The 129632-nt window shown below is 43.6% G+C and overlaps 5 protein-coding genes across 10 annotated transcripts in view; 3 read left to right on the plus strand and 2 right to left on the minus strand.

Moving 5' to 3' along the window:
• The first annotated feature begins 45053 nt into the window (after window positions 1-45053).
• LOC309447083 (urotensin-2 receptor-like) lies at window positions 45054-62312 on the plus strand. Its single transcript, XM_082067373.1, has 2 exons — window positions 45054-46236; window positions 62176-62312. Exon 1 carries the CDS (start codon window positions 45085-45087, stop codon window positions 46183-46185), a length of 1101 nt encoding a protein of 366 aa, XP_081923499.1. The 5' UTR covers window positions 45054-45084; the 3' UTR covers window positions 46186-46236; window positions 62176-62312.
• Window positions 59804-98480, minus strand: OGFOD3 (2-oxoglutarate and iron dependent oxygenase domain containing 3). Of its 2 annotated transcripts, XM_082067374.1 has the most exons (9): window positions 98358-98480; window positions 97490-97707; window positions 92011-92086; window positions 91066-91108; window positions 84460-84524; window positions 83840-83896; window positions 80687-80840; window positions 73014-73137; window positions 59804-62350 (listed from the first exon to the last, which is right to left on the minus strand). In XM_082067374.1, exons 1-9 carry the CDS (start codon window positions 98444-98446, stop codon window positions 62214-62216), a joined length of 963 nt encoding a protein of 320 aa, XP_081923500.1. In that variant the 5' UTR covers window positions 98447-98480; the 3' UTR covers window positions 59804-62213. The 2 variants fall into 2 exon arrangements, with proteins under 2 accessions (XP_081923500.1, XP_081923501.1); XM_082067375.1 differs by lacking the exon at window positions 73014-73137.
• Window positions 98468-109080, plus strand: HEXD (hexosaminidase D; the record flags this gene model as incomplete). Its single annotated transcript, XM_082067356.1, is given in 13 exon segments — window positions 98468-98570; window positions 98573-98826; window positions 98901-99010; window positions 99083-99170; window positions 100547-100711; window positions 101853-102036; window positions 103420-103491; window positions 104276-104471; window positions 105123-105205; window positions 105975-106053; window positions 106131-106232; window positions 106567-106656; window positions 107421-109080. Coding segments are annotated over 13 exon segments (1695 nt in total). The 3' UTR covers window positions 107590-109080.
• Window positions 109081-109230: 150 nt separating this feature from the next.
• Window positions 109231-121336, minus strand: CYBC1 (cytochrome b-245 chaperone 1). 3 transcript variants are annotated; one of them, XR_014185557.1, is made up of 8 exons: window positions 121181-121336; window positions 118767-118897; window positions 117544-117585; window positions 116217-116290; window positions 115015-115111; window positions 113594-113774; window positions 110859-113049; window positions 109231-110766 (listed from the first exon to the last, which is right to left on the minus strand). XR_014185557.1 is itself a non-coding variant. In XM_082067383.1 (7 exons), the coding sequence occupies exons 2-7, from the start codon at window positions 118849-118851 to the stop codon at window positions 112920-112922; spliced, it is 609 nt and encodes a 202-aa protein (XP_081923509.1). In that variant the 5' UTR covers window positions 118852-118897; window positions 121181-121336; the 3' UTR covers window positions 109231-112919. The 3 variants fall into 3 exon arrangements, 2 of the variants coding, with proteins under 2 accessions (XP_081923509.1, XP_081923510.1); XM_082067383.1 differs by having other exon boundaries at window positions 109231-113049; XM_082067384.1 differs by having other exon boundaries at window positions 109231-113049; window positions 113630-113774; window positions 121181-121335.
• Window positions 121337-125886: 4550 nt separating this feature from the next.
• The window catches only part of NARF (nuclear prelamin A recognition factor), a 17875-nt gene continuing 14129 nt past the window's right edge, over window positions 125887-129632 (plus strand). Inside the window, exons 1-4 of one of the 3 annotated variants that reach the window (XM_082066727.1) lie at window positions 125887-126035; window positions 126653-126741; window positions 127312-127392; window positions 128362-128505. In XM_082066727.1, the coding sequence (XP_081922853.1) occupies window positions 126715-126741; window positions 127312-127392; window positions 128362-128505 (252 nt within the window). In that variant the 5' untranslated portion in view covers window positions 125887-126035; window positions 126653-126714. Of the gene's footprint in view, window positions 126036-126535; window positions 126742-127311; window positions 127393-128361; window positions 128506-129632 lie in introns of those variants that run through there. The other 2 variants (XM_082066728.1, XM_082066726.1) reach the window with 2 other exon arrangements.

Genomic DNA, 129632 nt, shown 5'->3' on the forward strand with positions numbered 1-129632 from the left:
GATATATTCTTCATTATTTCTCATAATGCAAAGACGGAAATCAAGCCCTACATTTCATTTATTAAACAGTCATTAAATGCGATTTCTACCGCATTTCTGTTGCTTCTGCACTCATTGAAACCACTGACCCAAAGAATGCGTTTGTCTCTCCATCACAAATAATCAACAGGACAAGAACGACCTAGAGGCTTTGCCAGCCCACATGTTTCTGTGTTTTCCAAAGATGCCCAATGTCTTCAGATAGAACATAGAAAGGCCTCACACATGCTAGATATATAGACTTTAAAATGGAGAAAAATGCATGGACTGACCACTGGGACAAGGGGACAAATTGCAAATTAGAAATAGAAGCCAGGACGAGAAGCAGCAAAACAAGACAGACACTTTAATTCTGTCTAAACTTAGCTACAAATGTGAGAAGAAGCAGTTGTCTTTTCAGAATTTCAGGGGAAAAAAGGAATTACTTATCTGAACAGTTTTGGCAGGTGACAACTACTGTTAAGAGCTACATGCTGAAAAGCAGAGTCAGAACAAGGAGCCTTACACAGTCTGAATGTCTCTGCCCTTATCAAGTCAACATTTCCATCACATTCAGAGAGTTTTGTCCAGTTAGACACCACGATTTAGCTCAATAGAAGAGCTTTCATCTGTCTCAATGAAAATAAGACTACCTGCATTTTTAAGCAAAAGTACCTTTTGTTATGAAGTTGAATTTGAATCCGGTTGACTTTTTTTTCCCCCAGACAAATGACTCTACTTAGTTGAAAAACTGTGGTTTCTCATTGTGGTTTTTGGAAGAAGTCAATACTTCCTGCCAGAAAAAGGGTGAGGAGGGAGAAAAAGTAAAATAAAGGAAAATTTTCCAACCAGCAATAGAGCAGAAGAACAACAGGATGTAAATGAACAGCTAGAAAATGAATAATTAGGTGTTTCTCTGCATCTTGTGGCTTAATCAATTTAGCTTTCATTGTGTCATCTTCAGGAATATCTGACAAGTGGTGGTGAGAAGTTACTCAAGAAGCCCCTTGCAGGACGAGCTTCCTTTGCCCACACCGGCCGTGGAGCTCACGAGCAGCCGCCTCTTCTGCAGCAGGAGCGGGGGATGCACGGAGTGAAGGTGCAACTGGGACAATACCAAAAGCAGGGGACGCAGTGGATGCACAACGCTCTCAGGGCACCTCGGGTGTTTCTTTGAAGCTTATACTGCTGAAATGAACATATTTCTCTAATTTATTCAACCATTTGTGCAGAAAGATTGGGTTGTTTTTTTAAAAAAACACCATTCCACTCCAATTTCCCTCCTTCTTATTGCTGCTCTCGATATACTTCCCAACAGGTGGCATTACAGATCGAAGCTTGCAGTCTTTCATCCATATGTCTACCTGGCCAGGGAAAAGCAGTCTCAGAAGAATTTATTACTCCTACCCCTTATCAGTGGAAAGCAGGTGCTAGAGAAGCATTCATAGTCACCGAGGGACCTGCAATCTGGAAAACTACTCCTTCTCTCGTAGTGTAATTGATAACCTTTAGGTCTTGGATTTGGTTACTGAAACTGCTTGAATACATTTAGGGTGCTCCAGCAGAAATCTTACATACATGTGTCCATATGCACATCTGTGGACATCTATATATTTCCTCTGGAAACTTCCAGGCTGATCATTAGATCGGTACATTTAATTGAGAATTTGGTTTGTGGTACTAGCCCATAATGATAACAAGAAGTGTATTTATGACTGTCTAAAATCTATATGGAAGATTAACAGCCCTTCAAGAGTAGCTGGAGCTGAGGAACTATTTTTACCAGGAGTCTGAAAAAAGCCTCATCCTTAAAGCCTCCAGAGACTTCCCACCCCAAAACCTGCTCAGAACAGGCAGGATAAAGCACCAGAGGGAGGTCAGAGCTGGATCTTACAGGGACCTTTTCCCAGATCTGATGAGATGCACAAGCAGTTTGGAGGACAAGGTGCTGGTGTAGATCTTCCAGAGACTCCAAGTCACAGACATGTTCTCCTTAGCAGCTCTTTGCTAAAAAGCTCGCCGTTTGCAATTGATCTTTGCCATCTCATCCCACAGGGAATGCTGACAGCAAAATTTCTCTACTTATGCAGGAGAGGCTGCTGATGTTAAAAATACATGGCACATTCTCAAGTCTTCACAAGCCCTCGCTGTCAGATGGATCTTGGTTCCCTATCAATAAAACAGAAGTACTTTATTTTCAAATCAGTCTTTCTCCTCTCTTTGCCTCCTCCTTTATGCCAGTCTGGAGAGGTAACCACAGGCTGCTGCTGCCACCAGTCCTCAGCGAGGCAAAGAGCTACTTAGGTAAAGTAAATAAATTACTACCAACATCTGTCCATAATATATGCTACATGTCCTCTCTGTTGACATCTTCAAATACACACTCAGTCCTGTTCCACTGAAGTTGGACTCACAATTTCTTTGAATACACACCCAAAATTAGAATAGTCTTTCATCATCATCTCAGGCCTAATTCCTTTTTCATGTGATTTACATTTACTGCATTTTGTCTCATTTTAGCATTTTATCATGAAGCACAGACAGAGCATGAGTAGCCAAAGCCAGACAAAAAACATGTGCATTCCAGCCAGAGAAAATGGATTATATTTCAACATAAGGAATTGCATAACTGCAATATGATTTTATTTAAATATCCCTCACGTTATTGCGAAAGCACTTGGATTGGCTAACAGAGGTTCTCCAGCAGTGAACAGGAGCACAGAGGTCTGCACATCATGGGACATAAGAGGAAGAACCATATGGCAATTAAAGCAGCTGCTCCTGTAGAGCTGCAGAAAACGAGGAGAAAAGGAAACCCACCACCTTTCTGGTGATTCCAGTAGCCACACAGTAACCCTGTTCTCTAACGAGCAGACAATTCAGCCTCAGTAATGAACAATACAACACTTCAAACACTTTCTTCTTGTTCTCCCAGCCAGGAGTCTCCAGGGATTGTACATTGAAGTCATATCTGAAGATGAAGACAAACTTAAAAATACGCAATGACAAATTGGAGGAAATCAAGAAAAGAGAAGGAAAAGAGACTGAAGACCCAGGCTGACAGGAGAACAAACACAAATACCTGGCAGAGCTGAGGAGCAGGTTTGAAAAGGAAAGTGAAGTGTTTAGATGGCAGAGAGGCTTAATGGATTAGATGCTCCTTCTGGGAACATGAGCTTTAGCCTGATTAGATAAGGCGCCTTACCCACAGCTTCATTACAGCCAGAACTGAGCCTTTAGGGGAATACAAGAAATCAAAATATTTAACAGGAAACAAAGAAAGAAGCAAACCACACAAAATCCCCGTTCATTTTCCAGTCCCAGCCGACTTTCTTTCCAGAGCATCCCCAGAGGAAACTCCCCATTCAAGTCAACAAGACTCTGTCAATACAAAACAAATACAAACACCCTTTGGGCCCTTGGCTTTGTAGAGCCAGATGATCTCTGAAATAAAGCTGAGCCACCTGTATTGTGGCAAAACCTCAATGCACAGGCTGGGGGCTGATATATCTGCAAACTCCTATCATCGGGGAATAAGGAAACTTGATTCTGGGAGTAAAGAGTAAACCCTAACCCTAATTTTGCAGTGATAAATCTCAGCTGGAAGAAAGTGATTAAGTGCTATTTTTTTTAATGAAATATGCAGAAGAAAGCCATGCAAGTGAACATTGCCACAGGAATGAAAAGAAAAAACTAGGTGTCCTCCATACCCTAATGTTAATTTAAGAATGAAAGGTTTAGGAAAATATTACAACATCTGTGAAAAAAGGACTTTGAAAAAAGCTCCACTGAGAATGAAGCACCAATGCACAAGAAGGAATACACCTACAACACCAGAAACTCCAATATTAACCAACTTCGTAACAATTCGCAAGCTCTTCTAATATTAATGAGCTAACTTAACTGTGAGTTCCCAAATTCAAAGCAGTTGCAGGCCACACGAAATACAACCAGAGTAACAGATCCTCACCAGGTCACCCCCAGACTTCCTTTGTACTAGGCTTAGATGGCTCTCATCACTCTTATTGAATATCTGGTGGCACAGAACTGTATCTGTGCCACCAGAAATATATATATTTGTTAAACAAAATTATCACAGACAGAGTGACTTAATCAACATTATACTATAAACCTCATAAGAAATATCACCCAAATTCCACATATTTATCCTTTTCCCTAAAGAATACAGAGAAAATAGGAACTTTGAAGCACATCTTGAATGCTAACAAACTTGGGCCACTAAGGCAGTTTCTCCCTCTTTACAGCCAGGTGAGATGGGCCACAGGGAGGTGGTGGTGTTTGCTGATCAATAACCAAACACAGCAAAAGCAATAATTCTGGTTTTATTCCAGATCCTGTTACCAACGAGAAACGCGTGTTCTTCCTAATAGTCTCGACATCTCGCTGTTCTGGTTATTTAACACACAAAATTTTTCACAAGAGCTGGGCTTCATTTTCCCATTCATTATCGCAGGGCTCCTCAGAAAAACCAGGCTCCTGGCAGCGCTTTGTTTGGCTGTTACAAGAAGAGAAAGCACCGCATCATTTATTCTGCAAGAACAAAACACTATCATCTAGACTTTTTTTTGGCCACAATAGCTGCCCAGAAAGCTGTCACACACAACCTTTTGTCTCGTAGTTGATCTGCACCAGGAAACAGGGAAGAGAGGGCAGCATGATGAAGTTGCTGCTAATAAATAGATGAGCATCCTCCTCTCTGCAGCTGACGTTTGCCCTCCCCATCAGCAACATGTGCAGCCCAGGACAGCGTGCTGGTCCCCAGCCCGGCCTGATTAACACCAACCCAGAGCTGCAGGTGACTCACGCTCTGATTAATTAGGCATATGCGGGTTGAACTCCTGGTGCACACTGCATTAGCTGGCATCGCCTGTGACACTCCCGGTTGGGACTCTGTCACCTAATAGAGCCTCTTCTGTTCTTAACAGCCCAGCTATTAGGAATCAGAGGATGCAGTAATTGTTTAGGGTCCAATCAGCAAGAAAATGTCATTAATTATGTAGATGCGGGGTGTGCTTTTTACAGAGCCCAGGAGGAAAATATTTCCTGGGATTATTCAAGGAACATTTAAATGTTCCTCAGACACCCCTCTGAACGGCTTTTCTAACCAAGACATGTAACTCACAGAGATTAAGGTCATTAACGCCTTCCCAAAAAAGGTTTCCTGTTAATAAACAGCACAGGAATTCGGTGTCGTGAATTAAAGGTTTTGCCTGAGTGGCTGCAGCCGGCCCCTCTGGGCACCTGGTTGCTTCTGCACAGGAGTAAGGGAGAGGAAAGGAAGAGTTTTCCAGGGCAGGTGCCTCAACAGGGAGGTGACCAGTGGGTAAGGCCATGGGGCTTGCCTGTGTACAAGAGAGCAGAGCCACGGCCAGGAGAGTCCATGTTCTGCAGAGCCTGGCACTTGGGGTACAGAGCCTCCATGCCTCAGTTTCCTTCATTTCTAAAACAAAAGGTAAATATAATTTCCCGCATTTAGAAAATTTGCTGATACGCATAAGAGGTCTTAAGCTTAAGGGAATGTACTTCTCCTAAAGTTTTTGTCTTGTATTTTTTGCAGAGAAGAGTACTTGGACCCATTTCTTACAAAATTGTCTCTCTGTACCCAGGCAAGACGCCCTCTGATAAGTCAAGCTATTCTGTTCTGCCACATCTCTTATTTTTCTATGCATGAAAATAGCACTTTCTGTGTTGCCCCTGTCTGCTTCTCTTCTCTGACCAGAAGGACAGGGCTTCAGTAATTCTTTTGAATTTATTCATTTAATTTACTTTTCTACTGTGTTTAAGCACTGGGGGGGTCACCTGGAGCTGTAACCTCTCATTTCTTGTTCCTGTCTCCCACTGACAGGCACCACTCCCAAACTTGCATTTTCTTATTCTTCCCCACCACATCACTCAGGCTCACGCAGCAGCTCCCTGTTCACCTGCTCTTATTAAAGCACTTTCTAAGAAGATATGCCATTTTAGACTCTTTAAGCTTATTACTTTAGTGGCTTATAAGCAATAAAAAGTCACACTAGTCCTTTAAAGGAGTTTGAACCATTAAAATTTAAGCCTGTAACAAGTGAAGAAAGGAAGACAATCTGAATTATCAGAGTTGCTTTTTCTTTTTGGTTCGTTATACAAAGAACAGCTGGAGGCCCCAGCATCTGAAGTCCTGCACAGACTGACTTCAGGGCTGGAATTCAGCACAACTAACAAACTAGGCTATTACTCAAAGATGTCCGAGTCCTTGGGAGGACTGTATTTTAAAATAAAAACAAAGAAAAAATAAAAAATGAAGTACAGCAAGGCAAATTCTCTGTGTAGAAAAGCTCCTTTGACTTGAAAGCCAATTTACAAGAAATGAAAATCTGGCTCATTGTTTTCCCCAATTCATGTTTTCATCCTTTACCATCCCCAAACAGACTAATTATTCTCTCTAACAGGTTGTCAAAAACCTCCCTATTTCCTCTTGCAATTACTGCTGCGTTTTAATAACCGTCTCCTAAGCAAATTGGAGGCCTCAAGCTATTCATGCCCTGACAGCCTGTTGTGCCTTGCCACAACACTAATGGTCTGTTTTCAAGCAAATGTTGCTGGTTTTTGGCCATGCCAACAGCCACATCATTCCCCATTGGCTTAGTTGTTCTGTATCTGGGAAGTCCTGACTAAGGAAGGGGACTGGTGAGAAGGATTCATGTTTTCAGCAGGTTATCAAGTTACTCGGACATACAGGTGCCAGCATTATTGCAGCACGCTGGAATGTTTAGCTCTCCTGCTAAGTTCAGCCCTGGCTGGGTTTTGTGTTACTTCTGAGTTCAAGAGCAGAGCCTTGCCCAGAGTAAAGGGTCTGACTTAACCAAAAACTCCCCAGCTGATCAGAGACAAAGAGGGGAGTAGAGGACAGCTCAAAGTTGTGATGGTGAAAGCCCTTCATTTCCTTCATTAAAGAAATACTACTGCTTCAGAGTGACATACTATCATAATAAAATACAAATACTGTTCTGTCTTTGACCAAGGCAAATGACACCTAGAAAGGAAGGTACATCCTGACATTGTTTGAGGCAGCAAACAGTTCACAGGTGGCACAATCTGATTGTGAGACTAACCCCAATAAGCACTTTTCCAGGTCAAGCATTTGATAAGGAGTATGTTATGACCCTCTGTTCAATACTGGGGAACAGGATTACACCACTCACAAGGGACCCCTCTGCAGGATTGGGGATGGAGATCTCTATGTCCTGCCCAGGGAATGCTGTGTAAAAGCAGATGAGGGGGGAGCAAACAGCTCCCCCTGCCCTGGAAATAACTAAAAGTGATGACAATTCCTGTGGCAGCTGAGCCGGAGGGACACGAGCCATGTCATGAGGATGCGGTGGGAGCCCATGGAGGAGGGTCCCATCCTGGGCGAATGCTACCAGTGGTGCTGGCACGCAGGGCTGCATCCCACCATACACACTACTCTATTAACTGCCTGATCCCGCAGGAGCACGGCACAGAAATGAAGTTTCACCGACAACAGAGCACATTCCTCAGTCAAAATGAAAAGTACCTAAGCTCTACATTAGAGCTAAAGATGCCTTTGTCTCACAAAATAGAAATCCTTTGACATGGAAGCAGCAGCAGACAACAGCATGAACTCAGGGGTGGATGGCAGGGGTGGGAATTGCTAGCAGGCATAGTTGTATTTATATATACGTCTGGGTATTTTCACAGCAAAAACTATAATTTTCCCCACGTTGTTTAACTTGTCTTAAAAACAAGGCAGGAAAGCAGCTGATAGGCCTGCCATGTCCCTTCCCCACCAGGACAGCCCTTCCCATGCAGGTTCTGGGTCACTCTCTGTGATTGCATCATCTCTTTATTTTGGGTGCACTGCAGCCCCCATCCAGAGCATGAGGTGTTAGTGTAAGGCTGATGGATGTACAATCAGCAGAGCCAAGGAATAAGCATGGGAAAGCCCCCTACTCCTGAGCACCCCCAGGGCAGGAGACACAAACCAGCACCTGGATATGAAATAACAACTGAGATATGGGCAGATGTACCTGCAAAAATAAAGATACCAAAGATAAATGTGGCTGCCGCAGACGACTGATGCTGCGAGAGGAAAGGCACAAGTCGGGAATGCAGACGTGGTTTTGGTACCTGGTGCAGCGGTGACTTCTGCTCAGGCTTTGGCCAAGTCACTTCACCGCTTTGCTCCCCAAATGTAAAATGAAAAAGAAAGTCTCTGCCTTCTCATACAGAGAAACCATCAGGAAAAATGGAACCATTATTATGAGGCTGAATACTACAGAGTTTGGAAGCATGTAATTATTTTTAAAAGGCATATTTTTGAGGCTGAAATGGGATTTCAGAAATAGAAAAGAGACAGTGTGTGTCACTATTTTAATCTGCTTCCCAGCTTGGGGTGATGCCAACGTACCTCCCAAAAGCACCACCCTGGTGCGCGGCGCTTCGCCTTTGCTTATGGCAGGCTCTGCAAGCGCTCTGGTCAGTCAAACACATCTTCTGCTGGCCTTCCATGCATACAAATTGCAATTTTTGTTTCCAAAAAGGCTCATGAAAGATAGAAATGTATGGAAACACAGCACACTGCCACATAAACCTTTGTGTTGGAACTGTTAACCCCAAGGCTTTTAGAAATGAGCAGAGAAAAATGAAGAAGTTTTGGTCCAAGGGAACGCCCTGCGGCTCAGGTGCTCACTCACAGACCGCAAATAATCATCGTCCCAGTCCAAGCAGAGCAGAATGCAAAAGCAGCTTCTCCACAGGTCTCTGGCAGAGCTGCCAGGGAAAAAGTTGGCGGAGCAGCTCCTTGCTGTGCCAGGTCTTAGTCACTGCTCTTAGCCCCTTTCAGCCCCACCAACACAAAAGTCACCCAAACGTTATTTCATGAAGAAAGAGTAAAGTGCCAAGTCCAAAGCTGTGATGCATTTCATTTCATCAGGTGGAATGTATTTACCTTGGGGTTTTTTTTGTGGGTCTTGTTGTGAATCAGGACAGAATTGAATCCAAATAGAGACGATGCATCAAGCCCTGCTTTAAAGTTAACTGACTAATGTGATCACCTCAAAATGTTATGCATCAATCTAAAGAGAGGCCTTTCTATAGAATGAGTCATTTTAATTAAGTATAGGCATTTCACTATGCAGTCTTATCCAACGTTAGTCACCTGGTCAACATATCCTTGTCCAAGAATCAAGCACAGCTGATCTCAGCCACTGCAAAAGTGACCCTTGACTTGCTGTCTTGGTTCTGAGGCTGATCCTGCCCCTATACATGTCCAACGAGGGATGCAAGATCCCACAGAAACCCTCCCTCATCCCTCTTGGGGCAGGGAGTAAAGCAGCAGACTTAACTGGTCCCCAGACTAGATATACTGGTATCAGGATATTTGAAGTATTTTGGGAAGAGAATGAGAAAAATTAAGGATTAGTGACAGATACTTGACAGAAATGATCAACAGATAATGTCTTCTCACCCTGAAGCACATTTTACAGCCTTCTTATCAGGCTTCTCTAATGCAAGAAAAATTTCACTAAGGAGCCAGCAGTTTGTTTCAAAGTACAACTAAGTCAAAATTGCCCCAATTGCCTTATGTCAGATGAATCGTACATTTACTCTTTCCAAGTAGCTCTATTTGTTGGAGGTTTTTTTGAGTGTAAGCAGCCACCTTCCAGGTCAGGGGACACTAGCAGCACGGCATCAAAAGCTGGTGTTGACATAGGTAGAGGCAGCAATTAAGGACTTCAATTTGCTATTCATAAAAATAAGCATTGACAAGAAAGAGAAAATGTGATGTTTTTTAATGTTATCTTCCTTTCGTGTTCCACTTAGTCTCCATGTGCTGCTTCCCCCAGCAGCTGCATGGACATGCTGGTGTGATGCTAATGCTACTCCTTGCCCAGAACAGATGAGGTCTCTTTGCAGCCTGTATTGACTAAAGCTGCACAAGAGAAGTTGGAGATAAGTGGTTCTGAATTGAGTGGGCAGGGAACTGTGCAGACAGTGGAGCAAAAATATGCCCAGATTCCCAGAGGGCTCTGAACGGTCACAAATCAAAGGAGAGCTGAATTACATCTTCAGCCGCAGCAGCAGAGTGACTTTGGGAAGAAAACAAAACAAAACACACAACAACCACCACCAAAACAAAACACCAAACACAAAAACAAACAAAAAAACCCACAACACAAACAAAAAAAAAAACACCAAAAAGCCCCACACTACATTTATAGCAAAGTTGTTTGGGCAGAAAGACTTCTCAGATGCTCCTCTCGCACTTGAAACTTTGCCCAAATGAACCAGAGACCCCGAGAAATCACAGAAGCCCCACAGCATGGGAATGAAAACAATGGCCTCCAAGTCAATTCAGAAAGTTCTTCCACTGCGTTCACCAACACCCACCAGAAATAAAAGTGATTTAATGCAAGTAGGAGAGAACCACCGCAACTTTGGGGCTGCTAAACCGCAGCTATGGGGCTACAGAAGGAAAAGAGCAACGGAAGGAGGTGGTTTCTGGCGAAGCACCAGCCTCCCCCTCCACACCAGCCGTCTCCACTCTCACCGAGACACGGGCAGACTGTGGAATTCCTCCTGGCCGCCCCGCTCCAGCCCAAGCTGCCCAGTTTAAGTAGGTTTTAAGGCCAGAAAGGTGGTGTTTTCATGGCAACGTAACTACTAGGCAATAGCAATCTTGCTGTTAAACCCTAGTGAGGTGGAGGCAGCTGGAGAAGGTTTTCTCTCCTGCTTTGTCAGTAAAACACCAGTATCTTATTTCCAATAATATAGGGGCTTTAAGAGAGATCTGCCATTCTGCAGAGACCCTGCTTTTTCCAGACTTGAAGGCAAACCTGCAGAGAAACTGCTCTTCGAGAGGTAGCACAAAGACATAAGAATAAGGTGGTTTTCAGAAGAAGAGTTGAAAGTTACTTATTTGGCAACCCCAGCAATCACATTCCTTCCTACCTGTGACAGTTTCCTTCTCCCAACCCCACGCTCATTCCTTCCAGCCACATCCTTTCCTCTTGCCATCACTGAAGTCAATGTTATTAACATGAAGGCTAATGCAGGGCACAATTTTAAGCCCAAACTCCTGAAAACAGAATCCTTGTCTTAGTTCCAGTGTTGATGATGAAGGTGAGTTTAGCTCGCATAGCAAATAGTCCACAGTAGGGCAGGGGAGTTTCAAAGCTCCCAATCAAGCCTATGAATAATACATTCAGTGAGAGCATTAATTCACAAGTTTAGGTACGAGGAAATTGCACTCTGCTCATAGAACGCACTCGCCCATAAAGAAAAGTGGCGATACTTACAGGTAATAAAACTCACTCACTATTTGAAAACAGCTGCACAAACCACTATTTGAACTATTTCTCTTCAAGTATTTTTCCTTCTATGGAAATAATTTTGCCTCTGATGGTGATGGCTCTCTTCTGGACTATTGCATTTCAAGGTTTTGTGAGCTGAAAGAGGCACTGGCCCCTCTCCCTCAGCCTCTGCACCAGCTAGAGCCTGCGTAGGGTAGAAAAGTGCCGTTTTTCACCCCACAGAACAGAGATAACCTCAGTGGGCACAAGTCCCAAGGAAGAGGGCTCAGAGAGATGTCAGGAGTGCCAGCAGTTTGGGGGAGAACCCAGTGACCTGGGCTGATGGGGAGATACGCCGAGGCAACACAGAGCAACCTCAGATGCCCGGATGAGAGGATCCCCGAAACTCAACGTATTAAACTCAACTCAGCCAAGGAGCCCATTCACCCATAGGAACATGGAAACATATTTCGCAAGTTTAGACCACATCCAGCTTCCAGCACGCTTGCAGACACACTGCACTGTTTAGGAAGATGAACCTGGACATTCAGCAAACCATTTCAATTATCTCAATGCCTTCGCAAGCTCCCCGCACAGATTCATCTCCCATTCTTCCCCAGTTACATCAATTTTTGTCATCACCCCATTTCTCCTGGGTTAACAATGACACTCAGTGGCCAGGAGGATCCCCTGCAGTCTATACTCATGCTACAGCATCCAACAGTCAATATTCATTATGTATTATATATAGCAAATGTCTTCCATGAGTTTAAGGATGCTGAGACAGGGCTCAAATTGTACAAAAAGAGGAAAGGCTTAAGAAAAAGGTGAAAGAAAACCATGACCTTTTTTCCAATTTATGCATTGACCTGGGAAAATATTTTCCATCCATCCACATCCAGGCTATTAAAAAAGCAGACCGGAGGAGGCAAAAGCAGCTCTAGATCAAATTATTAAACAGGCACATTCAGAGAACATGTCATCAAAGCAAATCACACTGCTAACATACAAATCCAAACCACAGAGTTTGGTATTTCTAAGGTAAATCTTTGTTCTGTTACCCTCGCCACCTCCAAGGAGAGATGCAAAACAACTGCATAAGGCACCGCTTCATAGTCTGTCTGCAGAGCTTTGTCCTGTGGCTTTCTTGACACGACAGAATTTTTATCTGCACTTCAGTTCTGATAAGTCAGAGCCTGCTGGATAACTGAAGGAGAATCAAAAGAAAACACTATTGTGCACGGACAAATAAGCGATGAATAATTTGAGTCCATTCTCAAACAGCATTTAATCAGAAGGTTTGAAACGTTCCTATAAATCTCTCCAGCAATACAAATCGCTCTGGCATCATGCCATTCAGTTTTAACCTAGACACAATACTACTCTTACAATGAATTAAACATTTAACTTACAGCATTCCTATGCTGAAAGAAAAACAAGTAATTAGGTATTGCCTTTGTAACATTAAGTATTTCCTATAATCTGTTTCTCATAATAATTCTCCTCTTCCCTATAGTGCTGTGCTTATTATTTTTTCAGGAAACAGTTTGATGCCTTTTTTTAAATATGTCAATTCTGGACTGTATCTTAGGCAGATGCACAAAAAGCAATAAATATTCTTTCCAATTATTTTACAATGTAAAGCACATGTAATTTAAGTGCACGCATACGCTGACAGAATCTTAAACCATGTATTTTATGCCTTCTAACAGCAACAGTTCTGCTTATATAAGATTACCTGCTTCTCTTTGGACTAGAATATTAATGCACCACAAAGGAAAAGGGTTTCCATTCTATTTATTTGCAAAGGGAATTAATTTAAATTTTACACAAGAGTTGGGGTTTTTTTCTCTTGTATTGTGGCATAACTGTATTCTTCAGCATTCCAGTAGGAGCACCAGTAAGACATACCTCATTATTAAACATTACTACAGCTGCTAAGTCAAGCACTGAAACTACAGGAAATGCAAGAATTCAAGTTTGGCTCCCAGCATGTACATGTTATGATATTAACTTTATAATAACATCTGCATTTGAGTGCTCTGAATTTTTTTATGCTCAGAATTGCACCCACTGAGGATAACACTGAGGAACATTGGCAAATAAGACACTAGAATATCACACCGAGTATTCAAAATAAGAAATGTAACGACTGAAAACCATTTGGGAAAGCCACTGTTTAAGCAACTTTCCCAGCATCACATCCGAAGTCAGTATAATTTGGAGGGAAACTGAACCAGCACAGGAACTCGTAGCAAGGGAGCACCATCGAGTCACCCTGCAGGGACACCCCAAGTGCCAACTAGCTCATGAGAAGAGGTACAAAACACTTAAATACACTTCAGGACAGAATTTTAGAGGCATTAATGGCTGAGGTTGAAGAAGATTCATCTAGAAGACTCAGAATAAGCCGACAAAGTTCAGCACTGACAAGCAGATTGCATGTCCTGGCAGCCATTGGGCCTCTCTTGGAGCTAAAGGCAATTTATAATTAGCTCCATCTCTTTAAAATTAATAGCAGCCTAGAAAACAGCATCCTTAATCCTTGCCCTTCCTCTCTGTTTACCATTCTAATGATGGAAAAGTAAATTAAAACACCCCAGTGTAAAGAAGCATGCGAGAAATAGGGGATTCTACCTCCCGTAAAATATTGATCAGATTCACTGACAAAAAAAAACCATTTCTGATTGTTGAACAGACATTTAAATTACAACTCAGAAGGACTCCAGCTGCCAAAATAAGCAACTCGATTTTGCAAAGCTCCAATGCATTCACAGAAGTCCCTGCCAGATTAATCAACTAGTAAAGCCAGTGAAGCACCCAAAGTGTGACTTTTGCCATAGTACTCAGCTTCACTAGTAAGACTCACGCAGGAAGGAACTTGGCTTCTTACAGAGATTCGCCAATGAAAATGCACTGCACGTAAGCCTGCTGCCTCGGTTACACAGGACATATTAGCCAAGCAGGTCACTTTATTTACATAGCAAGTGCTGAGCATCTAATTGCATAGCAATTTCTTTTTATTTCTTCTCTTTTCCCCGTCCTCAAGCCTGCAGCTGCTGCATAACAGTTGATCACACTCTGACTTTGTTCAAACAACCTGCAATGAATACACAGTTAACCAAGAAGTCTATTTAGCAAACAATAGCTGCTATTAATATTAATGGCAACTATGTGTGCATGTTGCTGGGAAAATTAGTGCATATGGTATTTACTCAATAAGACCTGGGAGGCTGTTGGAAAGCAAATTAAGGTTAGTCAGAGATTAAACTTGTTACTCAAGCCTTACTTAACTCAGATAACCCAACAAATGACTGGCTCAAACTTGGAAGGGTCTTGTGCAGGTATCCCATGAGGTTTCTTTTAAAAGAAGTCAAATATCCACAATAGCAAGGAGTTCCCATGGAGCTGAAGCACTACCTGTGTTGTATCCTGCACCTAAGGGCTGGCTGCCAGGGCAGATACCTCCCCCATGGCTTGCAATGATAGTGCCTGGATGGTTGATAGACCCATAGTGCCAGATCTCGGGGTCCTACACCTTGGCCAGGTCATTATGACTAAAAAAGAGTTGCTTTCTGAACAAGAGAAGCAGGAAGGCTCCAAATCTCCTGACCTCTTCCCCCACCAGCCCTGATGGACAACGGAGCTTTTATCCAAAGCCCAGGCACCTCATGGAGTCGTCCAACCAGGATGTGGGTGGAAGTCCTCTCCTTTTCCACCCCATCTTTCAGAGGTCAAACTTGTTTCCTGAAAATATATTATTGGAACCCCCTCATTTTTTAATTCTGTTTGAAAATGGCACCTTGGGGTGTCTTGCATAGCATCCAAGTGAAAATAAAGGACAAGCAGAAAATAAGAGACCATCAAAGTAAGAAAAACATGGGCTGAAGAGGTAAGAAAGGCATACTGTGTAACAGCATAATAAAAATAATTCATTCCTAGCATTTTACCTGAAGAAACCAAAACACTTCAGGATGTTGATCAGCATTATGATCTGTTTACAGCAAAGAGATGGAGGGACAACAAAGAATTTATCCCACCAGCAAACCAGTAACAGCATTGGGAATTACACCAGCCTCCCTGCAGCCGCTTTAGTGCTCCTGCATCATCCAAGGACATCAAATAACTGACAGGTGACTGGGAAAACTAAAACACTGGGAAGGAAGGGGAAAGAAAGAGAGATTCGTATTGTTCAGTTATCCTGCATGACATTCAGTTCTGCTGGCTTTAAATAACTGCAGTACGTACATCTTCATCAGACCTATTCAGAATGAGATGAATCAAGTCCAAGAAGTGCCTTTTCTCCTGCTCTCATTTTCAATGCGAGTTATCTGAACAGTCGCACTGACGCAGGCACTGACGCTGCAAGTGTTTAAACTTTACCGGGTGAGGGTTTTGTCCCAGACCTCTGTGTATTTCCTTGCGCAATAATAATACCAAGACAATGAATACACCTTTCAAAGTCATCCCTATTGAGACAGAGAACTGGGCAAGTATTTATCCAAGTTCTAACTCCAAAACATTCATATTAGATCCAACAAGTAGCCTTTTCATATGAATAATTTCAACAGCAATAAGAGGGACCGCTATAAATAATAATCATCTTATTTCTCTAGTTCCTATCAAAGTTACTTTTGGAAATAAAACATTGAAAATAAACACTTTTCAGCCAAACCCTACAAAAGTTTGCATTTGGCTAAGAACAAGTTCCTCCCGGTTGTCTGAGAAGAAGCTACAAGTGCTTGGGGATATTGATTATTTTTAAAGAAAGCATCAGCAGCCCTAATTCAGGTAAGTAAATGCCACATGCTGCCTCCCCACAATAATGTACTGGGAAGAAAAGTGGGACAACGATGGGCTGGAGGCGGCTCTCACAGCGGGTCACACCACATTTGGGTGGGACACCCAGTTTTATGAGGTCCAGAGCATGTCCACAGGTACAAAGAAGCTTCACCATAAGCAACCAACTGTTCTTCTTTCTTTTTCAGTGCAAATATGCAGCAACACAGGCATTTTTAAAAATTATACATATATATATACACACACACAAGACTGAGTGTTAAAAGCTCTTTGTTCTGCAGTGTAAACACAATGCTGCACAGAGTGCTGTGAGCTTAAGCCAACCCAAAATACCAGTCCCCCAAAGCAGCCTAAGGCACATTGGTGACATCCTGCCAGCCAGTGTCACGGAGGAGCCAGAAGCACTGAGGCTCTGACAAACAAGTGACTCATCTCTTGGGCATCACTGAGCTTCAGTTGCTCCAACATCATCACCGGAGAGCATGCCAGAATATGCAAACTGGCTTGATACGAAGATTATTTCAAGACATTTCTGAGCCATCCAAGACTGCTTTCACGCCTGTACTAGAAGCACGGAGGAAGCTCCGTAGCGTATCACTTTACTTTTTCCTTGGGATCAGATTGATTAAACTGTTCTAAGGCCATTCGAGACAAAAAGCTGTTCACAGAAACACTTCCAGCTGTAGCATCTGCCTGGACAATTACTTCACCCAGACAGCGATGCCGACCGGACACTGAAGATGCGGTCCAGGCTGACCCGAATTGGGCAGCATGGCCAGCTGCCACAAACCATTCCCAGCTCTGCTTCCTCCAGACGTGCTGGCAGCATCCCCACTAATTTGTCAGGGCCCGACCTATGCTGGCCATTCCTGGACACCCTCACCCTATCCTACAAACTACATGCCAGATTTTTTACAATTTGTGGAAAAATCCTTAGTGGGATTGCAGCAATTTAAGGCTATAAGTACAATTCAAGTAAAGTCTCAGTGGGGAAGCAAACATCAACACAGTTTTATGGCCAATTCAAAGGCAACTTTTGCTATGGAGCAACCATTAAGTACAGGAAGAGTTAAACATGGCTCAGCTTTCTCACTGCCCCCAAACCTGTAAAGTCAATATATAACAGACATTTCTAGGCTGAGGCATGGTCCTGTTATCAGCCTGGAGGGAATTTATATCCATGAGCAAAACCATAAGAAGACATGCTTACGTAACAGAACAGTTTATATGGCACTGAAGGGCTCCAGGCACTGCTTTAATGCCTCATTAAATTTCCAGACCATGGGGCACTTTGTATTTACACTCCTCCCTGTCACTGCCTTCAAGGTTTCCTGGGATTTTAGCATAGCACTGGTTGCATCTTCCTAAAGAAAAATCATTTTAAAAAAAGTCAAAATGTAATTTCATGCTATGTTGGCATGTGACTTCATAGCTCTGTCAAAATTAAAACGAAGTATCATGTGCCTGTTCACCGCCTTTGTCACATATATGAACTTTATTTTGTTAAGCAATACTAAGATCTGAAAGCAGCAGCAATCCAGCACTTGCGATGTCCCCTCTCTGCCCTTTGATGCTTCGTCATTCCATTTATTCAGACAAGCAGAAAGCTCAAGGTAGAGCTGGTGTCACCTGGGCTGGCAAAACCCACAGCACCTCTCAGGTGAACGGCTGCCGGTATGTCAGCGCTCGGTCCCACCCCACAAAGCCTTTTTGTTGTTAATGATGGACTGAACTTGCAGAAAACATGCTTTCAAATCAATTCACAAGCTTGTGAAATGTATCCAAGTAAAACTGACTTGTACGATTTGGGCAGTTGTAGCTGCACGACTGGCCAAGAACCTCAGTTTTAACATCAGTGGGGTCAACCTTTAGGGTATTTAGTCTTCGCAGCTGTTCAGCATTTGACCTCTCTCCACTCAATTTTATCTCTACATCCCACAACTGTCATGCTGTAGAGATACATGACCAAAAGAACACAGATCTGCAGCCCTTGTCTTGACCACCAGCCAACAAGGGGCACCCACGTTGCCTCATCCATCTCCCCGCACGCGGCTGTGCTGACAAACCTACAGCAGTCAGCTGGGGAAGGATCACCGAGGGCTAAATGTCATGATTTAAAATTGTGTGGTATTCATCCAAAACAAATCAGTCTCGCTCAAGCCAGGACACCTCACCCTTGAATTCCCTCCAGGCAAGATCAGCAGCAGATGACAGTGTCATGCTTTAATAAATGTCACATAACGGGGCCAAAACTGCTTCTGCCTCCAGCGATTATAAAGGACAAGGAGCTGTTGTGCTCATCACTTTGGCCTCCTGTGATTCTCAAGCCAGGGAGCTCACCGGGAGTCACTCCAGGTTGAAGCTGCTGGGAATCATCCCTTTGCTACTCTGAAAAACACATTTTTCCAAGCTGCTTCCCTTTGGAAAAAGGTTGTTTTATTGATGCTGATTAAGCTTTTATTTTTTTGCATCCCTCCAGAGAGTTTCAAAAAGCAACATTTAAAACTCATTTTCAAAAGGCTGATGGGAGAGAGGAGAGTCAGGATTGTTTTAATCATATCCTGGCTAGAGAGCCCAAAAATGAGCTACTAGAGCACCTGTGGGTTTAGGACGTGCCTCTGCAGGTGGAGATCAGAGGGTTTTATTGGAGTTGTGCATCTGAAGAAGGAAAAGTGCAGTCTGGGTAAGCAGGAGCAGACCAGGAACAAGCCATGGTGGACCTCATTTAACCCACCATGTGAAGGGACGCTCTGATTCACCCACTGGAGAAGAATGCAAGGAGGGGAGGGGAAAAAAGACCCACAAAAAGTTATGTAGAGTTTTACATTAAAGACAAGCAGAGTTTCAGAGTTAATGTGCAGTCTTTTAACACCAGTGTTATTTATTTATTATGTCAAAAAAGTGGTATGTGTGTTTTTAAATGAAAACCACAGGGAAATTGTGAAGTGGCGCTTTTTTTTAGGGTCAGAAACCAGTCATAATGACATTCTTTACATTTATAAATGCACAGGACTCATCCAGGCATCTTTGCTCAAGAGGTGCATTTCTTTCCAGTAATTTAACAGCTGAATGGATTTATAATGAAAACTCAAGCCACCATCATTGATATTCACACTGAGAAACTGGAGAGATTTTACAAGGTCTACTTGCATTTGACATTTCTCCCGGCTCCAAACGGCGCGTACGCGTTCCGCGGGACTGTTTGTTCCTGGAAAACGCAGCCCCGGCTCGGCTTCATAGATCAGTTTGCCTAGAACAAACATTTTGTACTTACAAACAACCTCTTAATTGACTAAATGAAAAAAGCAGAACATTTGCTCCACATAATAAGTATGTCTTTTCTATGTCTCCTGCCACATTTGCAAGCATATACATTAGGATAAGGGTAAATACCTGAACACATCAACAAATCTTTTGTGCCAAAACTTTGCAAAGTAGTTACAGTTCTTACGCCTGGATTTCTACCCAGGTACTGATGAAATCTGACTTTTTCCTGGCAAGAAGAAAAGAACGTGTCTAGACAGACACATGCTGTGAATTGACCACTGTCACTTGTCTCGTGAAGCTCTCAGAACTGAGTTACGATCTGTTGCGTATCTTGGACTTCTTGCACACTCCTTAACCTTTTAATATCTTTATTATGCAAGCAGCAGCATGGAGCATACTACTGTATTAACAGTCCAAATGTCTTTAATGCTCTAGACATGTCTCTTAACATTTTCTTTAATGCAAAATTTTAAGAGACTGTGAATGAGTTTCCAACAATGAAGGCAAAATGATTGATTCTCACCATCCCCATTAATTTTGATTGATTCTCACCATCCCCATTAATTTTAAGTAGCTCTTATTTACTTATACGTCCCAGCAGAAGTCATGGACATTTACATTAATTTTTGTTGTGGATTAACAGAAGATACAAAGCTTCATTATTAAGCAGTAAAACTAATTAAATTTCAACAGCCTGGAAAATAGTTTCAGATTTCCAGTACAAAAAAACCCAGCTAATTCTCAAAGATGCCATTCTCAGTCCTGACCTTGCTCCTTTACACTGGAATGGAGGGTGGGAGCATGTACATGATGCATTTTTAAAGCTGATGGAAGTGTCCTTGTGGCCATCTCTGACACCCAACAGAGCAATTGGAGATGGCTTCACAACCAGAGCAGGGTCAGGGGTTTCTATGGAGCCTCCTTGTTCCTCTCTACACATTGCACCTTGTTTTTCTCTCTGCAACACCCCCCAATGCCCAGTTATTCAAGACCAACACAGAACCCTCTGTTTCCTGATACTCTCATATCACCTTTTTGTGTTTGCACACATACATATAATGCACATACCAACCACTTTGCCACCCTGATATGTTAGACTTTCATATAATTGATTAATCAGTTCAGAGTACAGTCCCTGGGAACCTATTCTTATGTTTATGTTGAAGCACCAAAGCTGAATACAGAATACAGCAGCATCCAAACCAGAAGTTATTTTGGCAGCGTATAGAACCACATGTGATGTACCCAGCACAATAGCAAAAGCTCTATCAGCTTTTTCTGATCTTTTTGGAATGGAACAGGAGGTATTTTTCTTAAGTGCAATATATTTAATAGTGCAACAGCTGCTAAACTCATTAAGCCAGCCCAGACAATGATCACATCATTATCATAATTCCATTTAAAGCACTTGCCTCTTTTAAGAAGACCAACACGATACAATCATTAGAACATTTTCCTGGCAGTTAGCATCCTCATTTGTTGTGAGGGTGAGAAGTGAATTGAAGCTTCCTCATTTTATTTTGATTAAGGTCTCACTTAGAAAAATCAATGACTTACTGAGGTCACCACAACATTTCAATGTTCCAGCTTTTCCACTGAAGACCACAGAAACTTCACTAGACTTCAATAGCTGAGCAAATTGAGCTCCTTGCTTGCGAATCAGCACCAGTATGAATATTAATCACCTCTGTCCTACTTGGAATAAAATTGGCATTGCTAATGACTTGTGGCTGTTCTGTGATGCAGTAAGAGAACACTGGTATGGTTTCTATAGAATGCAAACTCAGCATCTGAGAAGAGAGAATCCCTTGCCACATCTCACAAACCCGCATGCTTGCAGGAAGGGAGAATATTCGCTAAAGAGCAGCATGCAATGGAGACAGGTTGCAAAACCCCATTATGTGGCACTGAGCAGAGGTGCCAGGAGCCACTCGCTGCTGCTGCCCTCACATCCCACCCAGCACCTGCAGGGAAAAAGCTGCTGTGTAGGTGACAAGGGACAAATCTTGTCCGACAGCAGGCTAAAGCCACCCAAATCTGAAACTGACTGCCAGAGAGGAGGCCGGCGGTCAGATATCCAGTATCAGCTGAACCTTGTTTTCATTTCTGAGCCAAAAAGATGCCAAGTAGTGCTTTTTCCATTAAGGACTGTGTGCTCGCACAATTTAAAGCTGACAGGTGAAGGCTATAGATAGGAAAACTTCATGTCAATGGGATAAGTGATTTTCCACAAACCACTACCTTGCCCAGCTATTCACCGTTTCCTGCAATTCATGAGCTAGAGAACATCAAGTGAAAGTACAGGGCAGCAGGTTTTAGACAAAGGCGTGGAAATACTTTTTAGCCACAATTGTGTAATTAAACTGGGGAGCGGTCTGGCCAAAAGCCAGTAAGGAGCCAACGCTGCCCTGTCCACATCTCCTTTCTGGTGATCGCTGAACACAAGGACTTTTTCTCTCTCTTATTCTTGAAGATGCACACAAGGAGATCATTATCCCCTTGATGTGATTTCCTCAACATCCTACAGCAGTAAACCCAGGAACAACATGAACTTTATTAATACGAGATCTACCAATTCTCATTCTTCCTGATCTGCTTCACATTCGTGATTTTTCCTTCCTCTCTTGTAAGAGTCAGGGCAAGAATTGAAGGCTGCAGCTAGAGATAACATGGCTCAAATCAGCTCGCATAACCGCAGACAGAGAAAAAGCTGTCAGCTGTCCTGTGCACAGCTGTAACGCATCCCATGAGCAGCAGGAATGTATGTGGGCAAACCTGGTCAAATATCATCAAGAATGAGAGCAAGTCTTTAATCACATGTACACAGTTTGAGTTCTCTGGTTTCAGACTACTGGAGCTTGGATTCAGGCAGACACAGAAGATCCAAGCAATAGCATGGGAAGAAATGCAATTAGAGAGCTGGGTGGGCACTAAGAACGGCATAAATGAAGGGCTAAGAAAGCAGTGAAATGCTAAAATCAGGAGGAAGAACAAAAAACAAAAGGGTTTTTTTAGAATCAATTATCTATACTGTTAAAGTAAATAAGTATTCCCAACATTGCCAAAAATTATAAATCCCCACCTGCAACGAACCTGTGAGCTGTATCAGAGCGTTTATACAGAATTACTCTGCTGCTGCATCAGGATCCTCCTTACTCCACAGAAAACCCAAAGAGGATCCTTTACAGCAAAATCTGGGGCTCACGCCTCCTTCACCTCCACGGATCCTCTGACTGGGTTTTTCTCACTGGGTTTTTTTTGCTGTCTATTTTCACAAACCTGGCATTTCTGAACCTTTTGTTCGCTTCAGCTGAAATAGCCCAAGCGCTCAAAAGTTACATGGGGAACTGTCAGAAAGGCTGGTGTACACAGAGCGTACGATCAAAGGAGGTGCCTTTTCTTACGAAAAGAGGCTAAAACTTGCTGGTTTTCCAACAGTTGTGAGGATGCGTCATTTCAAGGAGGAGATGCACAATTAATGATCAGAACTCTTTGATATTGTACACTCTGGTTCTATTTCTTCTGGGCTGCAGGTCTGGATAGAGAAAGGGAAAACTGTGATAACAAGCAACGTGTCCTGGGTGCGCTGCCTGCGCCAGCAGCCTGCGAGCATCTGCTGCCATTGATTTTATTTTTTAAAGGAATCAGAAACCCTAAGTTTCTTCCAGAATATATCATTATTTTGCATCACTTCTCACACTTCTCACACACACAAAATAATAGTCTTTCCTTCCCATTCCAGCTGTAAATTTGAGGTTGCAGCTATAGTGGGACTGTCAGCAATAGTGAAACACAGGCTGTATTAAACCATCTTTAAACTTAACAGAAAAAAAAAAAAAATCAATACTTCTCCATACCCTCCAGTAGGATATTTTGGTACTAAAACATCATAAGAATAAAAACGGTACTAAAAGCAACTCAGGCACCAGGGAAATGTGGGAGTTTGTTGCCTCATTTATTATGAATAGATGAACGTTTATACACTATCCATTATATGCGTCTGTGTCTGTAGCAACAGGGGTCGTAAATTACCGGCACAAGTTGCCCAGAGAGGTGGTAGATGCCCCATCCCTGGAAACATTCAGGGCCAGGCTGGACGGGGCTCTGAGCAACCTGATGTGCTTGAAGATACCCCTGCTCATGGCGGGGGTTTGAGCTGGATGACCTTTGGGGGTCCCTTTCAACCCAAACTATTCTATGATTCTAGGGGGAGTTGAGAGAAATCAGAAATTTCTACAAAAGCTGGTGTCTTATGAGGAACACGCAGGGGGATTGCAGGACACTTCACATCTGCAAGCGGGTTTTGTTCTTACACCCCAGTGCTGCTGCTTGGTTCTGTCCTACCCTAAACCAGGCTGAGTTAGTCTTTACCTAGAGCCTGTACCAAAGTTTCCAAGGGGAAAAGCATTGGCACCACAAGAGCACACCAAGATTCTGGGCTTTCTGCACGGAAAAGAAGGGTTGGAACACTTTTCTTCCATTTCCAAAGTGAATTTTAACGAAGGCATGAAGCACTGAGCAGGTAACTCCTGCTGCCTTCCCTGCAGGACACCTCAGCATGGAGGAATTTGTAAAAGAAGCTTTGTTACCCAAACAGGAGTCTGAAACTGGTGAAAGATGGAAAAGCAGAGTTTAAAATAAAGAAAAATAACAAGAACCTAAGGCACAGATCCTCCTCTCCACAGGAAGGGATGAGGGAAGATGCGGGAGATGAAGGCAAATCACAGCGGCTTCAGGTGTGGAAATTCCACAGGCTCTTCACACAAATCTCAAAGCATTCAGAAAAGCGGTTTCAGCAAAATATGTGCTTACTGGCTTTGGTATTTATAGTTCCTTACTCTGGCCAGATAGATAATCTTGCCTTAATATATCCTATCGGAGCCCCTCAAACTGCAGCACAGACACCCACTAACATTCAAGTGACAATTGATGATGTAGTTAATGAGAACAGCTGGCTTGCACCATTTCACAATCCTCACTATATGCCCTAAGTTTTTGATGGCTACTCTGAAATGTCTATTGAAATGAAGGATTTCTAAATGTCAGTACTGTATGTTTTCTGATCACAACCCTTTAAATTTGGACTGGCCAAAATACAGACCTCTGGGCTTTGCCAACTTCTAGTCATTCTCCTCAACTGGCAAGAAAAAAGAAGAAAGAAAACAAAACACAAAACCACACCACAAACACAAAATAAAGCTACAATTTCTCAAAATATTTTAACTTTCCTAAAGAGATTGACTTTGAAACTTCCTGCTGGCACATTAGATCAAAATGATGTTGTCTAAATTAATTACGCTGACAAATTCCCACAGGAAGCTCTGGTAGAAATCTGTGTTCCAGCAAAATATTTGAATTTTTCTGAGCAAGAATTTCCTGAGAGAAAATAGTTTCTTCAGACAATTTTCAATCAGATTTTCAAGATCTTTCAAATTTGCTACCTATAAACAAGAATGCAAAAATCTCTGGGCCATTTTTCTTACATTTGGGCATTGATAACCACTGGTGAGCAGTGGTATATACCAAACTTCCCTCATTCATCCTGTCACTATATTAGGAGCTACTGTACAGTGAAAATAATAATCAAGTAAACTGAATAAGATTTCTCAAAAGAACGAAACTGTTAAATCTACTCCACTTATTATAAATCAGATTAAAAATAAGGGTGTTTCAGTATCATTTCTGCCTTCATTCACCCTCTTTATCTGATCACTAAAGAGACAATTTAACACGTTTTCCAGGAATCTCGCTGTCTGGAATGGGAATACAAGAAGTCATTTTGATTCTTTCAGCTGTTAAAAAAGAACATGTCTATCAAAAACGGCCTGCCAGGTCAGAGGGAGAACTGAATTTAAGAGATTATCAGCATATTGGCGTGTTATGCTTACAGTATTCGCACTACAATAAGCAGTACTTTAAATAAATGAATAATGAGAATTACACATGACAATTTAATTATTCCTACAGGGAATTTCGTGCTGAGGAAAGAGCTCTGTAGCAGGTCCTAGTGCAGGACTGGTGAGCATGAACAACATGGGGGTGCCATCTTGCCCCAAACCCACCTTATGTCCCCAGGAGACCCAAGGACCTGGTCCAGTCCAGCCCAAAGCCTGAATTTAATTCTTGGCCTCATCTGTATTAGAAAAGCTTCCCTACCGCTGCCTTAAACACACAGCGATCTCTTACCCTGCAGAGACAGCACACAGCAGTGAGTGATGATTTATACTGGGGTGCCAAATAAAATCTGTCAGGCTCACGGAATTATTTTTGCTGCTGCAGCCACGAGCACAGGGAGGGTTTGCTGACCCTCAGCTGGTACGGAGATCATCTGCTCCTCCAGCTCCTGACAGATGTACTTACACCAAAAAGCACACCTAGTAAAGCTTGCATGCTCCTGGCTTTACTTCTTTTCCCTCTTTGTGATTTCCTACCAAAGCAAACTCACCATCAGCATACCCATCTTCAACCCTTCTTGCCCTCCATAAATAGAGCCAGAATCTCGTCTTTGCAGGTTGCTATAGATGTGCTGCTGATAGTGACCTTTCTCAAGCAGATTCTCTCATTACTCCATAGTGATAAAAAAAGGACAATGAGAAATTAAGCAATTCTTTGTTGTTTTCCTATTACTGTGGTTACTGCTAGAGCGGGTTGTGTGTTCCATCACAATACATCCTCCTCCCCCCAAAATATCCCCACTTGGACGATCACATAACATTTCTTGACACTGACATCTAGAAATGTAGCACCCAATATCCACTTCCAAAAGAACTCTTTAAATTCCAGGCACAACACACGGTTGCACACGGATGTCAAGGACAGAGAACTAAACATAAAATTACAAGTAAATTAAAGATCACAACACTTTCGGATGCATCAGTGGTGGTGACCACATAGGGCAACAGTTCACTTGTCTACATGTACCACTGTGTGATAGTGCAGAGCTCTCTGCAGGCCTTCAAAATAATTAGCATGGGTTCTTATCCAAGAAAACTTGCATCATATTTCTTTAAAGGAAACGTAAGAAGCTATAACCTAAAATAGATCATATTTCTCGGCAACTGGCACCTTCTTTTGCTGACAGGGAAAAACATAATGAGTGCTAACATCTTGCTTCTGAAACACAGCTTCTATTGTCATCGCATTTTGATTCACCAGTACACAGTATCAGCCTGTAGTTGGCAGTTTTAATTTCCTGCTAGTGCAAACACATGGCCCTGTTCCAGTCCCACAACTTGTCTACCAATGTAACACGTGAAGCGTCATAAGCTTACATTTCAATGAGATAAATAGGCCAGATTCTCTGCTTTCAAGAGCTACAAACAATGCAATATCTGGGAGCTAAGTTCTTAGGTTTACCACACTGAAAGGTAAGGCAAAATCTATAACAGCAATTTTACAAATTCCATTTTATCGTTCCCTTTTTAAGATATGTCAGGTAGAAGAAACACGAATCCAGAAGTCGTTTGGGATGTTTGCAAAACCACTGCATCAACAGATTTATTTACATGCTGCTGCCACCAGTGCAACAGTATTGCAGGTCCTATATTTTAATTGCAACAGAAAAACTGTTCTAAATTCATCAGCCCAGTGGAACAAACTTGCAGCAAAGGCTGCCAGCAGCTTTTCACTGCACTAATTGGGATTCAACACCATTTCTCCATAAGAGGAACTCACAGTGCTAAAGGTTAATGATTAAAACAATCGTCTAAATTACTAGAGATTATATGCTAATATCACTAACATAGACCTGACCCCTCAAAGCCTGGTCTAATTAGCACAGACGGAGTGCGGGGAGAAGGTCAGACTGGATGGGATCACCTCTGGCTGAAAAGAAAGAAGGGACCAGGTTTCTGCATCAGTGAAGATGCTCAAGTTGCTTTTATACTTCCAGATGTTATCTGCTGTGCTTCCCATGACACTCGGTGCCCTCTACAAGGAGAGGGGATGGGATCAGCTTTCACTCACCAGCAGCTGCTGCTTGGTGGCCTCATCAGCCAGGAAGTTGTCCTTCCACCATTGTCCTTCCTCCAGCATCACCGCGCAGCACCAACCAGCAGGACATCACCCCAGGTAGACCTGTCTTCGGTTTTGGGAGACTTCTCAGGTGCTGCAATTAATAACAGGTTGGTGTGAAGCTTTCTGCACCACATAGAAAGTTGAAGCTGGCAGCCAGCCCCCCCAGAAAGCTTTCTGCTATGCTAAGACAGATATTTCCCCCTTGGAGCTGCCAGCAAGCGATTTCTTGCCTTTGAATTGCTAGGCATGGGTTGGAGGAAGGAGAGCTACTTTGGTAGCCTAATTTAGTAAATGAGGGGCAATTTCCAAATGCGCTTCTAGGAGCAGGAAGTTAAAACACTGGTAGCCCTGTAATAAATAACAGCCTGCTACCAGCTCAGACTGGATTTGGTCTGCAAAGTGGACTCCAAGAGAGGTGAGATTTTATTCCCCCTTAACAGCACATCTCCCTCTCTCATCTTCAACACAAACCAGCAAAAAGCAATTTCAAAACAACTTTTTTTTTTTTTTTTTTCTTCCAAGAGAAAATCCTTTCACAAAGCGTTCTGAGTGCCAAAGGACATCACAACCCAACAGGCTGGGTTCGGAGCTCTCACTAACAGGCTTCCATGCCCATTTGCAGCTGATGTTCTGGAAACTTGCAAAGACCAAGAGACCAGCTCTGGAGATCCAAGGTCTAAAATCCTCCAATCCAGACCACTACAGAGCTTCGTTATCTAATAACAAGCAACCACAAACTCCAGCTGTCGGGGGCAGTTTGCCACAAAACCTCAGCAAGCTTTTACTGACTTTTCACTGCTCCTTTACTGCATCGATAAAAAATTGAAAATGCCCATGTTTTACAGTTTAAACATCAACATTTCTAGGATTCAGAAGGTCACAGTACGGCTCTAGTGCATGAATTTCATACCTCAGCTAAAGAAAAAATAATCTTATAATTAATTAACTTACTTTAGTTAAAATGAAGAACTTAACTGGTTATCTCTAATTGTATGCAAGTGTTTCTATGGTACAACTATGATTTTATGAAGCTACCAGACATTGGTTGACTCTTTTTGTGCCCAGACATTTTTCCATCAGAAAGATGTGGGTTTAGTAAAATAAATGTTTTTATATGGAAAAATACCATTTGAAAGGATACTAAAACTATATTTTTAATAAATCAACCTTAACAGAAAGCCGAACAAACTTCTGTTTTTAATCTGAAAACATAAGCACTCCCTTGGGGAAAAGGGAAGAAACTTAGAAGGTGAAAGGAAACAAAATCCAGGGAATGAAAATGGAAAACTCAATGCTTGTGTTGCCAAAGTGGCACTGGAAATTTATAGTAAGTGCGCTTTTATTTAGGAACTGCTCTGGGAAGCGCTTACATGGTAAGTCAGAGGATTGAACCCGGGAATGCTCAGCTCTGAGCATTTGTAGCTCCTTCCTCTGGAAACAGCCACCAGAACCGGCTTTGGAACAGCAAAGCTGTGCGGCAAAAGTGGTTTCTCTTACTCTGTGTGGGACTGTTTCACACCAAAATTTGTAGACACAGACTATCATAGTAGTGGTATCGCACACATCCTCCCAGCTGTAAATACTCATTCACTTGTGCAAGTTGAGGGCAATTTCAAGGTGGTTTTAAACTCCAAAATGGAAGACACGGGGGCATAGTGCAGTGATACCAGCCCTTAGTCCACAGAGACTCCTTAATGCTCAGAGCTGGCAATACAGAAAATATTCAGAGCTGGGCTGCAGTTTCTTTTTATTCATTTCTTTGAGGGTTCATTTATGCTGGATGTTAGCATTGAGCTTGGTTCATGAAGGGTCAAGCCTTTGGCTCCATGCTAGACTGCGTTTCTGAGATTGTTCATGGGAACAGTCTGCTTCAAAGTAAGGATGCGCTTTGAAAAGCACCAGAATGCAAAACATCCCCATGGGCTGCCTGTGTTTGTCAGCTCCCATGAGCTCCAAAATGTACTGGCCAAGTCAACAGGAGTCTTACAAGCAACAACATTTTCCTTCAGCTCCAACATCCTTGTGGCACCTGTCACCCAAGCTCAGGCCTCCCTTGTTCCTAGAATAAAACCACAAGAGGGACGAGACAGATGTGTTCTTAAATACACCTTAACTAACATTAAAACTCAACCTTGTGAGGCCAAAGTTGCTCCCAGGGAGACTAAATCAGTCAGCTTTCCTTAATTTGCAAGACAGGCGATTAAAAGGTGATTTTGGTTTGTTTGCATACAGCAAAATAGTAGCAGCAGTTGAGCACAACTGTTGAGCTGTGATCCTTCTTTCCAAGGCAAAACCACACTGATTTCTACATGATGATGATTCTTCCATTCATGGGAGCTCATTCATCCCACATGGGAGCACTGAGAGTAGCTGTAAATCTTGATACTTCTCCCAGAAATGACTACACTCACAAAAGAGCACACTGAAATGAAAGGATATCATATTTTTCCTCTTTTTTTCTTAGGATTCCTTTCTGGCTCATCCCTTCCAGGGCCACGTTTCAACAAACCCAAGAATTCCTGGCATTGCAATAGCTCATTTTCCAGTCCTGCCCTCAGGTTCCTGAGGGAAGTTTCATTATAAGCTCTGTCCTCCCCATCTTACTTCTCAAGTTTCAAGAATGTGAATGGAGGTGTTTAAATGCACAAGTTTCGGAAGGGGCTTGCGGGAGGAAGAAAACAAAATGCAAAGAGTTATCTGCTCTACCATTCTGTTTCATTCAGAGACACTTTGCAACAGATAACAAATTTTGAATACCAGTAGGATTGCATAATCCAGCCACCCACTATCAGGCTGCTTAGTGCTAATTTGGCTATATTTTTTCCCTTGCCAAACAGTTCCTGCAACAGGCCCCTCACTTGGCAGAAACGCTGCTGCTATTCTGGCTGTAGAACACATTGAAGGGGAACACTTAGTTCCACTGTGTCAAATTTATTCTCAGCAAACTCTTCCTTCCTGCTCACGGGGCTCCCTGCTCCGGAAAAAGCCACTGACACCAGAGCAGCCCCAGCTCATCCAACTGCAGCTCCACCGCTCCATCTTTTGTTGGGAGGCTTGAATGAGTGTCAGAGTCCTATCAATGGAACCACCTTATCCTGAAATAGCTCATCCCAACAGGTGACATGAAAAAAGCTCAGTGCAGAACTCATTTCATATGGAGTGACAGGAACCACGTTTAGAGGCTATTCTCCAGCCCAAAGTTGGGTTTCTTGGCAACTGTGACAAAGCCATGTGTCTTCCAACCTCAGTTCCCTCAATACAAGCCATGCATAATAAAAAACTCTATGTAGGAGACTGCAGGACAGAATTCACGCAAAGGTTTTTTGTTTGGTTATTTTCTTCCCCCTCAGCTCACCAGGCCTGAAACTGCTGTAGAAACCTACTCTTCTCTTTTCATCCAACTTATCATCATGCCTATTGAGACACAGTGACTAAAAAGGCACTAGGAGGTGTTTTGAACCCAGTCCTCTGGAAAGAATAGAGGGTTTTGGGGTTTCTTTTGGTTTGTTTTAATTTGTGAGAAGTATCCATTAATTCCTCCTAGGAATCAATGAAGTTGCTCATATTGCTAGAACAAAGCTAGGTGGCAAAAAGCTTAAATACCTGAGTGCTAGAATCAAGTTGCAGGTCTTTAAAGAGTCCAGCAAAAGAAAACAGCCATATACTCTGTTCCCAAACTCTTTTGCTAGACAAAAACTTACATTGAAATGAAAGAAACAGATGTGCACTGCCACAGAAAATGGAATAACAAAACTTGCAATATTATCAGTGCTTATATCTGACTTTGCCTTAAAAAAAAAAATCACTAACCTTTTGATAGCTTGCTTTGTGTCTGAGCATTTTCTATTCCACATGATGTCACTCTGAAGAGAAAAGCACTCTCGAGTGAATTTAGCCTAATGAGAGAAGCCTGTGATGACATTTAACATCATCCATTTATCTTTTGAAAAGGAACAGCATAAGTACATTCCCCATACTCACTTATAAATCTGCTCTAAGTCTGCTCTCAGAGATGAATTTAATCTCAGGCCAGCTCTGTTAGCTTTGGTGCTTTTATATTGTTCTTGGTTGCTCTCTGGGAAGTGGTTTGAGATCCACCAACAGGTTGCACCCACAAGCCATGGGTGTGTAATTAGCTCAGAATTAACATCACCTGCCAACACAAATGAACAAGTGCTTCAAAGGTTAAAAGCTCCACATCAATTCCCTGATACATCCACATAGAGACTGCCTTGAAGTAATTTGCAGTGATTAATACATATTATGGGCTGGCAGAACCCAATACAGGCACATATCAGAATGACTCTTTGATGGGAGAGAGAGGACACTGCTCTCTGAGGCCTGTCTGCTTGACACATTTAAAATATAACTCTCTTACCATATCGTCACTACATTTTGTGAACCTGGCAGAATGCAACCAGCCAGCCTGACGTCTCAAAGACAAAACCCCACCGAAGATACAGAATCAAGTTTGGTTTCTACACTGGACATCTACTTTGACACCCACATAGTTTTTACATTTGTATTACTCCGTTGAACATTACACTTGTTGCTGCTCCTGAAACTGGGTTTTCTTCAGAATTATCTAAATTGAACTTCTAGTGAAATGGCATTTTTTTCTTGTTAATATGCAGCAATAAATCTTACTGTTAAGAACAGGAAATTTGTATTCTCTGTCGAGAAATAACTATTAGGAGGAAAAAAGCAACACCGAACTGAATATCTAGCCCTCATATTCCTAGCCATTAGGAAAAAAAGAGAGATGCAGTAAGTTGAAGCACAGAGCCATTCTGGCAAAACAACATCTTGACTTGAAAAATTAGAATAATTACTAGCACCCTCTTACCTTATTGATGAAGTCTCAAGTGAGCTTCAGACCTAAACTGTGCCATAAATGCAGCATGGCTTGAGGTCAGACAAGCACCTTAGGAAAACACTTTGAGAAGTGCTTGAACTTAGTTTAATTGCTTATCACTGAAGATTATTTTATTTGATTGGTTTCTGAATGAAACCAAATGGGCTGAAATCATCAGTTTAAGGTATTGCCAGCTCCTAGAGATCCTGAAAACTACTGAGCCTGATTCTTAAAAGTGAGGATGAAGAAAGTGAGCAGAAGGGTGGGAAGTTACTCTCTAACTGTCCTGGTGCTGGAACCCTTGCAGGGTGCAATGAGTAACGAGAGAAGTTCCAGGCACTTCAAAAAGGTGATAGTTTAGCAAAGCACAAATGTACATCTTCTTAATAAGTTTCAGCCCAATTCTGGGTTGTATAGAGTCTGAGAGCAAATGCATCAGGGCTTAGTAACTACTGAAACTACATAAAAGAAGCATTAAAGAAATGTCCGTATACACAGCAGAGGTGGCATTAAAACCCTTAGTTCTGTCACTAAGCAACTTTTGACTTGGGAGCTTATAGAATTCCTGTAAAACAGATATTTGCTACAGTATTTCTTAAATAAAATGGAGGTGGAAGTGATCAGGCTGGCTGCAGGAGCCAGCCCAAAGAAGCTCTGGTTGAAGGCCGGGGTTAACCACGTCTCTGCAGGCAGCCATCAGCTATTGTCCACACTAGCCCACCAAGGGGAACGGGGAGGCTCCTCACCAGACGGTTTTGCAGCTGTTTACGGACAACTGCCAAAGGCAGGAATTTGGGAGTCCTGGATTAGGAGCCATACACTGGAGGTGAATGAGCCTCAGGAGCCACAGACGCTTCTTGGAAGCTGTTGGGGTTGGCGCTAATGCTACCCCAGACCTCATAATTCCATTCCTAATTGCACAGCATGCCAGTTCTTAATTACCTCTCTCCTTCCTCCTGCTCTTCCTCCTTGTGCCCTGGTCCCCAGCACCCTCTTTCCTGTTGGGGATGGCAGAGGAGCACCAAGAGCCCAGCAGTGGGGATGCTCCCAGGAGTGAGGTGGGTGATTTGGGGAAATTCCCCGGGCAGGTGTCTCAGCCCTCGTCCTGTCCTGGCCGCAGTGCAGGCAAAACCCTCCTGGTGTGTGTGACAGAGGTGTCCAATGTGGTGGACCCCAGAGCAAGCAGGTGGGAGCAGAAACAGGGATGCACCTCCTGCCTGCTTTTTCAGAGTGGCTCCAAGGCAAAACACAATGTAAAGCAAACAGCCTGGCAAAAGTCTGGAAAACACCCACGCAAGGCAGACCCCAGATTTCGTGGGAAGTGCTGAGCCATCTCAACCATCACATGTAGCTACACTCCTCTCTCCTTCTCCACTTCCACGACTCCATCGTGCCACTGCCCTCTGCTATCCCAGGCGTCCTCGGGCACGGGGGACACATGTGCTGTCCTCAGCAAGCACAGCCTGTCTGCTGCAAGGGTGACAGTGACACCTTCGTGGCAATGCCCTGAGTGGCTGCACACCGCCAGCCTTTCTACTTGCTCATTATCACTTCACCATAGGCAGCAGCCAGCATGTTCAGCTAATTCAGCTTGGACTTGTCCCCCCCAGACCTATAACTCAACTCTAAACTTGCAGCAGAAACTTATAACACAGACAGAGTGTTTCTTAAATCAGAAGCATCAGATGCTCTCAGCTCTCTGTGGACCTTGATTCTCTTCCCCAGAGTTTGTGAAGCCTGCAGATAAAGCGATGTGAGACATCCTGCCAGCGCCATAAAGCTTCAAACTGTACAAAGACGGACAACTAGTTTTCAGCAGCCTATCTGGATTGCCTGGATGGATTAAGCATGAGAAAAGCGTCCAGCTTTCAGGGTAAAACTCAATCAATTTGCACATTTTCTGACGGCTGAAGCACGAGCCAGCCCAGTGTGAACAACTGGAAGCATTAATGTGCAGTAATGTAAAATTGGTCAAACACATTGAATGACTGTCACTCAGTCAGCAGTAGCTGTGTAATATGAATAAAGAACACATTAAATCTGCTCTAAATAACTGGCACTCTGGGTTTATATAGGACTAGGGTTGCATATTAAAACACACCTGATTTGTTCTTCATAAGCAATAAGTGTTTACTACATCTGTGATAGCTGTATAGAGTCAAACCTCATTTTTTAAAAATGATTAATTGGTATTTAATTAGCATGCATTACCATACTAGTTATATACATCCTAGTTGTGAATGCAAATATAATTCTAATAATTACATAACTAGCTATGATTTCAAGAACCTAATACATAATGCAGTGCAGACAGCTCCCCTTGCCAGAGAAAAATAGCACGTACCATATACGGAGTAACATTGAAAAAACTACTTAAATCCTCTTTTTCAAAATGGACTTGGGTCTAAGTCAAGAATTCTCAGGCTTTCTAGTGCTCGAGTGCAAAATTTCTGTGCCACTGCCGTTCTCAAACCCTGCTACACAACCCAAGCATCGCTGTTCCAGCTGGCTGGGACATGCAAGGCCAGGTAAGACCAGCAGGCAGCCAAGGGGTCGGTCGGTGCCGTACCTCAACCTGAGGGTCCAAGAGGGGATTCCTCATCCAGAAACTGCTGTCAGCAGCATCCAGGTGAGCACGTGCAGCCTGGGGCAGGTTGGACCATCCAGCAGTTTGCACTTCTGCTCGCTCCCCTCTGGGTCCTCATAAACTGGGAAATTAAGACGTGGGATCCTCGCAGCAGACCTATATTTGACAGCAAATAACCAGGGGTTTCACAGCTGATTAGACTGAGTGGAGGGAACTACCACAAGTCACTGACAAGATCATTACAATAATGTTCAACTCATTTCCTCCCCTGTCATCGGCAGCTCCTTTTTCAGCCACTGCCTGCAATACGAACATAAACATGAGGTTGTCTGATGAGCCTGAGCACCGAACAAGGAGCTGCACAGGGACACTGGAGGGTTACACTCTGCATTTGTTTTACAGCTTGGACCCTCAAAGCTGTTTCAGTGCCTGAATCCCAATGATTTTCCATCAGATATATGATCCTACAAGTCCAAGTCCTTTAAAAAATCTCTAGTCTTTTAAAAGAACATTAGGCAGCATTAGGCAGCTGGGAAAGACCTCTTATAGTGGCACCCTTTATAGAAGAAATGAAATTGCCTGTCTGATGACCACCGCAGGGGTTGGAAGAGGCTCTTCCCTTTGCTAGGATATGCCTTTGTTACACTAGTTGTAAAGCAGCTACTCCTTTCAAATACTCAAGCGATGTGTGAGGTTCTGGAGGTGTGTGTTTGCATCTCAGCCGAGTGGCAGTGACACCTCAAGGACTGGGCAGAGGTGGCACCTTCAGACAATGTGCTAGGACAGCTGCCAGACATGAGCCAACGCCTCAGCACTTCTGGGAGACAAATACTATTATATTCTTCTTGTCTTTGCTTTTGTGCTAATTCAAAGTGGCTGTGAGAGAACAACCCCGAGGCCACCAGCAGCATAAAAAACTCAGTGAATCAAGTCATAAGACTCAGCGCTTGCATTCATCATTTTACCAATAGCTAAGAAAGTTCTCTAAAATCCACCCCAAATCCCAGTGGTTCTGTCAGATTCTCTCCCACCTTCTTTCAACTCCATGCTGCCACAGGGAGATGTTTCTGAACGGGTTAGAAATGAGTAGGGGGAACTGAGAGTTCTTTGGGAAGTGAAAAACAACACGTCTTCTGCTATTTCTCCCACTTCAGGAAGATGCTCCAGCCCACGGCTCGCCAGCCCGGACCCTGAAAGAGAAAAGCTGATTATCCCTCCTAGCAGAGAATGTCTTTCACTTATCTCTCATCCAAGCTATTTGGGGTACAATGTAAGGCTCTTTTTCAGCAGTCAAATCTCCCCTGGTGCTGACAGGTAAAACTGCTGGTGTCCCCGCACGTCCTCCCTCTGAGCACTGAGGAAGGCAGAGAAATCCCAGCCCCTTTTCTGCACTTTGGCAAAAAAACCCACCCCCTAATTGGTGCCTGTGAAGAAAATCCATCAGGTCCAATTCTCTACCACCACCTCCCGCCTTTCTTTCCAAAGTCCCACATCTCACATACACACGCTTCTGGACCCGTTTTTGCCAACTTAGAGACATCTCTATTTCTACGTGTAGCTCAGGGCACAGGAACTCTCCCGCAACACTTTCTAGGGCTAAATGACAGACCTGCTTCCAAATCCAGGTATGTGTCTTAAGAACATGAATGTGCTCTCTGTGTTTCTAACCAGAAGCCTACAAAAACATATTTCTGTACGCTAGGCCAAAGACAAACAGCCTCCTTCCAACCTCCCCGCTGTTAGGTGGGATCTTGCAGCTCCAAGAGTGAAGGAGGGACCAGAGCCACTGGCCTCAGTGCGCCCCAAAGCGTCCTAAAGCTGCAGTTCTTGGGGACGAAAAGGCGGCATTTGTCAGTCTGACAAAAAACAACCCTGAAATACAGCATTTTCTCCAACCAAGTTAAATGACTGCCCACGCAGAGCTTCCTCTCCCCGGAGCAACACTCCCGCAGCCCTTTATCCACATCTCTCCACTTCCTACAGAGGAACACAAAGCCCGCAGCACTTCAGCTGCACTGATCAGGCTTCCCCCTGCCAGGCTCTGCCTGTGAGATGTTTATCTTTCATTTCTCCTGTTGAGCCCAGTGCAGGGAAACCCTACTGAAGACAAATCCCTTCCTTTTTAAATGCTAAATTTTAATGGAAATACTTTTTAGCTGAAGATTTGCTGGTCACTCATGGTGAATAATAAAGCCTTTGGTTTATAAACAATTGTGCTTTTCACCGTCTGGTCTCTCTATTTGTCATTCCTCACTCTTTATCTTGTAGAGGTTACTGGAGCGGCTTATGTCGGTTATTGCTCGGAAGAACGCTTTGATTGTGCTTGTTCAGTGCAGCCACACATCTCTGTATCATCACTGCTAGGGTCGTCCTGACAGTTGTTACCGAATAAATGCCTGCCCAACATAAGCAGTAGCAAATTTACCGAGGGAAGGACAAGAGAAGGTAGGAGAGCTCTTTATAGGTCACACGCTAGCACCGTACCAATCACCCAAATGGGAAAAAAGGTTCCACCCTATTTTGGCACAGCTGCACAAATTCAGCTGTTTGCAAATACCAGCTTACCTGTGGAGATACGCTCTTCACATCAAACCCACCGCCCGGCGAAGCCGCATCAACCAAGTGTCTCTTCTGGGGATGGCCAGACAATAACTGTGCCTGGGACCATCAACTCCTACTTTGCCAGTCCTAGGTACATTTTATATTTAAAGGAAGCATTAACATTAGATGTTTTGAGAGCAAATACATATGAATTATTGCAGACAGTTAAAGCAAAAGGCACAAATTCCCACCAGGAAGCAAGAAATAGTTTCACGGCTGTGAAGCTTTGTGGAGCCAGGAACATGCCCACTGCAACGTGAGCTGATCATATGGCAGAGCAGATTTTGATGTTCTCTTTGCTGTATGTCACGTACTTCAGAGCTTTTGTGCAAACTGCCAGGAAACAAGAAAAAAGATACTATTACTGGGGGAAAATCAAATATTCCATTTTCTAGGCAATCTGTATGGGGCTGAGCTCTGGGCTGTCTTCAGTAATAAAAAAGTATTACTGTTTTTACATAAATATGCTGGTCTAGTCCCAGGCTGATGAGTAAAGAATTGTAAATGTACGTGGCTATCCACAGCCTGCAGGGAAAAAGCTGTGCTCCTAGCGCTGAGTTCTTAAGTCCTTGAGTTTCTGAACAATGATTTTCTGATTGTCTGCAAGTTGTCATGAAATTAAAAAATGGGTCCAAACCCCCCTCCAATAAACAAACAGTTCCCCGTGGTTTCTTTATCATTGTCTCTCTGGTGCTTCTGTTTTTCCTCACCACCCACCAGCCAGGACGGTGACACGCAGGGGAGAGTCCCTGGGGAACAAACCTCTCCAGGTCAGTGCCACCGAGGAGCTGGCGCCACAAAGCCATGGCATTGTGCAGCTTCTGCAGGCATAGAGCCATAGAATAGCTTTGGTTGGAAAAGACCTTTGAGATTACCAAATACGACCATTAACCTAACACAGCCAATTCTACCTCTACCCCATGTCCCTGAGAACCTCATCTACCTTCTGTTCAACCCCTCCAGGGATGGTGACTCCAGCACTGCCCTGGGCAGCCTGTTCCAATGCCTGACAGCCCTTTTTGGGAATAAATTTTTCCCAAGATCCAACCTCAACCTCCCCTGGTGCAACTTGAGGCCGTTTCCTCTCATCCTATCACCTCCCCCTCACTCCAACATCCTTCCATGGTCTGAACAAACCGCTCTGACCGGCAAGCAGCCCACGGGGGCTCAGACCGCACATCGTAACAGCAGCCCTGGGTGGAAAAATGACTGGGGTAATTCTGATTTGAAGGTAATTTCAGGACTGGAAGTGAAGCACATGGAGTAAATTCTCTGTTCCGTTTGGCCAAGGCTCTTAAAATAAAGTTTAATGCAGATCTAAAGAGAGACAAAGTCTGATCCAAAGGCAATGGAAAAACTGGAACAAAGGACTTCATTGCTCTCACTAAAGCTTAAGTACCCACCCAGCTGGAGTTTTCACTGGCTGAAATCCCCTTTCAGCAGCAACATCTGACAGTGATAGACTCTGACACATACCCTCAAATAATTAAGCCAGAGAAACATTAAAATAAAAATATAACAAATGGTTCTCAGCTTCCCCAGAGGCAAAAGTCAGCTCAAACTGGCAGCAATAAGAGTCCCTGCCTGGTGCGGTTGGGCTGCCACACGTGCTCCTTTTCTGCAGAACACACACACCTGCACTGAGGGTCTCTCTGAGGAGTTCAGGAGGAAGAAATCTATAGAAGGTAGACAACAAGGGAAATGACTAAGCGGAGGCGAGCGGGTTTGAGTCACACACACAGCCCTCGCCGTCACCCTGAGAGCTGTGCCAGGAGTCACCGCGCGACCCGAGAGCTCACGGCACTGCTTTGTGATGCTCCAAGAGTGGTTACTGCTGGAAGAGGTTTAAATAATCCACCCTAAAAAGGACGCTGTGCTGCCAGCCGCCAAGGCAGAATCACCGCTCAGTTCAAACATCCCCAAAGCTGGGCCCAGCTCTGGTCTGAACCTCTGTTCAGAGGAAGGAATATAAGTTCTTGTTTGGTTTTTAATCACTGGCTTCCCCCAAAGCCCACTGAAATCCAGGGAAAAGCTCCTGCTGACTCAGGTGAGCTCTGACCCAGACACCGAGCACAGGGCTTCACTGGGAATTGTTTCTTTGGCAAAAGGGGATTCCTTGGGCTTCCACCTTTTTCTCACATCTGTCAAGAGTTTTTATACAATTCTTATAAAACCAAGATGAAAAACATCCATTTTCCTATTGCTGCTTCCTCCAAAACAGAGTGGGAGTTTTCCTCTCCGCCGTGCACCGGCTGCTCCCATCAGCTCCTCTTGCGGCCGCTCTTATGAAATGCAGACTATTCACCTGAAGGTAATTCCTCTGTGTGGACAAAGAAATATTACAGAAGTCAGGAAATAAAAGAGAGTTTCCAGTATGTGAAGCCCTTTATTAACAAAAGGTTGATTTGCGGTGATGAAAGCTTGCCATAGGTTTTGCGTGCTCCATGTGAGTGGAGTCTAGACTGTAGAAAGAGATGATCCTTTGGAGGAGGAATTCAAAGATACAAACACTATAATTTTTCCATCAGTAGCATGGGGTATTTAATAGCACTAAAAGCCTTCCTACCTTGAACAAAAACAAATCATGTACCAAGAGCAGCACTGCACTGAGCATGCGACTTCAAGAGCTTCTTCAGCTACACAGAAGGCAACTCGAATTGCCAAACCCAAGCTGCTGCTGTCCCTGGCAATACCCCGCGCTCCGCGGGTCAGATCTCTGCCAGCTGTTTGGCACCATCACTGCAGCGCACGGGGCTGCGCAGATGCTGGGTTGTGTAATAACAAAAAAGCTCTCTCGAAGCCAGTGCTGTCTCCTTTGTACTCACATGCACAGTGAAGAAGGATTATTTTATTTTTCAGTGTGCAATTCTGTCTTTTAGGTGAGGGAGAAAGAGTTCAAATCTAAGCGTAACAGTGGTTTGAGTTTCCACAGGAAATGACTTGGGGTTATTAACATGTATTTTTTCCATTGTAAAAGGATCTCTTCTTAAATGCTCTAACACAAGAAGATCCTAAAAATCCCGCCAGAGCCCTTACTGCTCAAAGTCCCTATTTACACTCTTCCTCCACTGCAAAAACCACGGACAAAGCCTTTGACTTCCCATCTTTTCCCATGGCCCACTGTAGCCTCTGCCAGGTATAACCTTCACTACCAAAGATCTCAGGCTTGTTGCGACACTGGAGAAGTGGCTTTGGATGTATGAGAGGCAAGGAGACGTTTTTCTGGACCCAGATCTCTTACGTGGTGGTTTGCAGTTGCATGGGCTTGGCATCCAGTGGAAAGGCCCAGCGTGGCTGCAGGGGCAGCGGCACCGCCGGCCAGATCCTCCATGGGCGCAAATCCCCGCGGCGTCTCCGAACTTACGCTGCCGGTGACTCGACTCTTCACACATGGCAGCAGGAATGAGAGCGCAATGCACTTGCTCATGAGCGCTGTGATTAAGAGGTACAAAAGCAAGTCCCTCCTATGTTCTTTATATCTGGGAGGGCTTTTAAAACCCCACTCAATTACATTCCAGAAATAAAGCTGCCTGAAACCTGTTATGCAGTCTTCTTTAGAGACCTTGGAGAGGGTTCAGATTCCCTCCAGTGACTCCTCCAGTGCTAGGACACTTGCCTCTTAATTTCTGAGTGGGGAGAGAGTGTTCTAACTTTAATTTAAAGTATACAAGTTGAATTTAAGAGCATATTCAACTGTAAAGACAGATGTAAACATAAGTATTAAAAACAAGCTTTCAGAAGTGGTGGATCAAATTTGCTTTTGCTTATGGCTTTGCAGATCTGGCGTGATCCCACTCAGATCAGTGGGTTATACTCTGCATGGTCCATGGTTTAAATAATCCTTTGCACCTGAGTGATTATTCTGGTTCAAAAACAATTTCAAAGACAAATGAAGACTTATGCATATTATTGCAGAGCGTAAATACTGTTGCAATGAGATTCAATTGCCAAGCTGCAGAGATTATATATTGGTGTGTTAGTAACTTGAGAAAAGGTTCTGTATGGTGCACGCTATTGAGTTAAGCAATGCGGCCAACTCAGTCTCTGGGCATCCCGTGGGATATTATGCTGCAGTTGTTTTCGATACCTCTTTGTCATCCACTCCACCACAACATTACATTCCATTTACAGGCTCTAAACTAACAGATGATAACTTTGAGCCTCTAAGTTTAGGATTAAGAAGTGAATGTATGGATCTCATCTGACAGCACGTGTTTGGGATCTAACAAAACTCAGCCTTGAGCGTCTCCAGAGCTGTCTCACTCTGTCTTTCTCATGTGGATGCTGTATCAAGACCTCTCTGAACCTGGCAAAAGCAAAATATTTTCCTGATGCTTCGCCAAGTGATCAGTTAAGCCCTTTCAGTTCCTGATGAGCAGGAATCTGACGTGACGAGCGGTGGCCACGAGGTGACAGGGCTCAAGAACATCGCAAGAAACAGTGGTGCTCACCTGGCCATGCAGAATTAGTGCAATTAGAGGCAATCCCATCCGAAGGCTGGATCTGTGCCCCATGGCATCCATACCCTCAGAGCTGATGGATGCTGAGAAGGAGACAAAGGCGGCTTTTCACACGTTCCCCTACCCTGAACTGCAAAATTCACTCTCAACAACAAAATTCCACCAGGATGGCACTTCAGGAGAACAAGAGCTTACAGTGACAGTCCCTAACAGGGAGCCGCTGCTTCCAAGCCCTCCCTACCTCCCTTTTGCACGGCCAGCACTTGGTTTCGAAGCCTGTCACAGCTGAATGGAGCAATGAGAGACGCCTTTCCATCTGCCAGAACTCCAGCTTCCAGCTGCCCACCATGTACACTTCGACCTTCATAACCAAACACACGAGTACCAGCTACTCACTGCATGAACCAAGGCGTTTACATAAAAAGACATTGGACATGGCTCCTCAAATAGCCCTCGTCATCTAGACTCCTATTATCTGCTTCCTAATAAGCAGACAATTTTGTTAGGAAATTCTGAAATGAGGGACTGAGGACCTGAAAAGCGTTTCCTGTTCAAAACACAATAAAATGCAAAACGGAGCTATATCTTAAGATGGCTGGGTATATTTTCGTGCATTAGTACAAATGCCTCTGGATGGGAAATTTTGCACATGAAGTACATTATAATAGTTTTCATATCAATACTTTTTAGGATATTAAAAGAAAATGGGGGATTAACAGATTTTGAGGTTCATAAAAGACAATTTGATCTTTGATGACTTGGTTTTGTGTGCAATATCTCCCTGAAGACTTATTCTGACAGTAATTCTGCACTGAGCTCCGTAGTTCAATTTAATTAAAATACATCTTCTAGAAAAGCACTTGCAGTCCTTACTTAGACATCTGGAGAAATGGAAAATCCACCACTACTTCTGGTAGATGTCACCCACACCGCTGAAAAATGTGCATCTTGTGTACATAAACAAATGGGAAAAATCAGTATTCCAGACTCTTGCGTAGTCCCCTTTCTAATTCTGATTGATCGCAGTTGTCATATGCTCCAGACCCAATTCCAGCAAGCACCGAGTGCTGCGTTGATTCTTGCCGGTGTGCAGAACAGACTCAGTGCGTTGCAAGAGCAGAGCATGGGAGGGGAGAAGCACCTCTTGCTTTGCTCTGCCGCAGCACGACTTCAGGCAGCAAACTATTTTTTAAGAGTTTAATAGGAGTAAGTTCCCATGGATACATGTGAGTATCCTACATATTTAGGAAAAGAACTGTGCTGTGGACTCGCTAATGGTTAGTATTGCTCCATTAAGTGTTTTTTCTACTGGAAGGAAGAAAAGGGAAGCTGAAATTAGGTATTTACTAAACAGATTAAGTATGTGATGCTTATCTCTATTATCTTGTGTGACCACCCAAAACAAACCAGGTAACATGGCAGACAACAAAATACCTATTCTGTTCTCCTCTGGTTCTCCGTCCTGGCTGTCGAATTAAGACAGAAAACAAAACACCCCAGAGAACAGCTTCAAAACATAAAGGAGACGGGACTGCAAAAGTTGTGTGCAACCTAATTCTCAGAGACTATTTATGCCAAATCCGGATCTTCCTCGCAGTCTGTGGCAGTCAATCCCCTTGCCTGCCATGCAGGCAGGATTTGGCCCCGGTGAAGCATCCGCCTGCATTCCCAGCTGCCGGGTCCAGCTGCCGCGCAGGAATGCAGGGCTGCGAGGGCGCTGGCACGGCACCGAGTCCCAGCTCCCAGCGAAAAAAGTGTTCATCTCCGCGCCTGGAGTTAAACTTTGTCAGTGCGACGCCTGATTCTGATAAAGCAAATCCCTGCCTGACAATAATTCAGTTTAAATTCTTCTCCCTCACCAGCATTCAAATCGTGCGTGAGCCAGCTACTTTATTGAATATAGCTTTAAGCACTTGGAGTGCTGTGGAAAGAGGCACACACAGTGATGAGCAGTAGCGGGAAGGAAAGCAGAGTTACACGTGTGTGTGTTAACTTTACAGCAAATTACAACTGCTTATTCAATACAACATTTTATAGGGCTAAATCCTGCTCCTATGAGTCAACGAGAGCTTCACCACTTTTCAGCATGCCACAGAGAACTAGATGACAGTTTGCACGAAAGCAGTTTGAGGAGGGATTAAAACAAGCAAATAAACACATAGCAGTCATTTTAGCCCTCTGGTTTAAGAAAAATGTTTGGAGGCATAAAAGCCAGTTAATTCCTATTGGAAATCAATGGCAGCTGAGGAAATGCAGCACTCTGGTACCCTTGGAAATCTGTGCTTTGACTGTGGAGTGCCCTAATCTCTGCCTTCTCTAAAATAAGATTGAAATGTGAGGTGCTCATTGATTTTGCAACTGTCCCCAGATTTCCTGCCTAACTGGAAAAGTTGTCTGTGTAAACCTCATTAATCACACTCTGTACTTCACCTTCTTCAGGTGAATGAGCTCTCACTAAATCTCAAATTTAAATCTTACTATAACATTGCTATACCATTCAGAGTAAAATACAAGCTATTCCCACGAAGAAAAAAAAAAAAAAAAAAGAGGCTATTTCAGCCCCGGGTTTATTTCCACTTCCATCTAAGTCTATCTCCGAATCCATCTGAAACACGATTTGCCATCTATCTGAGAAACACACGGGCTGCCTCCGGCTCTGCCTCTTGCCCACAGAGGTGTCTTGGACTGGGGAAGCAAAGCAGCGAGCTCCCATCACCAAAGACCAAAGCCAAATTACAGCAGAGCGGCCAGGAAAACTTTTGGGGAAGCTCCCAGAGCCTCCTCCGCCTGGCTGGGTTCGGTTCCCGGGGGTACGGAGCGCTCCGGGTTTGCTCCCACCAGCTCGGGGAGCCCCGTCTCCGCCGGGTCCCCCCCCGGGATCCGCCCGGGCTGAGCGCGGCGCGGCTCGTTCCGGACCCTCCGCGCCCTCCCCGGCTGCTGGAGCCGCCTCCTCCGGGACGGCACCTGCCCCGCCGGAGCGGCGGAGGCTCGGGGGGTCCCCGCTCTCCCTCCGGTCGCGGAGGAGGGAGCCCCGGCGGGCGGGGGGCGCGGCGGCCCTTCCCCCGGGGGCAGCCCCGGTCCCGCCCTGCCTCCCGCGGGGGGCGGAGCGGCCGCCGGCGGGGCCGGGAGCTGCGGGGCCGGTGCGAGGCTGCGGGGCCGCCGCCGCCGCCCATGGAGCCCAACGGGACGGCGGCGGCGGGGGGGGGCAACGCCTCGGCGGCGGTCGGCGGCGGCGGCTCCCCCGGAGGCGGCCCCCTGCTCATCTCCTCGGCCTTCGGGACGGTGCTGTCGGTGATGTACGTGGCCGGAGTGGCGGGGAACGTCTACACGCTGGTGGTGATGTGCCACTCGGCGCGCTGTGCCGCCCCCATGTACAGCTCCATCGTCAGCCTGGCCCTGGCCGACCTGCTCTACCTCTCCACCATCCCTTTCATCGTCTGCACCTACCTGGCCCAGGACTGGTACTTCGGGGACCTGGGGTGCCGCATCCTGCTCAGCCTGGACCTGCTCACCATGCACGCCAGCATCTTCACCCTCACCCTCATGTGCACCGAGCGCTACCTGGCCGTCACCCGGCCCCTGGACACGCTGAAGCGGTCGCGAGGCTACCGGAAGGTCACGGCGGGGGCCGTCTGGTCGGTCTCGCTGCTCCTTACTCTGCCCATGATGCTGATGGTCACCCTGACCGAGGGGGGCAAGGCAGAGGGCAAGGTGAAGAGGATGTGTGCGCCCACCTGGAGCATGGACGCCTACCGGACCTACCTGACGGTGCTCTTCAGCACCAGCATCATGGCCCCTGGAATCATCATTGGCTTCCTCTACACACGCCTGGCCAGGACCTACTTGGAGTCCCAGAGGAACCCTCCCCACAAGGAGAAGAGCAAGAGATCCCCCCGGCAGAAGGTTCTCATCATGATTTTCAGCATCGTGCTGGTCTTCTGGGCCTGCTTCTTGCCGTTTTGGATCTGGCAGCTGGTGCGACTCTACAGCAGCTCCCTGCAGCTCACCACCCAAACCCAAAAGTGCATTAACTACCTGGTGACCTGCCTGACCTACAGCAACAGCTGTATCAACCCCTTCCTCTACACCCTGCTCACCAAAAACTACCGGGAATACCTGCGCAACAGGCACCGCAACTTCTACAGGTTCACATCCTCCTTCCGCAAGAGGGGCTCCAACCTGCAGTGCTCCTGGGGACGGTCCATGTCCTCCAGCAACCAGTACGACTACAGCTCGGAGGCGCTGGGCATGGCCACGTTGAAGGACAAGTGAGGAAGAGGAGGCTCCCTGGAGACACCAGGACCAGCAGAGCATCTGGCCAAGGTAGGGCTTTGGGACCCCTCAGCCCTCCAGGGTCCTAACAACTCAGTTCTGGTGATCACTGTAGTTAAAGGCAAGAAGTTGTGTGAACACAAGTACTGTGAGATGCATTTGAATTTCTGTCTGGCTCAGGGGTGTCAGGAGGGTCCTGCAGGAGCCAGCAGGGACAAATCTTTCTGGGGTTTATGTGCAGAAGATGAGGTGGGTGCTCTGTTCAGTTCTGCCATAAACTCTCTCCCTGCGGTGCTGAGTTTTGCCCAGCCCTGCACTGTTTCTCCCGTGTGGCTTCGCAGTGCTGTCCTCAGCCTACAGCTGGCTCAGATCTGCAAACGTCTGAAACTGTCCTGATATTGCTCAATTAAGCTGCAAACCTTGGGTTTGCTCTGTATGCTACTGTTGCCTATTTCTAGAGTGTGCAAAGAGACCTGTAAGCCCCTTTTCCTATTTCTTGTTATATTATCGTTCACTACGGTTTCATCAAGCTTAAAGTCTCTATTTTAAAATTCATTGCGGCAGCACTTTGAACTCCAGGCTTTCAAAAACCACAAGGTAAGCTGTGAGAAACCACAGGATTACCTAAAAAAACTTGGAATTTTTAAAGGTTTCTACCTAAGGTGATTTGAATTTGCCACTGATTTTTTTTTAAGGTCCATTTCTTGACTTTCAACAGGGCTTGAAAATTTATCTTGCAAAGAAAAATGTCGTATAATCCTATCACTCAAAGACCTGAGGCTCTAAGCAAAATAACTGAAACCTATATCATGAGACTCATTATAAAAGGGACAAATTTATTCATGACATTTCATCAAAAGCATTTTGCCTCAGTGTATTCTGCTTGTTTTCTCCCCACTTAGCGTCTCGTAGTAAACCTTCACCACAGATGCCAGAGATGCTTGTAAGCATCTAAACAATTGTAAAACCTCCGTTTATAAAATAAACGATGATTGAAAAGTGGACCATGCTCAGGTTTCCCCGCGCATGGTCTCTTTACCCGTCTCAGGGGTGTCTTTACCAGGGGAGAGCTCGTGTGCATGGGGATGAAGTTGGGTTCAACATTCTTCTTTCCTATTCTGGAGCAGACTCTGGGGATAAGTAAAGCACGGTAGAAAATGCATAAACTATTGCCAGCAGCTAGTAATGCCCAGAGAATTCTGAAACAGCAGGCGGCTGCTTAAGGAACAGTCATTTCCACTTTCTTACGGCACAACCCGACCCCTGTACACTGGAGAGGGGTCCCGCTCCAGCCCCGCAGCGTTACTGGGTTCCCGTGTCCTTGGGTGATCCCCTCGAGTCACACGCCGAAATTCAGGGTACGTTTGTGCTAAAGCAGAGAACACGAGGGGCCGGCAGCGCAGCCAGGGGCTGGGAGCAGAGAACACAGCACAGCAACACGCTGGATTTTATGCGCTCAACCAACAGCAGAAAAATAAACCCTTGGGGGCACACGTTGGATGAAGACCAGGGAAGCGCGTTCCTGTGTCAGGAGTCAGTTATTCTTACAGCTGCAGTTGTCGGGGTGCTTTTCAGGGAGAGGGGAATAAGTAACTCACCTTGCTCGTATTGCTTTTAACCAAGGGACCGTGTTCAAAACACCAGTGACCCCTTTGCCGTGTACCAGTATTGTGCAGACTCCCAAGCTGGGCAGTATAAATAGACCTAATGGTGCCCATTTCCTCATGAAATAGGGGGACTAACACACAATTAATGTTAGGAATGGGCAGGAAGGGCTTCAACAGTTTTTAGGAACAACTTTCCAGGAACTAATTCATTTTTTAATTGTGAATTCTGAAGTCATTGTTACTTTTCCTTTGCTTCTCATTTCCGAGGCTGGAAGTCACTCCCATATAAGAATAACAAAGATAAGACTTAACTGAAAAGGCGCTGTGGGAAGGCTGGAGTAGGTGCATGGTCTGCAAGGTGTTCTGTGTGGTCCTGCTCCTGGGCAGCATGTGTGTGCAGACAGACAGACGTCCTTGCAGAGCCCAGCATGGCTGCATCCCTTCCAGGAGCTGCACATGCCACGTGCCCACCTCTCAGCAAAACAAAATAGTATTTCTGTATGGCTATAGAAAGAAAAACCCACCTTGATTTGGATCCTGATCTGCCACAGTGCTCATATGTCTTGATTTCCATTGCTCAAACTGAGGAGAAGCTCCTTGCAAGGCCACTTACCCAGCGCAGTATCACAAGGCTGCTATGGGATGGATGATTGCCATGGATGAAATAGTTGCAAGGCATAGTGTATATCCATTAACAGGTATGTACAGGAAGCAGATGATGGGAGAACTGTATAAATATCGAAAAGAGTATTAGGAAATACACTTTCTGCTTTTAAAAAAAAACAACATAGTGCTAAAATATCTAAAGCCAAACAGTCTAAAAACATAGTTATTAATATTAATGAAAGAGAAGCTGAAAAGGAGTCGTGCCTACAAAAAAAAGGGGATGAAACTGCAGAGCAGATAAGATCCACATTTTAACCTAACGTGGGGATAAGCAAACAGAAGGGTTTGATTTGGGGTGCGCTTCCCGAAATGTCCCGTCAGTCCCCAGAAGTGAGTCTGTTACTCTGCTCAGCATCATGAAAGGTGTGTAGGGAACGTGCTTTCTGTGCCACATTGTCAGAGCGTTAAACATCGAAGGGTTGGTGGAGGAACATCCGGATGAAAGGGGGAATATTGGATATTTGTCGCTCATTGGGTTTTTCAACCAGTATGTGCGTCATCCCAGTCCCATCCCGGTGCTGCTCCTCTCTCCCATCAGGTTTATCGGAATAAACCCGTACGAGGTTGCTCTAACGAGAGAACCAGTAAATTGGATGGCACCCACCAAGCATGTCGCTGGGGCAGAGAGGAGCCTGTTTGACACACCACACTGGCCAGCAACCGGCAGACGCTGCTGTGTGTGATGATCAACAGCTCCTCGGCAGCGCGGGCGGCGCAACACGGCACAGACCTTCGCAAACGCGGCTCCTCGGGAGCCTCGTGTACTCCGGGGATCAGAGCTCAATTTAAAAGATTAATTACGTAAACAACATCACTTTTATTGTCCCATCGGACCAGCTAAACTGCCAAAATTCAGGAGGTTTGACTCGCTTCATAAATACCTTGCAAGAGCAGATGATTTAACTGAGTTGCTGTTGTCTGTAACTGGACAAGTCTTGACTCTCTTGGGTGTGCTCATGTTTTGGAAATGAGGAGATGGTCTCCATGTGTCTTCCTTTAGCAAAAAAACTCAAATTAATATGGTAATTAGTTTTGGAAGGGGATTCCTGTTGCATGTCTGCAGCACAGAGTCCTGTCTGGCCTGACACAGCCTTTATGTGACCCATAAGGGGTAACTTTGCCTGCGGGTAACCCCAAGTATTCTGGGGAGTGTGTTGGTTTGGGGTTGGTAGGACCTCAGTGTTCACAAGCACATCTCCCTGTGTGCAGGCCACGCAACGCTGCTGGAAAGCAGCTCAGGCTGTTTGTTACACAAGGGAGAATTATTACCTGTGCTCAACACTAAAAAGGATTAATCAGGGCTCCTAAAATCAGGAGATTAAAATCACAAAACCACACCTTTTCTCCACAACCACAGAGGCTGAGAAACTGTATGAAAATTGAGATAAACATAACCAGAATCTGCATGATAAGACTTTGCAAACTCTGTGTATTTTGTCACTTAGGGTGAATGTGAAGGATCTCAGTCCAGGGCTGAAGTGACAACAGGAAAGTCAGTTGGGCTGTAACTGGGCAAAATGTGGTGATTTCCTTGAAAACAATATTACTTTGGCTATTCTACATTCCAAGAAGGCAAGCAATGTGTACCTTGGGATCATTTACCAGACCCAAATCATTGTAATCCTGTGGGTTTTAATGTGGGCTCTTTTTTTTTGGCTGGTTTTATTCTTATTATAACCAAAGTTTTGTTGCAGTTCACTGACACAGCTGGTTCTTCACAAACTGGGAGATGGTAGGTGTAGGGAAGGCCACAGCAGTTTAGTTCTTGGGGCAGAGGTTGTCACTGCAAAACTCCACACGTGCTTCACAAGAAAGGAAAGAGTTTAATCACTAGAAAATAGTTCCAATACCCCTTAGGGTTTAGGATTTTTTGACAAAACAAACAAACAAACCAAACAAAAAACCCCAAAACACCCCACCAAAACAAGCCAGACTGTGAAATGCACTTTAATCCTGACTGTTCTCTCCTTCCTTTAATCTAAGGTAGGATCTAATGCAGCAATGGCAATGTCGGTGCTTTCACTTGAAAGGAAAAAATGCTGGTTCTCTGTGGACAAGTGAGAATGATTGTTTTCCCCAGACATGGGAGAATCCATTTGAACCTTACTGAATTTTTGAAGATTTTACCTTCAATCACACATTTCTTATCACCTTTCTCCTCCTTTTTTGAAAGCGAATTTGCAACAAATGCTCAAAGGCCCCACATTACAATTTAATCATGACCGCGAGCAAATCATTAACGTTTCAACTCCTGTTTCATCAGTCATTTTTGGTGCTTAGCGTGTGATTGAATAGCAGGGAGGGCAGTGAAACAGAGGTGATTTTATGAGCACTTTGTACCTTGCAGGATACCAAACGCACGGCGTGCTGCCCAGTTGCATTAACCAAGGAGAACAGGCAGGATGACTAAGTTCATAATCTGTTCCCCACAAGCATGAAGAAAGGAGAAAATGCATAAACCTTATTTCTGAGCCCAGCCTGCAAACCATGCGAGCAGATAATGCAGCACCTGAGAAATCCTGAGTGCAGCCCCAGAAAGTCCGATGTGTTTGCTGGGAGGTTGGGTTGGCTCAGGGACACTCCGCTTTTCCCACCGTATTTCCGAGTCCCTCTGGTGGCAGCACCATCTTCCATCCCCAGGGCTTGGGAAGAGCATTTGCTTTTTATTTTAGGCTCTAAAATGGAGCGGTTGCACAGAATCAGGGCACAATTCAACTACGGAATAGCATTTAATTTCTGTAAAGTATAATGTCACTACAACATCTGGAGCTTGTGGAGAGAAATCCTACTCTCAAGTGCCAACTTTCCTCTCCCACATTTATTTCTACATAAAGCCAGACTAACTTTACTCCTGTCATTTTTGCACAGCATCCTCACTGCAGCACCCATGGAAACACCCAGAGCCAGTGACCAACCTCAGTTTACCCCAGACGGGGGCTTTTTGCCTTATAATGTTGATTGTTACTGTTAGCTTCAAGTTTTTCTGGGGACTTGGAAAGACATGGAGTTAATTTCTGTGGCTTATAATAAATATATAGCTTTGCCTTCAAAGTTGTAGCAGCAGCTTCACAGGATATAACTTCAAAGTTATTTTTATTATCATTATAGAAGCCAGCTTTCTGCACACACCAAGTTTCTAGTGTGGTGTATGTCACCTTTGGGGGAGACTAACTTCATCCTGGCAGGTTCTGAATGGTCAAAACTGAGCTTTGTGCTCTGTGGTCCCAACTAGAGACATCCTGCCCTCAAACACAAGGTTTCCAAAGGGATATACCACAGCAAAATTGCTCCAACCTTTTCCCTTGCTTTCCTTACTCAAGAAAGGGATAATTAAAAGAGGAAAGGGAGACATGAATCCTGAGAATTCTTTGGGCTTTTGGGCTCTACTTTTTCTGGTTCTCTCCAATTACAATTTAAATTTGAATTTAAATGAAACATTTTTGTAAACACTAGGAATACTTCTACAGTGAGGAACAAGGTGAAGATTTAAGAAGCACTTATTAAATTCATTAGAGAAGGCTGAACTTCGGTCTTGTAGAAGATCCCACCCAAACACCTCCATCGAGATATCTGGAGGGAAAGTAGTAAATAAGTTTGTGCAGAAACAAACCATCCAGCAATGTTAGCCGTGCTTGGCAGAAAATGCCATTCTAAAACCAAAACGGTGCTGATCGAAAAGTAAAATCTGCAAAGTTAGTTTGAGCTTGTTTAGGCCAGTGTTTCTCTGAGGTGTCGTTAGCTTCTCCCTGTGCATTCCTGTTAGGATCTCGAATTCAGCTCCCGAATTCTTAACTAAAACCAAACATGATTTCATCCAAACAAAGCAAGGGAGATTCCTGAAGCTAAATGTGGCGTGTCCATAAACAGGGCATTTCAGAGGCAGCTACCGCTTCATATATGCACTCCTGCAAACATCACCAGGGATGTCCATCAAATTCACAATGCTTCTACGCCTTTTATTTGTTTTTAAATATCATCTTGACATTTGAGAACCACGAGGATGGCTCTTGCGAGAGGCCCCCCAGGAAAAGGCGCTGAGTAGCCATTGCTTCTCAGGCCACATTAAACTGATCTTTCAAAAGATGTGGAAATAGGAGAAGGTAAATTAACTGTAACATAGGAATGCTAAAAGGGGAGAGAGTGGCACCCCTGAAGACACACATGGGCAGAGGACATCTGAACCTTCAGGAATGTGCCGGTCCCACCGGACAAGCCCCGCGCAGCGAGAGGCAGCACCAGCTCCTGCAGCATCTCCCTCCGGCAGCCCAGCTCCACCAGTACGCTGCTCGCAATCCCAGTAACCCACTGATTTAAATGGACTTTCTGCTTTTTCTTTGCAAGATTTTTTTTTTTTCTCCTTTCTCTTAACACTGTAGAAGGGAATATCCTAGAGAAAAGGCATTATTATGCAATCAGCTGGAGCCCTAGTTGCCTCTAGCCAGCACATTTTTAAAGCAGCTTTCTGCCCCTGAATAGAATTTGCATTAAGGAGCAGTAGCAGGACAACACGGGGAGATGGCAGCACCCACCTGCCTCTGCCCCGTGGCAGCACTGGTTTATCTGATCCCACTCAAGTGTATATATTATATTTATCTTCCTTCACATCATCTGCTGCTGGGGACTCACAGGCCATTCATCCCGAAAGCACTTGGGCTGTTGATAAGTAACCCAGGCAGGCTTAGAGCTAATAAAATCCAGAAGAGATTTACAATGGGTTTGACGTTGGAGACACTTATCAAGGCAGCACTCACACCAGAGCTGAAGAGAGAGATTAACTCAAACAGGGGTTGCTCAGAAGTCCTGGTTTCTCATACAAAATCACCGCTGACTCGCACTGTGACCTCGGGGAAGTTGCTTATTCTTGTGCCGCTGGTCATTAACTGCCTAGAAAACAGGAGCACTTCCTATCATCTGCACAGGTGTTTTAAGGCATTACTGATGTGCGTTAAATGTTTCAAGATCCTTGGATGAGAGGTGCTACGCGTGGAAGGGAAAAGCTCTGCTTGTAGAGATAACTAGAGTTCAGGTTAGCTATTAATGGATGAACGGAGGAAAAGTTTGTGTACCAGAAGATACACAAGATACGTTTTTGATTAACGGCCGCTGATCGGTGAAGATGCTCATGTAGCCCACAGCAAGGGCAGCTGCGCTCGGCTGGCTTCCCTGGGAACACGGCTGAAATGAGGCTCCTGATCAAAGCATCACCATTTTGGTGCATCAATACCCTCTCTAAAGCCCCTCCTCGGGTGAGAAACCATAGCAGCAGATGTGGAAGGGAAGCAAAATAATCTTTACCTCCTGGCAGCCTCTTTTTCCCCATGTTACGGGCTGGGAGCGCTGGGGTCAGCGGAGGTAAAGGCAGAGTCTGTGCTGCAGCCGGCTATAGCAGCGGGATCTTAGCGCAGAGGAGGCTGATTAGAAAGAATTATCCCCATGCTCATCACCAATTGCTAAACACAGCAGAGCTTCCCTGTCATTTTGTTGTTGGCACCTTTTTTAGAATGATTAAATCTGCTGAGGAACCTCCGCCTGCCTGAGGCACAGCACTAGTAATTCCCAGCAACAGCAGAGGAAATAACAACCGAGTAACTTTGCTTGGCTGTTTTCATTTGGTTGTTTGTTTTAATACAAAGGTGAGTTTATTATTGCAAACATCTCTCAAATTTCAAAGCGCTGCCTCTATCTTTGCAGCACCTTCTCTTAGGTAGGATGGGAAAATGAAGCTCCACAGTATCTGGTGCCCAGTGTTAGAGGAAAATTTCCTTACAGAGCTGGCTTAAATAAGGGGGTGCACAGTGGAGGGATGGGGAAAGAGCTGGAGCATCACTTGGTCTTTTACCTCCCTCCATCGTAAGTTAATATTTTCTTTTCTAGGCATTGTGTGCCCTGGGTATTCAGTATCTATCTCCATTATGCAGAAGAAGAATACTGTAAGAAGTCTTGGGTTTAGTCCAATAAAACACAAGAAAAACTTTATAACTTCACGGCCTCAGGAAACTGTTTGAGTCCCCTCAACACAAGTGCTCACATTCACAGCCCCAGAGAGGCCCCGTGGAAGCCGGGATGAGCCGGACCTCGGGTGTGGGTAAAGGGCTGCGGCAGCTGCTCTACCTGCAGAATGGAGGAGTGAAACAGTTCATGTGTCACACTGAATTACTCATTAATCTTAATGAGAGCACAGAGAAATTGCTTTAGGCTGAGAAAAGGCCTTGGAAGGCAATACTACATCAGCTTCGTGCTGCCTCCCATAATAAGCCTTCACACCTGGTGTGGAAATAGGACGGGGGAGAGATGGGCACCCTAAGGGCAGCACGTGCCTGGGCACAGAGACTTACGGTTCTTGAAACCTTCCCTCCTGTCAGGATCTCGGTGCAGAACCAGCATTTGATCCGACAGCCACGTGCCCCGTTCAAGATGCAGCCAAGTCCCAGCTTGACTTGCTTGCAAATCCTCCTCTCTTCTTTTTCATCTTTACTGTGCACGGAAGGAAACCGAGCACGGGAGCCTCTAAACTGCGCACCAAGCGCCAAGCCCTGGCCGTGCAGGGTCAGGAGGTACAGGAGAGGGTGAAGTCCCTGCTGTTTGACAGTGTCAGGGCATGGACAGAAATGGAGAAGCTTGCTGGCACAAGCACCTTAGCTTAGACCTCAAAAAAAAGTATCAAAGTGGCATCTTAATAGGCATTTTTGTTTCTATCATATTCTTCAGTTTATCTTGCAGAGCTCTGAGGTGGGTGTTTCGGGCTTGGAAGGTCTCTCTATAATCACAGACTCAGGACCTGCCTCCCAACCCTGCATTCCCATCGCTCCCCATAGACGGAATCTCCTGCCCACGTTGAAGCTTTTATAGAAAGATCATGGAACAAATGTGACTGCGTAGCTTATCTGTGCAGCAGAAATATGCGCTTGTTTTTAGCATGTTGCTGTCTTGGGCACTCCTATTTTCATCTTCGGTTTTTCTTTTCTGTCCTTTGTGTAACGTTTCCCTCTCAGCCACAAGACGTGGCCTCTCCCAGGGCCTCTGTCTCCCCCCTCGCTGCCCCACAGCTAAAACACCCACCAGACCGTGCAGCAGCCCAGCTATAGTTTGGAGGCTTTGGGGAAATTTCATACCTCTTGAATTTCAAATGTGTTGTTTCACGTTGCCTGCAGAGAGGGCAGAAGTCTCTATTGATTTCCACAACCTAATCAGAAAGCAGGCATGTTTCTGCAAGTGCGATTGCTATAATCAAATCCTTCAACTAAATAGAAGTTACATCTGCATAGCTAGCGGTATAATTTAACAAGCTTTTCTTTAACTGTTGCTCCATCTTCAGCCTCCTCTGTCCCCTCATTTAGGCTGGTAAATCTGGTTTTGCAGCCTTGTGGCTTTAAAGGATTAAGTCATTTTACTTTATAGGGCCTTTTTTTTTTTTCCCAATCAAGCCAAAAATAATTATTTCTTGTCCCAATCGGATTCACTGTCTACCCCAGGCAGCTAAACCAATACAACTGATGGGCCATGAAAATAAGTGCTTGTGAAATGACATCATCAAATCTGTTTTGAAAATCATGAGTTAAAAGCTTCAATGCGCTTGAGTTTAAAATATCGCTCAGACCAGTAAATGGCTGAACTCACAACCCAACAACCTTTACCCTGCTGCAACTAGAATCATCTTTAAGACTTGTGTTCTTGGATGATTCAGGCTTTACCTTCTGTTTTTTCTGGTTGGTAAGGCAGTGGCTGCCCTCTCTAGGGATGCACATTAACCCCCAGGGAGGCTTTCTAAAGCCTTGTGAAGCAGAATAACCACCAGAAAAACCATCAAGAACCTTTATACCTTTGCCAGAGCACCCATGAAAACATAGTCCTGCAGCTTCAACCCACACTAATAATCTTTGTGATAGACCTTCAGTCTGGAAGAGACTACACACCGAGGGACTCAGCATGGGGGAGCACTTTTCCTTAGTTGCCTCTGAACCTGTGGGGCTTTTTCCTGCTCAGTTTTCAATTATTTGACTCACACTTCATGGGCTTCATTTTCTGGCACATTAACAGCTGGTGGTTTCAAAGGCTGCAGTTGGCGAGGGCAGTACCTGGAATGGGGAGTAATTACTTGCTAAGCTCATTGTAATTGTTCAGTTATTGAATAATACTGAAAGGCAAGCAGGGGGAATATTTGGTTAATTAAGAGCTCATTTAATCACTGCTAAATTTAGGCCTCCAAAACAGTGCTCACCTTACCTGGATTTGAAAACCTCTGCTTACCTGCTCTGCAGGGTTAAACCAGGAACGCTTCCTGGTCTTTGACTTCAGTCATCAAGATGCATTTGCTCTTGGGCAAACCCTCCCAACATTTATAACCGGCGTTAAGATCTCCCTGAAGCTGCCATCGGTCTCTGCGGAGATGTTCAATAAGAAACAACTCACCTGTAAGCACTCAGGCACTTTTGGGATCAAATTCTCATCCAACAAAATTTAAAAAAGGAAAGAAAAAGAGATATTACAGACACAACAGCAAAGTACAAGCGTTTAATAGAGCTCAGCAAGCGGGACAGGAGAAGAGCTTGGAGCCCTTGTCATTTTTCTGGTGCTGCTGGTCTAACACAGTCGCTGGGCACATGGTTTTTCTGTTTGAGGCTTTTAATAATTTAAGGTTTAGGAAGCAAGTTTCTTGCCCTGAGGACATTTTCTGGAGCATGGACCAGCTTCCAGGGGCTCGGAGGAGTCTGCAAGGCCAAAAAAGCATTTACAGCTTGTTGTCACGACTCTGCTGTTGCACCAAGAATGTCAAGTGTCTGTATGAGAATTCAAACAGGCTTGTAACTGAAAGGATTTTATTTGAGGACTTTTCCAGGAGAATTTTGAGGGAAGGACTTAAACAAGAGGTATCATTTGACTCAAGATGAGTACCACTTAATTTTAAACAATTAGTGAACAGATTTTTAAATAATTCTTTTCCTTTGGGCTTTTATCCTTTGTCCTAGATTAATTTAATACACGATATTCTTCATGCACAGTATCGGTCAGGTGTAACTACCACTGCAAACCTACCCATGGGATTTGCTGTCAGTGGCACGTACTGGTGAAAAGGGGACTAGTCAACTGCAAACGTTACAGAATCACAGAATCCCAGAATGTCAGGGATTGGAAGGGACCTGGAAAGCTCATCCAGTGCAATCCCCCCATGGAGCAGGAACACCCAGATGAGGTTACACAGGAAGGTGTCCAGGCGGGTTGGAATGTCTGCACAGAAGGAGACTCCACAACCTCCCTGGGCAGCCTGGGCCAGGCTCTGCCACCCTCACCGGGAAGAAGTTTCTTCTCAAATTTAAGCGGAACCTTGTGTTCCAGTTTGAACCCATTACCCCTTGTTCTATCACTGGTTGTCACCGAGAAGAGCCTGGCTCCATCCTCCTGACACTCACCCTTTACATATTGATAACCATGAATGAGGTCACCCCTCAGTCTCCTCCAGCTCCAGAGCCCCAGCTCCCTCAGCCTTTCCTCACACGGGAGATGCTCCACTCCCTTCAGCATCTTTGTTGCCCTGTGCTGGACTCTCTCCAGCAGTTCCCTGTCCTGCTGGAACTGAGGGGCCACAACTGGACACAATATTCCAGGTGTGGTCTCACCAGGGCAGAGTAGAGGGGCAGGAGAACCTCTCTGACCTACTGACCACCCCCTTCTAATCCACCCCAGGTACCATTGGCCTTCCTGGCCACAAGGGCCCAGTGCTGGCTCATGTTCATAATGTTCAGAAGGGAGAAAGAAGAAAACAGGTTGAAACCCTTGCTGACCACAGGCAGATTTATCCCCTTTGCACTTCCAAAGTGAAAAATGTTTTGAGCCTGCAAGATCTAGCAGCTCCATCCCTTCTGTAGTACACACAAAATAAAGAGGAGGAAAGAGTGCGTACCAAACCTCATCCTTTGCTGTACACTTCAGAATGAAGTAAACTTAGCCTTTCTTTCACAGATAATACATTAGAATAAGCCACATCTTGTATGTCTGGAGACACACCGGTCTTTTGAATAGGCACCTGTAATCATCTTGTATTTTGCTTTTAGTTTAAACGCTGCAAAAAGGAAAATAATTCTTAAGCAGGTTTTCCAGAGCAAACTCTGCAAGGTAAACTCTGCAAAACAGAAGAGCCATCAAAGCAGGTTGATTTTAAAAGCTGACAACCTTGACAGCATCCTTGCAGCAGCACAGAGCCGCGTCATTTCTGCAGTTACCCGTGGTTACAAAACTGTTGAATGAAAGGGAATCCAAACCTGTCGAGGGTTGTAACTCTTGAACAGGCGGAACAAACGATCTGGAATGACAGCTAGTTGAGTACTCTGCTGGGTTCTCAATGGAGTATTTTGCCAACTGCTGCAAATTGCTGGACCTCATCCATTCTGAGTCTGGGCTGCTGAGGCAATGAGGAAGCTCCCGGTGGGATCTCCTTGCCTTCTTTGGTTTTTAGAAGAGGGAAAGGTGTAAGGCAGCTCTTCAACAGATCCTGTGGTTTCAAGTAGAGTAATGAGATATTCTCTTCCTGCCCCCAAGTTAACATATGAGCTGAAATTAGTGTTTTCTCTTCTATTAGTAATTTCTTCTAAATTAAGAAGGCTGAGACATCTACTTCAGCAAAACAAATAGTACATCAAAGTAGCTGCCTTAAGCCAGGCAAGTGATCCTTTTCAATGCTAGCAAGCCAGTCTATGAATAAATAAGAGGCTGAGCTTATAGACCCTATTCAATACATGCCACAGGTAAAAGCTCAAGTGTGCTGTGACAACTGAGCACTGAAACAGATGATTTGAGGGGAGATGATGGACAGAATCAAAGAAAGACATGCAGTCAGAAATAGGACAGTGATTTTCTTTGGACAATCCACCCTGAAAAGCTTTAGTACAAGCCACCAACATTCACATAGACAATAAAAAATGCCTACATGGATGCTTCCCGCATAAATAGATTGTCATGAAAAGAGAGTTGGCCGGCAGGTTTCAGCAAACATGGTGTAAAATTAGCTTTCAGCTCCCTAAGGTGGTTTACAAGAGAGATACGGCAGAGCACTGGAGTTCTTCATTTTCTGAGGAGCAGACACTCACCACTTGCCGGAGACTCAAAAAGGAGAGATGAGCTGGGATGTATTTCTTGTTTGCTTGGGGGAGGGAAGAGAATAGGGGTGACTGGTTGGATTTTCTTCCCCCTCTAAGAGCCCTGATCTCCAGCAACATTTCCTGCTTTTACTCCTGGAATTTAGACAAAAAAAATACTGCCCCAAGCCACACTTGAGCATGTTAGAGAGATGCAGTTCACACTGTGTAAGGACATCTGCATGTAGAAGGAACGTGAGGAACTCTGTATTAAAAACAAAGTCATCTTTATTTATTGGGGAAAGGAAAGCTAGAAGGAGAAATTCAAATATAATAATAATAACTGCAATCAAAGAAGAAACAAAACCAGATTCTCTTGACAGCATAATCATTATCAATACCATTTCAGCTACACATTTATTTTAATGTGCACACCTTTGTGCTACAACCTGTTGAGATGTTGACTTTAAAAATAAGACATGAAGCTAAATTTCTGCTGTAAATCCAAATTAAATTCTTTTTGTAAACAGAGCACTCTGGTAAACATTTCTGGACTTGAAATTCATCAAGATGGCGCTTGGAATATTTCAGGTGGATGATACATACTCAGGAAAATCTCAGCATAAATGTACCTTTCCAAACCTTCGGTTGATTTATGAGGAATTAAAAAACCCACAATGATTCCACAACTGCTTACACAATGAAAATTTTATACATGAGTAATGCCAAGGAGTCCATTCAGAGTTCCTAGAACCATAGCATAGAGGATAAAAAAATTAAAATCAAATGCATGCTGCGGGATGGAAAGCTAGGATTACACTAAAAACCTCATCTGATCCCATATCTATTGATTTTATAAAAGTTCCTGATATTCCCCAAAACCTTTGAATGGAAAGACAGTTTTTAGAGTAGCACAATTTCACCAAAGTCCCCATGAAGCTTCACTCAGGCTCTTAGAAAGGATTAAATCTCTGGCTTTTTCTCCTGCTGTATTTTCTGTTTCACCCTGGGACATTTCACACAAGCAGGCTTTATCTTCCTTTCAAGTATTTTTCTTTCAAATACAAACCAACATTCGCAAATACTTGTAACAAGTATGCTTTCAGGTACAAGGCTGTACATTTAATGTCAGGACTAAGCCCCAGTTCACACAAAACATGTACTGACCTTTCTCTACTCTGTTTGCACCATGAGGGCTCTTAAAGGTTCTTGCACAACTAGGAAACATGAAGCCAAGTTCTGCCATCACCCTGTGTTCGATTCAGAGCACTTGTCTGCAGCAGGTTGGCATCAGACTTACGCAAGTTTAACACAACAAATCCCATCCTTGGCATAATCAGAGTTCTAGGAAACCAAGCAGCACATTTCCCAGTAGCAACAGGCAGGCTGAACCTGAAAGAGAACAGTCATTAAAGTAATTCAAGTTCAGAATTATCTGTCAAGGACTGGGAAGAGAGACTCTTAATAAAAAGTTATTCAGGCTATTTATGTGGATCAAAATAAGTGAAGCCAAGTTTATTTCTAATGATCTGTGAACATGTATTTATTTGGCCTAGAGGGGTTTTATAATCAAGCTCTAGGTCAAGACCAGATCCATTTAAAATGCAGGTGGACACGTTTCCCTCAGACCCCACATACCAGAGCCTGCTGGTCCATGTGGTTTTGTCGGCTGGCCTTCAACGGCAAGACAAGGTTTACAGAGTGAGTAACATGGAAAACCACAACAAAACCAGCTTTTTCCCCAGCCGTTCCCATCACAAATCCCAACGCCCTACCTGTGAACTGGGGATTGACAAATGCCGAGATGAAGGCAGAGGACTGTCCGATTACCTCTGCCGTGCTCTCCGGTTCAGTATTTACTCGGTGTACGTGGTTACACAGTCAAGCCACCTGCATAAGGAGATCTTAACCTTAACGCTGGGCTTTTAAGAGGAAAACTGCTCATTTTCATTACAACTCAGAAAATGAGGTGAGCTGGGCATGCTGCATTCTGATCAGAGCGATCTAGTGCCAGGACATTCCCCAGCACACCAAAGCGTAACGTGTTTTCTGGCTCACCAGAAAATTCTAGTTCTGACTTAATATTAACTAGTCCCAGTTTGTAGCAGAAAATATCTGTAGTAATTCAATAAAATAAAGTTCAAGTAAGTCTCAGTAGTTGAACCACAGGTGTATTGCCTGCTAGCGCTCATGCTACGGAGAATACATTCCTCTCAACACAAGGTATGTTCACAAGAAATAACACTCATCTTGCTCTATTAACTTAGGTCAAGCTTTCTACCTCCCATTAGTAACTGAAGTGACTAAGTAATTTAACAACAGGCAACAGCAGCATGGGCAGTCATATCGAGACATGGTCCAAAAGATTGTTTGTATCTTTTAAACTGGAGAATTTAAAAAAATATAACATGAAAAATAAAGAGCCTGCTCCAGGACTCTTCATTTTAGCCTATCCCCTTTGGGCGTGAAGAGAAACCATTTTCAGAATACACCAAATTTAAGGTGGTCCTTAAGGCACTGTTTGCAATATTTATGGAAAAGGTCACATGAAAACAAAATGTATTACAATATATTAACACAGTTGGGAAATTCTAATTGCATGTGAGGTTACAAGAGATGTTATCTCCCTCTTTCTTCTCCTCTTGCAGGGCTTCTCTCATTCCATTTGACCTCTTCTCCGGAGGAATCACTTCAAGACGGGATCCCCAATGCCGTGGTCTGGGTTGCAGGTGAAGGAGATGGTGACAGCGTAGCGAGTGCCCCACTGAACCTTTTCCACCCGATGCAGGTTCTCCGATCCAGAGGTGAAAAAGGAAACCCGGCCTGTAAAGACAACATATTTAATCAGTGACACGGAGTTCGCCACTCGGCTCTCTACACGGTTTTGCTGTTGTCTCGCTCCGACTGCTCCCTAGTGACCTGAGAGCCCATCGGTCATCGCAGAGACAAACTGTTATGAGCTTATGCTGCACTCTGACAGCTTTATGTACTGTTTGAAACGTACCTTAATCCTCTGCGCTACAAAGCTGGAGACTTAATTCCACCATATCTCATAGTTTATAAAAGGCGGGAGGAGGGCAAGAATATCTGAAGCCAGTTCTTAGTTTTTGCAAAAAAAAAAAAAAAAAAAAAAAAGGTACAACTCCAGTGACAAAGTGTATTGATCTCCTCTCTGCTCCCTTCTAGTCTGGCCTCTAATTTTAGACCAAAGGACAAAGTACTACAAAGGTGGCAAAAAGTCTTCAGTGAAAAAACACTCAGCAGGTTTACAAGCAGCCGCAGCAGCTTATCAGCGTTGTACCAAGTATTTGCTATGGCGTGTTGTGCACAGCCTGATCATCCCCTGCTCAGCCAGGTTAGAAAGTTACATATAAGTAATATACAAATTAATTTTCCTTAGAGCCACACCATCAATGCATTGGCTTGAAAATTGTGGGGTTTGTTTTGGGGTTTTTTATTTAGATGTAAGTGCTTATTCCTGCGCTTCACGCTGTCCAAGCTCTGACCACCACCCTGCCCCGGGGTTCTCCAGGCACTAAGTGGCATCAAGGTGAATCGCAGCTTCTTTGGTAATGACAGCAGAGGTACATTAGCATCCCACTTGCTGAAACAGAAGAGCCCTCTGCACCTTCATAGTATTAAACTCTGCTGAAAACACAAAAAGTTTGTTTAGCAAGTAACTCAGATCTGACGCAATTCGGTAGGACTGCTCGAGTTCTCCTGAGGAAGCCAGTAACACTCGTACACATGGCTGGTTTATCCCAATAGCGTGTGTTCTTCCCACTCGGCTTTTTTTTTCCCCACTGTTCAAATTAGATTAAAGCTTGTTAAAAAGCTTATCATAGGGAATTCATATTGCCAATCTAACTCTGCCTGGGACTCATTCACAATCAGGCAAAAATCAAACACTCATGCAGCTACTTAAAATGGGCGCAAGATAAACTATTCCAACCATTATATGGTCTCCACTGCAGAAATGGACTCCAGGCAACATAGCTGGTTTTCTCCTCTGGATCTTTTGGGCCATGTTTAGCTAGAAGTTATTTTGCTTGCATACTCCTAAGCAGCACAAGGGAGATTTGAACAGAACTAGACTGGCCTCAGTGAGCCCAGTTTGCTCACTAAGCCAAGGTCTCTTCAAGCAGCCTCCGTGTGCCTCACACATACAGTTGCATCTCACTTTTAATCTTTCATAATTCATAGTCTTTCATAACTGCCCAGCAGAAGTCATATCACACTCTTCTCTGCCTTGTCGCTGCACAACAGTAATTGGTAAAACTATATATATATATTTTAAAAACACATTCATTTGTACACATAGCTCATTTAGACCTTGGTGTCCTGCTTTTCTGGATTAAAGGCTACGTTAAGCAAGGTACTCCTGTCCTGGGAGTGTTGCAATGAACAGTGCTCAAGGATTTCATACAAAGTCCCTGTGTCATGATTATTTTTTCCTTTTGAATCCTGTTTCAACATCATTCAAGTACTTATTATCAGTCCTTCACTTACTCACCCAAAGCTTTGCCTTAAACCTATTTTCAAGCATTTTTGTTTGATCCCTTCTGAGAAGAAGCAGCAATTCAGAGTTAGACAAGTTTCAGTGTATTGTTTAGGCCAGTTAAATGGGATTTTTTTTTTTGCTATACAGAATGTATTTTAATTTCTTTCTTTAATAAATATGTCTTCATATATATGGCATCTATAGCTCCTTGTGCATCTGGTCCCACATCAGTCAACCACAGTCTGAGTCACCGAACAAGCCCACAGTCAGTTTTCAAACATAAATTCTTCCCAAGTGAGGAAAAAGTATCTTAAACTAATTTCCATTGCAAAATTCTAAAGCAAAAGCACACAGTCTCCATGGTATGCTATTTTTAGTAGTAGAAATGTTCAAAAAGAGTGTAAAGCATGCTAATTCCCATCCCATCTGACAAAACCTTCAAGGAATGTATGGCAATATCATTATCCAGAGACTCCAGGCAAAGGACACAAAAAATCAAGTTGTACCATTACCAGATAGGATGACTTCTAAGACTTTCAAGCACACCAAGACTGGACCCTTCACAGTCTTGCTTCAATACACAGTATATGGAAACCCCTTCAAAAATTAAATCACTACAATAAAAAGCAAGCAGGTCAGGACTAAGCAAGTTCCTTAAAGCACAGACCTACCCTGAGGTTATAACCTGTCCTTGTCCCAGCTATTATTTTTTTTTAAATCAATTTTGAGTTAAGATTTTCAACCCCAAAGTTCCAAGCTATGAGCCACATCAGCAAGTTAGTAGGATCATACACAATATGGGTCTGGTTGTAGCTGTGAGGCTGCATTCAAAGTGTTGAAAGTGTACTTTAAAAAAGTGTTAAATGCTGCCACAACTAGTGTTGCTGTGATAGGATTGCTCTCATTGTGAATGGGGAGGATGACATGCACAGGACACCTCCACTAAGCTCTCCAGACTATGAAATATCAATAGAATCAATGTTGAGCTTCAAAAAGAGATGAGTGTTGTACTACAAATGCTACAGAATGGCTATGCAACTATTCATTGCAGATAAAAGTGGGTACGTACTTACAATTTCCTGCTGAAACATTTTTGCGGAACAAAAGCTCAGGAGAAAGTATGTAAAATTCGTATCCCATTTCCTTTGTCCTTTTCTTTCATTATTTAACAATGGCCTCAAATTGGTCTTTTCATTCTCTCCTCCCCTCCTCTGATGAGCCTGCACAGGTTTCTTTCCAACTTGCTTTTCTGCTCCACTAAAGAAATTTTTACTGCTACCTTCTGGCACATAATTCCAGTTTGATTTATGAACACTTACAGTTAAAGTGTAAGCTTTTTTGAGACCACAAGGTACCACTCCATACAATTTTATAGTATATTATCTAAGCAAAACAGATGCAGTCTTTAATCCCTGGTCCTTAGAGGATGAACTTTTGGAGAGGACGAGACAGCAAAGGGATCACCTCCTGTTTTGAGGTCCGTGCTTCCAAGCTTTCAGAAAGAGGCCAATCTGAGCTACACTCTGAAGGATGGAGATTGGAATGGAGGTGTCCTGGGGTTAGAAGTGATGCCAAGGGTAAAAACCAAAGGATTCTTTTTTTTTTTTTTCTACTTAAATAAATCTGTAGTCTGAAAAATATTTCACCCCAGTTGTGAACATTTGACTTGTTTTCCCCAATCACTGCAAGATGCCAAAAACTCCATTGTTTTAGCTTCACAATGCTTTGACCCTGTACTTCAACCTCAGGAAAAAGAGGTTGAGATTCATAAGCTACCAGGAGCCATGGGCTGCCCTGTCACACCTACTATCCATCAGCTCCTCCTCACCTCCGCTCTCCATTCCATGAGAAGCCAATGGGGCAGAGCTCACCACAGCAGTCAGTGCAGCACACCACCGCACTGAGTGCTCTTAACACTTGGACATACAGCCCCATACTAGATAAAAATACATTTTGTAGGCACTTCTGTCCATGCTCTTTCCTCTCTTCTGCCCACAAACACTTCATTTCTTTATAGTTGTTCCCAAATGGCTTCAAGGTTTGCCCCAGGCTGTGTGGGGCCAGGGGAGGGAGCTGTACGCCAGCCTAGCTCTGAGTGCAACTACAGGCCAGAGGAAGTTCCTCCCACACAAATGCACTTGTTCTCACTTTTATTAGAAAAGCAAAAAAACCCCAAAGAATTAGAAAGATTTATGGTAAACTCAAGACCTGCAGGAGCCTGTTTCTAAATGCTTTGCTTGCTTGCATATCTCCACAGTAACAGAAGTAATCAGTCCTTTCCCTACAACCTCTATTTGACCACAATACCTGAATCTACAGTTTGTTTTTTCTTCCTTTCCAGGTTTTCTCTCCTTTCCAGCATTAAGTGCTAGACAGTGTGCTTCAGGATGGAGATAGGGCCTATAAACCCTTAGCTGATGAGCTCCTGTTCCTCGCAGGCTGCAGAAAGTGTTGTGATGCAGTCGCTCCCCTCTCTAGTTCACAGATCTGCCTGCAGCTCTGCTTCTGTACTAAGATGAGCCAAGAGTTCCATCCACAGGTGGAGTTTCATCTCGGTCCTTTCTGTGGCCCTTAAGCATCCCCACAAGTTTTAATAACTCAAAAGAGGAAGCAAAGGATAAATTGTATTGGGGACAAAGGGATTAATTGAATGGAAAACCCAGGTGCAAACTCATTTAAACACTCCACTCTCACACTGACTGAGGACAACAACTGCCAACGAGCTCACCACCACAGCACCCATCAAACCGAGCCCGGTGTTTGGTGTCACTGACACAAGTCAGGCTCTTAAATGCTGTCAGGCTGAGAAACGGCTGTGATGTGGAAAACAGGAAAGGCCTCGCAGGGAGCAAGACCTTAATCTTAGAGGTAACCACTTATTCCACTGATGTTTTGAGAATCAATTTCTGCACTGATTCCAGGACACGTTATTTATGAAGACATACAAATGCCAGTCACAAGCCACACTGCCACGAATTTTATGTGATCCTAATTTAGATGAAGCAACACTTATTTTCAGGAATAATACTTCACCAGCAGCAAAAGCCACAGATATTTCACTCAGCAGCAATTATGTCCCATTTAATTACTCAAACAAAACCCCTAGAGGAAGATATGTATTAACAATGAGCTTTTGCTTTTCGCTGCTTTTGCTTTCCCAGGTTTTAATCACATTCTTAATTGCCCCTTATCAATGGATTCTTTTTAGATGGATTCAGAAAATACAAGTGATGCAAGCAGCATCATGCAGGTGAGAATTCAGCTGCATTCAGCTATATATCACAGTAAAAATGTAAAAAAGTATTCCCCTAAGGCTTGTTCTCAGGAGATTTAATCTGTGTTGAATTTTAACATTCAGTTGCATTTCCATAAGAAAAGCTGCCTAACTCCTGGTCTGTGAGGTAATACAGATTGGAGGAATATGAAAAGGAAGCAGTTTTCAATCACAACTATGCTCTTGACATGTAACTGACTTCCAACCAAACCACTTACTCTCTCATTTGTTCCCTTGTCTCCAAAATGAATGTGGTAGTGACCTATTCTAACAAGGTTACTGTGAAAATTAATTAGTAATCACCATTACAATACTTTGCAGTTAACACATGCTCTGTCTTCTAAGTATTATAAAAGATAGCCTATGTTGTTCTTATTCTGGCAAGAGAAAAAGTAGATGTAGGGAATATATGAAAGGACTTTGAGACCATACAAATACTAACATACTGTAATGCTCATAAGAAAAAATACTACAAGATCATTATGCCCTAATATTATAAATTTATTGCATAATTTATGTTGGAAGAGACCTTGAGAGGTCATCTGGTCTAATTCCCTTTCTCAAATCAAGGCCAATTTCTAAATTATATCCAACAGCTGAGTTCCACCAGGTTGCTCAAGGTCTCAGCATTAGCGCATGCAAGTGCAGAACCAGATACCGATGTTTCCCAGTTCTGTCTCATACACACATTTTGTTGTTACCCTCACGTCTTCTGTGCTTGATTTTTGAGCAGGGGACACAGAGCAGATGACCTCCAGCAGTCCCTTCCAACCTCAGGTATTCTGATCACACATGGAACAGGCCATTCACATGAGTATCAGCTTTGGCAATCACTTTCTATTTGCAGCACACCTGTTTATCCACTGGACTCCAAGCCCCTTCACGCTCCCATCCTTCACATGGCACCGACATTTCTGCTTTTTTGGCAGCATCCTGGCCCTTGCAGTTTAAATGACTGCCAGGTTTCCTTGTAAACTCCTCGGGTCATGAGAACATCCAGGAGAAACCACAAATTACGTGTTCAGTTGTCTCAACCAACACTCGATCACACAAGTAAGCGACTGATAACTGTCCCCTCATTCTCCGGGAACTGGAAAGAAGGAAATGAAGCAACTCATCTGTCTGATTAAAGAGAAGCAGAACAGTTTGCTTGGCACTACAGATCCATGTGACATCTTTCATCTCAGGCACTGACAGCTTTGACTGCCTGCTTAACATTTACCAGCTCTAAATGTTACTTGCAAAGGAAAGAAAAACTGCATCTCATGTGCCGAATGACACCAAGACAGAAGCACTGCCGGGGAAACTGCACAAACAATTGTCTTCTTACCCTTGTCATCTGTTTCGGATTGATAATTCATTCTCACATAAAGTGTCCAAGAAAAATGACCATATCACTAGGCAAATAACCTGATCATAAATAAGTTTTATTGTGTGACTACAGAATATAACAGATATGCTTATTCAATTACTTATAAATAAATACTGCATGGGGAGAGCTTTAAGCAAGACCTTACCTAAATCCCGTAAAAATAACATGGAATGAATGCATCTGCAATGGCCCTGATCCAGAGTGGAGAGAGGGGGCACGACTCTAAACGTTTTATGCTGTATATATGCCAAGCATAGAAGCATAAAGAAGCCTATAACCTTAAAAATAAACACACAAAACCCATACTACACAAATCTGCAATGTGTACCTAAAGAAGCCTAGTTACAAACTTGTCCGAAATTTATTTGCTAGACAGAGAAATGAGTTGCTGTTATAAATAATGTCACTGATTTACATAGCTGGCTTGTAATTTGTAGAAGTATTATCACTAATTTTAAAAGTACTTGCTTCTATTTTAAATTCAGAAGCACTTGGACCGCAAACTTCCAAATTACAGTTTTTCAAGGAAATAAGTGAACTTAATTATTTCCTGCTAAAAGTACATGAGCATTTTTAGACTTCAACAGAACCCCTGCCTGCTGCTCTGCTACCAGCACAGCTGGTTGCTCAGAATAACAGGAGTTTCCGCTCTGTACATTATGTCTGAGGGTGTGACAACGCAGTGAAGTATTTAGAAGTCAAAATGGCATAACTGCTCCCTCCAAATCACAGCTACTGTGTCTCACCAAGGCCTCCTGGCTTCATTTCTCCTCCTGACAGCCCAGAACAGGACAGGGATCCCACCTCTGCTCCACCTTCCAGCTCTCCCCTCCATTACTCACCAGTACGACCACGTCAGAGCAGCAAAAGGTTCCTGAACTGGACTCCGACAATAAGTTCTTACCAAGAAAAGCCTCTAAGTACAAACTGTTGCAATTCCAATCACATGAAATACATCTGGAACATCTATTTTACTTTTCCTGACCTTGCTAACCACAGCATGTTTGGTAGAGTCGAACCACACGGATGCCAGTTGTAGGTTTTGGAGTTGACACAGAAGGAATTTATCCTTGCATTTAGTAAATCACTAAAACAAACACAAGGGTAACTTCTGCTGCTCATTTCTCATTCAAAAAATGGCCTTTAAATAAAAAGACTTCATGATAGCACCTATAGTGTGTGACATTAACATTCACAAAGATCAGGAACCAAGAAATGAAATATCATTACTGAACCATACAGTGTAATACAGCTGAACCTGCAGCTGATTTGGTATTTTGTTTTACTTTATCCATTACATTACCTGAATTCCATCAAGTTGACTGGCTGAGGGCAATTTTCTTCTGCTCTCTTTACGCTTCTAGCTTTGCTGCATATTTGTCTAGCAGTATCAAATTTGTGAAGTATTGGCTTGCATATGCATCACGTAAAACCAAGTCCTGTGCAGCAAGGAATGAAAAGCACATAAGGTGCATAGTACATGTGTTTCTTTATAGCTAAATATTTTATACCAAGGAAAAGAGCCTTAGAGGCCAATTGTCAATATTGACAGAGCAACCCCTGGTGCAAAGGACAGAAAAAAAGCCAAGATGTCAATTTTGGAAGTAGAATTTGCATTGACATTTAAAAGCTACAGACGCTACTTTAGAACTGTTTCTTTGTCAAAAAAATGGTTTTTTTCCAAGTAGTATTTCACTCAGCACTAATAATTCTCTTACTCATGGTACAGTGAGTTTCTTGCAGCAAACAGAGGTCCTGACTGAAGTCAAAAGACACATATATACTTCTGAAACCCATCACGGCACAAGAAAAATGTGTTCCCTACCGCCATGTTTGGTTATGAATTAGCCAGAGGTCTGTACACGTCAGTTGGCACAGTGGAGACTTTTGTTCATGTCTTAAAAAGAAGAAAATACCTCAAGAACCTCTAGGTTAATAAATTATAATTCCTTCTTGAAGCTAGGGGTGTCTGTTAATAATTTAACCAGGCAATGTTGTAGACCATGCTACATATTCTATCGGGAGTCTTTCCCTCAAATATGTGAGAATAAGAATCAGGATTTCCAGACTTCGTACACAATCCACAAGTGATATATAATTAGAGAAGTGATAAGCATTTGAAATTAGGCTCCACTTCTCATAAAACAGTTCTTGCTGTCCCTAACTGCCTGGCTGAGACAGATCCTGAAAGACCAAGTGCTGTGAAAGCTTTGGAAGCAGCAGCAGGACTTGTCCAGGCAGGACTCCCAAACACAGGAAAGCCCATAATGTTTTATTTTTAATTTTTTTTTTTTTTTTTTAATTCAAATTACTGCTTTTCTGCTCCACTGCATCAGTAACAACACCTTTCTGTTCCCTACTGTAAAGCCTGACACTTTAACAAATGACTGCTCACAGAAAAAGGAATGTGCTCATTTTGGCACACGGTACCAGGTTCCCAAAACGCAGACTAACTTTGAGACAACGAGAAGTGCCAGGTTTTGGAACTGAAATGGCATTAGCAATACGGAGAAGGTAAATTACCTGTCATGCATGAAAACCAAACCAGCAATTACAACAGTCATGTCTCAAAAAGCCTCAATCTCCTAAATGAGAAGCATAAAAACTTATCAACATGGTTTTAAGAGTTGGGTTGGAGTGACAAGAGAAGCACAAAGGATCAAAAGCACAAAACAAACAAAGAGAGAAGGAGAAAAAACACACTGCAAAGGAACATTCTGAACATGCAAAACACATCAATTAACGTTTACAGATATCTAAAGGGTGAGTGTCAGGAGGATGGAGCCAGGCTCTTCTTGGTGACAACCAGTGATAGGACAAGGTGTAATGGGTTCAAACTGGAACACAAGAGGTTCCACTTAAATTTGAGAAGAAACTTCTTCTCAGTGAGGGTGCCAGAGCCTGGCCCAGGCTGCCCAGGGAGGTTGTGGAGTCTCCTTCTCTGCAGACATTCCAACCCGCCTGGACACCTTCCTGTGTAACCTCATCTGGGTGTTCCTGCTCCATGGGGGATTGCACTGGATGAGCTTTCCAGGTCCCTTCCAATCCCTGACATTCTGGGATTCTGTGATCAACTTGCACCAGCAACAGAAAACACCCTGGGGTCATTCCCTCCTTCACATTCTCCCACAAGCCACTTTTTATCAGCAAGAGGAAAACTATAGTAAGTGAAATTGCCTTCACATTGTGCTTGTGCTTCACCTCTCACGCTCTTCTCCTTTGCTCACAGGATGCTGTGGTTAATTAGATTGCACCACAGGTAGTGACACAACCACAGGACCCCTGATGACTGTGTTTAGATAGAGGAGCGCGTTAGAAACGTGTAACTGGCATTAAATGTAATGTTCTGTTGTGTGCATGTGGCACATTTGCTCTTTCAAAAAAGGCCATTCCCTAATGCTCTGCGTTGTCTGGTTTTCCAAGGCATGTTTAACCAGTTCTGGGGCACACATACAACAGCCAAAACCAGGTGCTGGTAAAAATCTTTCTGTAATTCATCTGCTCCCTCTTCCTCCCCAAGAATGACAAAGAGCCAACGCCTCACAGCACAACCTGAAAATTAATCGGATGGGGCTGAATGGAAGCAATTTCGCAGTTGCAGACTCTGAAATTAAGTCAGAGGAACACTGCATACAGCAATCTGCATAGGCAGCCTTCAGCTCCCCTCTCAGCTACCTAGAATTCAACTAGGATTTCCACAGCTATAAAAACATGTTAACCTCACAACTGCATTTGGAAATGGAATAGTTTAATGTATTCCCTTTCAAAATACTGGTGGCAGCATTTTGCTAAGGATGATACTTTCAGTTTGGGGTTTATTTCCAACCACAAAAGCCAAAACAAACACGCATGCAATCCTTGATACCAAACCCAGAATGCGGATAATACCAGAGTTTATTTAAGCCAACTTTACTGCTGGTGAGTGGATCGCTATGACCCACGAGGCAAAAAACCCCGCACCCATCTCCATTTGCAGGCAGCAACAGTCAGAAGTCAATTCTGCTTGGGGTAATGCCTGTCAGCAATTACTGACACTGTCTTAAAGGAGTAAATCTCCATCTTTTCTCTCTTGAAAAGAAGATAGAACACAGTAGGAATATAAAGTTGTCCTTGATTTTTTTTGCTGCAGAAATGTGCCTGGTCTCGCATCATAAAAGGTCACACTGCTGGAAGTTCAGCACTCACCTGCCGCACAGACGGGTTGAAGCCCAGACAAAATGCTGCATTACTCCACAGTTACCGCTGACACAAAATACAGTCCCACTACACCCACCAGCCCACCCAGTTAGTAAATGGCACCACCTGGGCTGCCCCAGTGCAGGCAAACCCAGACTCTCACCTGCTCGGGGCTCTATCGTCTTGTTGGAACCCGCATCCATAAACACAAAGCGTCCACCACCAAAATCTTCGGTGTAGTCAGACAGATAGAGCAGTGAAGTGTAGTCAAAAGAGCCGTACGTTACCTAGGAGTAAAACAGTATTACCAAGCGTTACCAAATTCTACTCTCATCTCCGCAGAGCACAAATAAAGCAGATGGATCTGATGGGGTTTTGTAATTTTCAAGTTTTCACTCATTTCATAAAGGGGTCTCTGAAAGCTGAGAACTTTAACAGAAATTATATATGTTTTGGTCTATTCTGTTTATATACAAACTACACATAAAACTAGCATGTTATGTTTACTGTATCTATTATTACAGTTTCCATAAAGAACCACTCTTATTGACTTATGTTATCCAAAGTCTGCTAAACAAGCACTAAACAACATGGCTTTAGAAGTTAGAGCTTTGCCTTGTATCAAAAATACAGATGGGCTCAGATCTACTTATGCTGTTGTAAGATAAAACACCACTCTAAGGTTAATGGTGAAAGACAACTCAAGAACAGTCTTTGACTAATTAATTCCACCCACTATCTAATCACAGCTACAGGTTTCTGGAAACCTCACCAGCTATTATGCAGGAGGTTTCTCATAACAGTGAATCAGACTTTCCAAGTAAAAACATTTGTTGGAGGAACTTCTACTCATTTCCATACAGGTTTTGTTTAAAAGCCTCCAAATGTGACTTTCAAAGTTTCTGCTTCCTCTCAGCCTGCAGACCAAACATCTTATTTAAGTCTAACAAGGTGATTTTCCTTCCTTTTAAAGTATTATTTTTGCTCAATATGTACACTGAAGATGGAGAAAAGAAATACTATGCAGTAATACTCAGAGAGAAGCTATTAAAATATTTGACAATGAGTTTAGCTGGATTCTGAAAACATTTTTTTCATATCTATATGTCACCAACAATTAAAAATATACTTAAAAATCAATGGCTGTGTTCTCCAATTTCTTTACATTATATCGCAACTCAATCAAGTTCCGCATTACACCGTCAAGCAGCAAAATGTGCAGCACAGTAGCACTGTACAAATACATAGTATTTGCAGAGTGTTTTGAGTGACCTGGTGACCATTAGAGGTAGGTGCTACTACCCAACTTAGACATTTTTCTAAATATTTTCAATTTTGGTTTAGGTTACATTCATTAGTGCCAGTTAAATTCTGGCTCAACAGCAGTCGTACACATTATTCTGTAAGGGCAACGACTAAAGAGAACATAGCAGCAGATGGAATTGGAAGACATTGTCATTCTTACTCATTTTATTATTTGGATCATAAGGGCTTAAAGGAAAAAAGCCAAATCCGGCAATATGCTGCACTACACAGTCTGAATTAAAAGAATGAGGGAAATGTTTTAGTGATCCCCTTCTCCCCATATTTATACAAACCTTAGTAGCAACACAAGGCAATAAATGGGAATTAATAAGCACGTGGTACTGCAGCACCTCAAACCAGCCATTCTACAGCAATTAGGTGATCAGCTTCACAAAGCTGTTTTCCTCTTCATGGATTTGGTGATCAAACTTCTAGTCCGTTCAAGGAAGTCTTCCGGCCAATTAAGTCATCAGCACAGTGAAGAAGTTCAAAGAGAAGCCCAACTCATACCTGCAAGTCTAACGCTGTAGAATTGTTTTTATGAACTCTGCAGTGCTGCGGCATCTTTGCTCCATCAGTGCACTCCTCATCCTTCACCAATTCTGAACTTCTAAGAGCTGACAATGAACCATTTTAGCCTAACCAAACATCTGATTTCTATAGACGACTAATCTGAGGAACCAAGTGTGCAATGGAAAATGGCTTTTCTGTCCCTGTTCTTGTTCATTACTAACAAAGCAGCCAGGCCTGAGAAATGCAACACCACGGAAAGGAGGCACTAAATTATACTCAGTTATTTAAAATGCCAGAAGTTCCACATGTATATAAAATATATTTATTACCCCGGTAATAGCTTCCAAGTCCAGAAAGGTTAATAACTGAACCAGAAGTTCAAACTATGTGAGAAAAGCTGTCATTAAAACCAGGTGATAAGCTACAAAGGCACACTGCAGCAAATCAAATTCTATAGCTCCTCATGAACAATTCAATGTGGGCATTGAATTGAAAAGATGTGGGCATTTCCATTCAGCCTGATACTTCATACAGTCAGAGTGTTCTTTTTGAGTACCCTTTATTTAAATAAGTCAAACACAGCTAACATGCAATGGTAGACACTCAATGATATTGATATGATTCTTCTTAAAGGCTATTACTATAAATACAACTAATTGTCAGAATTAGCCAGCCACATTTTGCAGGGTGGCACCTTTGGGTTTTTGAGGTTATATGTTTATATGCAGCTAAACAGCTGTAAGAATATGGAATAGGCCTGTGGTTACTCAGAGACGTAGGAGAGCATCCTCTGCTTTCCACTGCAGAAGAAAATACATCTACTCACTTTCCAATCAGCTTAGATGTAGCATGATACCTTCCAGGAATCAGTCAGAGCTGCTCTTTTCCCATAAGCCTCAATCTCTTTGTGCAGATAATCATAAAAACAGCCTTGATGGCTACTTCCAGTGTTGTATATATTGGTAGTATCTATTTAATAGACAATGTAAGACACCAAATAGCAAGTCTCTGAATAAACAGGGGCTGTAGGGGAGCTGAGGCAATAAATTTCAGCAGACACAAGAAAAAAAATCAGTCCTCAGATTTCAAGGAGAATGCTGTCCTAAGGCAGAAGCAAGATCTTTTAATGTTATTTTGTAACATGTCTAACAACACAAGGGGAAGACAAGAGCGAGAAGTCCGCTAGCAAAGGGAGCAGCTGCCATCAGCGACAGCCCCAACGGCCAGAGGGTGGTTGGAAGGGTCAGGGGGATGGAGATGGTGTCACAAGGTTTGGCTTGTTCACCTTAGAAAAAAAGGCTGAGAAGGGATATGACTGCTACCGATAAATACCCAGGCATGGGAGGAGGTGGAAAAAATAGCTATAAGCTGCTCATGAAGATATTTAGGCTACAAACAAAGGCTGCAACCAAGAAAATTTACACTGAAATCCTGGACTAGCTCCAATAGAAGAAATGCAAGGAGAACAAACCAAAACTGATCTTATGGCAGTTCTGTGAAAGACAATGGGATCCTCGCCCAGTCAGGGGACTGCAGAAATCTTCAAGCCCCTTATCACTTCTATTAGAGAATGTTTTAAGACTATTCTGCTGTCAGAGCTGAGTGTGCAGCAGCAATCCCATTATAAATCAGAGATTTGCTGTTTGAAAGGCTCATCTCCAAACAAATTCCATCCAAGATGAAACTCCACATCTTAAGCCAACGCTCTCTTTATTTGATTTAGCTGCTTATACATTCAACAAGATTAAATGAGTCATTTGAGTGATTTCAGGGTTTCCATTCCTGTGCAACCAAAAACCAAATAGATTTTAGAGAAAAAAAGCAATGCCTCATACAGACACAACAGATCTGTGCTACTCCCTTATGCAGTTAAAAATCTTCCAAAACAAGGATACTCACATTAAGAAATATAACTGCAATAGTCTCAGCAATATAGGAGAAAAGAAAAGAGGGGTATTGGTGTGTCTTAACAAGCCTACATCTTTGACCCAGTGTCAGACTTTGAAATAGAAAAGTGTCACATTAATTCTTCAAGGGCTTGAGTTTTCCTTTCTTTGGGAAAGAGGCAGAGAAAAAGAATCCTGAAGTCTTCTAGAAGCAACCTTCACCATTTAATTATTATGCAGAAATGCATAAAGTGATTTGTTATTTATGTACTCTCCTTGGAATAGAACAATACAACACAAAAGCATTCAACAAGCTGTCAATATTTTTAACATGCTGAGCTTATTTATCTGTCTTCAACTCCCTCGTACTCGCACTTATTTTGCAGGCCAGATAAGAATACCACTGCTCTTATCTGAGAAATGTTTCCTACCTCAGATCAATAGCAATGGTTTCAACTGCAGTCTGGAGGTGGTGAAACACAGTTTGTTGGAGAAATTAAAACACAAAGCAGGCTGGCTGCACTGAACACAACCTGTGAAGCTCCACAACCTTTCTATCCTGTTCAGCCTTCTCTGAAATATCTTCTGACCTACTGACCTTCTGTTTGAATTCAGTCTCCTGCACAGCCTGAACAGCTAGAAATATTTTTACCTTTTTCTACCCACATACCATACAGCTATAGATCTACACAACATACATCTACAGTAGGCTAAAATCATATACAGACATATTCTACACATACTGTAACATTTCTGTAAGCCACGATCTGTCAAAGACATACATGGAAGCTACATCCAGAAATAGTTCTTTTCCAATTGCACTTAACAGGAAAATAACACCAGACCTTTTGACACACAAAAGTTAGAGAGGAATTAGTGGCTTGTCTGTGCAGCAAGGAAAGGATTCAAATGAATCCTTTGAAGCCAATTCAAGTTAATGATGTAGCAGAAGTAAAGGCGGCCAGTGTCTGCTAAAAATAACACATGATGATGGACTTTGGACTTTTACGGCGGACACGAAGTGAACAGGATCAAGGTCTTACCTCTATCAGACCCTATTTAAAGCATCATCAGCCTGGTTCAAACTCTGAATTTTCAACCTGGTAATGCAAAGTGCTATCATTCAACTATTTAGCGTGCAACACTGCTGTCACGACAGCACAGAGAGTAGCCCAGCTTTGGCATATTCACATACAGCCCTTACTGCAAGAAGGCTCTTGAACAAGAATGAAGATAACCACATTAAAATATATTCGCCTGGAACATCAGTTCAAGGCACAGATGAAAAGCACTTCAGTGGTCTGAATGCTTGAGCCTTCCAAACACAGTCAACTGCTACAGAACTGAAAAACGTTCAAACTACTTGTATAAAACACACAGGACAAGCTATGGTTTTAATTCCCAGTGTGATCTAAACAATACTTCTCTCAGAAAATATCTTGAAAATTAGCATAAGTCACATTTTCATGGTTTAGAGCAGGTATGCTATTTTTTGGAGGTGCAAATTCTACACGATTATGAACACAGTGTTTGTTAACTGCTCCAACTAGGATAATGGTCTCTTCACTGCTGTCATAAATCAGACCACCCAATTATTCAGTATAGACACTCCTAAGGTTTAGGTTATACATAGCAAGCTTAAGAAAACGCATTTTGCATTTGTTTTGGGTTTTTTGTGAAGCTGGAGATGGGTTAGAAAAAGCCAAGGCCAGTCAGTTGATGTATCTGCTCCCTGAACAGCCAGCCTGCGAGGTAAACAACACGTGGACAAAAGAGATGGATAAGAACAGGCAACCATCCAGCCTGCTGTCCTGGTTTTGGTAAAAGACAAGTTTCTCTTTTAGTGAATTTGCCTGTCAGTTAAAGCTTCATATTAGCTGCATTTTACTGGAGAACCAGATACATGTTTTGGTAAACATAGCGATGGAATGAGAAGTTATTGCTAAGCATGGATGCACAACTCGCAAGAGGGGCAATGAGAAACAGGTGACCAAGAAACTGTGTATAAACATCACATTCACGTGAATACTTCATATAAAAGTGGGAGATCACAAGGATCACGTCAATTTTTTTTTTCCCTTTTGCTTATGGCGACATTAGGAGAAGACCTTGCTAGTCTTCCCTGCGAACTGAGGCCTAGTGACAGACTGAATCCAGCTCCAGTTGGCTGCAGAGTCCAGTCCAGGACTTCAGGTGCTGGCTCTGCAGTTGCTGGGACTTTCAAGATTGGTTTTGTATATTTTGTGTTATTTTCTCTGTTCTTATTAGTAGCATTAGTAAAACATTTTCAATTTTTCCAACTCTCTTCTCTGTCCTTTCCCTCCCCATTGCCTGTCCTGAGTGGGAAGGGGTGGAGTGGGGGGCCAAAGGGGGAGGTGGGGGGGGAAAGAGGAGGTTAACAATACATCTGCCAGGGTTTTATTGTCATCCCGCAATCAAAACCCTCAACACCCGCTGTCCATCATGTACAGGCAATGTCAGGATGCCATAACAGAGAATTTATTTCCTCTGTAGAAGCTGCTTCTCTTTATGGAAAGAGATTTGCTTCTAAATGACAAAATAACTTGTACATTATAGGAAAAATTGGGGTAGAAACACTTAATTGTAAGGTTATCCAACCACCTTATTCACTTACCAATGCAAAACACATGCAGAAAAGAGAATATTGGCAAGCCTAATGCTTGTGCAGACACAAAACTCATTATAGTAATAAATCAGAGTCTGAAATTCTAAAATACACTTTTGGGCTGAAAGAAAAAAAAAAGTGGAGAAAACAGGCATCAGCTATTGAAATTTACTGCTTTCTTGTCCCTCATGGCAGTCAAATTCAATTCTCTGAAAGTGTGAAAAAAAAAAAACTATGAGGAACCTATGAATTTATAGCACTTCATGTGGAAATGAGCATAACATGAGATGGAATTCTTATGAACCCACCCAGCACAGTTTATTCTCTACAACCAGCTCCCACCAGCACCAGTCAAAATAATCCGCACCTCAAAATCATCCCTCCCGCCCCAGTCCTTGGTGCATTCCTGTTCAATGGTTATATCACAGCTTTTTAAACAAGCAGCATCCAAAAGCTGAGCTGGTCTTTGTCATATTAGTGGCTGAAAATTCCATGTTGTATCACTTGCTTCTTCTGAACAGCAGCTGTGAAAGCTGTCACTGTATTTTCTAAATTTAAACCGCTTCTGCCTACGTGAACCTTTGAACTTGGTTAAATTCAGAAATAATACCAATCCCAAATCATTCAGGTCCATTGAAAAATGCGAAGTATTGAGCTATAAACCTTCAGATAGAACACTATGCAGTTGAAGTGGGCCTACACTGCCTCTGCTGTTAGTTTTATCTGCACATGTTGGAAAAAGCTCTTCCAGTTGTCCTTGACCCCTTTCACCAGGTTGAATTCTAAGGAGGCCTCAGCTTTCCTAGTTGCCTCCCTACACCCTCTGACAACAGCCTGATATTCTCCCCAAGTGGCCAGCCCCTTCTTCCATGATCTAGAAACTCTCCTCTTCCACTTGAGCTTACCCAGCAGTTCCCTGTTTAACCACACAGGTCTCCTGGCTCCCTTCCTTGACTTCCTATGTGTCAGGATGCTCTGATCTTGTGCCCGGTAGAAACAGTCCCTCAACACTAACCAACTGTCTTGGGCCCCTTTACCTTCGAGCAGCCTTGCCCATGGGATTTCCCCTAGCAATTGCCTGAAAAGGCCAAAGTTTGCCTTGTGAAATCCAGGCTCAGATCAGCTACCAGCGACTAACCGACCACTTTGCAATAGCTCCTGCCAGACCTGGCTGAAAGAGCAAGAGCTGAATGGAACCGCAGGTTTGAGAGACTGAAACACTCTGTGGGTGCAGGTCAATTTATTCAACGTTTCTGATAAAAGAGATGCTTGAGTAGTCATTCACATAATGTATTAATTCTAGCAGAAGTATGGAAAATAAAATAAAAAGGAAAGCAGCGGCCTATGTTTTTAAAACTCACTTATCCTTCCGTGAGGTTCATCCCCTGAAGGATTTTTACAAGCACCAATTTTCAAACATGTTTGACTGATTGTTTAATGAAAAGTGACTTAAAAATTATTTAATAATAACAGGAAACTTTTGCATCCCATCCACCTCCTACTCACCTTGTCAACGTGTGGGTGCCAGTATTCATCGTGTGTTGTCTTGGCTCCCGTGTTGTTTATTCTCGAGAAGAAGGTTGGCTTTGTCAGGTACAGGGAGGCAGCGCTGATCCCGAAGGCCTGAGCAATCCTTTGTTGAATCCGCTGTCTCACATCACTGCGAAGAACAAGAAACAGTGACACATCTCTCCTGCTGCTTCTGCATTCTCCTTATTGCTTTCTCAGAGCAAAGCTTCTTCCTCAGCTAATAAATCATGGGGAACATGTACCTGCACTTTCTTATTTTGCCTTAAATAAAGGAGATCAACCACATCAGGAAGAGTGACTTGGGTTGGGGTTTGTTGTTTTGGCTTTTTTTAATTCTCAGAATGTCAACAAAAATAAATGATGAAGTAACTAGAAGTCCAAGGAACATACAACTTAAGAGAAAGGATGTTCACTAGATTGTAAAGTAGACAGCTTAATGTATCAGCAGCAGCATGAAGGACTGAGTAAAAGAACTGAAAGTGCCACAGCAAAATTTCTCTAAGTTACAAGCAAAAAATGCACCGTCAGGAGTCCCTGCAAAGTGTGATTCACGTGCTGCAACAGCGAAAAGCCCCAAAGGCAGCAGGAGCAGACAAAGCAACGCTCTTCGACAGCCAGAAAGGTTTAACAGAAATCATGTGTGCTGAATGAATAAAGGAAGAAAGCACATTACCAGCTCTCCCTCTGCTCATTCTGTGTTTCTACCTTAAATAAGTTGTAAGACTTTTAGAATAAATCTTTGATGGTGCTATTTTCTGCTGAAGCGGCAACCCTTAAACCAAGCATCCCAATTTAAAGGTCTCTTCTGGATAGAGATGCATCTGTTATGTGAAACGAGAGGAATTGCTGTAATATGCCTGGCAGATGGTGGTTAAAGCATCAACCTAGAAACCATAATTGATTCTGAAGCAACATAATTTTGACACAGGCAGTTTAGAAACCAGCCTCCTGGCTCAGAATGCCTACTCAGATTTGTTATTTTTGCAGTCAGGAATACTTAGATATGAATTATATTTAGTTATTTCTCTCAAGAGTGTATTTTTAAACTGACCCTCACAGGTAAGTGAAAGTAATGAAGATAAATGCTCCCAAGAATAGTATAAAAATCATTCATTGATGAACAAGGTGAATGCCCTGGTGACAGACGATACAAAGAAGGTAGAGTTACTGAATGCCTTCTTTGTCTGTGTCTACTCTGCCAGAGGCTGTCCTGAGGAGCCCCGTACCGCTGAGGCCCCAGAGGAGGGCAGGACAATGGAGGAGTTTGCCTGGGTTGATGAGGACTGGGTTAGGGAGCAATTAGGCAATCTGGACATCCCTAAATCCAGGGGTCCGGATGGGATGCACCCGCGGGTGCTGAGGGAGCTGGCTGAGGTCATTGCTGGACCGCTCTCCATCATTTTTGCCAAGTCATGGGAAACGGGAGAGGTGCCTGAGGACTGGAGGAAAGCAAATGTCACTCCAGTCTTCAGAAAGGGCAAGAAGGAGGACCCGGGGAACTCTAGACCGGTCAGCCTCACCTCCATCCCTGGGAAACTGATAGAACGACTTCTCCTTGGTGCCATCTCAAGGCATATCAAGTATAAGAGGGTCATTAGGGGCAGTCAGCATGGCTTCACCAAGGGGAAGTCGTGCTTGACCAACCTCATTGACTTTGATGAGGACACAACAAGATGGATGGATGATGGCAGAGCGGTGGACGTGGTCTACCTTGACTTGAGTAAGGCATTTGACACAGTCTCCGACAGCATCCTCACAGCTAAACTGAGGGAGTGCGGTCTGGATGAGCGGGTAGGGAGGTGGACTGCGAACTGGCTGAAGGGAAGAAGCCAGAGAGTCGTGGTCAATGAGACAGAGTCCAGTTGGAGGCCTGTATCTAGTGCAGTGCCTCAGGGGTCAGTACTGGGGCCTATATTATTCAATATATTCATCAATGATTTGGACGAGGGAATAGAGTGCACTATCAGCAAGTTTGCTGATGACACCAAGCTGGGAGGAGTGGCTGACACTGGAAGCTGTGCTGCCATCCAGAGACCTGGACAGCCTGGAGAGTTGGGCAGGGAAAAATGTAATGAAATATAACAAGGGCAAGTGTAGAGTCTAGGCAACAGTATCTAAAATAGTTTTCAAATAGAAATAAGCTTTAAGTGGTTCATATTTTAAGATAAATTCCTATACTAACAGAACTAATAAACCTATTTGGCTACTTAATGCTACTTCCACCACTAGAGGGAGGTCATATTCCTTCACAAAGGCAAGAAAAAGACAAAAAGAGTTAAAAAGCTCAAGCCAGGTACATTTTAAATTATGAGAAAGCCAGTGAAATGCATAACTAAAGATTTATTGTGTCTAGTCAAAGAGTGATTGTTTCTAAACTTTAGCCACACACCTTCACAGACACATGGAACTCGTTACGTTTGTTGTCTTCGTTAAGTACATGAGCAGGTCTACAGGAAAGCTAAAAGGATTAGATGCCAAAGCTATTACATTATAGCTTTATTTCATATTCTGGCTGTTTAAGGGAAAGCATCCTCTGCTTCTCTAGCCAGAACATGAGTAATTTGAAGTTCTTCCACTTCCCACTTTACTATTCCTTATGTTTTGCTGGGCTTCACCCAAAAAACCCCAAGTTCCTAATATAATAATAGCATAGGATTGTCTTCATCATCTAACACAAGAGCTCTTGGATAACACACGAAATGGGAGTTAATGCTAAAGGATTTTACACCCCAGCTATAATGTTCTGGCCAATAACCACACAGCTCGGATGAATCCGCTTTCCTCGCCCGCAGGTCTGCAGAGCGTCGGCCCCTTGGGCAGAACGGGAATCGTGTGGTGCTGCCGTCATTCTGATTGCATTTACGCCACCCGTAAGATCCTGACACTGGTAATGCAGCTGAGTTCAAAGCAGCAGATCCTACCAGGTAGTCACCAACAGGTCCTTTTACTTATATTCCTCAGAGCATCTTAATTCTCACAGACAGTATTATTCTGAGCTGCAAATTCAATAGTGTGCCCGAATCCAAAGGACAATTGTGTGTCTGTCCAAAGGACAATCCCAACCTGTGCTTTACAAGAAAACCAAAGTTATGTTTTGTGCTTCATTGAGTAGTTATTGAAAATCTTTACCGATACAATGCAAAATCCTCTTCTGTGAAGATGTCTTGAATTTTGTCCCCAAAGTACCTGAAAAATTAAACAACAGTCTCAAAGAGGAGTTGCCGAATCAGACTGTGCTTTACCAACAGTCAATAAATGACAACACAATACAAAGGAATCCTACAAATGCTTTTAGGCACGATGTTCCCAAAGCATTGCTCAAAGATTACAAGTTAAAAGAGTAAAGGATCAAGATGCAGCAACAGGTAATGGAATGCCCTGGGCATGAAAAGAGCACATGAAATAAGCACATGGATTCAAATTTTTAAGAGTTAAGACTACTTGATTTCTTCCACCACTGACAAACTAGGCTGTAATTATAAAAAACAAACAAACAAAACCCCCACATTATTTACTGGTGCAAGAAGAACTCTTAAAATAAAAGGTAACGCCAGCTTTCAAAGAGCCCAGTTCGACAAAGGACCCATTTTCATGCCACAAAAGCTTTTTAACTGGTTGTGGAAACCGTGGTGAATCCGTCCAGCTTGTGCAGTTTGTCACCACCAACCACACGGTCTGAGCAATCTGAAGAGGCGACGAGCACCGAAGTGCAGGACAATGAGCGGCAGCAACGCCCCGTCCCGTGTTACCTGTACAGATTGACAAAATGCTTCCCCAGCGACAGAGCTCCCGAGTGCAAGTCCAGAATTGATGCCTGGGAAAGGAAACAAAAATAGTAGGAAAAAAGAGCATGAAAAGGTTTTATCATTATTAACTATGACCTTTAATAGCTGTCCCAAGTCAGATCTCACTTTCCACAGCCTCCCAAAGAAAAATATTAGTTTCTAGCAATTGGGTTCACAATCCTAATGCTTCATTTATAACTACAAGCCCCTCTCAGTTTGCTGTGTAGGTGCACAAAAGATGAAGGTATATGAATAAAGCACAAGGCTGCTGTTCCCGGGATTCAGATCTGACGTACAGAATTGCCAGAATCTTCCTCCACAGGTTGGGCTAAGACACTGTGTTCCTGGATCCCTTCTTGAAGATGTTTCCCTTCCACACTAAGATAACAACAGTTTCCAATATTTGTGAAACGCTCAAGTAGCAGCACTAATATTTATCTTGACCAACATTTGTTATTAAAACTTCTCCTTCCCCACAAGTTCCTGTATGCTTCTCATATTTAATACGGCCATAAAAGTCTGTTTAAAAGAACAATTCTAAGGCTTACTAGAGCCAAACTTTCTTTTCCCCAATTTCTAAACCGCTGTAAAAGAAAACCGAAGAGTAAAAAGTTTTCACATATGAAAATGCAATCCATTTCTTCATCTGATTCAAACCAAAGACTTCTGCCCAGCTCCAGACCAACCTGAAAAGATTAGTACTCACATTTGCCAAGATAAAGAGCTACCTCTCAGGACTCTAAATTATTTCTCTAAATTGAATAGAGTATGCTTTTGTACGTCTCTTGTTGCCCACAAAATACATGTTTGTTTTGCATCAGTTAAACGATATTTAAAAATTTGTCTGCTTAATAGCAGCCTTTTTTTTTAATACTAGAAACATCAAGGAGCAACAGTTAATTAACGTGACCAGCACCAAAATAATGACATCTTTGATATTCAATACCCAGGCAAGAGCACGCAGCTTGCAACCTGGCATTTCTTGATGCGCCACATACCATTCACATTATTCTAGCAAAATCCAGACAACAATAAAACCACTAGGTGAGCTGCCTGGAAAGAATGATAACTTCCATCTTACCAGCAAGAAGAATTTCTGGGCATGGTTGGAACAGAGCTGTTTGAACCACTTTGTACCTTTACTCAAACACAGCAGCAGCAAATCCTGAGCGCACAGATGTGACCCAGCTGCAGCGCCAGGCTGGCAACCCAGCCTCACCTTCCCCCCAGCCCAGAGCACCTTCCTCCCTCCTCCTCTCCATCACGGCGGAGGACGACACGCGGGACAAGCTCTTGGCAAAAGAAAACTGCTGCAGCCTCAGCTGCTCTGAGCTTCAGGGCTGAAGGCGGGGAACTCCACTACGGTCTCCTTTTAGAAAGGAGAGGAACAACCATCTTTCAGTAAACCTGCCTAAATCGATCCCTGAACAGAGCTTCACAAATAGATAAAGTAACAAGCTATTCAAGGGGACACAGCATGAGCTTTTCCCAGAATCGTTTTGGTTGGAAGAGACACTCAGGATCACTGAGCCCAACCACTGAGCACTGCCCCATGTCCCTGAGAACCTCATGTCCGTCTGTCCAACCCTCCAGGGATGGTGACTCCAGCACTGCCATGGGCAGCCTGTTCCAATGCCCCACAGCCCTTTGGGGAAGAAATTGTTCCCCCGATCCAACCTCAACCTCCCCTGGTGCAACTTGAGGCCATTTGCTCTCATGCTATCAGGCCTCTTTCAGACCTCTCCTTCCCACAGAAGTTCTCCAAAAGCTTCAGAGGACTTATGGAAACAAATAATCTCACTCTCATGGAAAAACAGCTCTCAGAATAAGGTTTACTCAAGCTTCAGAAGCAAATTATTTTCATTTATCAGTTTCTGGTTCTGTATAATAACCCAAGCTACAGCTAAAAGTAAAACTGCTCCCGTGTAGCTTCAAAAATGCTTGTGATCATGCTAAAATAGATTATAAGGAGAAGTAGCAGGACACATCTGAAAAGATAGATTTAATTTAAAAACCAATTGTCTTTCAAATGCTTTCAACATGCTTTCCAAACGTACACATTTCTTCTCACTCTTCCAGCACCTGATGATGATATTTGGGAAGATGCAAAATGACCAAATGAATCAATAAAAGCCACCCCCAAAGGACTGTAGGTATTCAGAGCTGAAAAGATAGCTACAATATAAAGCCTAGAAAAGCCAGATGAAGACTGAAAAGGAAAGAATATTCTTCAGGGTTGTTCCAGACAGAGGAAAACAACTGAACGCCAAACATAGACGGGGACTTGATTACATACGAGCACAGAGCTATTTGTTTAACAACCACCTTGGAAACAAACTGAAACATTTATTTTGGCCTCTGCCCTTTCAGAACATTAAACATTTTCGGCATGGTTTCCTACGCTGAGAAGAAAACCTTGTGGAAGCCTGTGCAACATCGCTGCCCCGCGGCCAGCGCTGATCGCAGCCTGGGACTCTGCAGTGTTCCCTGATAGAGAGGGCAGGGACACTGCAAACACACACCTATCGCTGACAGCCTGTTTCACAGAATGACCCCAATACTGTGGTTTATAGAACTTGTATAGAGAGGAAATCGAGCTTCCTTTAAAGAAAAAAAAGGGACCAATCTACATTCTTTGGGATCATCAGTATTGTTAGTCCCAAGTTCTCCACCCTCTCACTGCTAAATGGATTCAAAAAGCACATAAATAACCACCGATGTTCAGCGTATGCCAAAAGGATCCATTTCCTGTCTTGCAAAGCACAACAGGCCCTGCCTTCCATCCTTGCTAAGAGGAATTTCCAACCTTTAAAATATACATTCACTTCAACAATTCCACCTTCTTCCTCTGCCTCTTACAAAGTTCTAAGCATTACTTCTACAGAAAGCAAGCAGACACACCACCCAAGAGAGAAAAAAGACAAAAAACTTACTTCTACTTGCCCACAGAGCAGCTGACAGTGAAGAGAAGCTGCTAAATTAACGTATAGCATGATTCGGTTATAAAAGACGCACCCAACATTAACCAGCTGACATGGTAAATGCTTTCTAACCACCTGCAAAATGAGAGGCTACTTTTCAAGTTTTAGATCCTTCTGCATGACAAGAGTGAGACAGACTCAGTAACACATTGTTTAGGAGCAGAGTGTTTCGCTTATATTTGACTAGTAATTAATAGATTTATTGTAAGTAAGAAACTAATCAATTATAACTAACTTCATACTAATCTTATCATTTTGCAATTATTTCTTAGTACATTGTATGTTAAAATTTTCAAAAAATTGTAACAAATATGCAATAATTGTGTGAATATAAGCAATGCAAGAGCATCCAGTCGTTAGAGCGCTATGGAGGATGATCCCCAGTGCTGATAAAATAAAGAATGCTGCTTAACAGCAGAATTGATTTTACTGTTAAGTTTATTTCTTTGTTTCACTGGAGTCGAGTCCAGATAATCAGAGCAACACACGGCTCTAAGTAAATGGAGGACACACAGCCAACAATGTCTTTCACCCCTCACAAGTACATGTTCCTAAGTGCCATCAGGAGGCTAATTATGAAGAAATAAAACCATGCAGCCTGCAGTAGAGGTCTAAGATGGGACAAGTGTTATCTGCTCTCTAGAAGATGCAGCGCTGACAGCGTTTGGAAGACTTCAGAATTTAGCTGGGAGGGCTGAAAGCAGAACACGGAGGGATGCGATCTGCAGAACCACTGTTCTATACGCAGGTCCGTGAGCCCGTATCAGAAACCCTTGTTTGGCATCACAGCTACACAGATGGATCAATCCTCCCAGTGATTAAGGAATCTAATCCCCTGCAAAAGGAGCTCTGGGTGGCTGCTCCCACCAGTTTTGCCAGAACCAGACACCGCTGGCCGGCCACATCAAGGCGTTTCTTCTCTGCGGCTTCTAAATACATGTCAATAGATCCAACAGCAAAGAGTCGTTTCATTTACACTGGAGACATGACGGCAGTCACAAAGACATGAATGAATGAGCCGTGACTAAAGTGGTAACGCAAGGGTAGCATGCAAGAAAATATTAGGTATGGAAGAAAGAGAAAGGTCTTTATCTTTAGAAAGAAGAAAAAGCCCAAGCTGAGGCAAACATCGAGAGAACTAATGCAGCTCACACTCTGAACAAGGGAAGGAACCGAGGACAAAGCTATTTCACAGCTACAGAGCCGGAGAGGTACAAGGGAAAGCAGCACCCTGGTGGCAAAGATGCTGTTCAAAGTTAGACTAGAACACTGCAGTGGCCTCTCCCATGTGCATAAATACAAATAAATCTAGCAAAAATTACAAAGAGAGATAAGAAAGCAAGCTCAGCATGACCACTGGGGCATGACTCCTGGGACACTTCAATAATTCAGGTGTTTGCCAGGACTTTCTCAACAAAAATAAGATGGAAAGGAAACAAGTTATGCTATGCTTCAGCCCTCCAAGGAAGCAGAAAGGGCAGCAAACGAACAGAGGAGAGAACTGACAGTCACAAACTGCACGTTTAGGTGTTTAAATTATACCCAGACGCACACACAAATCCACTTCTGTGAACTGAAAATAAGGAGTTTGACATACAGGAAAGAGAAGTTGCTTAAAAAGGGGTCAAGAGGGAATCAGAGAGAGCGAGAATGCAGTCTGCACCCCAGCAGAAATCTGAATAAGTTGTATTTGGAATAGTGGAGAGATCAAAGTGGCTAAAGCAAGAATTAAACAGAATGAAACAGAAACAAGGAATTGAGAATTTTAAGGTAAAAAAAAAAAAAGTCTTGGAACAACAGACATAAATGGACAGAATTATCCAAACATTCTAAAGCCCAAGAAATTTAAAGCAACAAGGCAAATCTAATCCAACAGGCTTGAGAGGCATATGGGCAAAGTAGCTAGATGGAGGAAGACTTGAAGCATTTTGTATGCTGTGAAGGTAAGAGATGTGAAAAGCCAATAAAAAGGCTCAAATGAAGACAGACAGTTTCATCTCCACATCACCACACATCCCACCAGTATTTAATGATTGCTGGAGTCAAGCTAGCACTGCTGGGATGAGATTCACCCCACAAGCACGCACATTGAAAAAGAAAGAGGAAAACGGCACAACAGGAGAAAAAGCGGCATTAAAGAGACCGTAATTAAAGACTTTTCCTAAACATGATCTCCCAGAAACACTGGCCAGCACTTGGTTCTAGCATCTTTCAGTGTTCGTCCACTATTCTGGAAGAGACCTCAATGCAATACCACTCAACTTCCTTCTTGGACCTTTCCCTAAGGAGTTACAGCAATGCAATAACTTTCTGACATTCACAGATTATAAGAAATGTGAGACAGGTTGGATCAGAGCCCAGACCTCTCAGTGGACATCAGATTTCTTAACAGACTTGTTTTACTGCCACGATAGAATCTTCTTCCCCCACCCCGTTTCCCTCCCCTTCAAAAAACCACTCACAGTGACGCTTCCAAAATGACGTAGATGCTGAATTGATATTTGTCTGACACTCTGGCTTGATGTCCAAGTGACCCCTGGGCTGCCCTGGGCATTGGGCAGCGAGTTCACCTCCCTTCGTGTCTCTTCCAAGGTGTCTCTGCCTCAGTTTCCCCAGTTTCCTGACCCCCAGCTGCACATTAACTTTCTGTGGTCCAAATCCATGAAGCTGCCTGTTATACACTGCCCTTCTAATCCCTCTGTGGAAGCCTAATGGCAAATTAGATGTAGGTCCTGAAAAAACAGGATACGAACCCCACTTGGCAGCACTAATGACAAGAGTTAAGTTGTAGGTCCCAACAGGCAAAGTGGAAAATCATGCAGCCACAGAACTGCAAAAAATCCAAGGGATCCTGACAGAACAGATGAGAGAGTGTTAAATCTTTTAAATATATTGTTACAAATAGGCAGCACTGTTTAAGTTTCTCAGGTTACGGTTTTTTGCAGGTCTTCCTCAGCAATCACAGGGACAATGAAGCCTTATTTTTTTCATTGAAACCTTTCTCCTTTTCTACTAATATGTGCCCTAATTCAGCAGAGGCCTAAAGAAGTGGATGTGTTTACAAATACTCAAGAAACAGTTTCTGTTCATATACGAAAACATCCTGAGAATGAAGATGAGGAGGAAGAAATTGAAATCAACACGGTTGTTAAAGCAAAGTGGTTTTGTTTTCATTTTTAAAGAACATTATTCAAAGGTCTACTTAAGATATTACATGGTATTTTTCATCACTACACAAAGCAAATCTTTACGTGATGCTGTAAACCACTGTGACTTAGTTTCAGAAGTCAAACTTGTGCAGTTCTGCTGTAGTAACTGTTTCCAGCTGGAGAAGACAAATCAGTTCAAGAGAGGCGCTAGAATTAACTATAAACTGAATAACAGAAAGTGTCAACTGTATTGCAGAAGCCACAAATTACACTGCTAGCAGAAGTATTAATGGGAGATAAAATAACTGTCCAAACAAATTTTCTTCCAAGTTTGAATGAAAGGAAAAAATTCTCCATCTCCTTTCCAGAAGTCCCAAAAATGCATTTATAATCTTGCCTTGGCAGTAAAAGAACGTAAAAAGTAACAGAACACTGCTCACCCCTCCATCAGATCCTCCCAAGGACAGTCCCCTCTCTGCTATTCTGCAGGCAAAACAACAATTTCAGATGAGAACTGAAGTCTGATACTCAATCCTTAAATGTCATTACTTGCAACATGTAACTCTTCAGTATTATCTGATGCATCAAATAACCTCGTTAAGAGAAGCTGCCATTTATTTGAAACAAATCTTGCAGCCTGTCATGAAAAAGTATCTACATTATAGAACACTTTTGAATTTACGGCCTCCTTCCATAATTCCCCAGAAGACCCCCAAAACCCATCGCCTTTCAAATACATTCTGACCAAGTAAGATTAAACATAAAAACCCCACAGATGTTGATTCTTCGGGGCAGTACAAATAAACCTGTACAATGCAGAAACGCTGCATCAAGATCAGCAGCTCGGCTGAATTTGAAATCGGTGGCCGGCCCGAGAAGGGAGCCAAGCCCTTCCACCAGCTGCCCATCCCCTGGAGCATCAGTGATACTCCCCACTTGCATGATTATCAAGTGCAAATCACACTCAAAGAGGCTGATAACTTTTCTAACTGCACTATTTGACAATGTCCTCTATTATTTGATTAAAACTCAGCACTTCGTGTTCATAGAGGACTATAGGGTCAGCACCAGCTCAATTACCCAGAAACAGACTCAGGTGAAAAGAGGTTTATGTTTTGTTTGTTTTATAGAGGCCAAATGGAACAGAAGGATTTAATTAATTTTCCTTTTTTTTCCTCTACAACTCTCATGCCCCACAGAGCCAGGCAGAACATGAAAGTGAACTGCCTCCACTAGAGCAAAACCACTAAATGGCTTTGGAAAAAAGGTTTTAGCTAGTTTAACCCAGCCTCCTTCAGCTAATGAGCTTTGTGCTGCACCTTAAACACCCGCACAGTGTCACTAAATCAAGTGCCCAAAGGTCAAAGAGCTAAAAGAAAAGTTACCTACGGATCCTTTCAGCTTCTTCCCTTGTGATCACCGCATCGGTCACACCTCTGCCACACTTTCTGGGAGTGCACCCTGGAACACAGAGAGGAAGAGAAATAAGGAAAGGTCACCTTTCCAAAAGGTTCAAAACAGATCTGTAATATTTTTCTGCTCCCCCTTCAGATTCACACCATTTAGAAGGGATAACAGCAATCTCACATTGTTTCAGATCACTCAAACTACAATGCTGTTCCATTTCCATTCTGATGTGTTTGGCTCCGCTGGCAGAGAGAAGACAAATCAGCCAATGTCACCATCGCTCCTGCAGATTCAACTCATCTAAGTCACATCACTCACACTGCTACGGCTGCTTGGTGCAATTCCCCTGAGTTCTAGACATTCCTTCCTTGCTTGGGAGAAGAAAAGCCCCTTGTTCAACACATTTAAATTGAAGTCAAAGGCACCCACAGCAGCTGACTATTCCAACACAGATCCAAGTCAGGAAACCAACTGGATTACAACCCAGATAATTCATTGCATTTACTGACGACCCAGTACCAATTCACTGAAGCCGGCTCAAGATTTAGCCTCCTGGAGGCAAACAGTAAGTTATTTGAAAATTATCTAGGAAAGCAGCAGTCTCAAATATGCTAGAGATTACATTCTTGAGCATCCATTTATCAGTGCCAGCACAGAGCCCAGCACTGCAACAAGGAGCCAGAACCACTGCTCCCCAGCTCACTTATCTCCTTGTGCCCCTGTGAGCTAAAGAAATGGGCAGAATCAAAACACCCCATTCAGCAGAGGTTGTAGTGCCTTGGTATAATAAAAAGCACCCAAAGAAAGTTTAAAACTCTGGCAAAAACCCAAAGGTGCTTTGCATATGAAAGAACATCACTTTGCAATACAGTACCAGCCCCAAAGGTACAGAATTCAAACCAACAATAACCCACATGGGGTTTATAGGTGGAAAATTCTTACTTACAAATTTGGGAGTGGAGAGAGGTGGAGCTTCTGTGCCATGTTTCGGGCACATTGTAAATATCCCCTCTGCAACTAGAAAAGCTATGTGCAGTTTTTGTGGAAATTCTTGCATTTTTCAATCTCAGTTCCAGGAACCAACAATGTGCAAGTTAAACACCGCAGATCGTGCAATAAAAACACAAGCACTGGAAATGCCACGTTCCTTTGGAGAACATCACCATGCAGTTCTGCAAAGCAACAAGTAGTAGCCAGCAAACCACAAGTTTTCTTGTCTGCCCTAACAAAGACACACGCATTTTATGCTGCTGTGCCGTAAAGCTCCATCATACATTCAGCAGCGGCAGATTAACTTCGGTTACTTCTGAATGCCAGACTGAAGAGCGGCTCAGAAGCCAATTGACAGGGATGAGACATCTCTGCCTCCAGGCTCGCAAACACTCACCCAAAGAGTCGGACAGATGGCTGAGGCAGTAACAGCTTCCAGCACCCAATTTTAAACTCAGACACATGCAAAACACACCAACCCAGCCAAAGAGCAACTAATTTGAGTTCCCAAACTGAGAAAAAATAACTTACCAGACATTTAGTTAGTAACCATAAGATCCACTCAAAGACTTTCAGAATAATCATCAATCACAAATCACATAACATATACTCCACACTGTACTGAGCATTCTGTTGGGTATAAAGATGCCAGGAATCTTATGAAGCATAAGTTTGGATGTTGGCAGTACACTTTTTTATACTGTCGTTACAAAACAAGATTAAAAAAGGCTGAGGCAACAGGCTGATAGAAAAATGAGTTTGGGAGAAAGCAGAACACAGAAAAACATGAAGCTCTCCCTAGCTAACAGAGACAAGAGGAATGACTTCTGCCATTGAAAAGGTCTCTTCAAAGCTTGAAAGGCAAAGGAAATTGTCTTAGAGATGAGGGAAAGCTGATGTTCAAGGACAGAAGTGATGGGGAAGAGTAAATTCAAAGGAGAATTTCAATACTCCAGGACAAACCTGTCTAAATAGAGTTTTCTTTGTACGACACTCTGCAAAAAGGACATTAACCAAGATTTCTGATTTCAGAAAAGATTTGTGCTCTCTATTTCTAGCTGCAAACTAGAGCACAGGTACCACCCTTTTGGAAAGGCTGGGACCAGATTCTGCAAAGCTACAGGGTTACCTAGGACAACTGTTCCATGTCCAGGGTCTCTGACACAACTGGCAGAGGCAGCACTGGAGTCAGGACATGTCCTGAAGGCAACAGCAGAAGCTTTTCCAAAGTGGGAAGAAAACCAAGAAAGAGACAGCCCAATACCATCAGTAAGGCACAAACACTGGATGAAAACTAAAGAAAAAAACAGAAGACTCTGTTTGTTTGCAAACAATTTTAACACTAAGAAACGTGTTGTCTTTGTCTACGAGACCACAGCGCACAGGAGCACTGAAGTGTAAAAGCACACTTGGAGAACCTACACACAGGAGAAATTTAGTTTAGTATCACCAGGTACTCAGTAGCTTCCACAAATTTCTGCCTACTAGACACAAACCCATTCACTTATCAGATAAGGCACTTGGCTTTGGATCCAAGAGTTGTATTTTTCCAATCAAGGTAAAAGAGGAACATACCAAAACACCACTACTCCCTGTGGCCCCTGGATGGAACATGGGGTCCAAGTGCCTAAAGTGCAGCTCTGTCTTCTACTTAGAGTGGTACTTGGCCAAGAACCACGTGCTGCCAGGATCGGGATGATTCTCAAGAGATAAAAGCCCCACCATGATGCTCCCCTAATGCGATCCATCCCAAAGCAGGACAAGGCAAAGATTTATCAGATGCCATCCCCACAACCACACCAGCAGTGTGGCTGCTGGACCTTTTCCCCGGCTGCTCACAGGCTTCTCTGCTTTCCACATCCACTGACCCAGTCTCTGGAAAGCATCTTGAAGCTGTCTCCTGGGCAGCGATCACGGATGCTTTGTACACTGACATAACATGTCAACACACAGAAGAGACTACACAGGAGTTTTAAGTAGTGCACCATGTCTCAAGACAGCAGAAATAGCCAAGATCTGGCCGCAGGGTCTGAGCGCTCACATCTTCTGCAAATGCAATAAGTTAAGTGCTTGGCCTCTGAAAAATAACGCATTTGATTTCTGGACGAAGCATGTTTATTGGCAGGTAGTGCTGTTGAAATAAAACCACTGCTCTGTGACAGCAGCTACCGTATCACTTGAAGCAAACTAGAAGCTGAGTGGCACTAGTTCGGTTTGAAGCAGGCACAGGTGCATAAATAAAAAGCTCATCTTAGCTGTGGAAACTCCACAGCTGAGCATCAGGCACCAAGTGCTGATAGGAATGTGCCTCCTTCTGACACAGAGCCAGCCGCTGCGGAGATTGAGCCAGAGTAAAGACAGAATGAAATGCTACTGAGTGATAGGAAGCTATTTCCAACAAAGCAACTCAAGTTCCGGCACTGAATCCAGTTTGGCAGAGAACCATAATCCACATTTACTGCCTCCCTAAGCCATCAGTAACAGCCAGGCTGAGCAAGGAGCCGGCTTTGCCAGGCCAGCAAGGCTCAGCAGCTCTGCACCACCCTCTGGCGGCACTGAGCAGGAGATGGGAGTTGAGAAACAAGAGCAAAGTTTATGATCCAAGCACAGCTGCAATTAACCACTTAACAAAACAGATGCGCACACATTTCTAATACCACTGACCTCTTTCTGAAAGCATAGTACAGGGGGACACGTGAAAACACCTGCTAAAAACCAAAATCAATCACATAAGCAGCAGCAAGTAAACACCTAATTAGAAAGCTGGAACACAGAGTTTTTGCTTGTAGTAACTATGAAAAGTTAAAAAAGAACATGTGTCTTTATGTGCCCAGCCTGAGGAAGCTTCCTTGCTGGTAGCTTCCTGACAGCAGCTTTCTTTGCCTCAATAACATTTGGGATGAATCCCCCAAAACCGTATCAAGATGCTACAATAGCTGCACTGTGGAAAAACCATCTGACCACAGACCACACAAACTTCTGGTTTCTGTTCAAAGCCTTTCAACCAACAGCACCAGGACCAGCCACCTGAAGAGGACAGGGGAAGTCACCTCCACATCCAGGCTGCAGCTGGACAAATGTTTTCTACCAGAACTGGCACTGCAAGAAATTTAGATGTCATACAACAGCCCAGGTAGGAAGGTACCTCAAAAGATCACCTGGTCCAGCCTTTCATGGGAAAGGAAGCCTGGATAAGATCATCTAACACCCTGTCCAACCACATCTTTAAATCCTCCAGTCACAGAGGCTCTGCTACATCCCCAGGGGACCTGTTCCAGTGATTCTTTCTGTTCCAGACTGTTCTCTCTGTAAAAAACTTCTTTCCTACATCAAGATGAAACCTTGCCCAGTGCAACTTGTACCCATTGCCCCTCACCTTCTCCATGTGGCTCCTTGTGAAGAAAGGGCCTCTATCTACTTGGTAGCTGCCCTTTAATACTGGAATAATGTGGCATCATCCCCTCAAGCCTTCCCTTCTCCAGGGAACAAAGACCCAACTCCTTCAGTCTTCATCATAAGGCAGGTTCTCCAGCCTTTTGGTCATCGTCTTTCTTCCTCAGCTCCAAGCAGCTTCCTCCAGCCCCCACACTGCCTCCAGCTTTGTATCAGCAAGTCTTTTGTCAGACACATAATGAAGCTGATAAGAAAACAGATTTAACTAAAAACAAATTTAAAAAAAACTTTTTGATGCAATACAGCTAGACATACAGGTAGGCTGACAAAAGGCAAGAGCAGAGCTGCTCTCCGGCAGCAGTACCAGCTCAAAACATTCATCAAGACACACTTTGCAAATCTGAAAGAGAACACCAGCACAGCTCATCTATGCAAACTGCAAGTGTGACTCTCACCGTTCTTCATCAGAGAAGGTGAAAAGCTTCCTTTGCTCAAGAAGATCCAACATCAACACCGCAAATAAATAATGCCAGGGGAAACAAATACCAATTTGACAGAAAACAGGCTCAGCTGGAAGGCAAAGACAGAGGAGAAGAGCTTTGCAGGCAGCATTAAAAGCTGTCAGCACACGCACATCTCAAAAGTGGCAGTTCAGAAACTAGCATTTGTGCCTTTACCACATGCCAGCAGCACAGACGATATCCTAAATCAGTTCCATTCCTTACTCTGAATGGTACTTACCAGTAACTAACTAACCCACAACCCTATTACAAGAATCAGAGTATGAAAAGACACTAGAAATAGATTTAGCAAAAGGTTTATTTCTCACGGCCTAACCAAAGCAGTTTCATAAGAGAATTATGTAGGAACGACAGCAAAACCTCTCAGGTGCAACTACTTCTGCACTGGCCCAAGGGGCATGAATGTTTGAGCATTTAAACAATACACACAGTGACCAGGTGTTTGCTGGAAAAACAGGAGTTACATAGTGCATGTTTCATTAAACAGAGCAGTCAGCTGTTGGGATCCTCCGAAAACTGCTTCACCCCACTTTGGACAACCCTCCCCAAATACCTTCGAATCTCTTGTGGCTGTCGTAGTCCTCAGAGCAGGGGACCTCGATGAACGTGTCCCGCAGGTTGTCACCATGACGGGCCAGCACCTCCGTCACCCCGTCCTCGTTCTGCAGGCAGCTCCAGCTCAGGAAACCCCCAGCAACGGCCACGGAGACGAGGAACGCGGCCCTGAGCCACCTCCATGGCCAGTCCTGCCGGGCTCTGCTCTTCTTGGCACTGCGGAGGGAACAGTCACAGTCACACACAAGCACCAGCGGTGAGGAGCCGGTACCCCAGCTGACCCCCCTTTTGCACATCCACATGCATAGAGAAAAGCTGCTAAATTAACACACACTTTGACTCAGTTATAAAAGCCATATCCCTCATGAAACAATTGACATGGTAAATGCCTTCTGACTACCTGCAAAATGAGGGGATCTTCTTCAAGTTTTAGACTCTTCTACACGACAAGAGCGAGACAGACTCAGTAACACATTGTTTGGAAGCGGAGTGCTTCGCTTATAATGAACTAATAATTAATAGATGAATTGTAAGTAAGAAGCTAAACAATTATAACTAACATCACCAATTATTTCTTAGTACAGACGTATGTAAAAAATTTTCAAAAATTGTAATGCATATGTAATAATTATGGGAATAGAAGCAACGCAGGAGCACCCAGCGCTTACGGAGGATGATCCCCAGCGCTGATAAAATAAAGAACGCGCTGAACAGTAACTTGACTCTGCTGTTCAGTTTATTTCTCCGTTTCTCCTCCCCGCCCGGAGGTTTCAGCCGCTCCCCTCAGCCCGCCGGGCCCGGGCGCCGCCGCTGCCCGCGGGAGGCGCCAGCGGTGCCCGCAGCCCCCGGGCCGGCCCCTCAGGCACCTGCAGTGGCGGCGGCTCCCGCGCTCCGGCCCCGCCGCCGTCCCGCCGCTCTCGGGGCCCCGCGGCACCGCCCGCCGCTGCGGAGCCATCGTGCCCGCCGGCACAGAGCGATGCGCTCGGCCCGCCTCGCCAGCCTGCCAGGGGAGAGCAATCGGCCGCCGAGCAGAAGCGCATCAGGCAAACAGGCAGGAGCAATGCATTACAGAGCCGAAAGCAGCCTCACCGGAACGGAGACACCGCGCCTGGACAGCGCCGAGACACCGGAACCGGGGCAGAGCGACGCGGTCAAGCGCTTTATGCCGGGGCATCCTGGGGTCGGCGGCAGGCCGAAGCAATCGATGCGGACCGGCGGTGCGCAGGCGAGAGCAATCGAGGCCGGAGCGGCGGCATGGCGGCGGGCGGGCCGCGGCGGCGGCTGGTGCACCTGGACATGAAGGGCGCCCCGCCCCGCGCCGCGTACCTGGCGGAGGTGAGGGCCGAGCGGCGGCGGGGCTGGGGCGGCGGCCGCTCCCCGGGCCGCTCACAGTCCTGTCCCGCCCGCAGGTGCTGCCGCTGCTCCGCGCCCTGGGCGGCTCGGGGCTGCTGCTGGAGTACGAGGACACGTTCCCCTACGCGGGGCCGCTGGAGCCGCTGCGGGCCCCGCACGCCTACAGGTACCGGCCGGGGAGGGGCCGGGGGGCCGTCCCGGTGCCGTCCCGGGCCCTGACGCCCGTTCTCCCCCGCAGCCCCGCGGAGCTGCGGGCGGTGCTGGGCCAGGCCCGGGCGCTGGGGCTGGAGCTGGTGCCGCTGGTCCAGACCTTCGGGCACATGGAGGTGAGCGCGGGGTCGGGTGGTTTTGTTGGGAAATCCCTGTCGTTCTCCGGCTCCGGCCCCGCGGTGCCGCCGCGCTGAGCCCCGTTTCCCTCGCCCCGGGGGAACCCCCGGCCCCGCGGTCCCTCCTGCGGTACCAGCCCGGCCAGAACTCGTCCCGTCCTGTGCCACCCGCAGCCAAACTGCTTATATGACCCTGACTCTAATGCCGAGGCCCCACCAGCCGCTCCCATGTGATCCCGATACCAGATTTGTCCATAAGTCCGTGAAAAACTTTCAAAGACATCAAGAGTTCTCGGTGCGATTGTCTTCTGTTCAGCGCCAATGACGGCTTGAGGTCTCACGCTTGTTTGCACCTTTCAAGGCGTCATCAAAAATAGCTTCGATTGAAGTATTGTGTCTATGCGAGGAGTAAGTTAACTCTGCTTTGTGCTGTTAACAATTCATGTCCTCAATTCCATCTATTAGTAGTCATGGAATCATGGAATCATTTCAGTTGGAAGAGACCCTCAGGATCATTGAGTCCAACCATAACCTAAGCTAACTCTGGCACTAAACCGTGTCCCTAAGAACCTCATCTAAACACCTTATGAACCCCTCCAGGGATGGTTACTCCACCACTGCCCTGGGCAGCCTGTTCCAATGCCTGACAGCCCTTCCCAGGATGAATTTTTCCCTAATATCCAATCTAAACCTCCCCTGGCACAACTTGAGTCCTTTTGCCATTTAATTGCTCTTGACTAGCCCTTCAGAATTGAGGAGCTTATTCCCCTAAGCCAGAGGTGTCAAACTCATTTTCACAGGGGACTGTATAAATGTAATTTTAGGACTGTATATATAGTCCTAAAATGACATTTGGCCCTTTGAAGGCAACTGTGAGGCTGATGTGGCCCCCGGGGAAAATGCGTTTGACACCCGTGCCCTAAGCATCATAATGCCTTTGTGCGCACAACAAAATGAATTCAGGATTAGGTTTACATTTGATTTAGTACTTCCAGGCTCCTGGACACTTTAAACTCTTTGCGAGAGTATTTCTATGGCCAAATCAGCTTCTTATTTGTACAATTCATCCTTCTTTTTAATCTACAAGCGAAGAACTGTAGGTTACAAGGATTTGCAAATTTAATTTAATTATGCAAAATTTAATCAGGGAACTATGTTTTCTTATAGGTTGAATTCCTAAAAATCTAATTAAAATCTCTTTAGTTAGTGCTGGCAAAATTGCTCAAGCGTCGAAGGAGATCACATTCCTTGCCTCTAATAAATGCTAAAACTCAGGTTTTAGAAGGACAACTGTTAGCGGGGCGCTGGTGACGCAGCAGGATGCTGCTGTCCCCTTCATTTTGCTGGTGTTCCCTGAGCTCTCCTTTCTCTTGCAGTTCGTGCTGAAGCATAAAGAGTTCACCCATCTCCGGGAGGTGAAGGTGTTTCCCAACGCCCTCAACCCACACAAGGAGGAGTCGCGGGCGCTGGTCAAAGCCATGATCGACCAGGTCATGGCGCTGCACGAAGATGTGAAGTGGTTTCACATTGGATGTGATGAGGTGGGACTTCCCTTGAGCCAGGAATATTGTTTTTGTGTGAGGAATGAAGGTAAGGGCTGAGGCTTCTGCATTCAGTGGCGCCCAGGCCACCTTTGGGTCGGATTTTGGGGACAGAAAACGTCAATTCAAGCCAGTGCAGAAAAGTCGTTTTGGCAGTAAATGATTCCAGTAGCACAGGATGTCATTTGTGTTGATCTGACTGTAACATTGGAAGTCTTGAAAGCAGTTTATTAACATTAACTCAGCATTTGGTTTTAAGTCAAATGAGTATTTAAAGTGAGATATCAATTGGAGATGTTAATTAAGATTCGTGTGAGTTTTGGTGCAAGGTGTTGGCTCATTGTTCTGGCCAACTTATTAAAAGCGAGCCCTTTTATAGTGCTTTTTATTTTCTCTTGGCAGTTTGTCTCCTTGAGGAGGAGAACCTTGAGTTTTCTCCTGTCTCAGAGGTTCTTAGAGCCAGCCCAGCAGCACGCAGGTCCTGACATCCATGGTGATCACTTTAACTGTACAGATAGTTTAGCATTTTGAATCCTGTTGTTTGTGAAGAAGCGGCCAGGTTAGATAGGGACCTGCAAGCTTTTATAAAGCAAAATAATATTTATGTAGAATAAACATGTTTTACATAAAACCTGCTCTCAAACAACAGAGTTTAAATGCATCTCCAGCTTAACAGACCCAAATCTGCGTAGGACCAGTTGTGCTGGGGCCCCTCTTGGATGCACCCCCAAGTCACTTCTAGATTCACATAAAAATGATCTTCCCCAAGAGAGGAACCTCATTTTAGATGATTTAGGACCTTATGGGTTAGTAGATTCAAACTGAGGAAAACTGGTGAGAGCTACTTCAGAGGACAAACTTTCCAAAGACAAGTACCACACACTTTAATCATTCTTTAGATATTTTAGTTTCTCTATGAAAATTCCCTTGTGTGATCCGTTTAGTCAGGGTCACAGTCTCCTACAGACCGATAGAAACACTCACAGTGTCCTCAGCACTCAGAAGTGCTTTTAAATATGCCCACTCGGCGTGTCGTGTCTTTGCAATAGGATTTCAGTATTGTAAGGTTTTGTGACACTGTGCCAAATTCGCTCCCACTGTTCCTATAAAACAAGCCAGGATTATTTGTTTGACATTTCAGGTGTATTACCTCGGCGAAGGAGAGGAATCAAAGCAGTGGCTGCAGCAACAAGGCAACACTCCGGAGAAGCTGTGCTTATCCCACATAAAAGCCGTAGCAAGTTGTGTGGCCTCGTCGTACCCGGCCGTGACGCCCATCGTGTGGGACGACATGCTCAGAGGGATGAGCGAGGAAACGCTGGCAGGTGTGTGACCAGTGCTGGGCTCAGTTGTATTTTGTAGCATACAGTTTAGCCAACCAGTTACAACAGATTTGTTGGCAGATGAAAAATAATACAAAGAAGAAATCTGAGAATATTCAAGATGCAATCCATTAGACTGGAGAGTGGAAACATTTAGACCATGGCTACATCACAGACTTTCTGTACAACTGTGGGCAAGTCTCAACACATGTGCTTTACTTTTCCATCTGGTAATACGGTGACAAACAAAACAGTCGTCGTGCAGTGCTTGCCATCAGTTCTACTTTCTTTACGCATTTAAAAAAGTCTGTGAGCGTTTGTAGTCTCAGCCTAAATTTCTGTGCCTTTCGCTGCCTTCTAATGTCAGTCATTGCTCTGTGCAGTTTCTGGTTCCAGCGGCGCAGACTCGCACGGAGAAGCTGTGGCCCTGTGAGCATCTCTGACAGTGCAGGTGATCACAGTGCATGTCACGAGGAGCTCTGATACTGAATTGTGGGATAGCTCAGTGAGCTGGACATAGTGAGTCTTGGTTCTTGAAAAATAGGAAACTACTGCTAAAATTTGACTAATCCTAACGTAGATGGAATTCCAGCATTTTCAGAGCCACTTTATATGTCTGCTCTAAATAGATCTAGACAACACTGTGAGTAGCCGTGCAATTCCTCCAGCAGTGACTGACCTACTTGTGGCTTTAATAGTGGGAAATCATCCAAAATAAATGCAGATAGGACCCGTGCAGTTCCCACAAGAGCAGCACAGCATCTAGCTAAGCGCACTGTACTGCCACAGGCAATAATGAGCTAAACAAGTTAAAATACTAAATTTCTGTACAATTTACTGCAGCTTCTCCAAAATTTGTTTTTTCATGTTTAAAACTAGTCAGAGAGTTGATTATAAAGGGATTTGAAGCTAAACCTATATCTTCATTTGTGCTTTCAAAGTGTCTTGAGAAGCTCAGCCCTGTGCAAAGGGAGCTGAGACAATCTCTAGCTCAAAAGGTGAATATTTCCTTTGAATTTAGCTGAAATCTTGTGTGTACAGTTGGCAGCACCACCAGTTCAGCCCAGCAGGTATACAGGTAGATTCCAGGGATGAAGGATGAGATGAGCTTGGGATGAATGGGATCTCCAATGAATTGTTGCTGCTGCTCCATATTAGTGGTTTCAGGCTGTCCAAGGACTTGGCGGCCCCTGGCATGTGAACCCCCATGTTCAAACCCCTGGCTGGGCTGACAGGACATGTGGGCACTTCAACTGTACATGAAGAATTCTGGTGACAAGCCGGAGTTAATTCTAGTCTGTTACTGTGTTACTGCACCAATCATATGTGCTGAGTAGTCATTTTTAACTGGCTCTTTTCCACTGCTTAGAACTCTGTTCCTTTCAGAGTCTGGGGTCCCACAGCTTGTGCAGCCCATGATCTGGGACTACGCAGCAGACCTGGACGTGGAGGGCAAAGGTTTGTACTTCTCTGCTGAGCTGCTTAGGAAAAGCAAAGAGCTCTGTTACCTGTTAAGCAAAGTAGCCAAACCAAAATAATATGATTAAAACATACCTTAGTTGGACACAAATTATATTTTTGTTAAATTGCTTTAGTAGCATAAACATAGCCCTTGCTTGATTTCACATAAGAGTTGCTATTATTAATTTTCTTTCTCTGCTTTTGCTTCTCCTATGAAGGACTTGCATCTTTTTGCTGCTTAATTCTTTTCAACAGGGCTATGGAATCACTGATGGGAGATTGAGAGGTTTCTCACAAGTACTGTTACATTAACTCCTTGCATTAAAACCAGTGGGAGCAGATAGCTCTGTATCAAACACCTCTACAAAAGAAGCTTCAAGGCTTCATACGTGTATAGAATTCAAAGGAAAAACTCCTAAAGGCTGCAGTCAGGCATCTAACATGCACACGAATATTTGTTTGTTCAAAGAAGAATCAGTTGTCAGATGTTGCATGTACTGGTTACATACCCATGGTTCTGCACATTGAAGCAATTTAGCAATTCAAGGGGATGGGATATGGTCACTGGGCACATGAAGATAGGAGGGCAGTCAAACAGAGAAACAGGTTGTTCGGAGAGCGTGTCAAATCTCCCGTCCTTGCTAGTGCTCAGAACTTGATGGGGCAAGGCTCAGCAGCCTCTTGTAACTGGACCTGCGTTGCTGTTAATTGGAACATTACAGTCAATGCTTTAAATGGAGAAAAACTTGTCCCCTAAGTGTTCTTTTGTGTATTATTTCAGTGCAGCTCATAGAGAAGTATCGTAGATGCGGCTTCTCCAAGGTGTGGTTTGCCAGTGCCTTTAAAGGAGCTACGGGAGTGAATCAGTCTCTGACACTCATCGGGCACCACTTAAAAAACCATCTTCAGTGGCTGAAAGTGGCAAGCGATAGCCCCGCCGATGTCCTTGAAGGTATCGCCCTGACCGGCTGGCAGAGGTAAGGACCGTCTTTTTAAATGGTTCCGAGGATCCCACGGAAGCAAATTTCCACCCAAAACTCCCCAGGAGGTACAGGGGGGCTGGGGATTTAGAAGGGAACTTTGCAACCTGCAGTCCTGCCTGTTGGTTACTGCTGGGCCTCCCGCTGACCGTGAAGGGCGGATTTCAGAGTTCCAGTCGTCTGCCATGGCGTTAATCAGCAGGAGCGATTGTTTTGGCAGACACTAACCACAGCAGATTGGATTTGAAGGCTGGAATATACTTAGTGCCACGTTGGACTGCTTATAGACAGCACAGTCAATGTATGGTGTATAGCTGAATGTCTAATGTGGGTGAAGTTGCATAAGAGAGACCTTGTTAACGTAGTGAAGGAGCAAAAGGATTTTATGCGACAGGAGGTCTAAGGGAATACGAGAGAGCTGAATTCCAATTTTTGAATCTAATTTGGCTTGAGAAAGTAATTTGGTTCATATCTGTTCTTATTAGTAAAACAGAAACTTAGCATTTCAGAGGTAGATGGTGCCTTCCCTGAGACAAACTGATGTTTTTAAACTTCTTTGAATGTTAGTGATAGAAATATTAACACACCCCCCTTGTTTACTATGTTCTAAACGTAAAATGTCTAATTGGCGGATGTTTTCTTACTTAGGTATGATCACTTCTCGGTTTTGTGTGAGCTGCTCCCTGTGGCAGTTCCATCCCTGGCTGTGTGTCTGCAGGCACTGGAGAACGGTACAAGCACCACTTCATTCTCTCTCAGCTAATCCCTAGCACAAGAGGGAGGTGACTTTGCCCCAAGGTTGGCACAGGCTTATTATATTTTGAGGTGGTTTGACTACCCGATCGAGGTCTGAATTATGAACAATAAATTATACACTTGCATGTTTGCAGTACAGGAGCAAAGCCTTTTGGCCTCAGTATTTTAAAATAGCCATAGTATACTAATCATTTCTTGTATTTTAATCTGTAAATGGTCACAAACTTTGTGCTTATACTAAAAAAAAATTAAGAAGCTGAATTGCTTTTGAAACTGATTTGAAACACTGCTGGTATATCAATGAGATTTAGATCTTGTTTACATGTAAAAATTGTTTTGACTAATTAATGGATCTAGGGCTTGTAAAATACACCCTGTAGTTTCTTGTTTCTTCTCAGGCAGTTGCCAACAGGATTTTTATTTTTGTCTTTCTGCATTTCTTATCTTTAAAATAAGAAACTGCAACCTACCTGTTTTTAACTAAGGCACTAAAAACATTCAGCACCCCGAGTGGAAAGCTCATAGCTACAAGTGCTTTACTTACCACAAGACAGTTGTGTGAAAGACAATGTACTCCTCCCACCCTCAAGTTCTTTTCCTCATTCTAGTTCCGTTTTACCTTTCAAAAACTTCTTGATCCAAAGACAACTACTAAGCCAATGCAGGGTACTCCAGGAAAGTCCTCTTTAAGAACATTTTGGTTATTTAGGCTCCTTTTTACTTCTTTCCGCTGTCTTCTGCCAGGTGGCTATTCTGAAAAGATTAAAGAAAATGTGGAAAAGCTCCTGGGAATGTCCAACCTGGAAACCGAAACGTTCATGAGGTGAAATTGCAGCTGTGGAATTCTGACGCTTCTCAGCGCGTGGTGAGTTCAGAAACTAACGGATCCTCTTTGCACAGCACCGCTCTGGGGACCTTTCCTGGGAGCAACATCCTCACGCTCGTGACGCAAGTGAGTTTCTACCTCAAGTCATCAGTGGATGAGCTGCTTGAAAGGAACAGGTACCGAGGTTTGTGGTGATGCTCTGGCTGGCTGCACGAGTGTAGGGGCTGTATCCGCTCAAAGTGGGGCACAGCTTCAGCAGACTGAAACATCAAGCTCCACATTTCAGGCACCATATATTGACATCTCAGGTGCTTGAAATGAAACTTAAATTGCAACAGGTGATCAGTTATTCTCATCTGCCAGGAACCATCTCTTACAAGATAGTTGTACACTTAAATTTACTTACTCCCTATTTCTTTATGCGTGCAGAAGTTTGGCTAAAGCCCTGTCAGGCTACAAACACACGTCACTGCTGGTTCACAGACTGCTCACGCTAACACTCTTTTTCAGATATGTCACAGGCTGGTTCAGCCCCTACCACAGAAAAAGGAGGATTATTCATCCTATAATAATGCATCACTTCCAGCCAGATGCAGCCAGGTAACAGCACTTATTTTCCATTATAGAGGAAGTAAAGTCTGTTATATTTGGAGCATTCAAGTCCCCAACATTTAGTTTTGAGTCCTTGCCTCTTTGTAAAATTATTTCAGAAGCATCAGCAGAAATCAAACAAGCAGCATTCATAATGTGGTTTTAAACAGAAGAACATGTTTATCTTTGCTTTCTGTTGAACACATTCTTTGAATGCAAGTACAAAATTGGTCTCTGAAGAACTTCCCTTGAATGTGCAGATGCTCCTGTACAGACCTTCCTGCAGCTATTGGCCTCAGTGCAGGATCTCCCACAGCCCATGTTCCAGGCAGGGCTTGGAATAAAACCCAGCCCTGTTCCCTGTCACTGGATGTACTCTTAGAACTTGTCCTAAAGATGATGCTGATTCATGCTAAATGGCTAATTTATACATTTTTTGATAAGGCAACTGCATCCACTCTTCCTGAGTTAAATTCCCAACAAGTCTTACAGTGGGTTTCTGTTACACTTGAAATGTGTTTAGTGTTTTGCTGAGCTCACATTTTGATACGTTAGAAGTCACGGCATAAGTGCCAAGATTAAAGGTGCTTAAACAGCATCAACCTTCTGCCATCTGCCCAAAATCAAGTCCTTTGAGCCCTTATAACAGCTGCTTTTCCTGTAAAGTCATTTCAAGGCCTGTTCTCTCTTTCAAAGGCCTGGTAACCCAGCCCCGCCTTGAGACAGAGCTCACCTGCAAATGTGTTTGTTTCTTCCTTCTGATTTCTGCTCAGCCTGCTCTCCAAGTGGAACGCCGTGGTGCAGGACCTCCGAGCAGCCATGGAGCAAGTTTTCCACCAGTGCACCGTAGAGGAATGGATGGAGGAGAACGTCCACCCCAGCCTACAGAAGCTGCAGCAAGTGGTGGATGATTTAGATGAAGCAATAAAAGCACAAAATTAGGGACATTTCAATTAGTCTTATTCCATGGGAGAACAGGGCTAGTGGGAATCTGCAACTAGTTGTATCGTGAGAGTTTGTCATCTTGAGAGCTGAAGCAAGAATGCGATCAAACAAAAGGGACCTGAAGGCATAAAGGAATTACTTTATATAATAGGCTTCAACTCTTAATTTTCCGGGCTTAACACATCATTGAGCCTTAAATCACCTGCCTTGTATGTCAGATTTGCTCCCCTTGTGTAACAGAATGCAAGAGCAAGTCAAAACTCAGCTGTATTAAAAGGCAGGAGAAAAACCCTATTTCTTCAGTACTTGTAGTAATAGACTTTCTTACATTACACTGACCTGGAGGAGTTCCACAAGGTCTACTGTAGTCAGTAGCCAGCATGTCCTCCCTTTGCAATTTCCACCTAAAAAGTCAGATTTTAAGATACTTTAAACACACTTGAGGTCCTTATGGTCTGTACTGTGGCCCTTTCCTCTTCTAGGTGCATTCAGAGAAGTGTCCTGTTCCATCAGGACAGATCCTTCCACAGCATAGGGAAGTTTTGTTCAATTTTGTTTGAACTACATAAACGCATCCATCCTAAATCCAGCCTTGAGGAGCTTCAGATCAGGGAACTAACGTCCAGCTTTTTGCAGAATTCAGAGCAAGGACCTGCTGTCCAGGTGCTCGCTGGGTGACAGCGGACAAAAGAACCTGGACTGTGACAGTACAGGGCAAGAGGAGCTCATTGCCAATAGTGAAGGTGACACTTGGACTTTGAGGGAAAAGCACCTTAACACATTTTACCAAAGCATCACCTAAGTGTAGTTTTACCCCTGCAGAAAAGCACCATCCCAGTCACTCTAGGGCATCTACTTCACTACGTAAAACCTGAGACTGCAGGTTCATCCCAGTTTGAAGCATGACTAAAGTCTACTGAATACAAGGGGAAAATGCTGCTTTGTTTTAGCTTTTAGTAACATACAGCAATATATTTTGTGGACCTAACTGGAGGATTAAGGTAATTTTCACAAGAGAAAATGAAAGTCTGGTAGTTAAGCACACTACCATGACTATTCAAAATATTCTTTACTTGTTTGCTTCATTTATTGATCTCTTGAAAGTCTTATTTTGGAAGCACAGGTATTGAAATTCTCTTGGAACAGTCTATTATGAGTATAGATACAGAAAGTACAACTGTAGCATTAGAAAAAGTCTTTAACTTATTTAATGGGGGCTACAGGAGTTGGGTCCACATGCAGATTTCTTAAAAAATCAATTGCTGTGTATAACAATTACAAAAGCTACATACCTTGAACTAAAAAGCTTAATTTATTTTACTTTAATAAATCCTTTGGTATTCAAAATGTTTGTGGAAACTTTTTCTTGCATGTGGCCTGTTGGTTTGAAGAGGGGAAAATGTGAATATATTCACCAGTGGCAAGTTGGTTTTATCAGTTTATATGAAATCAAAAGCTGAATCGCTGTAAGAGCAAAACCAGGGTCGGCAAGGAGCCGGGCATTGGGGCCTCCTGTTCTCTGTCCCCCCCATTAATTCCTTCAGCAGATCTGTCCCAAGTGGTAATTTAGACGACCATCAATATTTTAATACCTTTTGATTAAAACCAATTAAGAAAAGACTACAGTGACACAACACAGGTTATCTAAGTTGACTTTATCAATTGATTTTTTTCAAAAAGAGAGACAATATACAAGCCCTTGGTGAAATTCTACTTACAATTTTCAAATGGAAAAGCAATTTCTAAACCTTTTCCAGCAGTATTTCTGCCTCTCAGCAATGTATTACAGCGTCAGAACCAGCACTTTTTATATAGTATGTAAACCAGCTTAGTTCTTGGTATTTGTGTAACTTCATAAATACAGCACAAGAGTCAGATCTCAGCTCTATGGTATAAATATTGGGAATTTTTTGAGACGTGCACAATTGAATCTAGCTACTGGAATATCTCATTTTGTGAGCTATCAGAATATTAGATTATATCTTAGATTATACAACTTTCTCCCTTTGTACAACATGCACTCCAGCTTTGTTCAGGGTGATGGTTCAGGCTGTGATCCCATCCAACCATGAACACAAGTAACTCTGAACCTGCTGCTCAAGTTGAAGCTTCATCATCTGCCAACTGGCATTGGTGATACGATTCTGTTAAAGGACACACTACAAGTGTTGCCATATGGAGCAGGACACTAGATCTAACTTAAGATCTTCTACACACATTTTAAAATCAGATGTAAATCAAACTACAGCTGCCCAGGCTCAAGTTACACAACAACCTGAGATGCAAAAACCTTAAGTACATCTCCTGTAGTACTTTCCTAAGAGTATTTAATTTCCTAACCAAAACTAGTCTTTCACATGATTCCTTTTACTACAAGCCACCTCACATCAGGCACATGTAAGGCTGCATTTACTGGGCCTTTTGATATGCTAGGCCTAGGAGAAGAGAGGAAAACATCCAAAAAAGCCCTCAGCAAAATGGTGAAAAGTGGCAAGAAAAGAGGATCAGAGAGTGAAGTGGAAAGAGAGAGACCAGAACCTGTCCTGAGGTGGCACCTGCTGTTCTGAACGGTTCCTTCAAGCTGCATCACATCACTGAGGAGTCCAATGTTCCCATAACCAAAGCCATGTTAACAATAATTTGCAAGTTAATGTTCCATGCTCAGTTACTGTAAAACATGAAAACCTGGATATGTCAAAATCTGAACTCTCTCCGGCACCTCAAGGTCTTTCTTGTCATAAAGGGCCAAAAACTGACCCCAGGATTTGAGGCTGGGCCTCACCAGTGACCAGTACAGCCTAAATCAAAACACAGCTTATTCCACAGGACATATTTCAAGCTATGTTATACCTCACTAGAGGTCATTCCTGTTTCTAGGGACTCTGAGTTTTCCTTACAGTGTTTTAGTCTTTGTATGCTATTGCATAGTACATAGCTATATACATTACTAACGTCAAGAATGCACAACAAGCTACAGCACGAAAGAGCTCAGCAGAAGTGGGGCAAACAATGCAGCGCAGGATTAGACGTACCTTTCTAAAGCTGATTTAACTGCAAAACCACAGTGTGGTTTGTATCTTCCACGGAATGTTAGCTCTCATGAAAACAGAAGAGAAAGCCAGTATAGCCAAGATTAAATGCAGGCAGTTCTGTCTGTTTCATCCATGGCTGTATCTGTGGGCTCAAGAATATTATGTGAATGCACATCCATACCATGGACTCCCTACAGAGCAGCAGGTACCTGCAGGTTGAGACCTTTTGCTTACCTTATAGCATTAAATGCTCTAGGTTTTTTTCAGTATTTCTTACTATAGGTCCTCAGAACACTTGCCATTCTCATTTTACACAGTGAGGAACAAAGTTCTCCAAATTCCCAATGTCATTCTCCTCTCCAAAAGGAGAATTACCTGGGGAGTATATTAGACTGCATTTAAATGAAGATCTCTCCAGTGTTGTATCCTGCAGTATTTTTCAACAGGTTTGATTATTCTTAGCAGAATAAAAGCCAAATTTACCTAACTGCCTGCAACCTAATTTCCCATATTCGTACATTGCAGCTTCCCAATTCCCATGACACGGGGTGGGGATTGAAAGACACATGATTCACCCACAGAATGAGAGAACTTCACAAGTGTGTCTATGGGCAGAGCTCTGCTTCCATACCTGATGTGATTACAAGTTTATTTCCTTATTTAACAGTAACAGACCCACTTCTGCACTGCAGTCCAGCTGCATCACCAGCCATCTCCACAGTACAGTCCAGGGACCCTCTCCAATGGACATTTGTCCCCCAGCTCACACACTGGGTCTGAACTGCTGAAGTGAAATCTTGGTACAACTTGTTCTTTGGTCAGATAAGTGTGTGTTTAGTTTCAGACACAGCTGGAACACAACAGGACAGAGCTGCTGCTGAGATCTCAAAGTTTTCTCTTCTGTAGAGGTAGAATGCTTTGAAACAGAAGGCAGGTTAAATCAGGAAGAAACTGCTCTCAGAAGGTATTTACTGCTGGCCAAATGTGAACACAGATCACACAGTTATCCTGTACCACATTCACATCTCCTAGAAATAACTGAGTAAATATTTTCTAATTCAGGTCTTAGTACCGCACAATTCCTAAATAAAGCCCAGTGACCTTTAATATGAGCAGTTTCAGCACACTGAAGGAACTTTCAGCTATTTACAACTTTTTTCTTGTACTGACATGTCAATACAGGCACGATGTTTAGTTCTAGACAGAACATGCTAACTAACAGAGGTAGCTTTTACTTCAAAAAGTATCTTGGAATATTGATATTTTAACCATTTGTGAAACCATTGGTCAGAACACAAGACACTGTACACACAGAAAACATTCGGTCTATCCCAGCTATCTTAAAAACATTATTATTTAGCACTTTGGTGTCATTTCAAGTGAGGAAATACTAAGCAAATCTAGGCTGCCATGTTGTTTGACATCAGTCTTTTTCCCTGCCTAAAGTAACAGATGTGCTTTTCTTCCTTTCTAAAATAGTAATTGTTAAGGTGTAGAAAAAGGTTATTCTATCCTGGGATAGCCTATGCCCAGAAGTTAAGCAGAAGAGCATCAAGCTAGAACATCCCAAAGATACATTCTGTGATCTGGAATCATCAAGTGATCATTTTTTGTTTACTATTTATGGCTCCTTGACAAGTCCAAGAGAATTAAGACAACATAATGAGTTGATCACTCTGATGTGTCCCATTCCAAGGCAGATACCAGTGGAAATTAACGTTTCAGTGACTAATGGTAAATCAGTAGAAGAGAATATAAAAGTGCCACTATCCTGCAAAACCCAGTTGCATATATTAAGCTGCTTAAAACCAATTCAGCAAGATATTCAATCACATTCCCAGAGAATCCTCAGAACATTGTGCTATGAGTTCCAAATGCAGCTCTTCTACATTTCACATACTGTACCTGCAGCAGATGTTTGCAGTAGGTGGAACTCTACATCTGTGTCTCCATTAATGGGAATGCAATAAATGACTTCAAACCAATTCGCTAATAAATAACTACTCCTAGACAAGTTTGATGAGCTGACAGTTCAAAAACCAGCAATGTCCACATGCAAGACCAAGTCAAAGGAGCAAATAAAACAGAATTTGCTTTGGACTCTACAACAGCAATACTGGGAATGTGGATATTGAAGCAGTTTAAAAAGTATGCCCTATAAGGGATCCCTCCTGCTATAAATGCACATATAGAGAAATGCCCAGGTCAAGACTGAGGGATTTCTTTTTCCGAAGAACAATCAGTATACTTTCCAGATGCTCGAAAACCTCTGCTTTCTTCAGCTCATGGTGACCACTAATATTTATCCTGTGGTTCATCTGCATCACTACCCTCCGTTTCACTGCTCTGAGAGAGATCTTGTTGGCTCTCTACTCTGTCCAGTCCCAGAAAACTAGTAATGAGTTTGGCAACTGCTTGCACATCGCTGTGGAGAAGAAGAAATAATGTACGAGTTAGTGGAATTGTGGTGTTGACAAGGCAAGAACAGGCACACTAATTATTGCAAATAAGTGTTTGAAGCGCCAGTCAATATATGGCATAGTGTGACTGACAACATCCCACTTGTGAAGGCCTATCAAGCCAGGCCATTACTTCCACATCAGAACAACTCAATCCTTTTCCCACAGTCCCTGCTGCAGGATTCCTTATTATCGATACTTAAAACAAATCCCCTGTTAGCTGACAAATACAGCGCATGCCTGCAAAATAGAATGAATCCCCTCTGCCATTGCACAGCTGAGCTAGTAAAAGTAACTACAGCAGACATGCAGCACTAAAGGGATCTTAGAGATCTAAATATGATTAGTATCCTAATGAGAGACAGCGTTACCTACATGTCTGCAACAGAAAGCATTAAAGGGTTTTAAAAAGTTAAAACTGAGTATCACAAGGTCATATCAGCAAGTATGAAAATGGAGCCGAGTCTCAATAGTTGGCAATGACTGACCCATGTGACTGGCATTTCCCACCTTACACATTTTAATTTAAAGAAGTCCACACCGCACCTTCTACAGCTGAACACTGCGCTCTGAGTCAGGGGGTGTGAAAATCCAGTGACGAATCGCAGCACGACCAGGTAACCCTTCCCAAAATACCGCACTGTCTCCTCTTCCACGTTCACGTCTCGGATCTCATTCAGCAGAGCCACCACTGCAAACAGATGCAGAAAACAAAGTGGTCAATTAGCAAACAGCGAACTCTGAGTGCTGCCACTAGTGACTGGGACTCTGCTCTAGCACTATTGCTCCCATCCCATGCAGCTGGGGCAGCCCTGCAATGGCAAATAATTGTTGAGCTATCCAGGCAAAACAGGCAAGGAGAGACTATAGCACATATTAGCTGGTATAGGTCCTAATGAACTGTCTCCCAGGAACCAGGGGCCATTAGCTTATTACTTACGTTTCCCACTTATTTTAATGTCAGTTTTCACTATTTTTTCTGTACAGAATAGGTAAACAGGTGTTAGGTTCACCAAGATTGAATACTGAAAGGTTTAACTGTTCAGAGCACCTGCTGATCTCTGCACCCCCACATTAACAGTACTTGAAACAGATATTACCAAATAATCCCTCAGGAAGAGACATGCTCAGCTCCCTAACACATGAACACCCTAAAGAAAAGTTTAGAAACATTAAACATCCTGCTGTCCACATCTCTTATCTTTCATCTCCAAAATGAACTGTTTAAAAATTAATTCAGCTTAAGAACATTCCATTCTCACCGTACCAAGAGCTGGTTGGACTTAGACTGGCAAGTAGAATTAAAAAAGTATCTGACACTGAAGAGGATCCTAGCTGAGTTTGCAATGGAGCTCTGCCTCACCGCAACTCAACCCAAGCACATCCTGTACTTTAACTTCTGTTACTCCAACAGGAAGCTCAAAAGAAATTAGATTCTGCATTAAGCTGAGCCTGCTGAATATGCTGGTTTAAATGCATATTATATATCTACAAGATACAACATGCCTGCTTGCATACGATAGCTAAAGCTTTGCCTGCTACCAAAGCCAGATTCGATTATAGAAATCTTAAGCCCTGGCCCAAAATTTAAGTTTTTCCAGCAGTCCCACCTGCAAGCAGGTTAGCCAAGGGAAATACAGACCTGCACAGGAACATCCCAAAGAAATGGCTCAGACTATTCCAGAAAGCAGCCTCTAAGTTCAGTTACCTTGGATGAAAATAACTAACAAGATGCATTCAGCAATCTAACCTGAAAAAGCATTTGGGTCCTAAGAGGCTGATTATTACATCTGCTGTTTGGGAACAAAGCAGATCTGGAAACAGATGTTACTCATTTAAATACAGAACTCCAGAGAAGCTTATTAAATAGGCATGTACGCATTTATTCTGTGTGCCCACCACACATCCTACCACAAATACTGCTTTCTCACCTTGTTCATTGCCTCCTTTTGAGAAGGTCAGTATTTTCTTGTAAAGATTGAATGTTTTTAGGCAGACTGTTCCTTTTTTCTTATCAAATACAGCTTCCTGTAAAATGGAAAAATAAAAGTAAAGATGTTCTTAAAAACACCATCAGTAGCTGTGCTTCAAAGTAAAATAAAAATAGCTATATGGGAAAATAATCTGGGTAACAGAAAAATACATTGCTATTTTAGAGATATTCCTCTGTTGTAGGACTGCAAAAATCACAATCTTGCTCTGGGCTTTACCAGAGGCTTTACTGTGTCTCCGCATCACTTCTAAAAGGAAGTTCAAGCAGGTTTCACTGCCCCTCTGGCCACATTCCTTATGCAATATAACTTTGTCTGGAATCAAATTTGAACACTAAACTTGGAGCTCCTGTAATTTTCACTTTGGGTGTGTGCATTTGGCTGACAGTATAAGCACAAGGTGAACGTAGTTCTAGTTACTCTTATCATTAACTCCAACTTCCAGTGTCATGCTACACAGGCCAGGCTCACACTAGATTAAACATATCCCTGACAGTCGATGAAAAGAGAATGTCTCATATGTGTGGGTTATTATTCTAGTAGCAACTTGGGGCAGTACAGTGACAAGCCTGTAGAGAATCATTTTGGCTGGAAGAGACCCTCAAGATCATCAAGTCCAACCACTGACCCAACTCTGGCACTAACCCCTGTCTCCAAGAACCTCCACATAATGGGTCATTCCTCTCAGTCCAACTCCCAAGAACTTGACACCCACACAATTATAAACTGGCTTCAAACACACCTCTCTTTTCCCTGTGGAAAACAGCTGAGTAGCCCAGAAGGTCAGATTTGCCCTATTTAATGGTCATTAGCTGAAACAGCAAGTGCAAGATCAAGTTGCAGCAGCTGAAGCTGCTGTTCTTTCTCCCTCCTTTAAACAAGAGGAAGAAAAGGCCACAAAACAGTTTGGGTCAAGTCTCCCCGTAAAACACACTCTGTTTAGTTTCACGTTTTCATGTTTGTGTAGTGCAAGAATTATTGCCCTAATTCCAGTCCTAGTATAGTAACCCCAAAGGATTTCCTCTAAACCAAAAGTGTAACTTGTCTGTTTGGACTGAGCAAGTGCACGAGGCTGCTGGAATCAGCACCTGCCAACTGCTCCTGAACCAGCACAACCTCACGTCCCAAATTCAGCATCTTACCTCCCACTGCTCCAGATTCTGTGCTGCCACAAAGAAACACCCGGCCACATAGAAGAGCTTCCATGCCAAGCTGTCTGAACAATACAAAAAAAAAAAGCAAAAAACCACAAATGTAGGAGTTTTCTTTTCCATCCTTGGAATTCAAACAGTTTTAAAAGTAGCATGCTGCCTTTAAAGGCACAAAAGGAAAAAAGGTTTCTGTGATGCAACATGATGCCTTTAGTTGTAATGCAAGCTAATCTACAGCTCTCTCCCAGGATAAAATATATAGGAACTCTTCACATATTTTTCAAATCTACACTGGGCTCCAAACCATGCAGAACAATAAGCATGTAGATTATTGGCAAGGTTGTAACACCATTACACATCTCTCTCTCCCCTAAAAGCAAAGGCATCTTAAAAGGCATCCACAAAACTTTCAATCTGCTCTCAACCACCAAATATTTGTGCTGCAGAGGAGAAGGGTGAGGGATAATGCAAATTCACTGAAGCAAACATGTTTCTTCATACAAGGAAGCAGTCGGCCCTCTCAACAAACAAACATTTGCATTTTATGTCCTGGAAATGTTTACATATAGCAGCCTAAGCAATTTGCTTACTCAGGCTCTTACTGAGAGCAGAAGCATGCTCAGTATTGTTTCAGAGAACTGTTGCAATGGTTTTAAGAAAGCTGATATAGCTGCCAGCTCAAGTAGCTTTCACTGGACTTTGCTCTTAAAATAAAAATGCATTTATTATATTGGCAGTATATTCCTACGCACTATTAAGTATTAAAATTTGATGTTAACAGGATGCAGCAAGAGAATCCCAGGACAGCCTGCAGGATAAATTCCACAGATGGACAGACCTGGCATTTGGTGCCATCAGCTCTATTGCGAGAGCCAGGCAGCAGCTGTCTGCTCTCTAAAGGTGTTTTTATGAGTAACCTCTGCCAGTGATGATTTCACAGTTTCCAGAGATGAGAGCACTTCCAGCAAAGGCAAGCTAATAATTTCATTATGGTGGCAAACAATTATTTTACATCTTCTCAGGAGAGCTGTGAGGACTAGCTAATCACATTTACAAAACACACTGAGTACAAAATGCCACAGAGTACTAAGTATCATTATTACAAATACTCTTGCAAATGGAAAGAGAGGCTGAGTAAGAAATAGAGCATTAAACATGGTAAGTCATACACAGGCAGCAATTATTATTGGATTTTAATATTCACACCACAAAGTGTGATAAGTACCTACACCGCCTTTGTAAGGCCAGAGAGGAGTTATCAGCATGAAAAGCAGATTAAGCAATAAACAGCTCTTCAAAAAAAATTATAGGCCATTACCTGCACTATAATAAGCAGCAGCCAAGCCTATGGAGGCTATTCCTAGGATGAGAAGGGAGAGAATTAGGACAAACAAGCAGCTCAAACCATCTAAAATTCCCTGATGAAAAACAGGAATAATCACAAGTGTGTCACTTGTTAAAAAACACACAAATGTGATAGCAACATTGATCACTGTATGAAAGAGTCAGTTATTTTCTTCTCTGAACTCAGTACAAAAACCCCTCCCATTCTGCAAAGATGCTAGAAGAACAGTGGCTGAGGTTGGGAATAAAAGGTTGTGACAGAACCTGTAACTGAACTTCAGAGGGACTCTCAATCTAACCAGCACAGCATCCTTCCTATGGAGCACAGTATGACTGTGAGCATGCTCGCACAAACACTACTGACAGTTATTTTTCCCCCCCTCTATGTGCTCTATGCAGTCAAAAGAAAACTTCCGCAGTGAAGTTGTGTCAGAGCTGCCGGCTCCTTTCCCCACTGAGGAGGAAGCAGCAAAGTGCCTCTTGCCCCAGTGGCTGCTGCAACTGCCAAGATCTCATCTCAATGAGAACTTGACAAGACATCACTGAAAGCAATGAAACCTTCTCAAGTCACCTCAATGAGCTCCACTCAGCTAGAGAGCAGGATAAAGCTGCATTCTCCTCACCAGCTCTCTGTGTGGCCCTACAAAGTACCACTCCATTTTTTCTGTATATTCAGTGGTGTTTAAAAACAGACGCCTTTCAGAACACCCTGCATAACTTCCTATTTCATACACAGTGTCCTTAAGAGTTCACTGCCAGCCACACACAAGATCTAACCCCAGCATCGCTCCACTGCAGGTTTTTACGTTTCTGAAAACCTAGATGTTTCTCAATGTAAGTATGCACCCCCTTCAGAAGCTTCACATTTACATTGCTATACAGCATATAATAAACTTTCATTTTCTTGATCTCTCAGGACTCCCTTAAAATTCTGTCCACGAGCCTCTGAGGTTCTGCAGAAGACAGATCAAACAATTATCAGTCCCACAATGAAACTACCACACTGAGGAGGAGACTCCAGACTCATTTAGTGACTACTCTAAAAGAGAAGCTCAAAGCCTGATGATTTCTGTTCCTGAATGAAAAATGCCTGACAGACAGACATCTCTTGTTAGAGGCTCTTTCAGGAATTTATTGTGTGACCCCCATCCCCCTAAGGCAAGCTCTGAAATAGACTGAGTAATATTATGGTCTTACCAACAAAAAGAGACCAAGATCGGATCCCTGGTGACCTCTTTAGATGAAGATGGGAACTTGTGCGGTTTTCAACCAACATGTACATCTTCAGAAGAAACTCCCAACAGCCCAGTCTGACTCATGAAACCTCACTGGACAAAAAAAAAAAGATAAGTAAGAATTTAGAATCATTGCTGATCTCATCCCAGCCCAGCAGTACCAGTGTCACATAATGCCGTATATGGCATTCTCATCTTCAAGCCAGCTCAAGAATAAACCCAGGAGTTTCCAACAAGTATGTTTGCCTCTCCCCAACAAGACCATGCCTTCAACCTAGACAGAAGGTAACAGCATAGATTAAAAAAAAACATGTACTAATTAAAAACAGTTAGAGCCGGGCAATCCCATGCAACATTTTCAGTAAGATTTTACTACTGACAGCATAAAACTGTTTGAATTCTGGCAAGATTGTGAGCTCCAGCGCAAAACCCAATCCTACACTGATACTCTCAGCATAAGCGTAACAACTGGTTTGTACAAGACGCAAGAAGCATATGAGGACCCAGCTGGTCTTTCAGAATTGTCACCAGAGAATGGACAAGCCGCTTACTGCTTGTACAGACTGGCAGAGACACATGTTATTAGGAAGACCACAGTCCAGTAAAAGCAAATGGGAAATGAAAGCATGTGCTAAGTATTGTGTCATAACATTAGCAGGGTGCAGCTGGCCTTAATCAAGGATATCTTCTAGTTGACTTTTCTTTGTTTGTTGTTTGGTTTGGTTCGTTTGCTTTTGCATGTGTGGGGGTTTTTGTTTGGTTGATTTTCGCTTTTATTTTCTTTTTTTGTCCATGTGTTGCAGCCTTGACACCACCTAAGGCAGAGGATTTTAAGCAGACTTCCCCAGAAGGAATTTCTACAAAGGAAATGTACTTATCTGATGGGTGTGATGGAGCTCAGTATCTGCAAAGCTCTCTGGGGACTGCAGGAGTATTAAACAGCTCCTTTACTGACAAATACAATGAACACCAACACCTATTGACTTGGTACTTTAATCACTCAATAGCCAACTCTTCTGCCCACAGAGGAGTTGGTAGGAGGCTGGCATTAAGCTGTTGCCAGCTGCCCGTTATAACAGGCTTCCAGAAGACCAGCAACATTCAATTAGTTTTTTAATAACCATAAAAAACATTCAGAGAGTACACTGAGGCGCATCCAGGCTCTTATAGAAGAAAACTACACAACTTTTAGTCCTTTAGTCATCTTGCTGTTCTTAGATACTACATGACACTCCTGCAATTCTGCATGGACTGGCTAGTTTAGATACACAGCTCCAGAGGATTTTTTCCATTTAATAAAGCAAATTTAGTCAAGTCTTTTCAATTAAACAAAAAAAAAAAAAAAAACAAACAACCCTATGACTTTGATTTTAATCTCTTAGCAGAATGTCTGAGACAATCTGAAACTGAAAGAGAAAAAGCTACTTATGCACAAGACACACTCCATCTCCTCCGGATGTCAAGCATCAAATTTTAATTTTCAAATCACTCCTCTGAGTTGCTTTCAATATATTAGAAAATATTTCTGTATGTACGAAGCCTTTTCCTGCCTGCAATATAAAAAGTATCAACAAGGTATCAAATACATAAAGATCGCTGCAGAAACCTGAGTGCACTTCACAACCACCACACCCCACTTCCAACATAACTCATATACACACCAGTTAAATCAATTAACGCAAGCTTTGATGTCTCTCACCCTCCATACTCACTCAGTGCAGTTCAACCATGCAAATACCAGGTCTAGTTTAAAGATGGACACTCAATGGCATTGTCTCTTACAGAGGCGCTTGCTTGCAAGACAGGTGCCGCAGGGAATAAAAAGCAGCAAAGCAGCCTCTTACAGTTACACTTAATAAGTCATAAATGTGCCTTTAAGTAAGTACGAGAGTTTTACTGTGGCCATTTTATGATTACAAAGAGTGTGTGTTTCCCTGGCTGCTTATTTCACTTGAATTCGTTGGGTTTGACATTAAACCGATCTTCAGCACCAAAATAAACACTCACGTACCTCCCCAAGCTCCCGAGGTGGGATGAAAACAAAAGGTGCCTGAACGAGAACCCCGAAAGTTTCACAACCAATATCTATCGAATCAGGACCACCCACGGGTCAATTTTCTTTACCTGCCTCCCCGTGACACCCCCGCTCCCTCACACTGAGCATCCCCGTGTGGAAACGCACCGCAGCGTGCTGACGAGGCCGACACAAACCTCGGGCTCTCTTCCCCCACGCGTGGGGAACACCAGACCTTTCGCGTTAGCTCCCGGCCAACAGCACCACCCCTGACCCGCTCCTCGGGAGCTCCTGCTCGGTGGGGCCGCCCCACCACACCGCGCTCCCCCTCACAGACCGGTACCCCTCAGCCCGCCCAGTACCTGCCTGGCGGCAGCACAGACACCCTCTGAATGAAACAGGTCAGCCCCACGGCTCCACTTGCTGCCCCCGCCCCACAGAGCAGCCGCTGGGGTGCGCCGGCGCGACGCGCGGATTGATGAAGGAGCGGACGCGCCGGCGGCCATTTTGGGTGAGGGCAAAACAGTGGATAAATAAACCGCCCCGCCCGCTGGCGCCATCTCTCAGGCTTCATGTGCGAGGGGGGAAGGAAGAGCCTCGCCCAAGATGGCGGCGCGCTGCCCGGAGTGAAGATGGCGGCCAGGCCTTGGGTGCTGCCTGAGTAAGAGCTTTTGGTGTGTCCTAAAGTTGTATGGCTTTAACTGTATTAAAAAAAGCGTGTGTTGGCAGAAATAATAATAATTTAAGGCAATGTATTTTGAGATAGCTATTTTAGCTATGAATGGAATCCTGAAAAAAATGCTATTTTTCAAAACCTATGGGGGGATTATAAAGCAGAAATAACAGTGATAATCATATGGGTTTAACGTTGATGTAGTGACTTTTCATTAATTGGATATCAACTGAAGGCTTGAGTTTGGAAAATCTGTTGTTGAAGAGGAAAGTTTCTAATTCACTTGAAAAACTGACTTTTCCTGTTGTGGACAGAGGGGTTACATTTGAAAAATCCTTTGTGTTTCTAGTTCAGTTAAACATCATTAACCTGTGAAAACTGTTCCTGTTCCATCTGTTAGAGCAACTGCTCATGTTACCTTTGGGATAAAATGGGTGAAGTGTGGACACCTGTAGTTTTGCTGAGCTTCTTAAATTTCCTTTGTGTGAGATAATGTATAACTTCATCAATAAATGATATTTGGTTCTCAGTTGTACAGAAATACAGTCCTTCCTGGATGACATAGTGAATGTTTGCATTATTCCCTAATCTGAATCCAGATACACCAGAGTGTTTGCCCAAGGCCATAACATGGATGAAGTTTGTTCAGCTGTTCCTGAACATTGCTTTTGGTGAAAAATAACTGAGTTTTTGAGCAGATAGTGTGTTTTATAACAGTACAGGGTGAACTATTTGAAGATGGGGGGTACCTCTTGGAGTTCATAGTATGGACTTAACTGTAAGTAGCAGAAAATACAAACTGATCTGCAATTTTGGTGTGTAAATATCCTAATGGGAAAAGGTTGTAAGAAGCTGGCAGGATGAATTGGGGGGTGTGAGTCATGAGGTACCAGCTGCTGGACTTAGATAGAAAATAGGAAGTAGTAAGTATCATGTGTTCTCAGCCCAACTGGGCAGCTGACTGAATCTTCTGGGAAGAAATGTAATGTAATGTAAGAAATATATGTCTAAGCAGCTGTCAGTCAGTTTTTACAAGCAGCCAGTTTCTCTGGAAATCAAATGTTAAGCTAATTTGAGTGATACAAGACAAAAGATTTCTCATGCCTCAGACAGAGTGAGATAAGAAACTTATCTGTCCCCTCCACTCAGTATAAACCACACAGCATATCACTGGTTTATGTTATAATCTGCAAAAATATTAACTACTCTATACTTCTCCAGTTCTGCAAAGACTACGGTAGAATAGCTTGATGTGACTTAATTTAATTATGAAGTTAGAAGTTATTTCACCTATGGGAACACCTCACACACACAATCATGTGTCCAAACTGGAATATGGTGAGGATGCTTGTAAGCTTCTGGTATTGATTAATGATTTTTTACACCTTTATTATTGCAAATTATCTATGGATTTTACACCAGCACTTTGAAGTAGGTAGGTGGCATTATGCCTACCAATAAAAAAGGAAGAAGAAACATGTTGTTAAAGCGTGGTCTTGGACTTAAAGAACAGTATCAATTCCAAAGCATGTTGCTGCAGAAACAAAAACTATTTGCTAGAAGAAACGTTCAGAAATATGTAATTGACTATTTGTGAACTTCTTGCTCAATAATATAAAACTAGATTTTTTGTAAGGCATTGTATAGTAAATATACTTGTAACTTCTAAGTCATTGATCGGAAAACAAAACCATGCAGATATAACAGAACTGGCCTTTATTTTACATTAGTTTGGCACTACCCATATTTCTGATGCTTTTTCCTAATTTCAGACTGTTTTCATACATATTCTTGATTTTGAGCAGTTGGTTGGAAAGCGCCACCAGCCCAGCGGTGCTTTGTGGCTGGGCTGGGTTGGCTCCCATTGCGCTGTGTGGGAGCCCACGGACCTCCACGGGAACACTGGATAGAGCCTGGGGAGCACTAAGTTCATGGAATATGTGTTTACCAGCTGTAACTAAGATTTATTGCCTAATTTTGACAGCTGTTGAGTGGTATACATTGAGGAGGCATTTGCAGCCTGCAGTGCCTTGCAGGACTAGTGTGTAACCTCTAAAGCTTGCTGAAGTTGTCCACAGCAACTGTTTTTGTAGATAAATACTTAGGTTTTTCATTTCATTCCTGGTATAAATGCTTTAGGTGGAGGTATAAATGTTAAATTTAGCAATGGAGGCCAAATAAATCAAGAGAGGCCATAAAAGCAAGTCATGCTCTGAAGCGGTGCCTACTGTTGACATAGGAAAGCTTTTATAATGTGGATTTTTTTTTAATTAGCCTTGCAGTGTTGCAAATGTAGGAACTTACCTGCCCTGGGGCAGATGAAAACAGGATGGTGCTTTTTCTCAGGTTGTCGGGCATGGTGCTGACGGTAATTGATCTGATGTGCTGTGGGGAAATGGCATAAATAGCTAACAGAGAGCGGAAATTGCTCTTGGCGATTAAAAAAATGGGACATCTAATTATCTAATGATTACACTGTGCCTTGGAACCTGGATTCCTTGCATGCTCTTCAGTTTGTACCAGTTTTTACTCTTTTTTTGAGTTCTTGAGCTGAAATTCAATCTAAGTATTCCTTAAGCATACCTACTTCAACCTCTGGCTTAGATGTGTACCAAAGATGTTCTCAATGTTTGTGTTTCTGCATGTGTTTCAATTTTTATGTAGTTATCCATTTTGCATTGTGAATATAAGGAAATATGGGGGGAAATAAAAAATAGATTAAAAACAATCTGTGCAGAGTTACAGAAATATCCCAAACTGTCATGTCTTTTGAAGAATCACTATATCGAATTTAGATAATAAATGTAAGCACAGTCGCCACAGTGCTTACTGTGGGTTTAGCTGTGCCTTTAAGTGCAGATCTCAACACATTCCTAATTTAGAACTCTTGTCTGTGCTATCACTATATCTGTCAATGCAACCATGTACCTTTGTGGAATAAGTCACAAGATTGGCACAGCTTTTTATTCTGAAAATACTAAATACCGTTTTGAAGTTGCATTGCTCTAGAGTGATTGTAGTGCTTTATAAATCTCTGGTTAATATGCTAATGTGACAGCACTTTGAATGAAGACACCAGAAGCTCAGAAAACGATTACCAAAGCTATTACAATTTTTACCTTAAGCTAGGATTAGTGATATTTTTCCAGAGTATATGTAGAGCAGTATCAGCTTATTTTTGTTTAAATGGGCAGTAAGGAAGTGTTTCTTTTTGCTTTCATTATGGTTAAGCTAAGGAATTCCCCGTTTCCTTGACCTCAGTGATAACTCACCTGTAGCTGTAATTTTTTTGTTTAAAAAAAAAATTATTTTTACATTCTGCTCTGGGGATATCTTTAAAACACTAATTAATTTGATTGTGAAATATTTAACAGCCATATCCACAAACTTCTCTGGATTGAGATGTCTTTTAGAGACAGTTGCAGTGAAACAAGCATTTAGTTACGTTCTTTAGTGACAAACTTCTCCAGCCCTGATTGTCGGTAGTTCTTGTGCTTAACAAAAACGTTTTCTGTGGATTAAAGCATTAGAGCTTCCTTGTAACAGGAGGGGATTTACCCAGCACGCTTGATAAAAAAAGTTGCAGTTGAGGCAGGAAATTGCATCTTTGTTGGAAGTTCTGTGGTTTAATCTCTAAAATGTCATTTTATACTTAAAAAGCTGCTCAGGGCAGCTATAGGTTTATGTTTATACTTCTCTGCTCAGATGGATGGGGAGTTAAAAGAGGAGGAAAATGTGGATTTAACCTTTTTGTTTAAATGTTATAGTCTGAGGTTTAGAAAGCCCACCATAAATCATAAGCGTCTTGATACTTTGGGGCCTGTGAGGTTGTGGAAGGCTGATGTGTATGTTTAATAATGCTGCACATAAGGATTTGTGATGCCTGTCTGGGAACAGCATCACTGGTACTTGGGTTTTGTTGCAGATATGGGAGATCAGAGCATACTGGTTAAATAAAATGGTAGTTATGGGATTTTTTTTAGTACCTTCCATAGTGTTATTTCATTTAAAAGGGATTGAGAGAAAACAAAAATCGAGGGGGAAGGGAGCAAAGTCTTGATATGATGTAACTACGGAGTATGTTTTAAAAAATATGCAAAGAAGGTCAAGAGAAGCAGCAAACCTTTGGGGAATGCCGCACCGAACTGCTCTCAATCGCATTATTGACACCCTTAGAGGAGGACGAAGCTCGGAGCCCGCCGTGCATCATCATGCTGCCCGGGAGCAGCTGCCGGGGCCGCCCGTTCCCGCCGCTCCCGGGCAGGTGCCTGGCGGCTCACACGCTACCCTTCCCCGTTTCCCTACCCGAGTGGCTTTACGGCCCCGGCTGCGGGCGCAGGACGCGGACGCGCAGCGCGGGGTCGCTCCGTGCCCGCCCCGCGGCGGGGACGCGCGGCGCGCCCCCGGCGGCGGCTACGTGACGGCGCTCAGGTCCACAATGAGCCCCGGGAGGCGGGGAGGCGGCGGGACCTGCCGGCGACAAGGCGCTGGGTGAGGCGCTGCCGCCTCCTCCTGCCGGGGACGCGACTCAGCGCGGCGGGGAGGTACGGTACCGGCTCTTCGTCCTTCCACCCCCGTTTTGAGTGGGTCGGAGGGGTGTTCGCTTTGTATTTTTCCTCCTGTGGAGCTGATGAGCTGCGGCTCGTGGCCGCCCGCCCGCTCTCCCATCACCTCGGTGGCGGGGGGGTGTGAAGAACCGGGGTGCGGGGGGTGTGCGGCGGCTGAGCTGGCGGCCCGTGTGCGGGGGAGCCCCGCTCCGCTCTCGGCAGTGCTGCGAGGCGCCCGCCGTGCTCTCCGGAGGGACCTTTGCCCGTGGGGGGGGGCGTTTCTGTCGTTGAGCGGTTTTTACCCCGTCTTTCTCCCAAGAGGCGCCCGATGCCCCCTCGCTCCACGTAACGGGCTGGGGCGCTGGGTGCCCGCCGGGATTGTTGGTTAATTACAGCTTTAATAGCGGAGCACGTGAGGGGCGCGGCGGGGCCACCCCCGCCCCAGGGGGCTGTATTGGCTGCGGGGACCGCCCGGCGGGGGCGATAAGAGGGGCAGGAGGCGGGCACGGCAACAAAGGGCGGCGGGGACGGGAGCCAAGGAGGGAGGGTTGGCAGCGGCCGCTGGTTGTGCGCCGGGGCTCACCTGCCTGCCCCGCTCTGCCCCTGTCCCGCAGCCCCGGCGGCGAGGACCGCTCGGCAGCCGAGCCAGGGCCGGGCTGCGCCGGCGGGACCGCAAATGAAGTGCGAGAACTGCACCAAAAAGGTGAGTGCGGCGGCGGCGCGACCGGCTGGGCCCCGGGCACGGCGCCGGAGGGGTGCGGCCAGCCGGTGGAGCTCCCGGTCCCCCCCCAGCCGGCGGGGCTGTGGCGTCCCGGTTTGCCCGGTGAGGCGGAGCGGCCTTGGGCTCCAAGGTCACCGGCCTCTCCGCGACCGGAGCGCAGCGCTGTGCCCGTTTTCCCCTCCGCGGAGCGGCGGTGACAGCGCACGGGGGGCAGCGCTATCGCCGGGACGCGGCTGTTTGTCGGGCTGGAGCCGTCACGTAGCGCCGCGACATGTACACGCAGCTTCTGTGCTCCGGTTAATCTTCCCCTTGGGGTTAAAAACAAACCCGCTCAGAACCGTGAAACTGGTGAAGCAAGTGAATTTCTGCGGAATTATGTTCACCGTAGCAAAACGAAAACAAAGCGTTGCATGTGAGGATGTAGATTCAACGCTGCCAAAACCTGTGAAAGAGCCACGTTAGCTTCTAATGGTACAAACAGCTCTGCAAAGATGTTCTTACTGAACGGCGAAGGAGTTTTGTGTGATACATGTGGTTTATGTTTTGTTTCAGGAATGCAGTAAAAAACAGAAAAATGATGACACACAAAGTACGTCTGTTGATGCATTGAGGTCAAATGATGACGTTGAAGAGGTAATGTTCCTTCTGAAAACTGTGAGATACTGGTTTTTATTGTGTACCCCAAAGGAGGTTGTAAGTAGAGAACTTTTAAGTACTAAATATAACACTAATCAACAAGAAGTTGTAAGCAATTTTGAGCACTTCTAGACATCTCATGAGAATCAAGAATTTTTTAAAAAGATGAAATAAAAAAACCCTTAATATGTAAACACAAAATTGAAATTGAAGCTCTAAACATATTTTTTTTTTTAGTGTCAAAAATCTTCCATCAACTATTCAAAGTAGGCATAGGGCTTGTAAAGAGAAAATGGGTTCTGACAGTACAAATGCATGGAATGTCTTTATTTACATCAGACAAACAGATCACATACTGTTCTTTAACAGAGGACTGTTTAGCCGGGCATGGATTCTCAATTGAGGGATTTTTCTTTATGTTTTTACAAGTACTCTGGTTTTGTTGCCCTTTTATCCAAGTATTCCTTCTTCCCACAGATGAGCTGCCAACAGTATTGTAGCCAGAAATATGGAACTCTTGATCTTACAGGATATGGTCAATGTAACTGTAGGACTGTACTGTGTCTTACCTCATGGTAAAAAGCCAAAGCCATCTCGCTGTTGGAGAGCTCTCTGGCTAGTAAAGGGGTTTAATAGTTCAAGTAGAAGTTTTCTCAGTTGTTTGGGGACTGTCCGCTCTGAAACGCAATGCAAATCAAGTCACTAGAATGTGGACATAAATTTAGATGTGTTTGCCCTTAAACATTTTGTAGTTTCACAGTAATAACAGGAGCAAAGCCGTGAAAAAGGATGGAACAAATTATTCTGATTACTTCTGAATAATCCTGGATGCTATTCAAGTGTCATGGATTGTCTTGTTTTAAACAAAACTGACAGTATGTTTGTTCTTCAGCTGGGTCATTGCAGAGCTCTTGAAAATTGGTCAATCATTATTAATTACTTGTTTACTTTTTTTTTTCCTCTCAGAAAAATGAGTTTCATACGTTGGCTAATGCTAAAATACTCCTTAGCGACTGCCTAGCTTGTGACAATTGTATGACATCAGAAGAAGGAGCCAGAGTTTTCCAACAGAATCAGAAGGAGCTCTTTCGTGTTCTTAACCTTAACAAGGTAACGTGACACAAACAATAACACAGCTTTCTGTGCGGAGGAGGAAATCACAGAATGACTAAGCAGCTTGGTTTCCCAAGGCAGATGAGATGAAGGTTTGTCAGGATGTGCTTTTTCCAAAGAGGAAGTGAAAGCTTCAGGCAAGATGAACGTTGAATAATTTTGTGCTAGATGTGCAAGGTCGTGGCGCTTAACCTAAATGTGAGAGGAAAGTTACTGCACCCACAGAAGTAAAATCTTTGGGAAACGTAACTACCTTGTTACTGTAATAGCAAATTAATCTGTGGTTCAGTGTTTATAAATCCTTACACCTTCATTACTACAACTGTTCTGGGTGTTGCTGGTGCCAGTGTATCCACATAATAAAAAGTTATCAAGGCAAGTTTTTGAAAGTAGAGTTGGTTTTAATATATATTCAAGCTGACTACATTTGGAACAAAATTTTTTGTCCAAATTCTTAGCAAGAATTATGAAAGTGTTGTATTGCTGTCTTATTTTCTGCTGAGAAGCTAGTTGCTATGTATGGTGCTTGGATCTTTAGATTACTGAATTAATTATTTTAGTTCCGCTCCAGATTTGAGCCCTTACTTGGGATGCAAAAGCTACCAGAATTGATGCAGTTTCTTAATCTGTATAGAAGTGTCATAAATAAGAGGATTCATTACACAGTGATTCAGTTTCCTTAGAACTAGTTTAACTCTCCATACAGTATGATGTTGTTGTACAGAAGAAAAATAGAAGGGGAAAAAATCTTTTGGGTAATATGGGTCATATTAAGAGAGCCTGAAGTCCACAAAAGGGAGGCAGCCAAGTAGCTTGATCAGAACTTGAGGGGACCAAGAGAGGACATTGAGCAAGGAAGATGCTTTCCAGGCAGCTGTGAGCTCTACTTCAGGGCTCATTAGGGTGTTGAAGTACAAACTATGGTTGCTAATCTTTTTAGGGTAAGACTTGTCTGTGGCATAGTCCTGGTTGTCTTCCGAGGGTTCCGCTGATGTGGAAAATATCGCAACTAAAGCAAGATTCATCTTCACATAAATGTCACAGTAATCAGAGCCTTAGAGTTGCACACCATCTTAGGTATTTTGAAAGAGTTCTTCAGTGCCTACACACACAGATTTGTTGAG

The sequence above is a fragment of the Streptopelia decaocto genome (assembly GCF_964273445.1).
Source record: "Streptopelia decaocto genome assembly, chromosome: 16".
Lineage (NCBI taxonomy): Eukaryota > Metazoa > Chordata > Aves > Columbiformes > Columbidae > Streptopelia > Streptopelia decaocto.

What these genes read in the sequence shown, in the direction of transcription:
- LOC309447083 (XM_082067373.1), top strand. Translation starts at nt 45,085, where the DNA reads ATGGAGCCCAACGGGACGGCGGCGGCGGGGGGGGGCAACGCCTCGGCG.
- OGFOD3 (XM_082067374.1), bottom strand. Translation starts at nt 98,446, where the DNA reads ATGGCTCCGCAGCGGCGGGCGGTGCCGCGGGGCCCCGAGAGCGGCGGG. An exon ending in CAGCCACAAGAGATTCGAAG is followed by an intron (nt 92,087 to 97,489) that starts GTATTTGGGGAG and finishes TCTGTGTTCCAG; the next exon opens with GGTGCACTCCCAGAAAGTGT. An exon ending in GAAGCTGAAAGGATCCGTAG is followed by an intron (nt 91,109 to 92,010) that starts GTAACTTTTCTT and finishes TTTTGCCTGCAG; the next exon opens with AATAGCAGAGAGGGGACTGT.
- CYBC1 (XM_082067383.1), bottom strand. Translation starts at nt 118,851, where the DNA reads ATGTACATGTTGGTTGAAAACCGCACAAGTTCCCATCTTCATCTAAAG. An exon ending in TGCTGCTTATTATAGTGCAG is followed by an intron (nt 116,291 to 117,543) that starts GTAATGGCCTAT and finishes TGTATTGTTCAG; the next exon opens with ACAGCTTGGCATGGAAGCTC. An exon ending in AGAATCTGGAGCAGTGGGAG is followed by an intron (nt 115,112 to 116,216) that starts GTAAGATGCTGA and finishes TCCATTTTACAG; the next exon opens with GAAGCTGTATTTGATAAGAA.